At 35.2% G+C, this 135,933-nt stretch overlaps 24 protein-coding genes, 1 long non-coding RNA gene, 2 other non-coding genes and 2 pseudogenes across 32 annotated transcripts in view; 11 read left to right on the top strand and 18 right to left on the bottom strand.

Moving 5' to 3' along the window:
• Window positions 1-6,370, bottom strand: part of LOC125587426 (tRNA ligase 1-like) — an 8,031-nt gene extending 1,661 nt beyond the window's left edge. Inside the window, exons 1-23 of the mRNA XM_048757879.1 lie at window positions 6,283-6,370; window positions 5,653-5,970; window positions 5,513-5,563; window positions 5,341-5,423; window positions 4,917-5,016; window positions 4,731-4,809; window positions 4,518-4,641; window positions 3,991-4,097; window positions 3,742-3,870; window positions 3,557-3,621; window positions 3,279-3,443; window positions 2,955-3,115; window positions 2,828-2,859; window positions 2,385-2,560; window positions 2,194-2,273; window positions 1,887-1,952; window positions 1,421-1,710; window positions 1,086-1,193; window positions 905-1,002; window positions 520-580; window positions 345-421; window positions 165-236; window positions 7-83 (exon numbers count right to left, since the gene is read on the bottom strand). Coding sequence (XP_048613836.1) covers window positions 7-83; window positions 165-236; window positions 345-421; window positions 520-580; window positions 905-1,002; window positions 1,086-1,193; window positions 1,421-1,710; window positions 1,887-1,952; window positions 2,194-2,273; window positions 2,385-2,560; window positions 2,828-2,859; window positions 2,955-3,115; window positions 3,279-3,443; window positions 3,557-3,621; window positions 3,742-3,870; window positions 3,991-4,097; window positions 4,518-4,641; window positions 4,731-4,809; window positions 4,917-5,016; window positions 5,341-5,423; window positions 5,513-5,563; window positions 5,653-5,934 — 2,483 coding nt within the window. The 5' untranslated portion in view covers window positions 5,935-5,970; window positions 6,283-6,370. The remainder of the gene's footprint in view (window positions 1-6; window positions 84-164; window positions 237-344; window positions 422-519; window positions 581-904; window positions 1,003-1,085; window positions 1,194-1,420; window positions 1,711-1,886; window positions 1,953-2,193; window positions 2,274-2,384; window positions 2,561-2,827; window positions 2,860-2,954; window positions 3,116-3,278; window positions 3,444-3,556; window positions 3,622-3,741; window positions 3,871-3,990; window positions 4,098-4,517; window positions 4,642-4,730; window positions 4,810-4,916; window positions 5,017-5,340; window positions 5,424-5,512; window positions 5,564-5,652; window positions 5,971-6,282) is intronic.
• Window positions 6,371-6,934: 564 nt separating this feature from the next.
• Window positions 6,935-8,300, bottom strand: LOC125587427 (LOB domain-containing protein 1-like). The gene is made up of 2 exons (XM_048757880.1): window positions 7,938-8,300; window positions 6,935-7,488 (listed from the first exon to the last, which is right to left on the bottom strand). Exons 1-2 carry the CDS (start codon window positions 8,283-8,285, stop codon window positions 7,105-7,107), a joined length of 732 nt encoding a protein of 243 aa, XP_048613837.1. The 5' UTR covers window positions 8,286-8,300; the 3' UTR covers window positions 6,935-7,104.
• A 5,742-nt stretch (window positions 8,301-14,042) lies between these two features.
• Window positions 14,043-16,527, bottom strand: LOC106415142 (L-ascorbate peroxidase 1, cytosolic-like). 3 transcript variants are annotated; one of them, XM_013855772.3, is made up of 10 exons: window positions 16,280-16,394; window positions 15,756-15,835; window positions 15,551-15,681; window positions 15,287-15,461; window positions 15,121-15,186; window positions 14,888-15,022; window positions 14,721-14,800; window positions 14,532-14,634; window positions 14,386-14,444; window positions 14,043-14,292 (listed from the first exon to the last, which is right to left on the bottom strand). In XM_013855772.3, the coding sequence occupies exons 2-10, from the start codon at window positions 15,777-15,779 to the stop codon at window positions 14,277-14,279; spliced, it is 789 nt and encodes a 262-aa protein (XP_013711226.1). In that variant the 5' UTR covers window positions 15,780-15,835; window positions 16,280-16,394; the 3' UTR covers window positions 14,043-14,276. The 3 variants fall into 3 exon arrangements, with proteins under 3 accessions (XP_013711226.1, XP_013711227.1, XP_013711228.1); XM_013855773.3 differs by having other exon boundaries at window positions 15,777-15,835; window positions 16,280-16,376; XM_013855774.3 differs by lacking the exon at window positions 15,756-15,835 and having other exon boundaries at window positions 16,280-16,527.
• Window positions 16,528-29,289: 12,762 nt separating this feature from the next.
• On the top strand, window positions 29,290-31,602 carry LOC106416001 (probable serine/threonine-protein kinase PBL5). Its single transcript, XM_013856823.3, has 5 exons — window positions 29,290-29,610; window positions 29,926-30,173; window positions 30,260-30,449; window positions 30,526-30,917; window positions 31,082-31,602. The coding sequence occupies exons 1-5, from the start codon at window positions 29,469-29,471 to the stop codon at window positions 31,382-31,384; spliced, it is 1,275 nt and encodes a 424-aa protein (XP_013712277.1). The 5' UTR covers window positions 29,290-29,468; the 3' UTR covers window positions 31,385-31,602.
• A 34-nt stretch (window positions 31,603-31,636) lies between these two features.
• On the bottom strand, window positions 31,637-34,334 carry LOC106416000. Its single transcript, XM_013856822.3, has 4 exons — window positions 33,787-34,334; window positions 33,300-33,702; window positions 32,125-32,670; window positions 31,637-31,903 (listed from the first exon to the last, which is right to left on the bottom strand). The coding sequence occupies exons 1-4, from the start codon at window positions 34,332-34,334 to the stop codon at window positions 31,787-31,789; spliced, it is 1,614 nt and encodes a 537-aa protein (XP_013712276.2). The 3' UTR covers window positions 31,637-31,786.
• A 125-nt stretch (window positions 34,335-34,459) lies between these two features.
• Window positions 34,460-36,961, bottom strand: LOC106416003 (neuroguidin). Its single transcript, XM_013856824.3, has 9 exons — window positions 36,823-36,961; window positions 36,350-36,425; window positions 36,062-36,149; window positions 35,626-35,805; window positions 35,373-35,546; window positions 35,131-35,295; window positions 34,885-35,036; window positions 34,695-34,815; window positions 34,460-34,613 (listed from the first exon to the last, which is right to left on the bottom strand). Exons 2-9 carry the CDS (start codon window positions 36,394-36,396, stop codon window positions 34,602-34,604), a joined length of 939 nt encoding a protein of 312 aa, XP_013712278.2. The 5' UTR covers window positions 36,397-36,425; window positions 36,823-36,961; the 3' UTR covers window positions 34,460-34,601.
• A 544-nt stretch (window positions 36,962-37,505) lies between these two features.
• Window positions 37,506-38,772, bottom strand: LOC106412031 (39S ribosomal protein L47, mitochondrial). The gene is made up of 4 exons (XM_013852922.3): window positions 38,640-38,772; window positions 38,308-38,508; window positions 37,979-38,136; window positions 37,506-37,841 (listed from the first exon to the last, which is right to left on the bottom strand). The coding sequence occupies exons 2-4, from the start codon at window positions 38,474-38,476 to the stop codon at window positions 37,734-37,736; spliced, it is 435 nt and encodes a 144-aa protein (XP_013708376.1). The 5' UTR covers window positions 38,477-38,508; window positions 38,640-38,772; the 3' UTR covers window positions 37,506-37,733.
• Window positions 38,773-38,965: 193 nt separating this feature from the next.
• LOC106411788 (histone H4) lies at window positions 38,966-39,644 on the top strand. The gene is made up of 2 exons (XM_013852610.3): window positions 38,966-39,009; window positions 39,095-39,644. The coding sequence occupies exon 2, from the start codon at window positions 39,129-39,131 to the stop codon at window positions 39,438-39,440; it is 312 nt and encodes a 103-aa protein (XP_013708064.1). The 5' UTR covers window positions 38,966-39,009; window positions 39,095-39,128; the 3' UTR covers window positions 39,441-39,644.
• A 130-nt stretch (window positions 39,645-39,774) lies between these two features.
• On the bottom strand, window positions 39,775-42,472 carry LOC125587425 (annotated as a pseudogene).
• Window positions 42,473-55,807: 13,335 nt separating this feature from the next.
• Window positions 55,808-59,446, top strand: LOC106415647 (probable NOT transcription complex subunit VIP2). The gene is made up of 15 exons (XM_013856402.3): window positions 55,808-55,969; window positions 56,141-56,231; window positions 56,300-56,414; window positions 56,489-56,625; window positions 56,711-56,753; window positions 56,831-57,022; window positions 57,110-57,313; window positions 57,410-57,511; window positions 57,819-57,907; window positions 58,010-58,165; window positions 58,229-58,654; window positions 58,733-58,785; window positions 58,869-58,910; window positions 58,998-59,136; window positions 59,226-59,446. Exons 2-15 carry the CDS (start codon window positions 56,214-56,216, stop codon window positions 59,283-59,285), a joined length of 1,776 nt encoding a protein of 591 aa, XP_013711856.2. The 5' UTR covers window positions 55,808-55,969; window positions 56,141-56,213; the 3' UTR covers window positions 59,286-59,446.
• Window positions 56,328-56,414, bottom strand: LOC125588209. The gene has a single exon (XR_007324599.1). It is a non-coding gene; the product is annotated as a small nucleolar RNA snoR35 (small nucleolar RNA).
• Window positions 59,361-61,688, bottom strand: LOC106415648 (ankyrin repeat-containing protein At5g02620). The gene is made up of 2 exons (XM_013856403.3): window positions 60,923-61,688; window positions 59,361-60,843 (listed from the first exon to the last, which is right to left on the bottom strand). Exons 1-2 carry the CDS (start codon window positions 61,248-61,250, stop codon window positions 59,549-59,551), a joined length of 1,623 nt encoding a protein of 540 aa, XP_013711857.2. The 5' UTR covers window positions 61,251-61,688; the 3' UTR covers window positions 59,361-59,548.
• Window positions 61,689-63,259: 1,571 nt separating this feature from the next.
• LOC111201934 lies at window positions 63,260-65,843 on the top strand. The gene is made up of 2 exons (XM_048756671.1): window positions 63,260-65,583; window positions 65,828-65,843. Exons 1-2 carry the CDS (start codon window positions 63,260-63,262, stop codon window positions 65,841-65,843), a joined length of 2,340 nt encoding a protein of 779 aa, XP_048612628.1.
• Window positions 65,844-69,186: 3,343 nt separating this feature from the next.
• On the bottom strand, window positions 69,187-70,794 carry LOC106415649 (3-ketoacyl-CoA synthase 3). The gene has a single exon (XM_013856404.3). It carries the CDS (start codon window positions 70,730-70,732, stop codon window positions 69,317-69,319), a length of 1,416 nt encoding a protein of 471 aa, XP_013711858.2. The 5' UTR covers window positions 70,733-70,794; the 3' UTR covers window positions 69,187-69,316.
• Window positions 70,795-74,023: 3,229 nt separating this feature from the next.
• Window positions 74,024-76,261, bottom strand: LOC106411604 (exocyst complex component EXO70H1). The gene has a single exon (XM_013852393.3). The coding sequence runs from the start codon at window positions 76,016-76,018 to the stop codon at window positions 74,273-74,275; it is 1,746 nt and encodes a 581-aa protein (XP_013707847.1). The 5' UTR covers window positions 76,019-76,261; the 3' UTR covers window positions 74,024-74,272.
• Window positions 76,247-78,052, bottom strand: LOC106411606 (dirigent protein 25). Its single transcript, XM_013852394.3, has one exon. The coding sequence runs from the start codon at window positions 77,460-77,462 to the stop codon at window positions 76,326-76,328; it is 1,137 nt and encodes a 378-aa protein (XP_013707848.1). The 5' UTR covers window positions 77,463-78,052; the 3' UTR covers window positions 76,247-76,325.
• LOC106411607 (pentatricopeptide repeat-containing protein At1g07740, mitochondrial) lies at window positions 77,913-78,643 on the bottom strand (the record flags this gene model as incomplete). Its single annotated transcript, XM_013852395.3, is given in 5 exon segments — window positions 77,913-77,966; window positions 77,968-78,092; window positions 78,095-78,234; window positions 78,236-78,388; window positions 78,390-78,643. Coding segments are annotated over 5 exon segments (726 nt in total), but the record flags the coding sequence as incomplete, so codon positions are not given.
• A 14,935-nt stretch (window positions 78,644-93,578) lies between these two features.
• LOC106416021 (glutelin type-B 5) lies at window positions 93,579-95,249 on the bottom strand. The gene is made up of 3 exons (XM_013856845.3): window positions 94,961-95,249; window positions 94,015-94,735; window positions 93,579-93,929 (listed from the first exon to the last, which is right to left on the bottom strand). Exons 1-3 carry the CDS (start codon window positions 95,154-95,156, stop codon window positions 93,776-93,778), a joined length of 1,071 nt encoding a protein of 356 aa, XP_013712299.1. The 5' UTR covers window positions 95,157-95,249; the 3' UTR covers window positions 93,579-93,775.
• Window positions 95,250-96,102: 853 nt separating this feature from the next.
• TRNAH-GUG lies at window positions 96,103-96,174 on the bottom strand. Its single transcript has one exon. It is a non-coding gene; the product is annotated as a tRNA-His (tRNA).
• A 516-nt stretch (window positions 96,175-96,690) lies between these two features.
• Window positions 96,691-97,416, top strand: LOC106411631. The gene is made up of 2 exons (XR_001282411.3): window positions 96,691-97,141; window positions 97,253-97,416. It is a non-coding gene; the product is annotated as an uncharacterized LOC106411631 (long non-coding RNA).
• Window positions 97,417-97,575: 159 nt separating this feature from the next.
• On the bottom strand, window positions 97,576-98,710 carry LOC106411630 (40S ribosomal protein S15a-like). Its single transcript, XM_013852422.3, has 4 exons — window positions 98,617-98,710; window positions 98,249-98,420; window positions 97,987-98,147; window positions 97,576-97,850 (listed from the first exon to the last, which is right to left on the bottom strand). The coding sequence occupies exons 2-4, from the start codon at window positions 98,379-98,381 to the stop codon at window positions 97,752-97,754; spliced, it is 393 nt and encodes a 130-aa protein (XP_013707876.1). The 5' UTR covers window positions 98,382-98,420; window positions 98,617-98,710; the 3' UTR covers window positions 97,576-97,751.
• Window positions 98,711-98,955: 245 nt separating this feature from the next.
• LOC106413557 lies at window positions 98,956-99,950 on the top strand. The gene has a single exon (XM_013854316.3). The coding sequence runs from the start codon at window positions 99,467-99,469 to the stop codon at window positions 99,821-99,823; it is 357 nt and encodes a 118-aa protein (XP_013709770.1). The 5' UTR covers window positions 98,956-99,466; the 3' UTR covers window positions 99,824-99,950.
• Window positions 99,951-100,192: 242 nt separating this feature from the next.
• On the top strand, window positions 100,193-103,249 carry LOC106413558 (annotated as a pseudogene).
• Window positions 100,870-102,602, top strand: LOC125587424 (calcium-transporting ATPase 4, endoplasmic reticulum-type-like). Its single transcript, XM_048757878.1, has one exon. The coding sequence runs from the start codon at window positions 101,859-101,861 to the stop codon at window positions 102,570-102,572; it is 714 nt and encodes a 237-aa protein (XP_048613835.1). The 5' UTR covers window positions 100,870-101,858; the 3' UTR covers window positions 102,573-102,602.
• A 738-nt stretch (window positions 103,250-103,987) lies between the features above and the next one.
• LOC106411918 (histone H4) lies at window positions 103,988-104,542 on the bottom strand. The gene has a single exon (XM_013852778.3). The coding sequence runs from the start codon at window positions 104,468-104,470 to the stop codon at window positions 104,159-104,161; it is 312 nt and encodes a 103-aa protein (XP_013708232.1). The 5' UTR covers window positions 104,471-104,542; the 3' UTR covers window positions 103,988-104,158.
• A 361-nt stretch (window positions 104,543-104,903) lies between these two features.
• BNAC05G05340D (uncharacterized protein MT0910) lies at window positions 104,904-105,824 on the top strand. Its single transcript, XM_013855175.3, has 3 exons — window positions 104,904-105,071; window positions 105,209-105,374; window positions 105,487-105,824. The coding sequence occupies exons 1-3, from the start codon at window positions 104,905-104,907 to the stop codon at window positions 105,607-105,609; spliced, it is 456 nt and encodes a 151-aa protein (XP_013710629.2). The 5' UTR covers window position 104,904; the 3' UTR covers window positions 105,610-105,824.
• Window positions 105,825-112,532: 6,708 nt separating this feature from the next.
• Window positions 112,533-120,313, top strand: LOC106415878 (probable LRR receptor-like serine/threonine-protein kinase At1g07650). 2 transcript variants are annotated; one of them, XM_013856692.3, is made up of 24 exons: window positions 112,533-112,793; window positions 112,984-113,164; window positions 115,421-115,492; window positions 115,592-115,660; window positions 115,779-115,850; window positions 115,981-116,052; window positions 116,159-116,230; window positions 116,348-116,419; window positions 116,505-116,576; window positions 116,661-116,732; window positions 116,818-116,889; window positions 116,975-117,046; window positions 117,145-117,210; window positions 117,294-117,362; window positions 117,439-117,474; window positions 117,567-117,625; window positions 117,715-118,103; window positions 118,181-118,376; window positions 118,441-118,578; window positions 118,669-118,787; window positions 118,870-119,080; window positions 119,157-119,397; window positions 119,473-119,623; window positions 119,738-120,313. In XM_013856692.3, the coding sequence occupies exons 1-24, from the start codon at window positions 112,691-112,693 to the stop codon at window positions 120,098-120,100; spliced, it is 3,039 nt and encodes a 1,012-aa protein (XP_013712146.2). In that variant the 5' UTR covers window positions 112,533-112,690; the 3' UTR covers window positions 120,101-120,313. The 2 variants fall into 2 exon arrangements, with proteins under 2 accessions (XP_013712146.2, XP_048613834.1); XM_048757877.1 differs by lacking the exons at window positions 112,533-112,793; window positions 112,984-113,164 and having other exon boundaries at window positions 115,743-115,850.
• A 7,709-nt stretch (window positions 120,314-128,022) lies between these two features.
• LOC106412103 (dof zinc finger protein DOF1.1) lies at window positions 128,023-131,917 on the top strand. Of its 3 annotated transcripts, none has more exons than XM_013852994.3 (2): window positions 128,023-128,321; window positions 128,655-129,944. In XM_013852994.3, the coding sequence occupies exons 1-2, from the start codon at window positions 128,295-128,297 to the stop codon at window positions 129,636-129,638; spliced, it is 1,011 nt and encodes a 336-aa protein (XP_013708448.2). In that variant the 5' UTR covers window positions 128,023-128,294; the 3' UTR covers window positions 129,639-129,944. The 3 variants fall into 3 exon arrangements, 2 of the variants coding, with proteins under 2 accessions (XP_013708448.2, XP_048613833.1); XM_048757876.1 differs by lacking the exon at window positions 128,023-128,321 and adding an exon at window positions 128,323-128,352; XR_007323695.1 differs by lacking the exon at window positions 128,023-128,321 and adding an exon at window positions 130,373-131,917 and having other exon boundaries at window positions 128,388-129,811.
• Window positions 131,918-132,909: 992 nt separating this feature from the next.
• LOC125587422 (probable protein phosphatase 2C 4) lies at window positions 132,910-135,611 on the bottom strand. Its single transcript, XM_048757873.1, has 4 exons — window positions 133,762-135,611; window positions 133,567-133,680; window positions 133,216-133,480; window positions 132,910-133,110 (listed from the first exon to the last, which is right to left on the bottom strand). Exons 1-4 carry the CDS (start codon window positions 135,244-135,246, stop codon window positions 132,995-132,997), a joined length of 1,980 nt encoding a protein of 659 aa, XP_048613830.1. The 5' UTR covers window positions 135,247-135,611; the 3' UTR covers window positions 132,910-132,994.
• Between the last annotated feature and the right edge of the window lie 322 nt (window positions 135,612-135,933).

Below are 135,933 nucleotides of genomic sequence, written 5' to 3'. Positions count from 1 at the left end.
ATGTACCTGTCTGATCTCAACAGTGGTATCTTGACGACGGAGCCAAAGCGCTCAATCAATTCACCTTCAAATTCTTTGCGGTTCTGAAAAAACAAAAGACAGTTCAAATAAATGTGAGATCCAATCATGGATTTGATCAGACAACAGCTGGGCGTATGTGATACCTTTCCCTCATAGAGGTGGTAAAACATCAATATCACATAGCCTGCATTCGAAGATGCCTTGTCCAGATTCCCCTGACAATGTATGAAAGAAACAATAGCTTGTTAAGAAAGAAAGGGGGTTGTAGTGAAAGTTGGATGATACAGTTGAAGACAAATTGTGAATAAGATGCAACTGCATACCGGATGGTTAACTCTTTGAAGTACACGGAATACAAAAACAGCCAAGGCATCAAGTGAATATGGATTTGACTCGGTTCCTGAGCATTAACAAGGGGCCAAAAAAAAACGATTGCAGAGAATACATAAGATGAGCCAAGGCAGAAAATCATTAAATAATGGATGCGTAGTTACATACCTTCGGAATCAGCAACGACTGGAACCGCAGTAGCCCTAGTTCTCCGACACATGTCTTCAATCTATAGGAAAACAAAATAATTATATTGAAATGAGACTTGTTAAGACACAAAAAGTGGAAAGATATCAGGTCACCGAATTAATATGGTACTCTTGAAAAGATAACTATACTTCCACAATACAACCTCTCCATTTACATATATTAAAGGCAGGTTACATCAAAGAATCTTTTTTACAGTAAGCCGAGTAACAGTGTATGGTCTCAGCATTTGCAATGGTTCTTTTAAGAATCTATTCAACAATAAGCAAAATTCATTCTAAGAGGACTCATAGGTAGAGCTGACCTCGAAATGCTAGCTTATAAGACGGTGCAGATGATAAATTACCTGTCTCCAGACGTCTTCATTTGGGGCATTTTTGTCAGCCAATATAATTGATTGTGGCTTTTTCCGACATTCATCAGCAACCTTTGGCCAATATTTTCCTGTCCTTAGAAAATTTCATGAGGATGCATTGCAACATTGAAAGGCCAGAACAGTTTTGACAAGATTCTACATTTTAAAATACCTTTGACAAGATCACCCATCAGACTATGCACTGGCCGATCATCTCCTAAGCCACCTGGGGGGTTCAATAACTCCTTACAAAGTGCAGATTTAGCACTTCCAGGAATCCCTGAGATCACATTAAAATTGCAGAAATCAGAGGAAAAGAGAGGAAGCTTAAAGTAAACAAAATCTGATAATACAATGTCCAATTTATTATCTGAACGGTGAAAAGTTGAAAACAATCAACTTCCGAGCGACTACCATCAACAAGTTCAATATAACACATTGCCACAAAAATGAAATAAAACATAAAACTAGATGAGATGCATATAAAAAAATCTAACAAAGGAATACCTGGAAAGAATACAATTAATCCCCCATCCTTCTGCACAGCTTCCTTCACAGCTGGCTCAGGAGTAGCTGGTGCCACTCTCTCTTTCTTCAAAAGATCGCCTTCTTCATCTAGATCACCGTCAACAAGGGCCAAGAAGTCCTCAGCTCTGACTAGATTCCCAGCAGACCCTATCAAACCCTGATTCTTTGGGCTCCGTCCTGCGTACTGCTCCAGGAATGGCTCAGCTTCGCTTAGATATAGTGATGAGGATAGCTGCTTATTCCCACATTTTTTTCTTATGTGAGCAGCCCTGAACATTGAAAAGAGATAATAAACCTTGTTGCAAGGGTTTTAATCAACACTCAAAAAGCAGAAAACATTGAACGAAAGACACTACGCAGTAGGTTAGACGTTTGCTCAGGAAATAAACTCCAAGAAAATAATATATAAGCTTAGTAGATGTGTAGAGTAAAGTGATTCTCGTACCATTCATCAAGCATCTTGCAAAGTTCTTTCTGCTTTCCATCTGAAATACCCCATATTTTCATTTGCCTGGATACAAAAAAAACAACAACAATTTAAAAACAAATTTACAGCTTGACAACATCAAGAGTCTCGATGTCTCACTCTCAACGATGCTGCTCCTTACTTTTAGATACACAATCAGTAACATAACAAACATGCTCTAAATAGTCTGCCCATTTTGATTTACAATTTAATGCAATGTTAAAAAATATCGAGATCACCAAAACCATCACTCTCTACATATATTCACAGGGAGAAAGCAGCTCACCTAAGGTAGAAGGCTCTATAAGATGCTGGCCCCTCTTTAAATAGAATTGATAGGCCATTTCGGATCAGAAAGGTTCTCAACTGTCAAAGAATTGAAGACATGTTCAACATCACGATGACAATCAAGAGAAAGAGGTAGCTAATTGCAACAAATAAAAAATCCTTCTAGCCAGAAGACCTTGAGAAAAGTACCTTGTATGTGAGAAACTTCAGTTTGATCATTAAGTTAGTATCAGCATCATCCAAACCATCCTTTCCTTGTTGACCACAATTTTCACCGGCATCTTTGACCGCTTTATCAATGCATTCCACAGCCATCGGATCCCTCCCTTTGTTTGACTTGAACAAATTAATATCAACAAAGAAACCTGAAAAGGAAAAACTCAAAGAGAATCACCAACTAATATAGTTAAAGGAAAGAACAGATGGTATTCGTCTATTGATATATCCAGTTATTATCTGTTTCGAGAGACGATGTTTGCTACCACAAAAAATTAATCTGACACGTTTAGGAAAACTTAACTTCCTATGAAAGTTCTATTTTACAAAGACACAGTATTAAGTCTAGAAAATCGTGCTTGGTTATTGTCTTTAAGACCAAAGCTAAAGAATAACCAACAAAGAAATATTTTTACCTCGATATAAAGGCCACAAGCCAGGCATATTCCTGAAACACGTTGAAAGAATGGTTGAATAAAAAGAAATCAATCTTTTCTTAGTTTGATCAAACAGAAAGACATAGAAGAAGTTTTAAAAGATAACCTCATCTCTTTCTGGTAACGCCTAAATCCTGAATCACTGTGCACATGGACAACCAATTTATAAAATAGGTTGTCAGGTGATACGTCATTAGCTCTATGAAAATTCTGGCAACACTTGAAAGCGGCTGGAAGACGTCTTTCCTTCATCAAGCGAACCATTTCCTATTAAATGCAAATATTCAGTTGCTCATCAACAGCACATAAAGAATGGAAACTGGTAAAATATTAACCACATGAAAGAGCATTGCAAGTGAAAGATATACATAACATTTCGGGGAGTTGGAATCCACATGCAAAATTCAACAAAGACGCAGAGCTCAAGTACCTGTAGTTTACTAGTCGTATAATCTGCGGGCTGAGATTCCAGAAATTTTGTTACAACAGATTTGTCAGCCTTTTTCGAATGAGATTCTACAGAATCATCTCCAAACCAATCCAAGTCACTGGGGCAAAAGCTAGGGCCAACACTCGTTAAAAGCGCTCTTATTTGCTACAGCACCCACAAAAAAGGAAAAAAAAAACTCTAGAATGAGAAACCTTGACTAAGAGATGACAGCAAAAAAATTCCACGTGATGAAGCTTTCAATAAAAATTTGTTCGAACCTGTTCCTCGTTACATCTATTGGCAGCACATATCTCTCTTAAACTGAGTCCCAGAGCAAGATTAGCTAAAATTTTGAAAACAAAAAAGAAACAAGAAAGAGGAAAATTGTAAAATATACATGGACTTGATAGAGCTGAATGCTATGAAACCAACGTAAAAACTAAATAGTGATAAGATAATGCACCTCCATCACAGGTTGGTGGAGGATGATCTCTCAAGACATTTTCCATATCTCTGGCGCTCCCACTGCTCACGATACGCGCCACAAGACCCTCTAATATCTCACCTTGCACCTTCACATGGTCCTTGGAGCCTGTTTATTTTCATTCAAAAGTTTATTCATTCAATGAATATCATCAAGTTAAATTCCTTGAAAAACTAATGTGAATTCTCGCAAAAGAAAAAAACTGACTGCAGACAGGAAAAACATTACCTGGGACGGATATATCAGCTACTTCATCAAGAGCTCTACAAACTGAGGTTGCTATCCCTTCTTCGCAGAGTGCATCAAATGCGGCGAAAAAAGAGGTCACTGATTTCCTTCATAAATTTTAACAAAATACAGGCAACCTTAATTGTTACTATTTTTAATAAAAAATCTTCCCACAGTGTTGCATCTAAACATATCAGCATGTCTGATCCTAATAGAACCATAAAATAGCGTTTTGAGGTTTATGGAGTTAAACTAGTAAATGCATCAACCATATATCACCAGAATATTCTTACTATAGTTAGGTAGAGTAAGCTGACAGGAACATGTGTATTTCAAGCTGTTACGCCAAGATCGTTCGGAGATATCAAGGGCCAAGGGACACTAAACCCTTGGAACAAAATATTAGCTAAATGTATTTCAAACCACAATTCTATTTAAAGCAACAAATGCCCCATGTAAGATGACAGTAAAGGGCAACATCACAGACGAAGAAGATAGCAGCAATGATTTAAAAGACGAGAAGTTACCTTGTGGAAAACAGCCAAACATGATTTGTTGGTAGACGCCAAGTCCGGCAAAATGCAATTATTTCCGAAGTTGAATAGAACTTGGGCTTACCATTACCTACCTCGGTAACAGCCGTCACTACTACTGCAAGATGCAAGTCAAAACAAAAAAAATTAATTAGACGACTTTAGCAGGCTTATTAAACTTCTATAAATAAAGCATATATACTTCACCATAGTCATCCAGTGGGCGTTGACCATGATCTCCGAGAACAGCTGTTACCAGTTCCATAGATACACACATGCGATTTTTCTGGGAGAATATAACTTTATGAGCTATTATTTTCTGGCAATTGACTAAGCCTCGAGAATTTGAAAATTTTGATTGCTTGAAGTCCTGTCCATGGAAATATCAAATACCTCAAGAAAATCATTAAACTCTGCCTCCTTCTTTGACGCCATAGTTCCCCAAGCCTCCCTAAACATCCGAGAAAGAACAAAAACACCAACCGCAGTAAAACTGCAAAATGAAGCATTGTAGTTAGCATATGAGAGAACCTTTAAATAGCCATCTCAATTGGCAAGTACCAGAAAAATCCACATAACAGCATTAGATATGGAAAAAAGTAGTAGTAAAATGCATTTGCTTCATCAAAAAGTAGTAATCTGTGCTGTAAGTGAAATAAATGAAAAGGAATAAACCAAATCTAAAGCTTGAGAATGGGCATATTCATTAGTGGTTTTCCCTTTGTCTAAGATTATTTATGAAAAGCTTGTCATAAATAACGAAAGTAATATACAAAGATGAGGGAGAAGTGAAGCTAGGAATAAATGAGCTTATTACATGTTACCAAAACTGTTCTTTGCATATGCTCCTCCCGTGTGACCGGCGTACATAAAGAGAGAGCCTGAGTGCTTAAGAGAGACCTGTAAAAGTTTTATTACAAAAGGTCCTTAGACAGTTAGAATTTCAGAGTTATCAATAGACATATGCACTGCATATATGTTGTTGATACCTCCAGCGTTGCCAACCCTTTAGACACCATCTCAATCATCCGTGTTCTTATCTGCAAAAAGCAAGATAAATACAACACGAAATAAAGCAAGCTAACAACAATTAGTGCTACAAAAAACGAAAGGAAGCTTGTAAGCGTACCTCTTGGTCAGTCTTTTCGTTCTCAAACTTTGGATAGAAAGTGGCTCTGATCTTGGCATGACAATAAGTGGACTTGTCCACAGTAAAATCTTCCAAGTAATTAACGACTTCTGATGCCGAAGAAGATCCACTAATGGCTCCATATGACTTAGGGTTTTGGCCACTGTGGTTGACTGGAACATTAGCGTTCCTTTCCTCAAGAGTCAACACACCAAATTGGTTGTTTACAGCTTCTGCAGCAGTGAATGCAGAACGATTACTGGATCCAGATGGAGCATCCATATTCTGCTTTACTTGCCACTTATTATCAGCGTGAATCTGCCAACAACAAACAAATAAAAAAAATAGTTGAGTCCTGTATACACCAAAATCAACTCTTCCAAAGTCAAGACTATTGAACAAAGTCAAACGTCCATAGTCATACTAATGCACTAGAAACTAACGATGCATTTTATCAACGAAGCAATCAAAACCTAGAAGGTGCAGATTCTCGAGAGATGATATTTTCGATAAACTTGCTGGAAATTGCTCAAGTTCCGAGATAAATTCAGAAGACTATGAATGTTAGTTCACTTGTTTCTTAGGTATATCGAACGGAGAAAAATCGAATTAATTGACCTAAGTAATAACCTGGGGGGGGGAAGATGATCGGAGGGGAGGTTCCGGGAGGAGACGCGAAGCGCGGTGAATTTTTATAATCGGAGCCTGTATAAAGTGTTATGGTGCGGAAAAGAGCACCGTAACAAAGATGGTCCCACTAATAAATGGGCTTAAAGGGCCCAGTTTCGTTACTATTGGATCCGAAGAGAAGTATAGTATTTGGGTGGAGAACATCGGAAGAAAATTGGAATTTTAACTTTTAAAAGTCGGCCCATAAGTTTAGATATATTTATTTATTTATTTTGTCGATTGTATTACTAAGCTTTTCGGCAAAAATTTCTAAATAATGAGAACTAGCAAAACAAATATAGAAAAATGATACACTAGTAAGGATCCAAAGTAAACTAACGCAAATCTATCTTGTATGGATGACCAAAGATTTTTCATATATAAGCTCCATATTTGTTTTTGGAATAATTGAATCTCAAGGAAGATAATCTTCATATTAGTCTAAAACCACCATGTTTCAAACTGAATTGTGAACGATTGATTGTCACTCTCTTTTTAATACTCCAGTACATATTAACTGATTGATTTCTAATTGATTGATTTTTTCCCTAATTATTAGGAAATAATTGTACACAACCTTTGTCCAAAAAAAAAAAAAATTGTACACAACCTCTGAGATATTAAAATTTCCGATAAATTCACCATATAATTTATTACATTGTTTACATACATAGTGTCTCTAACAATATGTATGCTAAGTTTGCTATAACTAACCATGAGTAACTTAACTAAAGGGCTTTGAAGTGAAGTATAGTCAAAATCATACTATATATATAGTTAATATCATATCCAAAGAGGATCACACCACAACGTTGATGGAATGGTGTTGGTGTACTTGATGTCTTCAGGTAATCCAAAATCATTGCTCTCTTCGTCCGGGCTGCTAATGAACTCATCACAATTTCCAAAGAAACTATCAAAGGACATATTGTGTAGCTCTTCGTTTGGTTGGTCCATGTTGTGAATCAATTCTAGTAGATTTGATCTTTGTAACTGCATACTCACTATCTCCACTTGAGCTTTTGCTAGCTGTGCTTGGAGTTCACTCACTTGTCTTTGTAGATTGTATATGACACCCGCACATCCATATATTGGGTCTCTGATTCTAGCTCCAGCTTCGTACACCATACTGTTCACCGCATCAGTTCTTTGTGATTCGGGAAGTTCCTGAGAAAAACATGTCATAAATAATTATATAATAGAGAAGAAAGTGATTAAGCCTAGCTAAGCTATGAAGAGAATGATAAAAATAGATAAGCTAGTACTTTGTGTATTTGACCAAGAGGAGTAGAGACTATTATTATACAAGACTTTTTCAAATGTGCATGAAAACGAAAATATTGACAAAGACAAATAAATCATTTTGATATGTATAATAGTGGAAAATGGTTATATTTTCTTTTTTTTTTATTAAAAGGAAAAAAAAGTTAGATGTGTTGAATATGTGTGCTTTGTACAGAACAAGTAAGATCTGATGATTATCACATGACAAATGAATCCATTTTTCAGAACAAACATTTCACTAGGTTCATAAGTCTATTAAAATAATAGATTCACATGTAAAGTTTTAGTACTAGAAGATAATATAATTATTACACCAGTACATAGTTAGCTACCTGCAAGAGCTTAATGATGTTGCTGGCTCCAAACACACGGTGGGCGATAGTGAACTTGGCTGGCTCCGTTGGAGGGAAGTAGGGAGCCAAAACGCATTTATCTCCGCAACGCCGCCTCAAGATTTTGCAAGCAGCGCATGGGCTAAGCACCAAACGTGGTGAAAGCTGTGGTGGAGGAGGAGAAGAGGTTGGAGAAGCAGAGATGATAGCGGCAGAAGCGTCACACTTACTCTCCATATCAAGCATTATCAATTGTTTTGAGGGTGAAGTGCTTTTTGGTAGATATGTGGTATATATAGAATTATAGACAAAGTGAGGTGACCCGGCTGACATCATAAATGACGCCATATTTTTTGTTGATGAAACGTACTGTTTCCACATTACGGTGGCTCTTAAATTCTTTCCACGCTTTCAAGTTTCAACGGTTGCTTGACTTTGGCATAACTAATTTCTTCTATGGTTTTTTCTACATGCTCTTATATTCCAATATCAGTCTTTTTTATAAAAGTCCATAATAGCGCGCATTGATTGGTTATCAATGTACGGGTCTTCTACTCTTAACCTCTAGATTCTAGAGTATAGTTTCTGCTTATGAAGATTTTGTTAAGTGACTCCAAAAACACAGGAAAAATAGTATGTTTCTTATTTTCTTCTCCTTAACTTAGGTTGAAGTACACTAAATGTATAGCACTTGATGTATAATTTTAGAGTAAAAACTATATTTCTCATACTCACCGGTGACTTGCAGGTCGTACTCCTACTTAAGTAATTAGTGAAAATGTGAAATACACCACGTGATTTTGTAGGTTGCCTAATTTTTGCTGAAACGTATTTTGTTTGTATTAACCAATATTCTTGGAACTCCTTTGTAATTTAGTTATGCGTAGTTTCGTAAGACTTTCTACTTGAACGACTTATCTTTAGAAGTGGCGGTATACATATGAAAAATCCAACAACACTAGACTCAAAGTACATTTATTTTCCAAAATCTCAATAAGATTGTAGTATAAAAATGAACGGTGAGAAGACTTAAAGAGTTATTAAGAAAACATATACACTGGATTGAGGCTTGATACTTAGCGGTCCCAAAACATCAATTTATTCAATAGCTTTTCACCAACATTAATAAGAAAAAATTGGTAATGAAATAAATAGAAGAATGACACGTATAATCATGTGGGATCGCTAGTTATTGGGTGTGCTCCTGCTTCCACCTTCAACAGCTTGCTATCTATATCTCTACTATACGTACTCTCAACTAATCCTTTTTGAAAATGACTAAAGATTTTCTTTTCCCTCCACTATTTTTGTGATATATATTTTGAAAAATCACACTAACTGTTTTCTTTTAGAATAACGAAATATAACAGACTTAATATTAGAGTGGATGATGGTGAACTTTTTAAAAAGAAAAGGTAAAAGGTAATGTTGGTGAGTTCGCGTAAAATGTGAAAATTATAGAAGAAAATGATCAAATGGGGTAAAACTAAAAGCGGTCGCTTTGTATTCTAGTGTGCTTGGATATGTCGATATTTTGCATGTAGGGTACGTCTTCTGGATAATATCATTCGGGTTTTGACACTTCAGGGGGACAAATATAGAATATATTGCATCGCACCTACGTATATCCACGCACATTAGGTACTTAAGATCAAAGACACTAGACATATTGTATAAACATCGATTTTCTTATAGTTTTTGAGTGGAAACTATTTTTAACGTCTTTCGTTTAGTGGAACAATATGTGAAGTGCCACTTTAGAATATTAATTCTGGATTTCGACCAAAAAAAAAAAGAATATTAATTCTGAAAAAGTGATGTGTATCCTATCCGGATTCATTCATTAATCGGTCAAAGATTGTCTTTTGGATCGTGTACACTACGGTAGTTTGATTGAGGCTCAATAAATGTTATAAGTGCAAGAGTATCATCATCATCCGATCAAATCATCAATAACTTTTTCCCCAATCATTTTCTGGTGCTTTCATAATTTGGTTTCCTCAACTCTCGCGTCAGTTAAACTATATCCAGATCGTTACTGGGAAATTATCAATAAGACTCTATTAGGTTGGATTGATGAAACGAACTTTCGGGCCTAGGCATACGTGTGCGTCTGAAAAATATTACTGTGTTACTAACACACAACTATATATATATATACACTATATCAATATATTTTACCCAAAAAAGCTATATACTATATATTTACGCACTGGTTATGGTATTTTTATGGGGGTCAAACTATTTGGTCTCTCAGGAATCAATATGATTGGTGCTAGCCGGACCAGGACATACTCAACCCTGATTCGTCGTCGCACCCTTCGAAGTCGCCTTCGGGATGAGCCTCGGTTCCTAGGTTCATTCCCCGGCTGATTGCTCTAATGTTCGTGGCTCTTTGTGTAGGTTCCGGCATAGATATTCAGCTTTGAACTACTGGATTGACATTTGAGTTTTGGTTTCATGTTTTAGCTAAGCTTTAATCACTCTTTAGGAGATGGTTAAACATTTTTTTCTGTGAAAGTCTTTTTTTATCTTTTTTGGGGGGTTTTCTAAGAGCCTTGCTTTAATTAGCTAATCGTAGATACATAGTTTGATCTTCAAGCTTTGAATGTATCTCTTTTATCATTATCTTTGGTCATGAAATTCACATACTTATCAAAAAAAAACGATTGTTGAATCTAAAAATCATTCCCTCTAGGAAAGGGAAACACAAAGAGGTTGCCAAGTGTCCATAAGCAATGTCACCCCCCAAGGGACTGACTATAGACCAATATATAATCGTGACATTTAATTGTTAGTGATGTAAACCTAAATTCTAATTATATTTGTTGCACCACATAAATGATACGTTTGACCCATTGACTATTTTAATTGATCGGATGCATGTCTTTGAAATTTCCTCCTGGTGTACGAAAAATAGTTTACGAAGCGTGAAAATAACAATGTTTTTTTTTTTTTTTTTGGTACTCTGTTATCTGGCCAGCCACATTCCCAACTATCTCCATAGGGGGTCCAGCGCCCCAACGGAAGAGATGTTAAATCCACTGTGACCGGAGCTCGAACTCGTGATGGCGGGCACCTCAACCGAGGTTCCTATACCACCAGATCACGAGGCCCGGTTGATAACAATGTTTTTAGTTACTCTAGGATGTTTATTAACGAACCAGAAGGACTTCAATTTAAGACTGGCAAAAAATGTTACAACTAATTATTGTAGACAATCGTATATATATATATATATATATATATATATATATATATATATGTATATATGTTTCTTATTGGATATGATATTATGTTAATGTTAGATAAGATAAAATGTCAACAGCATGTAGTTAGATTTGGTCTTATTAGAATATGAAATATAAAGTTGTTTACATACTTAATTTACCTATGTGAATGAACAAAGTAAAATACATATACAACTTGATATTTCCTATTATTGATAATACGGATTTATCATAACAGCTAACACTAACATATCGTATCCAAATTTTATTAATGAAATTATTGATCGTTTGAAATTATCAACATACACACCAAAATCACGTAGTCTTTCAAGTTGGCTGCTATAAATTCTGAAAATTACCAAATAGCAACAAAAAAACTTGTTGATATTTCAATGAATGATTTTTCAAAAACTCGTCACATTATTCAAAATATTGTCAAATCCACAACTATTCGTAATTATTACTTATATTGGCTTTATGTATATGATACAGTAATTTCAAGAGCATTGCTTAATTTGTCTTACACTAACTAGTACAGCTAAATTATTTTTGTTTTCAATATAATCTCTATTATTAAAAGAGAAGTACCCATTAAAAAATATCTCTAACTTTTCTAACTTAATTACACTTGCATGTCACTGAAAATTAAATTAAACTACATATTTTAATGTTTGTCTTTTCCAATTAAATTAATGAATTTTTCTTAATCAAATTTAAACTTAATGTCATTAAATAAACTTACTTATTTTAATGCTTGTCTTTTCCAGTTAAATTAATGAGTTTTCTTTAATCAAATTTAAACTTAATGTCATTAAATGAACCTAAAAATACATTATATTTAACGTAGCTTATTACGTACGAGTACGGCCCAATAATGAACTTGAATTTTATTTTTACGAAAACGTGAATCACTTGACTTATGTAATATTTAAAATATATTAACTACAATATAACAAATGCATATAACCTACCTATACTTTAGTTTGAAATGATCATGTTCAAGTTTTATATAGTCAACTTACATCATGCATCGATCGATATACAATATTCAAACCACCTATAGTTTTCGTTTTCTTTATAGGATGTATCAACCAACCAATCATCCCATTGATTTTCTAAATTTTATAAAAAAATAAATCAATAAATACAAACTCAAAATCCAATATCTTCTATTAATCAAAACAGAATATCTTCAATGTCGTATCTTTAATGTACTTATTAAATATAGAAACTGTAACCATAATTACATTAATTATAAGAATAGATTTGATTCCAACCAATTGATCTATTACTTCAGTAATTGATTTGATTGCAGAAGAAGAAACAATAAATTTAAAATTTATAAAAATATAAAGATATAGAGATTCCAACCAATTGAATATATTTGCGTATGATTTCCGCATAATAAGCTTCAAATTGAACATTGAAAAAGATAGAGATTTTTTTTAATTTTTTACCGACACAAACTTAAACAAAACGAAGAGTTAAATGTAATTTTTTTTGTTACACTTCCCGAAAAAAACGGTTACAACATGGGCTTTCATAATATGACCTTTTAACATATTAATGTTATGGACATTTAATAATTATCTTGACGAAAAACAAAGACTATAAATAATTTATTATTAATAAAATTATGAAATTATTTACAATTTGATGACTAATTCATCGCCCTTTTTTATATGTTAAATTTTTCACAGAAGTTTAAAAATCATTTTATTTTCTTTAAACATGTATAATTAATTTATAATCTTTTATGCCATACTAAGTCATAATATAATATTTCTTCATATTTTACATTAATAACCGTTGTTTTTATATATCGTCTACAATTCTCTAATTACGTCTATTTGTTCAATTTTTTATATGATATCGAATATTCATCGTAAATAGATGGTTTAAGATGCCAAAAAAATTAGGGTCTAGTAGTGTTTTTATTTTCTTTTGAAGCCATAATTGCTTTGAACTTCTTTTGAGACAAAAAGGGAATGTATAAAACAGAAGTGACCCACACGGAATTGAAAGAGGAGTTCACTAATATTACAGCCAATTTCCCACACAAAGGCATAACAGCTTCGAACTCTACACGGTGTGAATGTGTTTCGCTAAAAGCTACTCTACTCTTACATTTCTCTCTTTGTCGCTCCAATCACATATTTTCTAATATACTTGAATACTAAGATATGATTGGAGCAATGCGATTTAGTGTTCTTGGCGTAATCCTATTACGTGTAAGAAATTTCTTTCTAAAAACTCGTTTTGGATTGCATTGAAACACAAGAATTTAGTTCCAGTTAGTTAATGTTACAACCTGATTCTATCGTAGACCATTCACTCATATTCAGCAGTAGGGACATTTCTAGATCCAAATAACATATCCGCAAGAGTAGTCCAACCGGGTAAACTAGCTTAGCTAGTTGGAAACTCCAAAGATGATTGTTTATTTTTTTTGTCCATGATTTGGTGAGATTATAGATGTAAGGCCTGACAATTATTACAGTTTTTTCCCAAAGATAAAAGTAGTTCTTTTTGTGTACAGTAGTGTAAAGATAAAGAAAACACTATATAGTATGAACCAAAAGCAACTAAGCAGAGTTACATGTTCCTCTTTAGGGGTCCGTCCATCAAAAAGCAATTTACCACAATCCAAATTCCTTTATATCCAGCGGAACAGCCCATAAACGATAGCAGCAATCCGGAAACGAAGTTTTATTTATTATAGTAGGCCCAGAAACAGAGACGCAATGGCATATGAATACGATTTTCAGAATATTCCCATTTGGTTTAAGAACTTTAAATAGTTTGATTATATTTGTTTGTTATGGCCACATTATCACTAACCTTAACTTAATTCAAAGGTTATGGGCAGGTTGAGAAGATGACAAACAAAAAGGTTAACAACCACAGCAGAATGTCTGACAGCATCATACATAGCAAAAGAGCAACAGAACTACGACAAACTCACAATACCATCCAAAAAAAACAAGCTACGCAGATCCTTCCGACTACATTAAGCAAATCAAATGACAAAAGTTCAAAGGGAATGCAAACCCTCCACCAACCCAAAAGCAGCCATGAGTGTCGGGGGATCACACAAGGAATGACACACTTAAGCATCAGCAAACCTGCAACCAAATGATTCAAATTCAGAATCATACTACTATTCAATTTACGTCTACTCAGATTCAGATACAAATTCAGAGATTCAGGATAAGTACCCGAGCTCAGAAAGCTTCAAGTGGGCCTCAGCGTAATCAGCGAAAAATGCTTCCTCGTCCTGTTTGAAATTGTGACAAACCCAACATTAGATCTCTGAAACCAAGTCAAAGAAAAGATAAAAGTTTAGAAAGAAAGGGATGCATACAGCAGCGTATTTCTCAACAAGAGGACGGAAGACGGGATCGTCCAACAGAGCCTTGTCAGAAGGGAGCTGAAGAAGACCTTCCTTCTCACCGCTCAAGAGTTCCCTGATTATCAGTTAATAAACATATCAGCCACTGAATCAATGTGTATAAATCAAAACCTATAAGACTGCGAAACTTTAGTTGCTCACTTGAAGTAAGAGTTGTCGAAGATAAGAGGGTTTGAAGTCCAGGCACCTTCGAAGCCAGATCTATCCTTGTGGCATCTTCCCTGCGTAAATCATAATTTACAATCATTCATCAGAACTTGTAAACCCGAAACAACATAAAAGATAAAGTGTTCGAGTGAAATACGAACCAGAGTGTGGGCACCAGACAGAGCGACAATGTCCTGGTCAGTTAAACCCATCTGCTTTAAGAAGACCTGCCTCAAGTGGTCACAGCCCTTTGTAGCATCAGGGAGACGACCCTCTGGAGGTGGCTGGGGCTTGTCCTGAAACCAATATATGAATGTTAGTTAGTAATACGCAAATCAAGCCTCACAGCATTCATCCTTCGATTTTGATTTCGTGTTTCAGTGTTACGACCAACCTCTCTTCCAGGGTGGAAAGGAATCTCAGGTCCACCAGTGACTTCAACAGCCACAACACCAGCAAGCTGAGAGATGGATTACACATAAAAAAAAAAGCACATGGTGAGTTTAAAATCCAAATCCTGGAGTAAATCAACCACTGCACAAAGAAGGTAAACCATATACCTGATGGAAATCAGCGTGGGAGATGGTAGTGAACTGCTCCCTGATGGGCTCCAACAACCTAAGAGCAATGTGGAGACCATTGTTGGCTCCATGAGCCAGCTCATCGTCAAACCTCATTGTTCCGAACGGACCACCAGTCCTCGAGGCGCAATCGAATGTTCCAGCAGAGTGCCATCTGCAGTTCAAATCACGCATGAGAAAATAGCAAATCACATATACATGAGAAAACACACACACAAGCTGAAAACGGTTAAAGTTACTTACGCGAGGCGAACCATGATTGGTGCACAGTTCTTCTCAGCGATCAAGCCTCTCAGCTTCCTCTTGCACTTCTCAATAGCCTTCTGGTACTCTTCGCTAACAGCTGGGTAGTTCTTCGTCATCTTCGCTAAAATCTGGAAACACAATACGCAGATCTATCAGCTCCAATATTAAATCTACGCACAGATCTACTCCAAAAAATCCTAACTGTAGATAACAATCTGAGAACCATAAACCGCAAAGAGCCTTCAACACGTCGTCATACCAGAATCAATCACAAGTAAATCCCTAGAAAAAAAAAAGATCATGGAGAGAATCAATCACAGGTTCATGCTACACTCGTAAACACCAAGCTATAACAAAGAAACGTCACGAGAGCGAGCTGAAGAAGCATAATCCATCAAACCTCGGAGAAACGATCAACTAGTAGCTACAGATCGAAGATCTACTACGATAAACACATCATTCAGCTCAAGACTACGCCAGGCATAACGATGAAAACTCGTAAACAGCAAACAATCTCAAAGAAACACAACGATAGTGAGCTCACAAAAACTCGAGAAGGCGGTAGCTAACATCAATTAAAGCAAACCGTAGCTACAGATCCAAGATCTACTAAGATAAATGCATCATTCAGCTCAGGTAAAGCCAGGCATAAGGATGATCCTATCCACTAAACGAAGCAGAAACGATGAATCGAAGGCAAGAGGGAGAGTTTTCTTCTTTTTTTACCTTTTTCGAGAGAAGATAAGAATCTGGGAAATAAAATGCGAGTGGATGGGCACGAGGTGAACACGAGTACTTTTATTTCTTAGAGCGTCGTGGAGAGGACGTCTTTATAATATATATATAGAAGGCTTGTTTCGATCGGGGAAGAGGAAGAGAACGTTCTAGTTGATCTATTAGACGCCGTCGGATCACGGATATCGTGTGGTCAATATTCGACAATTTAATCGACGGTGGAGATTCGACGCACGGCTTTCAAATGGACGTTCGGATACGAGGGTTGCTGAGTTGGTGGTTTATGGGTGGGAAAAGAATAAATCTTTCGAAATTATTTTTGCATATAATTTGGCAAGGTGCTATTGGAGGAAACATGCTTCGTGTGGCGGGCCCACCATAAAGGCGAGGATTTTGATTTATGAGTTTTTAATGAATTGACGAAACTAGCCTCGGGGTGTGGATAGTGCGGAGATGTTTGGTGGTGGGTATTTACGTTAATTTAATCCTCGGCTGGTGTGAACGTGTCCATGCCCCAAATAGATTCCATTTGGACTAACGAAAATGATAACGTCACAGTGGACGATTATTATGGTTTCTCACCCATCACTCCCTGGTTGGTTTTTAAAAAGTGTGTAATTATGAGTTGCTCCGTATCGGTTTACTTTGACTTAGACAAATAGGAACTGAAATTCAATACTAATGGTTTTGGTTGTAATTGTAATTGTTAGGTAAGCGTGGTTAGGTAACACAGGAAAGGATCATGATTTTGAAAGATGAGTCTTGAGGATAAACGTTAAAAAACAAGATGATGTGAAAGTAAGTTTACCTTTCGGTATCTTCAAGCTTCAAGATTTCTTAACTTAGTTTCACAACATTTTGTTTTTTAAGGTTTGGGTTTGTCCATGTGAAATAAAGTAAATATGGAAAATATATGACTTAATGTCTGACCGGTAACTTTAGAGTAAATCAGGGTAAAAATTAAAGGGTAAAAATTAAAGGTGGAAAAATGAGTAAAACTTTTAAGCTGGAAATCAGAAAAGTAAAAAAAAAAAGCAGTATTACACTAGCAAAACTGAGAGTTGCTAGAGTAAAGTTGAGTGTGTATTTCTCTTTCTTTAAACAGTAAGTAGAATAAAAAGGAAAAATATAATTTCTACCGGTGATTAAATGGTAAAATACATAGTAAATAAGTTTTTGGAGTAAGAAGTTAGGATAAAGTGACTATGCAGTCACAATTAGTGACCCATTGATCCACAAGGCGAGGGTTTTTAGTACTCTACTTCCCCTTTTAATCCTTTTAATCCACTTGATAATGACAGAGAAGTTAGCTAAGTCTCGAGTAACTGCATCTCCAACGAAACTCTATAATTTTAAATAAGAAGTTTTTTTTTCTCCAAAAAGAATCGTTCAAAACTTTAGGAGTGAAACTTTATATTTGAAGTTTCACTACTCAAAACTTTAAATTTGAAGTTTCATATTTTTGTTTGCATTTTGGTCCATACAATTACACATCACATTTATAATTTTTAAATATTTTCTCATTTATCGTATTAATCCTTAAAAAGTTTATATCTCGTTAAAATTTTAGTTTTTTTATAAATTTAAGTTTTACACATAAATTAAATATAACTTAAAATTAAATATAACTTAAAATAAGATTTAAAATATTTTAAAACTAAATTTAGACAACAACAATACAAAAGAAACTTAATAACAACAAAAAACTTTTACAAAATTACATGAAGATATAATTATTACACAAAATTAAATATTACAACAACACTAATAGTCATGTAAATTTGATTTGGGACCTCCAAAATCTTCAAAATATTGTCCAAACAAATTTGTTGTAATCGAAGATGGTTGTTGTTGTTTTGATGTCTTTTTCTTACGATTCTTTCTTATTCAAATAGAATGTATTCATTGCGTATTAATATAATCGATAGAAGTTAAGTCTTCGAGCAATATTTATTTTCCTCTTCTACTTTCTTGTTTAGATCTAATTTACTTACAAGTTTAAGATCACCCGATGTCAACAATTTTTAGTTTGTAATCTACAAATTAAAAATAATGAGAGCCATTTTTACTTCGAAATGCACTAGTTGATCATATATGCATTACAGAAATAATTTTATGAAATAATCTGGTATTTTGCTTGAATTTTAATATTAATTATGTTATTTCTATTTAAAAATTATATTTTAATATAACGTTTTATTAATAATGTTGTAATTTTTTTATATATGCGCTTAGTTATTTACAAAAGCTTTATGAAATTAAATTAATTATGACAAATATAAAGACCATACTATAAAATACAAAATAGTTTTGAAGTTAAATTTGAAGTTTTGCTTTCGGAGAAAAGCACATTTAAACTTTAAATATAAAATTTTTGAAACTTCATAATAAAGTTTCTTTTTGAATATGCTCTACTAAGTCTTCTTCGATTTTAAAGATCAAAATAAAAAGGTTTCGTCTTTATTTGGCCCACCAAAAGAAAATTTTGCCACTATTTGCTCTTATCTCACTCCAGCTTAGCAACAACCAATAGCTACTTGAGATATGAAACAGTCTTAAACTTGTTTCTCATTAGTTTTAAGAATCTTAAAACTTGATCCGAGTATTTACGAAGACGAGATGGAAGATGGAGGAATTTTGACATAGAACGGTAGATATGTTATGCACAGCCGACTAGGTAAACATGTTCGAGCTGTCTTCGAAATACATTCCTCCATATTCAACAAGGTGCCTATGGTATTGTCTAATAAGTCTTTAACCAGCTTTTTTCTTCCAAAATTGTCTTCTTGAGTTCTTGTGTGATCAATCTTGTTCATCGTTTCTTTTGTCTTGGATTGCTTCTGTGCAACAGACGAATATGCTAATATAAAGAAGATAGGAAACGCGTTTGACAATAGAGTTGATGCTGAAAGAACTCTCTGGGAGATCAAGCTCCTCTATTTGACTGATCCTTCCAAACGCATATCACAAATGCAGCCCGTATTTTTGTTTGTCTTGGGATGGTATAAATGGAAAGGAGCTGTAAGTTAAATATGAAATACTAACAAAAATGTTTTTATTGACTTGGAAGTTGGAGGAAGCGTTGAAGCAGCCCTACTTGGCCAGTCATCTCTATGATCAACGAGAACCAACTTGTCCTTCTACTTTCAGCTTCGACTTTGGGGAAAACCTTGGATGAACAAGACATCAAGTATCTTATCTTGAGAGAGTCTTTACACTTCCAGGATAAGTAGTCTCCCACAATTTAAGACGCTTGACCGCCAAACCATATGCTATTCGGAGCTGTATGGTTAGTAGTATTCTAGTCTGCGTTTTGTATTGTGCAATCCGAAGAAAGTGACAAGCTTTTGCGTGTTGCATACGGATAACACGACAAACACAAGTTTTCTAACTATTTCATTTTCCTCGTAGAAAGTAGAAACCATGGGAAACCATCATCTTTAATTTCCAGAGCTTGCGTTTGGATTTTATTTTAATTTGTTATATATAAACATTTATTATATATCATTAAAAATCAAAACGATGATACTTTTCGACAATTTAGATTTATTTTTGTTCTAACGTGTGAAATGGCATTCGAACATATATACATAGACGTTTTTCGTATGAGCTAGCGTATAATATATCTACAAATAATTTCATACCGACCAATCCATTCAAGATCAAGCTAATTTGGCTATAATCAGCCTAAAATATCTACTTTCACCAAATTCCAAAAAAAATTATCCCAACTCAATAAGAAAATTCATGTGACAGTGTGTATACCCACCTCTTTTTTTAACACTAAAAGATACTTGTATTAAACAACCAACATTACACATGGAAGAATACATCATCGGATAAACCAAAGCCGGACTAAATCCGGAATTTACGCCGGCAGAACAACAAGTTCTCCGGAACCAAAGCCCAAACAAGGGAAGCATATTAACACCAACTTGAACTACAAACATGATGATAATGAAGGTGAAACCAAAAAATAAGATTAAGAGCCAGCAACATAGGCGAAGAGTAAGAAATGCTTTTAAGTAACATAACGCAAATACTCCAAGCGGTTCTTTGAAGAAGAGACGACGAACTAGGCACCTCCCATAGTGAATAAGCGCATGCAAATAGAAACTGAGAACCTAAGCTTCAAGACCGGAGAACCAGAACGCTTCGTTCTATACCGTTCAAACCAGATACGGCGCAGTCGAGACTACAACGAGAACACGACTAGGAAACGCCAACAGAGAAGCAGTGAAGGATGAGGACTCGATCATACCTCTGAAGTGAAGACAGGAAGCGAAACCGCAACACTTTCGCCAAAGTCAGACTTGATAAACAAGCCAGAGCTAGGATCGAGACGAAGCGAAGCCAAAGACACCAACAATAGAGATAAAGCGCATGCAACTTAGAAAACACATCATCAAGCCGTTGATCTTGCGAATCTGGGGCTCCAATCTGGAAACAAGCTAAGTTTAAACAGATCTGAAACAGATCTGGAGCTTTAGCTTAACACCTCAAAAATCAAACATGCAAGCAAACCGAAGGAACATCACATAGAAAATAAAGACTAAACCCGACTCCAGCCCTGTGGAAGCGGCCGGAGTAGGTGAGCGACGAAGAACAGATGAAAAAGTTTATTTTTTTAGATAGAAGATGGAGAGTCTAGAGAGAGAAAAATGAGTGACCAGAGTTTTGTGGTACTCTCATTTAAAGCGAGACTTTGATGATTCCTTGTGTGTATACCCACCTCATAGGTGAACTTTTGAAAAATAATCTACAACCTAGCGTTTTAATTAACAGAGCTAGTGTGTTGTCAAAAAAAAAAACAGATTTAGTGTTGTGAGGGCAACATTATTGGAGTCCTTAGTTTGGTCCTTAAGAGGAGGGAGCCTACAAAAACACCAGAACCGAAGGAAAAAAATCCTTAACTAAGAGACATTTTGGTTTAGTTCATGTACTGTTCGCGGGCTCCACTGAAACGTGGCGGTCCGCGATTGGTTTGTTTTTAAATTTTTTTTTTTTTTTTGTTAAATCGGATTAAAAAAAAAAATTTAAGGACCAATTATTAAGGACTCGCCGATAATGTTGGCCTGACGATGTCTACCGTTTATGAAACTTTAACTGCATGATTTGTACTACAATTCCTTCCTACAAATATATTTGGCCCAAAAACAAAAGCTGCATAGCTGGTTTATCAAACTTTCGTATTCGTTCACGCAACTAGCTCGATTTTTTTTTTAATACATGCTACGTTAAACTATGCCGGAAAGTAATATTCTAGCTGTGCATACTATTTGGTGATTTTGTATACAATATACAAATCGAAATTGGACCAAGCAAGTCAACATCTTCGTATGTATATATATTAACGTGAAAACATATCTAAACGAAACCCTATTACTACAAAAAGCCGAACACGTCTTAGTTATATGAATGCTGGCTCCAAATGCTGGCTCCGAATAATTAATAAGCATTATCTCTGTAGAACCATACTTTTTTATAGATTACATGTTCCTTTCTTAATTAAATAACTTGAGCTGCCAATCTAACTTCTAATTTAAACTTATCTTCTTTAATGTTTCAAACAAATGTAGAAAGCAACTAGACCGAATTAACTTGCTAATTTAAACTTATCTTCACTCAAACGTTGATTGAAAATCTGAGATTACACAATTCAATTCAAATTCAAAAATGACTAGAATTTTAAATGCTGGACCAATACAATTACGATTAGGAAGACTGCTTAAACTAAAATCGCATATATTTATAACCACGCATGGATTGCAGACGTATTTGTGTTGTTGTCATATCAACTTATATCAATGGTGTTTTGTGTACGTCTGTATGTGTGTGGTATAAAGTCATCAAATCATATCCATATGTTGTTTTGAGTATATTAAACAAGAATAATAATGTTAGTTTGGTTTGAATGTTTATTATCTATTTTTCACGAGACAACAATTACGTCATTATATAACACGAAGTAAAAAGCATATCACTACAAGAAAACATCACCTTAACGAGGGCGGTTTTCCTCGTTATTTCGTCGTAAAAGAGGCTTTACGACGAAATAGCGAGGAAGCGCGTTTGCTCGTTACTCGTCCGTCGTAACACATATTTCCTCGCTAATTCGTCGTAACTTAGCGAGGAATATATTTCGTCGTAAAGACGAAGTAGGGCGATTCGTCGTAAAGACCACGTCAATATTCCACGCAAAGACGTCGCTACAATTCCTCGTAAATACCTCGAAATGAGTTCCTCGTAACCTACACGTAAATACCTTGAAAGAGTTTCCTCGCAAAATACACGTAACAACCACGAAACGATTTCCTCGTAAAATACTCGTAAACTTTTCCTCGTTATTTCCTCGCAAATGTTTCCTCGTAAAATAGTCGTTAATTGTTTCTCGTCATTTCCTCGTAATGTTTCCAAGTAAAGAGGTCGTACATTAGCTACGAATTTACTTCGTTTTTATTATTTTTACAGAATTTAAAAATATAATTAAAAAATAATTAAAATTATTTAATTTAATAATAAATTAAAATTTAAAATAAAAATAAATCAAAATGAAAATATTTTATATATAAATAAGTTTTGAATTTATATAATACAACAACCAAAAAAAAAACTAAGGGTCGTTCATCGCCCGGTAGAATTCATCACTCCTCCTCGTAACATCCGCCTCGTTATGTACGTCGGATGACTCGCCTTGAATGGGATGTTGTTGTCGCATGTTCCTCAACATGGACTCCCATTCCGGATTTGTGGCCGCAATAACGTCCAAGAAACCCTCGACTCCACCCATACGAGATTTTGTCGCGGTCAACTCGTTACGCAGCTGAGCGGACTCTCTATGCAGCTCAGTGACTTCATCATCCCGTCGCTGACCATAAGACGATGTCGCTCTCGGAACATCGTTAACGGAACGAATACCCAACGTCCGTCCCTTTTTTTTAGGAACAACCTTAAAAACAAAAAAATAAATATTGTAAGTAAAAATTTAAAGTTAAATTAAATGAATAATAAAAAATTAATTTTTTTGAAAATTTACCTCCTCGTAAATCTTATCCACGTCAAGTGTGGATAAGGTGACGGGTAATCCGTCGGTAGACTGTTGGGTCAGCTGAGTCTGGCGGTCTTCAACCCGAGCAACTACGTCGTTGTAGATTTGCTCGGACTTGCCATCTACAAATACGCCCGCCTTGTTCTTGTGGGTCCTCTCGTAAAGTTCCATAAGAGAAGGGAGATGTCCCGTCTCTTTGGCCTAAAAACAGTTAAGAAAGTTAGAATAAATTAATATATATATTAAAAAATTATTTAATAAAATATTTAATTACCATTTCCAAACGGACACCGGCGTGGGGTTTTTGGCCCGTAGTGTGAAGCATCGGCCCGTTCCCGTGCTCATCGACCGTGTTACGGGAGTTAGAGCAAGCCTGGGCGATTCTAATGGAATCAGGAAGGCGCCAATAACGGATGAGGCCATCCCACACATCCGTGGTGAGCTCAGCGGGTTTGCCACGCTCATACCCCTTCACGATCCAGTCACCCTTCCAGTTGGAGACCGTGTCCAACAAGCGAACTTTCGCCTTCGCGTTAAATTTCTTCCTCACCCTCTCAGTGATCCCCAAGGCCCAATTAAATTTTTAAAATTAACATCAATAGTACATTTCCCAACATTATCCACCTAATGAACACTAAATAACATAAAATCCGTAAACCTATCTAAATTCCCTATACTAACCACCTAATCTATCCTAAACAAACCAAATTAGAGAGGAATTAGAGAGACTTACCATTGCTACGAAATGGAAAGGAGGTGGAGAGGAAGTAGAGAGGAAAGAAAGAGTGAGCGCTCAGGGGTATATATAAGATTACATATCGTCGCAAATTCGTCGTAAAATTACGACGAAATAGCGAGCAGTTACAAAGGCCCGTGTTTTTCAATACGAGGAAATTACGAGGAATCGCAAAGGCCCGTGTTTTTATATACAAGGTATTAACGACGATTTTGCTAACGTGGAATTAACAAGCCTTGCTTTCCTATAAATATACCCACAACTCTCATTCTCAAACCACACACAAACTCCCAAATCACATCCTATCTGAAATCACATTCCTGAGTAAAATCCTATTCAAATTATAAATATTTGAAAAAAATAGGAAAATGATAAGATATTAGAATTCATGTGGGCGAGACTTACGTATTATAATTGCTGGAAGTCTTGCCACATGTTAATCTGGTATTTTTATCCTTTTCCCTTTTTTTCTAGTTTTTACACTACGAGGTATTTACGACGATTTCTGCTTACGTGGAATTAACGAGTGTTATGTTTAAATCCTTTTACAAGGTATTTACGACGATTTCATCCAACGTGGTCTTTACGACGATTTCTGCTTACGTGTTTAAATCCCTAAAATCCGAAACCTCCAAACCTCAAACCCCAAACCCCAAACCCCAAACCCCAAACCCCAAACCCCAAACCTGAAACCCCAAACCCCAGACTTCAAACCCCGAAACCTCCAAACCCCAAACCCCAAACCCCAAACCCCAAACCCCAAACCCCAAACCTGAAACCCCAAACCCCAAACCTCAAACCCCGAAACCTCTAAACCCCAAACCCCAACCCCATATTCCAAACCCCAAACTCCATATTCCTTATTTTCATATATTCCAAACTCCATCTTTATTTTTAAATTTCGTCGTTATTTCCTCGTTGGCTTACGAGGTATTTACGACGATTTCTGCCTACGTGGAATTTACGACGATTTCTTATACGTGGTCTTTACGACGATTTCTTCCTACGTGGAATTTACGACGATTTCTTATACGTGGTCTTTACGACGATTTGTGCTTACGTGGAATTAACGAGTATTATGTTTAAATCCCTAAAATCCGAAACCTCCAAACCCCAAACCCCAAACCCCAAACCTGAAACCCCAAACCCCAAACCTCAAACCCCGAAATCTCCAAACCCCAAACCCCAAACCCCAAACCCCAAACCTGAAACCCCAAACCCCAAACCTCAAACCCCGAAACCTCTAAACCCGAAACCCGAAACCCCAAACCCCATATTCCAAACCCCAAACTCCATATTCCTTATTTTCATATATTCCAAACTCCATCTTTATTTTTAAATTTCGTCGTTATTTCCTCGTTGGCTTACGAGGTATTTACGACGATTTCTGCCTACGTGGAATTTACGACGATTTCTTATACGTGGTCTTTACGACGATTTCTGCCTACGTGGAATTTACGACGATTTCTTATCTGTGGTCTTTACGACGATTTGTGCTTACGTGGAATTAACGAGTATTATGTTTAGATCCCTAAAATCCGAAACCTCCAAACCCCAAACCCCAAACCCCAAACCTCAAACCCCGAAACCTCCAAACCCCAAACCCCAAACCCCAAACCCCAAACCTGAAACCCCAAACCCCAAACCTCAAACCCCGAAACCTCTAAACCCGAAACCCCAAACCCCATATTCCAAACCCCAAACTCCATATTCCTTATTTTCATATATTCCAAACTCCATCTTTATTTTTAAATTTCGTCGTTATTTCCTCGTTGGCTTACGAGGTATTTACGACGATTTCTGCCTACGTGGAATTTACGACGATTTCTTATACGTGGTCTTTACGACGATTTCTGCCTACGTGGAATTTACGACGATTTCTTATACGTGGTCTTTACGACGATTTGTGCTTACGTGGAATTAACGAGTATTATGTTTAAATCCCTAAAATCCGAAACCTCCAAACCCCAAACTCCAAACCCCAAACCTGAAACCCCAAACCCCAAACCTCAAACCCCGAAACCTCCAAACCCCAAACCCCAAACCCCAAACCCCAAACCTGAAACCCCAAACCCCAAACCTCAAACCCCGAAACCTCTAAACCTGAAACCCGAAACCCGAAACCCCAAACCCCATATTCCAAACCCCAAACTCCATATTCCTTATTTTCATATATTCCAAACTCCATCTTTATTTTTAAATTTCGTCGTTGGCTTACGAGGTATTTACGACGATTTCTGCCTACGTGGAATTTACGACGATTTCTTATACGTGGTCTTTACGACGATTTCTGCCTACGTGGAATTTACGACGATTTCTTATACGTGGTCTTTACGACGATTTGTGCTTACGTGGAATTAACGAGTATTATGTTTAAATCCCTAAAATCCGAAACCTCCAAACCCCAAACCCCAAACCCCAAACCTCAAACCCCGAAACCTCCAAACCCCAAACCCCAAACCCCAAACCTCAAACCCCGAAACCTCCAAACCCCAAACCCCAAACCCCAAACCTGAAACCCCAAACCCCAAACCTCAAACCCCGAAACCTCTAAACCCCAAACCCGAAACCCAAAACCCCAAACCCCATATTCCAAACCCCAAACTCCATATTCCTTATTTTCATATATTCCAAAATAAGTGTTATGTTTAAATCTCTAGAATCCGAAACCCCAAACCCCATATTCCTTATTTTCTACTTCATATATTCCAAACCCCATCTTTATTTCTATTCCAAACCACAATTCCCACATTTGCTTATTCATAAAACAAACTCCCACATTACCTTATTCATAAAACAAACCCCACGTTATCTTATCCATAAAACAAACTCCCTCATCTTATTCATAAAACAAATACATCAATCAGATACATCGACATTCTCGTCATCACTAGAAACATCATCATTTTCACTAAACTCGTCTTCAACAGCTTCGTTTGTGGCATCATCGGTAAGATCTTCGTACTCGTGATTATGCGGATCAATGAGAAGGATGTCATCAATTTCTTGTTCAGGTTCCTCGACTTCATTTATTTGTTCTTCTTGCAATGGTGGTTCTTCTCCACTGATGATTCGTCCTCGAGGTGTAACTTTGATCACTGCTAACCAATTTATACCTGAATCTCTCATCCGAGGGTATGGAAGGAAGCTAACTTGGTGGATTCAAAATTTCCTCGCTAAATACACGTAAACTATTTCCTCGTAAATAACAAGCAAAGTTTACGTCGTATTTACGAGGAAATTGTTTTTCCTCGTAAAATACTCGTTAAATTACATCCACTTTACGACGAAACACTTTTGTCGTTACGTTACGAGGAAATAACGATGACTTTAGTTTTCCACGTACGTTCCTCGTAAAATTGACGTAAATTTACGAGGATTGTTTTTCCTCGTTAAATTTCCTCGCTAAGTATGTGTTTTCTTGTAGTGTATACAGTATATACATTACATACCATACATGATATACAGCTGCTGCATATACATAAATGATACGAGCATATATAGCAGTACATATAACATTAAAATTTAAAATACACACCAACATATGACAATTTCCAATTAAGAATGGTAATTACTCCTTAGCACTAAATATAACCAAATTTGTATTTATTTATTATTTTATTATCTGTATTTTCATCTTTTATAATTTCATAAGAAGATGCAACAATTAGAAAAGATGCAACAATAACCGATTTTTGATTATAATGATAAATGGATACTCGTTACCGCTGCTCGTGTTGTCTGCAATTCTTGTCACGAGGATGCTTTCTTTTCCTAAAATTGTCATGAGGATGTTAGGTTAGATAAACATTATAAGGCAACTTATTATGATTTTGCAAAATTTAGGTGCACTAGGTTTGACGCGGAAAGTTGAGTTAACCGATTATTTATTTCCACAAAATTTGTAATTCTATGAATTTTAAAGCATGGACGAGATCATTGTTAAGCAAAAGTCTTTTAACGTGGTAAAATCAAGAAAATTGATCACGGGTTCCGTATAATAGTTTGTGTGGAGTAGCTGAATATGACAATTACGCCTTACGTAACGTTTGTTGGATATAGGTGAAAATGTAGAGAAGCTCTAACGTAGAAAATGTTTTTTTTTAAAAATATATTTTAGCAAAAATATAATAGACAAAAGGTAAATGTTTTCAACAAAATGTTTGCCAGCAAAAGATCATCTGTCTCATTAATGTCTCAAAGGCCTCGAAGGTCAACAGAAATTCAATATTTTACCGAGGGAGTTGTTATTGTAGTAGCCTAACTAAAGCCTAATTAAATGAGATTAAATTAAACTGCTCTAAAGTACTCGGAGTAACATTAGTATCATGTACACGTGTCGAATTTTCCTTTGAATTTGGCTTTAAATGGTTCCCTCGTAGCATAGCCAGCAGCTGAAACGCGTCGTAGTTAATCACGGTACTGTTGGAACCATTTAAAACAAAAAGGCCTCTCTGCATGCATGCCTGCCTGTGTCCCATTAATTAAAAAAGTCCTTCTGGTGAGACTGAACCAACCAAAGAAACAAAAAAAAAATAGTTAGGACAAACAAAGCGCGTGGATTTAAAACGTGGGACCCTCTCTGACGTCATTTTGTTTCTCACCTCCTTAAAAAAAATAAATCAAACGGTGAGTAATTTGGCCATTGTCTATACACCGACGTCACCCGTAAGGCGATAGCCGATAGTTGACAGATATTACAAAAATGTTCTATCATCCATAAATAAATTAATACACATTTGAAAGAAAAAAAGTTTAATTCACTCAGTTTCGATATGATTAAATAAAATTTTAAAGTTAATTGAAACCACTAGTTCGATTTTTGACTAAAAAAACAGTTAAACTGTGGATGAATAAGATTGAAAGCACTATAGAATAGAATGACCAGTATCACACGAGCTGGTCCCAGCAAATATTAATCAAATAAGTGACATAAATCAATCACCCCAAATCCATAGCTCCATTAACCAGCCGCCACGTAGGATCGACGGTGCCTGTTTCGATCAGCCGGTCGTAAGATGACAAACTCAAAGTTGACCATGCCTAGTATATTTACATCTCTTACGTGGCGCCTCCTTATACGGTCGCTTCGAGAAGAAAACATTTTTCTAGACGTGGCGTTTCATTAGAAGAATGTTTTAGCGTACGATAGACCTTGCCGTAGAGGATAATTATACGTTTTATCTTATTACGATAAATAAATCAAAAAGACAAAAGAATGAAGCTTTCTCTGTTTGTCACTAAAAGCTCTCTCTCTCCTTCCTTTTTCGCAATTCTTCATTCTTCTCTGTTTTAATTTTTCCCGTGTTTGAGTTTTTTTTTTTGTCTGTGTTTCTGATTCTCCGACGAGGAAGAGTAAGAGTAAGATCAATAGAAGAACAAGAGAATTGCTTTTTATGGGTTGTTTCGGATGCGGTAAGAGATCGAGCAAACGATCGGAGCCCAACAAAGATAAATACAACAGCGATACTGTGAAAAACAAGAAGACCGTCGGTGGTACAAGCGATAAGAGAGACGATCAGACTCAATCCTGTTCAGGTACAGAGTGATTTTCTACCGTTAATCGTTGCTCAAAGTTATCTGTCTCAGTTACATTTAGGGTGGTTAATTTGATTCTCTCTCGGGAGAATTTTGATTGATGCATGTGTACTGTTTGCCATATAAGTGAGATTTCTTTCGTTCGAGTTAGGTTTTGTCTTGTCCTAAATGAGACACATGTCGAAGTTTGTGTTTTTATTGTTGTTGTTGTTGCCTATTTGTAATCGAATCTTCAGTTGTTTTATTTTATTGCCGTGTTTATTTATGGTTAAGTCGCAAGATAATTAATTTGATTATTTTGTCATGTGTTTGTAGATTCGACAAAAGTCAGTCCATATCGAGATGTAAATAACGATGCAGTTGTTGTTGTTAAGGAGAAGGAGGATCAGTTAGCTCTTGACGTCAAGGGTTTGAATTTAAACGACCAAGCCACAGGGAAGAAAGCACAGACTTTTACATTCCAAGAGCTTGCATCTGCCACTGGGAACTTTAGGTCCGATTGTTTTCTTGGCGAAGGAGGTTTTGGAAAAGTGTACAAGGGAACTTTAGAGAAACTTGATCAGGTACTTACTTTAGCACTAGTGTTGATAATAAAAACTTCCCTTGATCAGAGTTTTGAATAGTATGGTGAAAATTCGTTATGGCTTAGGTTGTTGCAATCAAGCAACTTGACCGTAACGGTGCTCAAGGAATCAGGGAGTTTGTGGTCGAGGTGTTGACACTAAGTCTCGCTGACCATCCCAATCTCGTGAAGCTTATTGGGTTTTGCGCTGAAGGTGATCAGAGACTGTTGGTCTATGAGTACATGCCGCTAGGATCTCTTGAAGACCATCTACACGGTATGCTTTGAGCCGTTAACTTGATTTGTTGGTTATTTGAATTTTCTATATTGTTTTTTTTTTAACTGTTTTGTAGATCTCCCTTCTGGTAAAAAGCCACTTGATTGGAACACACGGATGAAAATAGCAGCTGGTGCAGCGAGAGGTCTAGAGTATCTGCACGATAGAATGAAACCTCCTGTGATCTACCGTGATCTCAAATGTTCGAATATCTTGCTTGGTGAAGACTATCAACCGAAACTATCAGACTTTGGGCTGGCTAAAGTCGGACCAAGCGGGGATAAAACTCACGTCTCAACGAGAGTTATGGGAACGTACGGATACTGTGCTCCTGACTACGCTATGACGGGTCAGCTCACGTTTAAATCGGACATATACAGCTTTGGAGTAGTGCTTCTGGAGCTTATCACTGGAAGGAAGGCTATTGATAATACAAAAGCGCGTAAAGATCAAAACTTGGTCGGATGGGTATGTTCTTCTGTCTCTCAAAGATTGTCGGAAATATTTTTGACTCGAGTCTTAATATATAACTAAAATATTATTGTAATTTATGAAAAAAATACTCTAAAAAAATTTCCCTCCAATTTTATTGGGGTCGCAACAACACTCATATTGTTCTGTTTTCCTTACAGGCACGACCGTTGTTTAAAGACAGGAGGAACTTTCCGAAGATGGTTGATCCATTGCTTCAAGGACAATACCCTGTGAGAGGATTGTATCAAGCGCTTGCGATCTCAGCGATGTGCGTACAAGAGCAGCCGAGCATGAGACCTGTCGTATCAGACGTAGTGTTGGCTCTCAACTTCTTAGCTTCTTCCAAATACGATCCGAATAGTCCTAGCAGCAGCAGGAGAAGGAACGGTTCTTTTCGCAGAGATGGTGAAGAGAAGAGACCGGATCTAGTCAAAGAAGCCGAATCTGATGGGTCTTCGTAGGAAGAAAATGGTTAAAAAAAAAACAAAAAATCAAATCTAGTTTTTTTGGATTCACCAAGATATAATGGGTGGATGTTATATATAATATAAAAAAACAAACCAAGTCACATTTTTAACATCTCTTCGTGGATGTACATCTTTGACTCAGCTTCCTTTTTCTTTAGAACAAAACCATTTTGTTTCGGGACATATATATATAAACATATATTTTCAGTTTACACCATGATGATGAAATGGCAAACGCTGTAAATATACTTGAACAATCCAAAGTATATGCTATTAAAAGAAAATAGTGAAATCCGTAGTTTTAAAGATGAAAGTTGTTGTGAACTAATACATAATGTTTTCAAGAAAGCTGCAAAATTCTTTTGAAGAAATACATAATGTTTTCAATTCCGAGTGTTACTGCTTAGGATGTTCGAGCTCACTGATCTCTCCGTCTGCGCAGTTTCCAACCCAAATATACATCGTTGTGTTTCTCCGGCTCGGCAACACTCTGCAACAATCTCTCCTCGGTGACTGCAAACATAATGGTATCATCTTAAACACGTTAGCTAAAACGGTTCATAGGCTTAAACCACCCGGTTCTTTTTCAATAATTTATGTTGAAGAAAACCAGTAATTTCTACTAGCTATGGTTTAGAAATTAAAATCAATAACCGGTTTGGACTAGCCTAAACCAAACCGGTATATGACTGAAACTGATATAAATTCATGTGGAAATGAAGTTTTGGACCTACCTTGTGCCATCGGAGTGGATCAGGTCGCTTCAAAACGACGACGGAATCGATCTTTCCAGGCGAATCCAACCTCCATCTGCATCCAGGGAACCGTCTCGTCTTGTCCAAGTTATAGTATCCAATCACTTGGCGACGTCCTTCATCGTACTTAGCCGAGTTTACGTAAAACACAAACGGTCTCTGACACGGATGTCTCGACACGGGCCTCGTGTTGAACGCGTAGCCGATGTAGTCAGCCCTGCGGAACCAGTTGAGGAACGTTCTCGAAGGCATCTCAAGCTCGCGAGGTGAAATGATGCCTCGGATTATCTGGACGGAGAAGCCCCATGATACAGAGATGGACCAGAACCGGCTCTGGTCGTAGCAGATGGACTGCTGGAATATGCTGGCTGAGTCGAGTTCTGCCGATGACATGAGGTGTCTGAGGGCACGTGAGCGTTTCATCTTAGGGAATATAGGCTGCACTACGTCGATGTGGTGGAGTGTCACCAAAGGAGCCACTGGATGGGCTCCTAATAGCCCCAACAGGTCCCCGTAAACATCATACTGCATACATACATTAAGGGAACATTCAGACAGGAAGCCATACCAACAGGCAACAGTAACAGTCTCAAATTATTTTTAACTTTTGTACAAAAAAAAATTCACTGTACATTTAATGAATTAATAATGTAATTTTAAAATTAATATCTTCAAAATATATATATGTCTGTAACATTTATTTTGAGATCATAAACCTTTAAATTAGAAATATGTCTAAAATATAAACTTTCAGATCCTATTCTATATTTATTTTATTTTCTAAAATTAAATTTTTGTAATTTTTTTTTTAAAAATTGGACTGTTCCCCTTGCACATGAAAAGACCAATTTTCATACTAACATTCGATCGGACACAACTCTTAATAAAGGGTGTGACTGTATGGCATAGTTAGAATAAAATAAAATAGATAGAAATTTATTTCATCTTTTTTACCTGATTTCAATCAATTAAGTGAAAATTTATTTCAGTTCATTTACTCTAAAAAAAAAAAAGAAAACAGTATAGTTAGTCTCCCCCTCTACCTTTTGTGAAATTGAAAAATTTATTTTTCATACATTTCATTTCCACTCTTTTAGTTCATTATGTAACCAATCACACTCTAAAAAGGAGAAGAGACTAAATATAATCTTTACCTGGTGGAAGCCAGGCTCTTTGGTTAGTGGTACACCGAGCTCGGTCATACAAGCTTGGATGCGATCGTCACTACCGTAAAGACCAGGGTACCGTTGAATACAACGGTCCTGCATTTTCGAGAGCTCAACGGCCAAAGCGTAGCTAATGGCGAATCCACCCCCACCAAACGCCATGGAGTATGAGAAGAAGATGTTCTGAACATGAGCCTCCGATGAGCTACCAACGTAGTAGAACTGAGTGTGGTCGTACTTTGAGAGGACATTAACCACATTGTCCACCACAAAGACCGTATCATCGTCACCCATCACAAACCACCGTACTCCTTTAAGCCCTAATCTTAGCGTCTCCGTCACTACTCTTGATATCCTCACCGCTGATCTGTCTCCCACCGGATGCGTGTACCTAAAGAAACACCAAAAAAATTTGAAATTAGGTTTTCTTGTCACACACGTTAGGTTTATAAAATGTAGAGTGAGGAGCAAGCACCGGAAACGTGAGGTGTCCTGTGAGATTCTGATCAGAGGAAGTGGTTCGTTACGGTAAGTTCGGACTCTCTTGTCGATCCAGACGACGCCACGTGTCTTGCCAGGTCGCCACCATGACTTGATGTACTCTTTCCTCGTCTCCCACAGAACGGAAGACGCGGCGATACCGAACACGACGTGATCGAGCGTCGTGTTGAACATCCTTGGCCGGCGAGGGTAAAGAGAAGGTACACGTGGAGGCACATCGTCGTCTTCTTCTTCTTCCTGTTCCTCAGGGTCTTTGAGGACAGAGGAAGAGTTTGTTTGGTCTTTGATGGAGAGGTGAGGATAGGTGGGGCTGCACGTCTTGCGTCCGCCTCCTCCTGTGGTGGAGATGAGAATCAACGGGAGGAAGAAGAGGAACATGAAAAGCCATGGCAGTGGAGATCGGAGGAAAGAGACACGAGAAGTGGGGCTGTGAGTTTTGAGCTTGTCGTGGTGGTGATGTTCTTCTAGAAGTCTGTTCTTAGGGTTGCTTAGATTCGTGTTGGAGCTTGAGCTGTTTCCCATGGCAAATGGGAAAGAGAGACTGATGCAACTTTTGTTTTTTTTATTTTAACTCAAATCAGATTTTTTTGTTACATCACTTATCTAAATGAAAACGAAGTTTTTGATGAGATGAGCTAAATTTAGCATTAGAGAAAAGGTCTTCCGAATATTACTGCAAGTGCACTTTGACCGTGTGTTCTTCACATTAAACAAAAATCTCAATACAATCACAAAGCAAAACGACAGTGTAGCAACAACATGATGAGTCTATGGTTGTATCCTTCCATATCAATGCCTCGTCTGCGAAAAAAACAATGAACAAAGACATTGTTAAACCGCATTAGAGACTGACGAATAAATAAAAAAGAAAATGACATATACCTTTCTTCTCTTGGATCTTCCTCCACTTTTACGGCCGCTGCCACCAAAGCTTGATGGCTTTTCACCGTCTTCATCCAAGAACTTGAACTCGTCGTCAAAACTCTCGGTAAGTCCATGCAACCTGCGTGCATCTCACAAAGATTGATCAAAACATCACCTCAGTTGAAAACCGAAAAGCAAATAAACGTACCCACTGCGTGACTTCAAGCGCTTCTCTCTCTTCTTATCCTCCTTAGTGCGAGGTGCTCGGGCAAAGAGTTCTTCTTCAACCTCTTGTTGCCTTTCATACTGTGCTATGAACTTCCTCTGTTCCTTGCTCTCAGCACCATGCCAGTCTCTGATCTGTTCAATATTATTCACACTCATTTAAGCTACAACATCAAATTAAAACCGCTACTCATTTCAACTGCAAAGTAAAATTTCCTTCTAAACCCACCTCTTCAGGCCTGTCCTCGAGCTCGTCCAACACATCTTTCATGTAAGTATTCTCAGTGGCTTGTCTCAAAAAGTGCTTTTCTTTTCTAGCAGCGTCTCTCTCTTGTTTTGACGTCTTGTCATCCATAGACATAGGAGCAAACTTAGGAGGCCGATAAACTCCATCCTGAATTTAAAAAGGTAAAAACAATTAATGAAAAAGAACATTCAGTACATTTCTTCAGAGTGGATAATAAGGCTTACCATTGGTTCATCCTCCATTTTGTCAGCAAGCAAGTCTGGCTTGGGCTTATAATTAGAAACGTCTTCAGATTTTTCGGTTTCCTTTCCCTCAGAGAGGGTTTGTTCAGCAACAGACGCACCGGCTGTGGTGAGCTTCTGAATTTGGTACTGAAGCTTTTTGTCTATGGGACGAATCTATTCCAAAGAAGTACAAAATTGAGATAAATTATATTGACTCTATGTCTTGTTGACAAGTAAAGAAGAGAAGGCAAACCTTTTCTAGAAACATTCGTATCTCAATAAGGCTCCTCACAACAGGATGGCCGTCGATAGAGAAGCCTTTTGCCTTCCTTAGCAGATAATACACGAGACACTGGCAATAGCTTAGAAGTAACAGATGCTTTGCCTCGAGGTAACTCATCCCATCCGCTGTCGGATAACTGTCTGCTTTTACCTATATAATTTGCAAAACAAAAAAAAAAACAAGAAAATCAGTATGTAGTGAAACATGAAATAAGTCTGAGAGACATTGTGTCTCTTGTCTGAAGGGTAAAATAGCAGATGCAAGTAATGAGAGACAATAGTTTGGTTAAATCCTTAAAAAAAAGGAGAAAATTAAAGCTATCGATACTTCTTATACCAAACTGAAACTACTCCTCACAGAGGAAACAAATAATGTTATAAGATGCTGCAAATACAAGGCTTGGTACCTTTGCAGTGAGAGCCTCAACTTTGCTCCTAACCACATCTAGACCTTCCTTCATTTCTCTCAGCAGTGTTGCTAGCTGTGGAGCTTCTCTGAGACCCGTCAAAATAACAAAACGAGACCAGTAAGCAAACGTGAAGCATATCACATCTAAACACAGAAGATCATTTTTTTTTCTGCTCGGTGTGAGAACTGTGGTGATTGATTCATTGCTTAGTCAACTTATTTCCTTCTGGCTAGAAGAAACAAATGTTTTTGTGATCTTTTGTATCATGGAATAAGCATAACTCACCTATTTATTGTTTCGACAAGGCCCGGTTTTTTAATCTCCTCCATCATACTTGCAGAGAAACAGCTAGAAGATGACACTGCGAACAAAAAAAACGATAAACTAAATGTTCAGAGAAAGTAGCCCTAGAAAACTAAACATACCATCAGATAAACATACACATTAAATCAATTGGTGAGTACGGAAAATAATTAAACTTCTATAGACAGAGATTTGGCAAAGAACAAACAACTCTAACAACACAAGAGTATGTAATAAAAAACTTAAGTAATGTCTACAAATAATGTCTACTACTACTTGACAGAATCCAACATTCACAATAAAGAAACGCTAATTAAAACTGATGAAAGTTTCACAAATATCTTTCAGTGACCACGATTAATTTGACCCCAGGGCCAGAGGAAGCGGTGGTTTTAGACACAACGAGAGCAGCTATCTCACAGAGGAACAGACACGAAGAAGAAGTACGAACTCACAGGAGTTAGAGAGCTTGATGGAGACGGTCACGGCCGCAGAAGGGCGACGGTAGAAAAGGTCACGGCAACACTGAGAAGGAAAATCAACACAGAAACTCTTTTGCTGGGACAAGGGTTTATGAAGACTGTAAGAGGCTTTTGTCCAATGAATATTTAAGGGCCCGATACAAAATTAAAGGTAAGATATGGGCTTATTTTGGGCCCAGCTCATATACTGTTTTGCTTACTGATATAAGAGGACAAGCATAATTTTATACTGTTTTCATTTTCTTTTTTGTGTGCAACCTACTGTTTTCACTAGGTAGGCTGATTCGGGAAGTTCAGGTCTACCAAAATTTCGTTGAATTAAATCGGAAAAAGTTCAGTTTCCTTAGGTATTTGGATATTCCAAATTTTACTGAAACTAACCGAAATTTTGGTTAATCGAATTAGTTCGGTTAAACATTTTGTTTAATTCAGTTAGTTAGTTCGATTAAAAATTTGGTTAACAATTTATCGAATCAAACCGGAAAACCAATTCTTTTCCATAAACCTGCCGAATCGAATCAAACTTCTCACCGAACTAACCAAAACTTTAGTTTGGTTCAACTGGTTCGGTTCGATTTAAAATCCCATACCTAGTTTTCACCGGATCTTCAGCTCCACATAAACTTATTGCCTCCTAAGGTAGTAAGGTGTAACAATAGATGAAAACAACATTTTATTTTCCCACTCGATTATATTGGAAGACAAGAGCTCAGAATCAACTGACCAACATGTTTGCTGAAATAAACACCAACCACGGTTTTATAGAAAACGTACGTGCATATACCCGAACAAACATTTTAACAACCGGACAACAGTCACAATCATTGGACTAAGACCCAAACACCGACTCTAATCGGTTGCGAAAAGAAGCACAAGGGGATTGATCACATAGCATTGACCATTCTCTTCATCTCGGCTGATCTTCTGGGATCCGGTTCTTCAATCGCTCTCTCTGTCAGCACATGCTTTATGCGGCACATTGATCTCCTCACCTATATTGACATGCATACAATTTTGATCATGAACAGAGAAATACACAACCATTTTCTCTAAGAAAGATTCATATTTCCATTCAGAACATTCATCAATAACGTCAACAACTCAAATGGAACTGAGGCTTAATTGTCACCTTCGGAATGCGTTCAGGGTTGGGAAACATCATGTTCTGAGCTTGAAGCATCTGACGCTGAGTCATCAACATGTTTTTCTCTTTGAGAAGAACGTACCACAGCTTCTGAAGATCATCCCATGACTTGAGCCTCAGTTCTGAAGCTTTCCAACCTCGACCTAACACACCAAAATAAGCAATCCTTAATCTAATATAATCAATCATCGCTTAGCAGATTACTCAGCTCTAAAACATATCACATTTGTTAATTTCATAGCACCACCAGACAAGCATTAATCTATACACTTGAGAATAATCTCTCCCAAAACGAAATGACATATGAAACGCACCGTAGACAACAGGTTTGTCTTCGTCCTGGCTTCTGTCGAACTCAAAGAACTCCTCGAGAGGGTTTTTCGCAATCTTAACAGTCGAGGCAGCTGCTGCAGTAGTGGACTCCGATCTCGTGGAAGCAGCCACCGCTAAGAATCTCCTCCCGATAAATCTCGTGAGAAACATGGTGACAACAGCTCCCGGTTATATAATCCGACCTACCAAAGATCATTAACAACAATAATCAGAAAACGAGATGCGTAATCAGATTGGTTATAACTATAAACTACTAATAAAATGACGAATTTTTTTACACAATGGACGTCAATCAGAAGAGATACGAACTCACCGGAGAATGAAAACGGGGACGGCGACGATCACGGCTACAGAGAAAGTAAAGATCAATCAAAACCCTTTCTCGAGGTTACAGGTTCACGTGGATGGATATCTGAGGCCCAGTACTAACTTTGGGTAATTCATGAGCTTTTACAGGCCCAATAAGGTAGGCTAGTTTTCTTTATTTCTCTAATTGCAAAATACCACGTCATCGATCCGTCTATTTACTGTCAACGATGTAACAGCCGCCAGATCAAATAATCGACGGCCGTAAAGAAACGCACGCGGATCGTCTCTAACTATATATACAGACCTTCACCGGACCTGTACAATCCATCAAATCTTATTTGATATCCTCTCGCCGTCTCCTATCAATCTACAGGGTATCGTCTTCTTCAACAGGTCGATTAACTGAGGCTAAAATTGAACTTGATTACTGATGAATTTCGTTTGATTTTGTTCTTTCAGATATTTAGAATCTCTACAGAAACTTTGTGAGGAGATGTCAGGAAGAGGAAAGGGAGGAAAAGGATTGGGAAAGGGAGGAGCCAAGAGGCACAGGAAGGTGCTTAGGGATAACATCCAAGGTATCACCAAGCCTGCCATTCGTCGTCTTGCTCGTCGAGGTGGCGTCAAGCGTATTAGCGGTTTGATCTACGAGGAGACCAGAGGAGTCCTCAAGATCTTCCTCGAGAATGTCATCCGCGACGCTGTCACCTACACCGAGCACGCGAGGAGGAAGACTGTCACCGCCATGGATGTGGTTTATGCTTTGAAGAGGCAAGGACGCACTCTCTACGGTTTTGGCGGTTAAATCGACGGAGATGGGGATTAGGGTTTCTAAAATCTGGGAATATCTTGTTTCTGTTGTCTGCGTTTTGAATTTGATTAGTATTAAGTAAATCCATGATGTTAGCTATTGTTGTTTTTGCCTTTTGTGATGGTCGTTAGCAATGTTTCCTTACTGTAGCTAAACTTTTAGCTGATAAAAATCTTCAATGAAAGTTAGATTGAACAATATGGTTTCTTCAAAAACTTCTATTACATATCATCTGTTATAAATAACCATATGGAATGCAGCACATTTTCTAGTTTGTTCTAGTGTCAACTATAATCTGTTGATTTCAATTCTAGTGGAAGGTGATGTGCAACTGTACCTCTATGTAAAATAAGCATTACTATGATCTTTGATCTGAGTTTAACCTGAAATCAAATCACCCGTCCAGCTATTCCAAAGAATAACCAAATTGATCTACTATTAGATTGCACAAGTAAAAAGCAGCACTTTAGTCTTTGATGATGCTGAAACATACATCTTTCAATTTCGAGCTTTCGTGTTGAAAAACACACGTCCATATGCAACAAATAAGAAGCATGTTTTATCAAATGAAGCAACAAACGAAATGAGAGATAATTAACAAAGTGATTTTTTTTTTTCAGCTAAAAACTAAGTCTAAATAATCATTCTTTTTCTTCTTACTCCAGTCTTCTGCTTAGCGGATGAAGTGCGAGTTGAGTAACAGTAGCCACTCGTCAACCTTCCCACAAACTTTAGAACTTCGTCTATCAGTATCACCGGAAGAGACACATCCAACACCAGCAGCCACTCGTTCAATTTCAGCGGCACTATCCCAAACACCTGAGCCAAGAACGGCACGTACAGTATCACAAAGTGTAGCCCAAAGGACACCGCCATTGCCAAGAGCAGCCACGGATTCACCCACGGCGGCATCGTCACAAGGCTGCCGTCCTCTGAGAGTGCGTTAAGGGAGTTGAACATTTCTATGGCCACCAGCACCGAGAGGGAGAGTGTGGATGCTTTTATTTTCCCCTGATGGAAATACTCGCACGGGTTTGAGTCGAAGGAGAATGTCTGAGAGCCAGCTGTGAAAGGAGAGACTTTGAAGCCTTCCCATGAAGAGCACTGGCCCCAGTTAGCTAGCTGTGAGTAGCTTACTAGGCTGTGACCGTCTTGGCTCAAGTCTATGCCCATGAAGCTGCTGTGTGTGTACCATATGATGAATACTCCTACATACATACCAATCACCTATAGGTAGATTATCCATTATCAGTCTAGAGTTAGAAAAAGCCACAGAAAATGAACAAAATAATTTTGCATACCATATATCGGAAGAGGATCCAGGGAGTGATAAGTGAGTCATCACTTCTGTGAGGAGGCTTCTTCATAAATCCTTGTCAGGAGGATTGAATCCCAAACCCGTAGCTGGAGGACCGTCCGTCACCCACAGAAGCTGAACTGGGATCATGCCTTCTGGGATTCCAAGAGCAGCCGTCAAGAATATCGATGCAACCTCACCGATGTTGGAAGAGATCATATACCTTTTTATTCATCACATTCAGATTGATTTGATCAATAGATGTTACAAGGAAGACATGCAAATGTAACAATAGAAGACTCACCTGATGAAAGCCTTCATGTTGTTGTCGATGGACCTGCCTTCACCAACAGCTGCAACAATCGTGCTGAAATTATCATCTGCTAACACCATGTCAGATGCCTCCTTTGCTACCTGCAAACATAACCCCAGAGCTGATACAACCATAATCATCTGGTTGTTGCAAATGAGAGAGAAGAGAGATTATACCTCTGTGCCGGAAATGCCCATAGCCACACCAATATCAGCCAACTTCAGTGCATGAGCATCATTGACTCCATCTCCAGTCATGGCAACCACTTATCCATCTTCTTTGAGTAACCTCACAATCTCTTGTTTGTGCTTTGGTTCAGCCCTCGAGAACAAGAGCCCTCATGTCTGTCTCAGATGATTCTTCTGTTGAACATCCATAAATTCTTTCCCAATCAAGCTTCTTGAAGGAGATCTTCGCCTGCTTCAAATACTCCAATTTCACGGCAGTGCTCTTGTTGTCTCCGGTAATGACCATGACTCGGATACCTGCTGTTCTGCAGTCTGCAATGGCTTGACGCACCTCTTTCCTCGGAGGATCCTTCACACATTGAAAAGTTAGAGCATGAATAATCACCAAAAGGAAGCCAAGAAGGAACCAGAAAAATATAATGGTGACCTGCAACTCACCCTTAGACCAACAAATCCAACGAATGTTAGATTGGACTCAATAGAAGAATAATTGGATGGGTTGAGAAGTTGCTGGTGAGCTGGATGGTCTTCGCTGCCATCATAAGTAGCAAAATCTGATGGAACATCCGAGTACGCAAATCCGAGACATCTTAATGCACCCATGGACATATCATGCAGACTTTGTAAAATAAGATCCCTTGAGTATTGGTCAAGTTCTGGAGTGGAACCATCAAGTAACTGAATATGTGTACTCCTTTTCAATACATTCTCAACAGCACCCTGCAAAAATTTCATAATATGGTCTCATTAAAATTTCAACTAAAATAACATACATCCATACGGACATGATCATAAATTAAAAATTAGATATTTATTGTCTACTGTTAAGCAAAATAATGAAACTAAGACTCCTAAACTGGATACGAAGAGGATGGGCTGTTAAGCAAGAAGTTATGCGTAGCTACGACTTCTAAACCAGATGTCGTTGCTAAGAATCCTAAACCAGACACGAAGAGGATGCGTTGTTAAGCAAGAAGTTGATGATATGCGAGGTTGATAATCTAACAATGGAGCATAGAATATCGTAGCTGGTCTGTATCAAGTTGATATCGGCAACGAAAAAATCACCGGTCTTAAAAATCACCGGTTGGTATCAATTTGATATCTGCTACACACAGTATGCAAGCTTACGGAATGTCAGAGAAGACCCTGCAGTTCCGTTATATATTGGGTTACATAGCATCATATAAGAAGCAAAGCATCAATGAGGATGGTCAAAGTTAACGTACGTTTGTTAATTCATGCACACACACGTGTTTGTTAATTTATACACGTACGTTTTTGTTAATGGATGAGTTTGGTCTGTTTCAATTACATAAACTTGGAGCGCATGATTTTAGAATGTAATTCATGCACGTACATGTTTTCATTAAGCTATAACGATAAGGACGAAGGAGTGATATACAAAAATTATTTTGAGATGCAGTGGTTAAGAATATTAAACCACTACTAATCAATAAACACAAACCGAAGTAAACCATCTATGATTGTTTGGTAGATATTTAATTATTGTGAGTGATTGCTAGGGGTGTTCAATCAGGATATCGGTTCGGTTTAGGTTCGGTTTTTTTTTGGTTTTTGGTATTTCGATTAGTAAAATATAACTACCATTCTAAATCTATATTTACTTTGGTTCGGTTCGGTTTATATACCGTCGGTTTTCGGTTTATTCGGTTTTATACCAAAAAACATAATTATTTAGTTTGAGATCATATAAAATGAATTTTAGAGTCATATTGTCAACAGAGTCATTTATTAAAAATATATTACATGTTCAAATAAATGAACAAAAACGTAAAAATGCTTCTACCATCAAATAAAATCATCAAATCTATAATTAAAATCAGAGCCTGAAATTTTAAAAATAAAAATATGAAACAAAACAGAAACATGAAAGAAAAGTTTTTCCACTCTTCCATATTTAGTGTTCATTAAAGTCATGTTTTTTCGATTGAACACGAAACTTTGTTTGTTTATAGATAAAAAAAAGTTGTGAAAATTTTTCATTAATTATTTTCCATCAAATTTATCATCTTCATATTAATTTAGTGAATACTAAAATAAAGCAAAAAGATACAAAAAAAAGACTTAGAAAATAAGATGTCTGAATTGCGATATATTGTTATTTAATTATAGTTCAAGTGTTTTACAAATTATATAAGGTTCTTTATTACTATAACATTATTGTAATAGTTATTAACACAAATTTAACTTATATAACAAATAGATTTTCATGTATTGTTATAAAATAGATACATATTTACATGTTTCTACTTTTAATCGGTTTTGTTCGGTTTATTCGGTTTAATCGGTTATATACCAAACCATATCTAAATTCTACGATTTTTATAAAATTATATTCATTCGGTTTATATGGTATATACCAAAACCAAACCATATTGTCTATTTCGATTCGGTTCGGTTTTACCATATTGAACAGCTCTAGTGATTGCCAAGGTAATTTAATTATAGTAAATAGCATATATTTGACATTTTTAATTTACGGCAACATATATATATATATATTAGAATGCTCAGCAATGTCAAAATATATGCTATTAAATTCGTATTACACGAGATCTATGCTCCAATGAATTAGGTTTTGTAAACCTATATAAGACTCCTTTCTTCCATTCATATAATTCATCCTTATATAATGGAAACCGCGGTTTTTTTTTTGGATTATAGACAAAAATTGAAGAGACTTAATATTTTTGGGATAGTTGTACATTATTATATAACAAAATTGTATTATATCGAAGAAGAAAATTTGTTTAAAATTATATAATTTGTGAATTAGGCAACCCCCAATATCTCTCTCTCTCTAGCTTAGACATTTACTCAAATCCAGGGAAATGTACATGGTGGGTATTTGTTTTGGACCAGCGGATCTTGGTTCAATACATACCTACCCAAGATCCGACCGGGATCCAAATTACATAAAATGTTTTATGTATGTTAGGCATATTTGGGTGTTTCATATATGTTTTCGGTATTGCGGATATTCTTTTTTTTTTTTGGTTTGAGTTTATAGTTATACTTTCAGTTTTCAGGTAAAATTTCAAACTGTTAAAAATATATTTCGGGTATTCAGTCAAAAGTTTGGGTATTTTTTGGTTCCTCGGTATATTTCGGGAAGCATTTCAGATTTTTTTGGGTATTTGAATATATTTTGGGTATTTTTTGGTTTTTGGATATTTTCAAGTTTCAAATCATGTTTCATGTTTTCGGATACTTCTAATCTTTTCAAATCTTAAATATCTGAACCGACCTAGACATGCTACGTACCCAAATATTACATGTATTTTATATGTATTTGAATTATGATTCCGAACTGGCCCGAACATGAAAAGAACCGACCTAAACCCAAATCAAAAAAATTTCAAATATCTCTTTGGATCCAAATGTTTAGGACCCAAATAACCCAAATAGAAAGGAACCGACCCAAATACCTAAATGCCCAGACCTACTCTCTCATTATATTTTATGTGTATTTTATAAGGGTTACATTTGTTAAAGTGATATGGCTTAAGATTTACTTGGTAAATTTTCTAGCTGATTAAATAGAATATATTTGTGGGGGTTTTAATAGTTTTAAATTTATCTTAAATGATTTTTATTATAATAATTTTTATAAAAATTAAGTTAAGGTAATATATATAATTTTGTTTTAACATATGATTTGCAAAAATGTTCTTATCAAATTTCATTTTGTAAATATTTGAAACTATATAATGTAAGATGACATGATATAATATGCTTTATGATATATGCTAACTCATTTTAATAATTAATATCTGAATATTGTAGATGATGAGCATAAAATATAGTGTATAACATTAGAATGAAAAGTAATAATAGAATTCATTTAAAATAAGATTTTTAACCATGTTTTTAATGGGATGATGTATTATTAGATGGTCTATGAAAACTAATAATCGAAAGCACATGTTTTTTTGGATTATAGATAAAAATTGATATGACTTAATATTTTGGGATAGTTGTACATTATTATATTACAAAATTGTATTATATCGAAGAAGAAAATTTGTTTAAAATTATGAATTAGTTTATTTGAGATTTTGTATGTATATTCTTATATAACACTCTCTCTCTTAAGTAAGTCATATAAGTTCATCCTTATGTAATTTTAAGACAATACCAGCAATGCAAAAAAATAATGGATTTAAATGTAGTTATCTAATTGGACCACATTAAACCCCGAAAAAACCAACCAAAAACAAACTAATATCCAAATTAAACAGATTTAATATCTTTTTATTTTCAAAATAACAAATTTAATCATCATATATTATCATAGTGCTGAGTATTATACAAGTTAATTAATAAAAGACCAGACGCCAATATGTCGTAAATAGAGAACTTAATTATTACCTAGAGCCACTACAATAAAACACATGCTTAACGAAGAAAAACAATTCTCGTAAATTTACGTCGATTTTACGAGGAACCTACGTGAAAAACTAAAGTCATCGTTATTTCCTCGTAACGTAACGACAAAAGTGTTTCGTCGTAAAGTGGATGTAATTTGACGAGTATTTTACGAGGAAAAACTATTTCCTCGTAAATACGACGTAAACTTTGCGTGTTATTTACGAGGAAATATTTTACGTGTATTTATCGAGGAAATTTTGTATCCACCAACTTTGTAGGTGTTACACGTTTTTTTTTGCCACCTAATTAATTTTCGTCGTAAATTCATAGGAAAATTACAACTACCAGATTCGAAATTTCCTATAAATATGGATGTTTGAACATCATTTTAAACACACCAACAACAAAAAACGTGAAAGAAAAAAAAATGGCTGGCTCCGGGACTATTTACAAGTTGCGGAAGTGGATGTATATGCATAGAGATGCTAACGGGAAAGTGACGAAAGAATACCTTGCGGGTCTGGAGACATTTATGCATCAAGCAGATTCACCACCGCTCGCCCAAGAAAGTGGTAAGATGTTCTGTCCTTGTCGGAAATGCAACAATTCGAAACTGGCAAACCGTGAAAATGTTTGGAAGCATTTAATAAATAGAGGTTTCACGCCAAATTACTATATCTGGTTTCAACATGGAGAATGTTTTAATTATGATCAGAATGAAGCTAATAGTAGTAATAGCAATTTTCAGGAAAAAGAACCGGTTGATCATCATTTGCATAATGAACATAGTTACCATCAGGAGGAGATGATAGATTATGATAGGGTTCATGATATGGTAGCTGATGCATTCGTAGCTCATGATGAAGATGAAGAACCTAATATTGATGCAAAAAAGTCTTACGAAATGTTAAACGCGGCGAATCAACCACTTTACAGTGGTTGCAGAGAATGTCTCTCTAAATTGTCGTTAGCTGCTAGAATGATGAATATTAAAACTGATCACAATCTACCTGAAAGTTGCATGAACGAATGGGCGGACTTGTTTAAAGAGTATTTGCCGGAAGACAATGTGTCTGTTGATTCTTATTATGAGATTCAGAAACTGGTTTATAGTTTTGGGTTGCCTTCGGAGATGATAGATGTTTGCATCGACAATTGCATGATCTATTGGGGAGATGATGAGAAGCTAGAAGAATGTCGATTCTGCAAGAAGCCACGATTCAAGCCGCAAGGACGGAGACGTAATAGGGTACCGTACCAAAGGATGTGGTACCTACCAATTACAGACAGATTGAAAAGATTGTATAAATCAGAGCAGACTACTGGAAAGATGAGATGGCATGCCGAGCATACTCAGACGGATGGTGAGATGACTCATCCATCAGATGCAAGAGCCTGGAAACATTTCAACAAAGTACATCCGGATTTCGCTAGCAATAGCCGGAATGTGTATCTCGGACTATGCACAGATGGATTTACTCCGTTCGGAATGTCAGGGAGACAATATTCATTGTGGCCAGTCTAATTTGGTTAGTTTAGGATAGATTAGGTGGTTAGTATAGGGAATTTAGATAGGTTTACGGATTTTATGTTATTTAGTGTTCATTAGGTGGATAATGTTGGGAAATATACTGTTGATGTTAATTTTAAAAATCTAATTTTTTTTTCAGGTTCGAAAAGGAAGACTTACTGCCCATTACAGAGAGATCTTCGGTGAGCCGGGTAGTCGTTTAGACCCGGCCTCTTCTTCAGCCCCCGGTTCTTCGGGTCAGGAGACTGTCCCCGAGACTCAGTACACTCAGAGAGTCTCTGCGTCTACTTCTTCTAGTGCACCATCGTCTCCTCATGTGCCTTCCCCGATGGCTCATCCGACGATGCCTCCTCCTGTGCCTCCTCCGATGGCACCTCCGATGGCCGCCGATATTCATCCCGATTTGATGGTGCCTCCGAGTGCTCCTTACTCGCAGTACACTGTAGAGGACATTCTCTGTCTGCCAGGCAGAGAAGGTTTACCAGTCATCGACCCCGACCGACCGGACGAAACTTTGTGGTATGTTGCATTAATTTTTTTTTAATTCGTTTAAAATTCTTTTATAACATTAAAAAATAATTTATATTTTAAATTTGTATTTTCTAGGTGGGGGGTTGACGGATGTCTTGCATCAGACGTAACTGACACGATCAAATGTTACTTGTCCATGGCACATCCGAACTGGAGTAAGACGCCTCACTACGTCAGAAAGACGTGGTTCAAAATGTACGCTGTAAGTTTCTATTAATTAATTATATATACTTTAATTTTTTCATGATTTATATATATACTTTCTAAAAAACTAATTGTTAATTTATTTTTTCCAACAGCAAAAATATAATTGGGCCTTGGGGGTGACTAAGAAGTTTAACGCAAAGGCGAAAGTTCGCTTGTTGGACACGGTCTCCAACTGGAAGGGTGAGTGGATTGTGAAGGGGTATGAGCGTGGCAAACCCGCTGAGCTTACCACAGATGTGTGGGATGACCTCATCCGTTATTGGCGCCTTCCTGATTCCATTAGAATCGCCCAGGCTTGCTCTAACTCCCGTAACACGGTCGATGAGCACGGAAACGGGCCGATGCTTCACACTACGGGTAATTAAACATTTTATTAAATAAATTTTTTAATATATATATATTTATTCTACCTTTCTTAAATGCTTTTAGGCCAAAGAGACGGGACATCTCCCGTTCTTATGGAACTTTACGAGAGGACCCACAAGAACAAGGCGGGCGTATTTGTAGATGGCAAGTCCAAGCAAATCTACAACGATGTGGTTGCTCGGGTTGAAGACCGCCAGACCCAGCTGACCGAGCAGTCTACCGATGGATTACCCGTCACCTTATCCACACTTGAAGTGGATAAGATTTACGAGGAGGTAAATTTTCAAAAATTTTAATTTTTTATTATTCATTTAATATAACTTTAAATTTTTACTAACAATATTTATTTTTTGTTTTTAAGGTTGTCCCTAAAAAAAAGGACGGACTTTGGGGATTGGTTCCGTCAACGATGTTCCGAGAGCGACATCGTCTTATGGTCAGCGACGGGATGATGAAGTCACTGAGCTGCGTAACGAGTTGGCCGCGACAAAATCTCGTATGGGTGGAGTCGAGGGCTTCTTGGACGTTATAGCAGCCACAAATCCGGAATAAGAGTCCATGTTGAGGAACAAGCGACAACAACATCCCATTCGAGGCGAGTCATCCGACGTACATAACGAGGCGGATGTTACGAGGAGGAGTGATGAATTCTACCAGACGATGAACGACCCTTAGTTTTTTTTTCTGGTTGTTGTATTATAAATTCAAAATTTATTTATATATAAAATATTTTCGTATTGATTTATTTTTATTTTAAATTATAATTTTATTAATAAATTAAATAATTTTAATTATTTTTTTATTTATATTTTTAAATTCTGTAAAATAATAAAAACGAAGTAAATTCGTAGCTAATGTACGACCTATTTACGTGGAAACCTTACGAGGAAAAGACGAGAAATAATAAACGAGTATTTTACGAGAAAACATTTACGAGGAAATAACGAGGAAAGATAAACGAGTATTTTACGAGGAAATACTTTCGTGGTCGTTACGTGTATTTTGAGAGGAAACATTTTCAAGGTATTTACGAGTAGTTTACGAGGAACTCGTTTCGAGGTATTTACGAGGAAATATAGCGACCTCCTTACGTGGAATATTGACGTGGTCTTTACGACGAAATGATCTACTTCGTTTTTACGACGAAATATATTTCTCGCTAAGTTACGACGAATTAGCGAGGAAATATGTGTTACGACGGATGAGTAACGAGCAAACGTGGTTTCTCGCTAATTCGTCGTAAAGCCTCTTTTACGACGAACTCACGAGGAAAACCGCGCTCGTTAAGATTATGTTTTCTGGTAGTGAGCAAAGTCTTCTTCCACATTTGTTCGTGTATTTTTCCACGTGGACAATTTAAGGCGACGACTTTAATGGCTTCTAACTTTCATCGTCCTCCTCGTTCTCGTTTCTGTCTATGTGACTACCGCATATTATCTTTCCACAAGAGATGCTGTAAATCCTACACTCGCTTCTTTAATATATATATATATATATATATATATCTCCAATTACAATTACAAACATATTTGTTTCGCTTTCTCTTTGTTTAGGAAATATGATGATGAATCATATGTTTATGGCTACGAGTGAGTGAGGAAGGATTGTCAATGATCAATGTTGATGATAAATCATATGTACATGTTATGGCTACTTTGATGAGTTAAAAAAATAAAATTGCCCTACTTATTGTCTCTATTATGCTAGTCAAACGCAGACGGCCAAAAGATCAAAGGAAAAAATAGACAGCCCACCTATTGGTCCACAACGCACATCTAAACTATCTGAGTATTAATCATTACAAGTTGATTAATAAAATAACTGACCAGACGCCAAATATGCTCATAGAGAAATGACTATATATAATCAAAGTGTTCTTCCATATCTCTTCGTATATTTTCCACATTGGCAAAACACAACTCTAATGGCTTACAATCTTCTTATTACCGTGCTCCTCGTACTCGCTTCCCTCTCTCTAGCGTCCTGTTATTCTCATCCCACAAGAGATGTCTTGTTTAAGTAAGAAGAAGACCTATCTTTCACTTGTCTCGTATGCTTACGTACAACAATTAACAAATATATATTGTTTCTCTCTGAATAGACAAGACGATGTTGAATCATTTTCTATGACCACGAGTCGGCAAGGATCATCGATGCTTGATCTTGAAGGTCTAGTGAAAGCTCGAAGTCTTCAAGTTATATTCGCTGGCTCAAAAGTGGCTGTGAATAAAGCTTCCAAGAGTAGTGGTATTCAAATTTGGTTCATTTAATTTTTATTCTATTGAATATTCGTAAGGTTTTGTTTAGTACACTAACTATACAAATTAAATTGTAGGTTCAAAGAAGAGAAAACATAAGAGCAAAGTAGGATCACTGGATGTTTCAGCCGTTGTTGGAATCATAATAGCAGCAATTGTGGTTACTATTATCATCATCTGTGTTATATATTTTTTCTATGTGAAGCACAAAACAAAAAAGGCTCAAAGTCTTGGACAAGGTAACTTATAATTCACATTCTATATAGATTACTTACTTATTTGATGACTTGCTAATACATTATTTTTCTGTATTGACGAAATGATACAGAGAAAACAAATGCATCATCCGAAAATCAGACTTCCAAAACAGAGGATATTATTGTATAAACGAACTTCATGATCGCTGTCATCACTTCGGTGGAACTACATATTTTTTTCTTTGATCTTTCTGTTAGATAACATGATCATTTAATGGCTATGTTCAAAAATATTCATGTAATGGCATTCGCAAATGATTGAATTATTTTTTCCTCTTCTTTTTTCTTAAGCATATCAACTTTATGAATCTTGGTTTTAAACATGAGTTTTTAAACTCAACAATACTGATTAACAAAAAAAATAGTAAGTTTGATAGTGAAATTGATCTAAAGAGTATCAACTTAAACATGTACATATAAATTTTCAGGAGCATCCAACTAAATAACATATATATAAAAGTTTTAATATTTCAAGTTGCATTTAATTATTTATTGCACACACAAGACAAAACCTCTATCATTTTTTTTGATAAAAAGAGTGAATATCAATTGTTTCTTATTATATTTTAAAATATTTCGTTTGCGCCAAATATGACTTTAGATTTAAATTTTACAAAGTGACAAGACTACTGCGAACTTGCTTATTTACTAGTCAACCCTAAAATTAAATGACCAGCTATATAGGGACAAAAACATCACTTTAAACTGCTCTTTTCTTTGTCGCTGGTTCGAAATAAAATAGACAAAACTGACGACGGGAAAATAATATATTTTTGTTTTCCGATATCTTCTCCACCTTCCGATCCTTCTTGACTTCTTGAGCTTCTTCAGTTAGGTACTTCCCTTCATCTTCTTAATTCATAGTAATTGAACAGGTCCTATTTTTGGCTCTCTCAGGTGCTGTCATGCGTACTGTTACCCTGAAAACTATGCAGAAACGATCCCTTGTTCTGGCTTAGTTTAAAGTTTCATTTTGGATTTTTATTTCCAGATAACTTATTGTTGTTCTCATGGACACTCAGTACTCACTAACAGAGGAGGATGTATGCATACTTTTGGAATCTAGAGGGAGTATTGGAGTAGATCCGTTTTATGTAGAAGAAAAAGGAAATATCAAGTAAAAGGGAAAATCAAGAAAATAGAAAAACAAACAAAAAGGAAATCATGAAGAAAATGCAAATAAGAAGATTAGGAAATAGCAATTTACTATTATTGTTTAAGATTACAACTCTATAAATAGAGAACTAAGCTTATTGTATTCAGAACAAAGAATCATAAACAAAGAGAATCACACAAGGTGACAACTCCAGTGGGTTCCAATGTTCTTCTCACCGTCCTCCTCGTACTCGTTTCCATATCTCTAACTTCTGGTTATTCTCGTTCCACAAGAGATGTTTTGCTTAAGTAAGAAAGAAGACCTCGAATCCGACCTAGCCACTTTGTCTCATATGTTTACGTACAACTTTTAACAAATAGATATTCTTTCTCTTTGTGCAAACAAGACGATGTTGAATCATATTCTATGGTCTCGAGTCAGCAAGGATCGTCGATGCTTGATGTTGAAGATCTAGTGAAAGCTCGAAGTTTTCAAGCTCTATTCCCTGGCTCAAAAGTGGCTGTGAATAAAGCTTCTAAGAGAACTTCATCCAAGAGTAATGATTTTTTTTTTCTAAAACCTAAACAATTTTATTTTATTTCACTGGAGATATTCTTAAGCGTTTTATTTAGTACACTAACTATACAAATTAAACTGCAGGTTCAAAGAAGAAAAAACATAAGATATCTCCTGGATGGTTTCTGGTTTGGAAGTGGCATTTTCCTTTCCGGAGCAGCCTCTTGGTGTTTCATTGTCAAATCGCTTCGTTTGACTCCGAAGTTCGGTTTTCACAGTCAAGTAAACGGTCTCTCGGTTCTCGATAACCAGATTTGTTGAGGCGATTCTCGGGAGTCATTGGTCGTCTCGGGTCAACAGATTGTTATAGCTCGCGTCCGAGTGTCGCTTTGTTCCTTTCGTTCTTTGCGGCAGTGGGCTTGACTTTACTTGCAGGTGATGGAGGCTTTTTGACAGGATGTGGTGATGGCATCAACCCGATTTCTTGCACGGTTCGTGGCGGCAATGGAGGTGGTGTCTCTTGGTAAGAGTTATTTCATCTTTGTGCTCGTCTAGCACTTCATCGATCAGTGACGGTTATAAGCTCGAGGAGTTCATTGGGAGCCAGCTACTCCAGAGACGACACGGGAGTTCCCGGCATCCGAGGCAACGAGGAGAACCTCACGGTCCTGTGGTCATCGTCGATGGTAGAGAACGGTAACCGATTCCTTAAGATTTTAAAAATGGCTTAGCGGAATGTGCCGGGTCTAGTGGGTGGGCGAAACTAGGTTGTAATACATTGACTCGGGAGCTTTTGTTCAAATTGATCTTGTAACCGGATCTGAACCCGTTTATTGGGATGAATAAAATTTGTTTCTTAAAAAAAAAAAAGAAAAAAAAAAACATAAGAGTAAAAGAGGATCACTGGGTGCTTCAGCCCTTGTCGGAATCATAATCGCAGCAATTGTGGTTACCATTATCATCATTGTCTCGGTGTTTTGTACTTCTTTTATCAGAAGCACAAAACAAAAAAGGCTCAAAGTCTTGGACAAGGTAACTTATGGTTCACATTCTATATAGATTACTTACTTATTTGATGAATTGCTAATACAATATTTTTTGTATCGATGACATGTTACAGAGAAAACAAATGGATCATCGGAAAATCAGACTTCCAAAACAGAGGATAGTGTCTAAAAAGAACTTCATGATCGCTATCATCACTTGGGTGGAACTATATTTTTTTCTGTGATCTTTTATTAGAACTTGATTTAATGGCTATGTTAAAAATTATTCATGTAATGGCAATTCACAAATGATTGAATTATTATTTTTTTCTTATGCGTATCAACTATTAGGAACCTTGGTTTTATACATGAGTTTTATCAGATAATTTTTTTATATATTTAATTATTTTATTTATACATATATAATATTTTTTTGTTGTTATTATATAATTTATTTCCGATGGACGGACCTAGGGGTGTTCAATCCGGCAAAATCGAACCAATTAAAACCGAACCGAACCGAATTAGAGAAAGTGGTTTGGACTTGGTAATACCAAATATACCGAATGGATGTCATTTTTGAAAACCGCGGTATATGGATATGGTTTGGTATATAAACCGATTAAACCGAATAAACCGATCATTTAAAATATAGTAGTAAAATTATATGTAAATTTTATAAGATAATTAAGAATATATACATAATTTATTTTATTAATTTGATTTTATATTGAAACGTTGTTTTTAGTAACTTAATATTTTGTTTTAAGTTAAAAGTTATGTTTTATTTTTATCAAATTTAATAAAACATAATGTTTACCCTTTTGTTAACAAATATGAGTGTTTAGATTTAGTTATTTATATTATTATGGATTACTAATTTCTATTATGTAAAAACTATTATAATTATTAACTTAATATGTTTGCTAAATATTTTAAATAGTAAAAACCGAAATATCTTCATGTTATATAAAAACTAATATCTAATAATATAAATAAAATCCATAGAATACTTTTTTTTAAAACAAATTTATGGTATTTTGGTATTTTGATATTAAACCGAATAAACCGAAAACCGACGGTATATAAACCAAAACAAACTAAAGTAAATATGGTTTTAATATGGTAGCTATTTTTCATAAATCAAAATATCAAAAAAACCGAAAATATCGAACCGAAACCGAACCGATATCCGGATTTAACACCCCTAGTTGGACCGGATCATTTTTTATTAAAAATGGTGGAACTAAACTATGATTAATATATTATGGGTTGATCAGATTGAACATTAAACAAATTATGACACAAAAACTTTATTATTTTCCACCGAACATATTTTTGAAAAATTTGAACAATATTGTTTCCCTAGTTGAATTATTTTGACATTTATTATCTACATGGTTTTGAAAAGTTTGAGATCAACCATCAAATTGATACATGTTATTTTAATGTTTTTAGTTGTTTGGTTAAGGAAAACTTACATTTTTGTAATTTAAAGTCATTTTACAAAATTCAAAATATAACATATAAGAAAAAATCTAACATATAAGAAAAATAAAATATATAAGGTTTCCTTATTTTTGTAATTTAAAGTCGTTTAATTTTTTTTTAAATATAACATATAAAGTTTCCTCATTTATGTAATTTCAAAGTCATTTTTAAAAAATCAAAATACAACATATAAGAAAAAAAATCTAATTTTTTATTATATGGTTAATGTGATTGTTTAATTTTTTTAATAATATAAATTTGGGTTATATAATGTTGTTAGAATATTTTAAACTATATTTTATATTAGATGCTTTAGAATTTTTTGAAATAGAATTTAGAAGACATTTAGAAGTACCACCTAAGGTTGTTTTTTTTTTTAGTTAATATAAAATTAAGGTTCTAATCTTTTAAATGCTTCTCAATTAATATATAGGGGATTGATTTAAAAGGTATCAATTTCAATTGTGATTTACAAAAAAAAGAGAGAGTAAGTTTGGTAGTGAAATTGATCTAAAGAGTATCAACTTAAATAAATACATATAAAATTTCAAGAGCATCCAACTAAATAACACACACATATATATACTAATTTTATATAATATATATATACTAAGTTTATATAATATCCCGAATTACATTTTTCATGAGAATAATTACTATCTATTGCACACAAAAGACAACATCTATCACTTCTTGATAAAAAAAAAAGTGAATATGAATTGTTTCTTCGTTATATTTAAAATTATTTTGTTTTCAGTAGCGCCATATATGACTTCATATCTAAATTAAAAAAAAAAAACTATTGTATTAGATTTAAATTTACAAAAAGCAACAAGACTAGTAATAATAAGCCCTGAAACTAAATTAACTATCTATATAGGGACAAAAACGTCACTTTAAACGTTTCGCCTGGCTTGTCCGTAACAAAATCGACGTCACGTTAAAATAAAAAAAAGGAGAGATTTTTATTTTCCGATATCTTTCTCCACTTTTCCGATCCTTCTTGAGCTTCTGAGAGTAACCTAACCTATAACTATTGAGCAGGTCCTGTTTCGTGTGGCTGCCTATCACGAATCTGAGTGCTCTCTAAGGTTTTCGTTTTTATCTTAAATAGAATCCTTAATCTGGTTGCTGTAATTTTAAGAATGTTCTATAGAGTTTCGTCTCAATGCATACAAGGGTTTTTGATTTAGGGTTGAAATGTGTGACGTCAGATGCATTCAAATTTCTACTCTTTTATAGTTTTTTGATCTGCGTTTCAGGTCAGGTCAATCAATCTCTATCAGTGTTGAGTTCACTGCTTTGTATGTGGAGTTGATCATATACTATCTGCAAATGTCAAGCTTACTTAATGTACTAGTGCCTCATTATCTTCCATACTTTCTTTGGTCATTCCTCTGACTAGTGTTTTAATTCTTCAGTCATCAGTAAACGGATCGGCCTCGAGTTTATCTGACGGCTCAGGTTCAGGGAGAGCGTTTGCTTCTTCTTTCTCTGGTTTATCTGGGGCAGCTTCTCCTGTTTTCCATCATTCCGGTTGGGTTTAGATGTTTATCTCTTCAGTGTTTATTCTTCTGAGCTTATGTGTTTTGGTTGTTTTCTTTGTGTAGGTTCTGTTCAGGGCCTTCATAGTATTCATGGAAGCTTTAATGTTTCCAACTCTGGTCTAATTGGTCTTGCTTCTGCTGGAGTCCAACAACAAAACGGAAGATTTGCATCCAGCAATCTTCCGGTTGGGCTCTCTCAGGTGCTGTTATCTTTGTAAACTATGCTGAAACGATCCCTTGTTTTGGCTTTTGCTTTAAAGGCTTCTTTTGGATTCTTATTTCCAGATATCTTATGGTAGTTCTCATGGACTCACTAATAGAGGAGGAGGTAGGTATACATACTGTTGGAAGCACTTAGTTCTGTAGTAGTACTGCTTCTATTGGTAATTTGGTTTACTTCTTCAGGATTGGGAGTTTCTCCAATTTTGGGAAATGCCGGCTCTCGGATACAGAGCTCTATGGGGAATATGGTTGGTGGAGGCTCAATGGGCAGGACTTTGAGCTCTGGTGGAGGATTATCTATCCCGAGTCTTGGTTCTCGGCTAAACAACGGATCTGGAAATATCGGACAAATGATGAGTGGTGTCCTTCCACAAGGTACCTCATGATATGTGCTTTTGTTTGTCTCTTAACACCTTTTGTAATATTTTTTGAAATCTTATATTCTTCCATTTTCTCTTTCAGGATCTCCGCAGGCTTTTTCTATGCTTGGAAACTCCTACCCTGCAGCTGGGGGACTTTCCCAAAATCATGTTCAAGCAATGAACGGTCTAAGCTCCATGAGCTTGCTGAATGAGATGAACTCCTCCAACGACATTTCTCCATTCGATATAAATAATGATTTTCCTCAGCTCACAAGCCGTCCCACTTCTGCTCAAGGACAATTGGGTGAGTAATAAGTAATAACTAACCCTTTGATTCTCTTCTCTTTCTCCTATCTGTTTGAATAAATATAAAACACTAGCCTTTTCTGAAAATTCTTAGGAACTCGATTGCAACAAGGCCTTGGACTCAGCCCCATAGTTCAGCAAAACCAAGAGTTCAGTATTCAAAATGAAGATTTTCCTGCATTGCCTGGTTACAAAGGTCCCCCCTTTTTGTCTGCATCTTTCCTTTTTTGTGCATTACGGAGTTTGAGACTTTGACCCCCAAAAGGAACCATCCACCTTCCCCCACTGGTATCATAACTAGAGAGTGAATTTGTGGTCATATCCCTGCTGAACTATTAATCTTCTTCATGATCCATTGTGATGCTACCGTCTTGAATCCTCATAATGTCCTTTTATTAAAATTTCCGAGATTTTCATGGTGTGCATGAAGTTAATTTGTTGTTTTTATAAAGAGATTTCCGTTTATTATATAGTCTTTGACAAGATGGATTGGTTTTATACAGGTAGCAGTGCTGATTATCCAATGGATTTGCATCATAAAGAACAACTCCATGAGAATTCTATTTTAATGATGCAATCTCAACAGTTATCTGTGAGTCTTAGCTTGTCATTAAATGTCATTAGGTTTGATTTCCTTCCATTGGATGTTTTCCTCACAATGTTTACTTTATCCTCTAATGTTGGCTACTTGCAGATGGGAAGGTCTGGTGGGTTCAACTTAGGTGGAGCATATACGTCACACCGTACTCAACAACAACAACAACAACATGCTCAAGCTGTGAGTAGTAGTGGAGTCTCCTTAAATGTGTCTGACATCTTCTCATCCTCGCATCCGTCTTACCACTCTCAGGTGTGGTATGGTCAATACTTTTGAAATCGTTTGAGGTTCTAAAGTATATTTCATTGGCTTCAGACTGGTGTACCTCCGGGTATAGGATTAAGACCTATGAACTCTGCAAATTCTGTCATTGGGATGGGTTATGACCAGCCCCTCCAGCAATATCAGCACCATCAGAACACGTCGTCCCAGTATCGCTTGCAGCAGATGTCAGCTATTGGCCAACCTTTCAGAGACGTGGGATTAAAACCAATGCAAGTGACACAGTCAAATCCTGATCGTTTTAGCTTGCTCGGTTTGCTTAGTGTGATAAAGATGAGCGACCCTGACTTGACTTCTCTGGCACTTGGGATTGATCTGACGTCACTTGGATTAAACTTAAACTCAACAGAAAATCTTCATAAGACTTTCGCCTCACCTTGGTCTAATGAACCTTCTAAAGATGATCCTGAGTTCAGTGTTCCCCAATGTTACTACGCTAAAGACTCTCCGCCTCTACATGTAAGCCACTCTACTCTCTCATAACTACCATCATTCACTTGTCCATCTGTTTAATTATTATTTTATTGGTGGTTGCAGCAAGGGCTCTTTGCAAAGTTATTGTTAGAAACATTGTTCTACGTATTCTATAGGTATGTATGTATCTTTGGAATTTATTAACTTCTTGTTGATGCCTTCACTTGTTAAAAGAATCATAACGATATTTCTCGTGCAGCATGCCGAGAGATGAAGCGCAGTTATACGCAACAAATGAACTGTATGCCCTTTCCATCATAATTAACTTATATTAGTTGAAGTCAGACTATAGGTACAAGCTGGATCATAACTCTTTTTCGTTTTGCAGTTACCACAGAGGTTGGTTCTACCACAAAGAACACAAGTTGTGGTTCATTAGAATCGGAGAACCTCTCGTGAAAACGAATACGTATGAAAGAGGTTCATATCACTGTTTTGATCCAATCTCATTTGAGATCGTTCAAAAGGTGAGTGTACATCCAAGCTCTCTCATCGGTTTGTATTTTTCTTTTCATTTTGGTCTCTGAAAAAACACACAAATCATCTCGAATTGCAGGAAAATTCTGTTCTCTACTACGAGATGCTGGAAAAGAGACCGTCCCTATCTCAACATTGAGTGTAAACTATCCGTTATATTCAGTATTTATAATGTAATTTTCCTACCAAAGTATCAATCGGTTTAGGAAATCAATAGAACAGTAACCAGTTTCCAGCATATGTAGCTGAAACTTCTTCAAGCTTATATATTAAAAATCAATAGACATCTCTTCTCTATCAGAATGTGTGTTGCATTAAAGTTATTCTCTTATGTTCTGTGCTCTAATCCTTATTTGATTTCTCCGGTTCAAAGCATCTCAGGTAACTCTCATGGTACATTAGTCAGATTGCATACATTTTCTTACACTCGTTTTGGAGAGCATCTGTATCCGTAAGCTGAGGAATCCCCCAAGATCCAGATTTACTGTTGTTGATGGAGGATCTTCTTATGTTTCTCGCATTAGCAGCTTCAATCTTGTGCTGTATAATCCAGTAGCACATGGTCCCTAACGTCGTGATCATGATCGTCGCACCGATAGCAGTCACCCAAATAGCTAGCCACTTCTCTTCTTCACCGACGACAACAAACGACAGAGCCAAAAAGGCAACGGAGATGAGAACACATGCGAGCCACATGAGTTTGTTTATCACAGCCATCATCTGTTTCTTGGCCTTGCTCTCTATCACCACCACCGACGTCTGAACCACCACAACTGCCAAGGAGATGAAGAGTGCGATGGAGTCGAAGATGAAGAATATTATGAACGGTGTCGTTGATGCAATGTTGGCTTCTCCTAGTGAATGTCCATCTGGAAGGTTGCTTGTGTCTTCTACGTACTGCCCCGGGACAGTGAAGATAGCTGCGAACGCCACGGTAGCTATCAGCACGGCGACGACAGTGGTTGAGTTGATCGCGTTGTTGAGACCTTCCGTGTGCATTTTGTTGAGCTGTTTTGCTATCCCTTGAACGCGTCTTCTGGTCTGGCGCGTATGCTCAAGCTGATTATGAACCTCATGCTTGATATCGCTCACTGTCTGTTTCAGCTCCCGAGCAGGGTTAGCCCCCCCTGAGGGCTTAATGGTCTTGGCGCTGGGGACGCCGTGCTTCTGCAAGATGAGAGCCACCTCTGGGTTCCCAACCTTCTCCGCTGTGTCAAGAGCAGTTTCTCCTGTTCTGTTAACAGCTTTGGTATCGGTTATGTTGTTGTCTAGCAGCAATTTGACGATATGTGATCTGCCTTTTCTAGCTGCGATGTGCAGCGCAGTGTTTCCCTTTGTGTCTGCTATGTTGATAGAGGATCTATCCGCTTTGATGAGCTCCTCTACGACCTCGACGTTTGTTCCTTTAGCTGCCATGTGAAGAGATGTTTGGCCTTTCTTGTCCATCCTTATTGAGATAGCTGGCTCTGATGCTAATAGAGCCTTGACGACCTTCACGTGCCCGTTTCTTGATGCAGAGTGTAACGCCGTCTTACCGTTGCTTTTGGCGATTCCCGCCAGGCTGCTTCCTAGTTCCAGTAGAAAGTTTACAACCTCCGTGTGTCCTTGTGTTGCAGCTGTGTGCAGTGCCGTTGTGTTCAAGAGATCCACCGTCATCGCTAGCTCCGAGTGAGCCTCTGCTAAGACCTTCAACACATCTGTAAAAAGAACGAAAATGTTAATCCTTAAGACCTGTTTTAGTGGTGAGTTTTAAAAAGGGTGTGTGTTACACGTTACCGAGGTCTCCTTGCTTGGCAGCAATGTGGAAAGCATCGAACCCGTTTCTTGCTTTGATCTCAACCAGAGAAAGATCATAGCGTTTGATCATCTCTTTCACAATCTCGACGTCACCATACTCTGCTGCAACGTAGAGTGCGGTCTCACCTGATTGGTTCTGTTTCCCTAGGAGCTCATTCAACTCAGGCTCTCTGGCTTTTGTAAGAATCTCAACAACTTCGTCCTTGTTTCCTCGTCTCACGGCTGAATGGAGCTGTGTGTCTTCGCGTTTTCCGGTCAGCTGTTTCGCCATTTTCTTCTTTGGCACGGTGTCTTCTTCCCCTTCCATCTTTTGCTGTTGATGCAGCCACGAAACCCTAAACCGCAAACCCTAAATGGCTTTCCACAAGGCTAAAAGCTGCAAACACCAAAGACAGAAGAAGTTTGGTAGTCGTGTTAAGGTTGGGAAGGACGTGATCCAAAAGTAAAATGATTTTAAGATGTAGAAAGAGAGAAGATGAAGTGGAAGAAACAAGATCAGTAAAGGTTTTATAAGAAATGAAAAAAAGTTTGGACATAGGCACATGTAAAGCAATGGAATTCACTTTTCTATGTGACTCGACTGACCAATAGAAGAAAACGAATCTAATTACAAAAAATTATTTGTGTTAACTTTCTTGAAAGAGAGTGATCATGACACCCTTTTGTACATTTGTATATTATTCTAAGAAAACAACTTTTACTTATTTTAATTTTTGTTTGATTTTAAAAAGATACCAAGTAAAGTAGATTCTTTTCTTAGCTTAGATGTAAGTTCGTTTCTATGTTAGAGTGGTTTGGCCATATAAAATTAAAGTTAACACGTTTTTTTTTCTTCTTCTTTTTGTTAACAACAAGTAATATTATACGCCTTTAAATCGGATGGTTATAATACAATGACGACACCACGACAAAACACTAAACTAATTAAGCAAATGTTTTGTTCAAAATAAGAACTGTTTGTGCTAGTTGGTTTATATCACTCGTTGATGATATTGGAAATGCTTGGCTTTTCCGCCCTTCTCTGCGCTTTACTTTATGCATGTGTTACATGACTCAAAATAAATGAGCCTCTGAACATATTTTATTTTCGGTTGCGACCAGGTAAGGCATTATTACTTAGAAACAACCTCAAAGGGTGAGGAACCCTAATTTACGTGGTGTGTTCATATCACAAATTCCGTGTAAAACGATTAATAGTTATTACTAGTATTAATATACATGCAGTCTATGTCTACTTTGTCATGAATAACGAAGAAGTAGGTGATGATATGAAAACACGTATGTCTTAGTGTGTGTAACACCATGAACTCACTTTAATTTGAATTGGTTTTAAACTAAGGAATTGGTGAAATATACGTATATCTTCAATCTTCTTATATACAAGCTTGACACTAACTTCACCACGTATAATGAACTCATTAACCATTCCTACAATCTAAAGAAAGCTTTGGCACTTGACAGTCTAACTTCACTAGCTTAATATAATTCTCCAATATGAGAAAATATTAAGAACACCCATTTTGCAAAGTAGGCGATAAGATTTCTTGGCTTGAATATATGCTTGAGATATTCTAAATCTCTGTTGTTAGCAGCAACAATGGCATGATAAGCAATTGACAATAACTAATACACTACAACAAAACATAGTGAATTCTAACCAATTTTCTGACCACTTAAGTTGGTCAAAACTGTTTTCGACCATAAACTGATCGTTTAATGACGATCTAAATAAATGGACAAAAAGTGGTCGGCAATTACTAACCAAAAAAACTGGTTAAAAAATGGTCAGTAATTTGTGACTGAATTTTGACCACTTTATAATCGTCAGAATTTTGGTCAGAAACTAATCAGAAAGTGGTCAGGCATTTTAAAAAGTTTAGTTGTTCCCAACTGTTGGGACAGTGGTCGGAAAATGATCAAAAATCTGATTTTTCATTTAGTTTGCAAACTAGCCGTTAGTCGTATATCATCTATATAAGGCATTTGATTCATTTGCAATCTACAGACAGATACAAAGTTAAGAAAACAGCACTGAAAATGTCTTCACATATTTTTAATTTTCGTAGATGGATGTACGATCAATGGGATTCAAATGGGCAAATTTCAAAAGAGTTTGCGGAAGGGCTTAACGAGTTCATGAGTTTTGCCGGAAATCAAGAGATTACTTTGAGAGAAGGTAAGACGTTTTGTCCTTGTATTCGTTGCGATAATAGTAAATTCATTCCTATTGAAAGAGTATGGAATCATTTGTATCAATATGGATTTACACCTAATTATAAAATATGGTATTTTCATGGGGAAGTTGATACCGGAAATATGCCTAGTACTAGTGAATATGTGCCGGTTAATTTAGAGGAACCTAGAATGGTAGTTGAATCTAGTGATACAATGCAAATGGTAAACGATGCATTTTGTGAAAACATCTCTTCATTTATAGAAGACGGAGAGAGAGTTGACGAACCAAATTTAGAAGCAAGGAGATTTTTTGATATGTTGGATGCAGCTAAGCATCCAATATATGAGGGTTGTAAAAAAGATCATTCTCCTTTATCGGCTGCAACTAGGATGATGACCATAAAATCAGATTTTAATTTGGCAGAAGACTGTGTAGATGCAATTGCTGATTTTGTGAAAGATTATCTCCCCGAAGATAATATGTGTCCAGCTTCTTACGACGAGGTCGATAAACTTGTTTCGGGTCTAGGTTTGCCATTTCAAATGATAGACGTTTGCATCGACAACTGTATGATTTACTGGAAAGCCGATGCGAACTACTTGGCATGTAAATTTTGTGGTAAACCCCGATTTAAGGTCACTAGTGGAAGAGCTAAGGTTCCATATAAACGTATGTGGTATTTGCCATTAGCTGATAGGCTTAAAAGGTTATATCAATCGGAACGCACAGCAAGTGCTATGAGATGGCATAAAGAGCACTCAAGTGAAGGAGAAATTGTGCATCCCTCAGATGCAAAAGCATGGAAGCACTTTCAATCAATTTATGAGGAATTTGCATCAGAGAGCAGAAACGTCTACCTCGGATTATGTACTGATGGTTTCAACCCATTTGGAAAACATGGAAGGCAATATTCATTATGGCCAGTAATTGTCACACCTTACAATTTGCCCCTCTCTTTGTGCATGAAACGAGAGTTTCTATTTCTCACCATACTTGTTCCTGGTCCAGAACATCCCAAACGATCTCTTGATGTTTTCTTACAGCCGCTGATTTATGAGTTGCAAGAGTTATGGGCAAATGGTGTAGAAACATTTGACATTTCATGCAGACAAAACTTCAAGATGCATGCAGTACTTATGTGGACTATCAGTGATTTTCCTGCATATGGAATGTTGTCTGGATGGACAACACATGGAAGGTTATCGTGTCCACATTGTCAGGATAGTACTGATGCATTTCAGTTGAAACATGGAAGAAAGACGTGTTGGTTTGATTGTCATAGAAGATTTCTACCGAGTTCACATCCTTATCGTCGAAGCCAGACATTGTTTACAAAGGGAAAAGTTGTTCATGATCCACCACCACCAGAGTTAGATGGTAACTATTTATTGAGGCAGCTTGGAGATTTTGGGGCAGATACGACTGCTGAATGCGGTGGAAATGGGCATGGCCCAGTCGATGGTTATGGAGAGTATCATAACTGGCATAAAAAAAGTATTTTTTGGGATTTGCCGTATTGGAAAGACCATTTGCTACGGCATAATCTAGATGTCATGCACATTGAAAAGAATTTTTTCGATAACATCATGAACACAATTTTAAATGTCCAAGGGAAGACAAAAGACAACTTAAAGTCCAGATTAGACTTGCCTGGTATATGTGCACGAGATGAGCTACATATTATGGCCAACGGAAAAGGTCCTACTCCCAAGTTTAGATTGAGTCCAACTGCAAGGGAAGTATTTTTTCAGTGGCTATTAAGTAGCGTTAAATTCCCTGATGGATATGCTTCTAATCTAAGGAACTGTGTTGATAGTCAAGAGGAGCGGTTATCTGGGATGAAAAGTCATGATTGCCATGTTTTCATGCAACGCCTACTTCCATTTGTATTTGCGGGACTCCTACCAAAAGATGTTCATGAAGCTATTGCTGGGATAAGTGCTTTTTTCCGAGATCTTTGCACAAGATCACTCACATTTGATGGAATTCGACAATTAGAGTTGAACATACCAATTATTCTTTGCAATCTTGAAAAGATTTTTCCACCATCTTTTTTTGATGTAATGGAACATCTAGCAATTCACCTTCCTAGAGAAGCAGAACTTGGTGGTCCAGTTCAATACAGGTGGATGTATCCATTCGAGCGGTTTATGTTTCACTTGAAGAAAAAGGTCAAAAATTTAGGTAGAGTTGAGGGTTCCATTGTCGCTCAGACCATTAAAGAAGAAACATCAAACTTCTCTGCTTACTACTTTGCCCCACATATTCAAACAAAGAGTAGAAAACCGGGCCGTAATGACGATGGAGGAGAAAAGCCCCATTACATATCCGATGTTCCAGATATCTTTGCACAAGTAGGACGACTAAGTGGAAAACGCAAAAAGCGTTGGTTAACAGATGAAGAGATTAAACACTTACATATGTATATTCTTCTCAACTGTGACGAACTACTGCAATATGAAAGGTATAATTTTTTTTTTAAGTTGTGAACTTTTGACTTCCATAAAAAAAATTTCTAAAAGTTTAGTGTTGCAGGATCTATGATGCTCAACTAAGGGAAGCCTACCCGTACCACTCTGAGAATCAAATTTTAGCGATAAAACATATGGAATATGCTAACTGGTTGAAATTCTATGTAAGATCATCTTTAATTTATTTATATCATAATTTGTTTGCAAACAGTTATTAATTACTAATTTTTGGTATAGGTGCGCATATGTTTGACTAAGGGTGAAAAAATAGACAATTGGTTCGAGGAGTTAGTGGGTGGTCCTATATAGGACACAAAGTTTGTTATAGGAGACTTAACATAAGAATAACCTGAGGAGCAATGGTGATATTAATACACGCAGCCATCAAATTGAGTTTTTATTGTTAAAACTAGGGAGAACGGCTTATTCATGCCTGAACTAGGGGTCACTGAGAAAATACATACCCCAACTTCTACTGCCAAAACATACTTTGATTAATCGAAAATTTGAAATTTATGCATGAACTAAGGATCGTTGAAAAAATACATATCTCAACTCCTATTGCATGCTAAAACAGACTTTAACTAATTAAAAATTTGAAATTTATGCCCAATTTTTAGAAGTTAACGTTAATCTCAATTTTGACTTAAACTCTGTTAATTAATTGTTAACGACTAACTAGGATACTTAGTTGGCTAATGAGTTAGGGCCTAATCGAAAATCAAATTGGAATGGATCACATCTGATAATAGTTGGACCGGAACCCTAAAAAAATGGACCATTATATCTACAACGTCGTTTGTTCTGTGTTTTGTCAATCGTTTGTTTTGTGTTTTGTTCCTTCACTTTGCCTTGTCGGGATCCTTCACTTTGTCGCAGAAGAAGAAAGAAAGAAGAGGAGATAAAAACACATAATAGACGACATTGTATTGATAATGATCCAACTATTATCAGATTTGACCCATTCCAATTTGATTTTTGATTCGGCCCAATTATTATTAATCTGACTCATTAACCAACTAAGTATGCTAGTCATCGTCGTTAACAATTAATTAACAGAGTTTAAGTCAAAATTGAAATTAGCGTTGATTTCTAAAGACTAGATATAAATTTCAATTTTTTAATTAGTTAAGGTATGTTTTGGCATGCAATAGGAATTGGGGTATGTATTTTTTTTTATCAACCCCTAGTTCAGGCGTGAATTTCAAATGTTTGATTAAGTAAGGTATGTCTTGGCATGCAATAAAAGTTGGGGTATGTATTTTCTTGCAATCCTAGTTCAGAAATGAATAAGTTGTTTTCCCGTTAAAACTACTCATAAAAAACTTCGCATGTTTTTCACTAATTCGTTCAAAAGCTCCAGTGCGGGAGTTTCTTTAAGACTTATTCTTGGGTTCACCCCCTAGGGTGAACCTATAGGTTCACCAACCAATATGATTGTGTTATTTCATATTCGATATCTTTTAAAAAAGGAAACAAAATATTGCCAAATTATATTATCTTTTTAAAATTAAAAGGTAAAAAGAAATAAATAAAAAATAGTAGTAATTACAAAAAAAAATATTTTTAACGTCTTCAGCAAAACATTAAACCCTAAATCCTAATCCCTAAACCCTAAATCCTAAACCCTAAACCCTTGGGTAAACCCTAAACTCTAGGATAAATCTTAAACTCTAAGATAAATCTTAAACTCTAAATCAAAATCATTAAACACTAAAACACTCAAGGGTTTAGGGTTTAGAGTTTTAGGGTTTAGTGTTTTTATTTAGAGTTTAAAATTTATCCAAGGGTTTAGGGTTTACCCAAGGGTTTAGGGTTACCCAAGGGTTTAGGGTTTAAGGATTAGGATTTAGTGTTTTGCTGACGACGTTAAAAAAAAATTTTTTAATTTTTTTTTCTGTAGCTGTTATTTTTTTTTAATTTTTTATTTTGAAAAATAATATAAGTTGATAATATTTTGTTTTCTTTTTTAAAAGATATCGAATTTGAAATAATGAAATCTTATTGCCTGGTGAACCTAGAGGTATCCTAGGGGTGAACCCAAGAATAAACTCTTTCTTTAATAATACTACAAAAACTAGCATTAAATTTTGAAACAAGGGATACCAAGTCTTCGACCAGTATACATTGGTGTAATGGAGTCTACCACAACCAGAAATAATAAATTGAATTGGTACAATAAATATAAATTCATCACTTGAGAAATAATAGACAATTAAGTTTTAGATGAATGTCACAACGGAACAGCTTCTTTTACGAATAAAATACCTGCAAGTAGGCACAATTAATTTCATTTCAACCACTTAGGTATGTCTGCCTTTATATTATTCGATCGTATACATAAGATCTTACACTTCTTCAAAGTCTCTCTTATTTATGTATCCTACTCTTCTACTAACTCTGAAAACTTTCATACTAACCATCATGTAGCCTTTGCACAAAAAAAAAGAACCATCATGTTATATAATATTCACATAGCTATAATATAATATTGCAAATGTTGTTACAACCAATAGACATGCATGGTGAACGATATGTTTTACCGATCCCTCCTACTGCTTCAAGCGTGGTTTATTCTACAACGAATATATATGGCAGATATTTCAAGTGATTCCAATATTTTATTTATATTTTGTGAATCTGGTTGAGAATAAATGGGACCAGAATCGGGTGGTGAACGCAAATGCGAATTGGATGCGTTCACACCGAACAGTCTTTTTGAACCATTTCCCCCCGAAAATATAGTTATTTCCTGATGCTGACACAAAATATACAAATAGCCCTTCATGCAGAGATTAAGGCCACTATCCATAATCATGAAAAGAAGATTAATATTATTTTTAATATAAATTTCCGAACGATGTTTATACATTATTTGCTTACTTTATCATTAAAAGAAAAAAGACTTGAGTTCAAATTGATTTGTTGAAAAAATATATGCCGTATAATTACTGAAAGATGAGTAAAATACAGTACAAGAAGTTAGCATAAAAGGACATAGACAAGACTGCCATATTATAACAGCTAACGTTTGGAAAAAAAACTACTAAAGTTGGAGTACCATACATGTGTAGCAGTAAGTGTGACAACCGATAACAAGCTTTATTTACTCCATCTGTTTCTAAAACGTAGAATGCCCTAAATGTAGAATGTTGTAAAGAATTTGATGTTTCAATACATAAGATGTTTCAGTTTAGATAATTTCTATTTATTAAAAACTGTGTAACCAATTGTATTTAATATAATTTATTTTGTAATTGGTTGAATAACATTAATTTATAATTTTAATGATAATTTCTAGATAAAACTTTTGTTTTTAATATGTGTATATATTTTTACCTAAACATATTCTATTTAGAAACAGATCAAATAATACAGAGAAGACAGATTTAAAAAAAAAAACTAAATGTCCTAACAGCTTGCAATTTTTAAGAAGTTAACACTACAATATGATGGCTTCTTATTGTATTACTATTCACCAAATGAATGCAGTAAATACCTTATTACCCTGAAAACTTATAAAAACAAAAAAAAAAGGTATGAGACAGCTATACCACAATTTCTTTGTCATCCAATTTGAAAAAAAAAAAATCGTTACCAAACGTAATCCAAATAGTTTTAAAAATAGAAAAAGAATGACACTAGTCACCTTTGTTTGAGATTTACGGTTTAAAATAATTGTATGTCTTTAAATTATTACAAGAAAAACACTGTCACGTAGTTTCTTCACGTATGGAACTTGAACGTATCAGGGTCTTCTTCTTCACGAATCCAACCATACTTCTCGAGAAAAGGATTCAACAACGACGTTGGTGGGTACTGATCAATGCAATGGTTCCACACATTCCCTAAACATTCTCCAACGTTAAGATCTCTCGCAACTTCCCAAACGCAGCTATTACACTTGAAACCAGCTCCAAAGCTTATCATGAACACTCTATCTCCTCTCTTCAGCCTCTTCTTCGCTTCCATGTACCCCAAAACATACCACAAGCTACTCGCCGACGTGTTCCCAAACCGGTGTAGCGTCATCCTCGCCGGTTCAAGATCGTACTCGGTTAAGTCAAGACTATAACCAATCGCGTCGATAACCGCTTTGCCTCCCGTGTGAATACAGAAATGTTCAATACCGGTTTTGAAGTTAATCCCCGCCTTCGGAGCTGCTTGAGCCACGTTCGTGGAGCCTTTGCTAGGGCTTCTACGAAGCTTCTTGAGGAGAAGAGACAACATAAACCTGAAGAGCTGCGTCACGGGAAGAATCTTTGGAGTGATGACTTTGAGGTTGTCCACGAAAGCACGAGTCGCTGCTTTTGGAAGAGTCTTGTCTAAGTGGATACCAACTCGTCCCAGCTCGTCTTCTTTTTGGACACACGCGTTGAATGAATCCTCTCTTGCTCCATGGTGCGTTCTCACCAAACACTTCAGCTTAAACATGGCTCTCTTGCTTAGACAACGCTTGTTGGTCAAGAGAACCGCGCAGCCACCGGAGCGGAACAAGCAGTTAGCGAGGATCATAGACCGGTTGTTTCCGCTGTACCAGTTAGGACTAAGTGACTCGGATGTTACAACGAGAGCAAGCTTGTTCTTGTACGTTTTGAAAATGTTTTTAACAATATCTACCGATATAACACTCGCGCTACATCCCATCGCCGTCAAGTTGAAAACCTTCACGTCTTCTCTCATTTTGTAATGGTTAATGATTCTTGCGGATAGAGAAGGTGTTGAGTTGAGCATGGAGACGTTGACCACGAGTACGTCGATGTCTTTAGGTTTGAGTTTGTTTCTCTTTAGGAGTTTCTCGATTGTGTCAATGTAAAACTCTTCCATCTCCGAGAGAGCGTCTTGTATGGTAGGAGACTCTTCACGTCCTTCAAAGTAGAGACGTGGTGCGTAGGTTTGCTCTCCGATACCTGAACTAACAATGGCTTTGAGGAGGAACTTGTACTCGTTGAGTCTAATGTGTTTGTTTCGACGGATGATCTCACCGCTGATTTGAGTACTCAGCATACGATCATCTGAAGGTTTGTGGCATTGATAGTCCAAGATGTAGCAGTTTTGATCTCTCTTGGAGTCTATGCGTTTCCAGATCTTGAAGATGAGGTAAGAAATGAGAAGAGAAGAGAGGATATAGAGAATATCCATTTAAAAAAAACTTTGGGTTAAAGAAGAAGTAGTGTATTTAAAACTGCATGAAGATGTTAGCCAAGATTGTTGTGGGGATATATAAGAGGACAATTAAACAGGAAAAGACAGGTCTCGTTTATTGACAACTCATGCTGTCCAAAAAGAGTCAATGCCATTGGTGTGGGGTACAGTTTAATTTGAAAAGTTTACTGACAAGCAGACTGGTGGTGAGAAAATTGATAACAATAAGGTGACACATTGATGTGGATGTACAAAGTGGACGATGGACTTCACATGTTCTGTCTATTTAATTATTTATTAAATTTTCATACGTACAGTCTAGTATATGTTGAACATATAGGCCAATCCTCAAGCTGGCCATATATTTTGTATCACACAGTTGACTTAGTGAATCCAAGGTTACAAAAAAGATTCGATTCTAGAACTGATCTGAGTATTTACATACGATGTTTGTTAACTAAGGGAGAATGGTCCATCTTTGCGAGTTACACTCGTACGTGATCGTGTCTTGTAGTACGTACTATAAAATCATGTGTATCGTAAAATCACTTGCTCAGTCAAACACAGCTTCTGGACTAATATAAGACTTTATGGTTGAAATCTTAACAATGTCATGATGGTACATTGATGTGGATGTATTATATAAAAATATACTCCTACAAATCAAATGGAGAAATACCTTGTCTGACTTTTCAAGCCATCATGTCAATACTTTTCTATGACAATTTTTTTTTTTTTTGCAAAGTAACATCCATAATAAGAAAACCCTAAATTTCTGATTATGCGTAATTTCATTTCACTTGATAACATTAAACTATAAAGAAAACTGTATAAAATATTCACATAAATACCACAATTTATTTATTTTATAATGTATTGGTACATAAAAGATGTTGAGGTTGTGGATGAAAGAGCAATAAATAGATCTGGGTGAGCTGTGAGTATATGAAGAAGGTTTGGGAAATCATGAACTTTTTGGATACAAGTGAGAGTGTTGTGAGTCGACAAGCTTATCTCAACCTCCAACAGCTTAATTACGTCGACTCACCTTTACTACAACGCCATCATCCAACGCTTACTCACACCATTTGCGTGTACATACGTCCTTTCCTTTTATAACTGATACACCAATTCACATAATTCAAAACATTCAAAAACCATCTCCTCTTTTAGTTATGCAACTACGTAAGGAAGGTTATTGTAATTTTGGTATGGGAAAAGTTTGACTCACTCAACAAACAATCTAGCAACCAATAATAGTTGAATATTAATTATCTACTAGAATATCTTACAAAACAATATATTCCCTCTGTTTCTAAATATATGATGTTTAGAATAGTTTTTATGTTCTAATATGTAGGATGTTCTCAGATTTGTAGGTAGTTTTAGTTTATCAAAACTGTGTATCCAATCAAATTTAATAGTTCTATTTTGTAATTGGTTGAATAGTTTTTAATTTAAAATTTTAATAATATTTTTTAGATAAAAAGTAACAATAAGTGTGTTTTAGGTAAAAAATTTTATATTTAGAAAGATAGGGAGTATAACCGTTTATGTAGCAGACACATTACGTTGTCAATAGCGATCACGCGTTTACTTTTGTGATAGCATTAAGAGTAGTCTAGCTAGACGTTATTACTAATAATGGTGAATTTAATGTTTGCCGCTGTTTTTAGCTTGTTGGTCATGTCATTATCATTTAGTACTTAAGTTTGATTTTTCTTGAGTTTATCCAAAGAAACTAAAACTGTCAATTCGATTTTTATTAAGAAAATGAACAGATGAAAACTTTAAATAATTGATCAACGTTCAAAATTAAAGTTTAAAATTTTGTTGCGGCAAATAATTTTGTTATTTTTGATAATTATTCCTTTATATTTGAAAATATATTTTGTAAAAAAAAATCCATGCTAGACTAGCAATGGTATAAAATATACAAAACATAACCAAATTTCCATTAGATATTATTCAAGTTCAACTTCTGTACTAAAACAAAAGGGACACCAAGGGAATGATAATACTCACAGAAACATCGCAACTAAATCATGTTCTGATGGGAGGAATTAGATAGACAGTGAGACAATATTTTAATGCAGGCAAACCATGGACAAAGAAGACGTATTTATAAACTATGGTTCTCTAAAGAAAGCACGTTATCTCTATAACTCTTGACTTGAATCACTTTTTTATAAATGACATATCTGAAAATGTATGACTACGGCAGATACATCGAACAAACTGGTATATACCTCATATGTTTGCATACGGAATATTAAAATAAATTGATATGTAAAGATTTATTCAACTAACTACTTTACTTCCCAACCACAATTCCTTTTTATTTGTTATCTAGAGTAACTCTATAGTTGTGGCCGAATGATTGAAATATATTTGTCGGTCAACTATCATTATTTATAGTATATTTTAAAATTAAAATACTAAATATCTTTACCTATTTTTACTAAATTAATATTGTTTTTCCATTGATTATCACCTCTCGTTGATTAAATTATAATTATTACTTCCAAAAGTTTAAGAAATATTTATTGACTTAGCAAGAAACTTTTCAGAAACTAAAAATACGTTAGACTATGATTAACCTGGGCTCTTAGGGTGAGATTCTTAGATTCGGTTAAGAATCTTTTCTTAACTTTTAATTAAGAAATTAAAACTAAAAACCGTCTCTTAACTAAGAGATATAAGAGATGTTGTTTAGCCGAAAAGTGTAAAAAAATATAAAAAACAAAAAACTGTCAAATCATGAGTTAAGAACCCCAAATTAAGAACACGGGTTAATCATGCTCTTAAAACCAGAATTTGCTCTACGGATGTGATAGCTTCCAGCTGCAATGAAAACCGTTAGTGTAGCTTATAAAATGGTAAACATTACAAAATCAAAAGTATTAGATCATCTCCAATGGCTTACTCTATTTTTTACTCTAAAATAAAATAACTCCATAATAGAGTTTGAGTATGCTCCAATGGTACTATATTTTAAAGTAGAAAACAAAGTGATGAACAGAAAAACAAATAAGTTACTCTATATTTGTAGTAAACCTATTTTTCACTTTATTTTAGAGTAAAAAATAGAGTATCATTGGAATATTTTTATTCTAAATTTTATTTTAGAGCGAAAAATAGAGCTGGAGAGGCCCTCGGCCTTTACCGGATTCATACAACACATACGTTCTCATTTGATGCTGGGTTGGGCCCAGATATTCTGAACGCCTAAATCAAAATTTAAATTTAGGACCCAAATGTAATGTTTTTTTTTTCTCTCAATATTAGTGTTGTTTGATAAAGAATATTTGATAACATTACAAGATTTTCTTAAAAAAATGTAATAAATAAATATAATTACAGCTGATGATTGTTACAATATTTATTTATTCCAATTTGAAGCCTAACGCTGATATTTCATGGGCTTTAGCCCAGAATCAGGTCATGATTCGTCGACAATTTGAATATCATTTCTACTTTATTCACAACACAGTGACTTGGGCTTTTACATTGAGCAATATCCGGATCCGAAGACGTTTAGTTTGTGGATACGGGCACGGATCCTCTCAAGCCGATATACAAGTCGGATATGTAACCATTGAGATCTTCAGGGGTAAATCTGACAATATCCGAAGACCCGACCGGATACTCTTTATAAAAACCCGTATACCCGCCCATGAGCTTACTCGCTATAGACGCTTTGATTTCGTCTCTCAATTTCGGGTCGGGTACGACCCAGTTCTTATGCTTCTTGTACGTCTCCTCAAACGCCTTGTTGAACCGTCTGAGAGCCTCCTCGGCCTTCGCCGCGGCCGTCGAAACGCCCGGGAGGGACGCGATCACATCGCCCCACGCCATTTTCTCGTACTTCTCTAGGTACTGAGTCACCTTGACCTCGTGATTCGCCACCCAGTCGTCTCCCAGAACGACCTTGAGATTCGACGTGCGCACCTTGATCAAGACGTAGTGGAGGTTGTTGGCGAGGAAGAGATACGAGAGCGCCGCGTCGCTGTAGAGACGAGATTTGGCGTCGATTTTGCAGAGCAAGACGAGTATCAGCCACGCGAGCCTCGCCGCCATCGGAGATCCAGCGTTTTCTGGATTCTCTTCGTTGTTGCCGTTGTTATAGTAATCCTCCGGTAACGGCAACGAGGACTCCTTATCCTTGATTATAACCGTGAGCGAGTCGCTGTAGTCAGCGAGGAAGACGATGAAGTTCATGACGTACCTCGTGAGCTGATGGACTCCGCCGCCGGGAATCGGCGATTTGGAAGACTCTTTCGTGATCGACGATTGGAACTCGATCATCATCGCGTTAACAGATTCTCCGAGTTTTTCTAGAGATTCAGCCGCCTGCGATCGCACGGAGGCGGTTGAATCGTAGCTGAAGATCTGCTCGATTTGGGGGATAACGTGCAAGATCGTCTGGTAAACGTCGAGCGTTGGGAAGATCTTCTCCGCGGTCTTCCTGCATTTCGCGACGGTTATTGGGAAGACGAAGAGCTTCAACGCGCTCTGTAGCGTAACGTCAATGAATGTAGACTCAGCGATGGAGACGGAGGAGGATGAGGAGGAGGTGGAGAAGATTCGATCGCAGAGGATTCGTTCGCCGTTAAAGAGAGTCACGAATGCTACTTTAGCAAGCCTTACCCAGCCTTTGATCTTCTTCTCGAGAATCTCCCATTCTAGCTTCTGCATCTGCGCAGATGTTAGCTTCTCGAATCCTAGGTTAGACAAGGCCTCGACGATCATCTTTCTTCTGAGTTTCTTATAAATCTTAACACAATCCTTCTCGTAACCGGATGAGATCATGCAGTTAGCTATCATCTTCAAATCCTCGATAGCGTCAGCATCAGCATTTATTTCTGCTTTCTCGTTACTAGACAAACCAGAGATAGATTCCGAATCTAAAAACCGGCGGTTCGATTTCAGAACGCGATAAAACTCCTTCTCCAAATACTTCATGGCCGTCTGCATCAACTCACGCGCTTGAGCTAGCTTAGCGGAGTCCGGATTCACCAACCCGGCGCTCTGAATAGCGTAGTGTAACTTGGCTAGGACGTCGAGGAAGCGTCTTCCTTCTCCCCGGTTCTCCGCGGAGAAAAGGGAAGAGAGGCTGCAGGAAGTGGAGGAAGAGTCGTAGAGGTGTGGTGAGACCCATTGGCGTATAAAAGCATCAGCTGCCTCGACAGTATCACCGATTAGAGAGTCGGAGAAGCCGCCTTGCTGTGGAGGAGGGAGCTTAGGTGATTTTGAAAAGGCAGAAGGTTTCAAGAGCACCATTTGTTTCTTTGTCTTGAAGATAATAATTGGTCGCACGGTGTTGGGTTATTTATTTGAAACCTTTGTTTCGTTTGTTTTGGCGGGTAAAGCTTGCCTTGTTGGTGCCGTTAGTTCAGTTCCACTCGGTCGTAATATCCACGCTGGTCTTTCCCTCTTTTTTTCCCCTTTTTTTGTTTTAATTCAAAAATAGTTAAACTCCTAATTAAAGGTGATTTGTTGTCAAATTAATAGGTTGTTACATATTAAGATGACAACTATGAAAGAGCACAACAAACTTCAGTAATCGAGGACAAGAAAGAACATAAAACTAGTAAGAAAGATAAACGGTACACTCCAGAACTGTCTCTAACCCATCTGTGAACTGGTGCGGCTGCTGTGTGTTCCCGGTGCCACCTGTAAATGTTTTGACGATGGCATAGCCTCTAGCATTAACATACTTCCCTGTACCACCCATAACACCAAGATGAGACTCTGATGCAGCCGTTCTATGTACACCGAAGAAACTTATGCTATCTTCATAACCACCACTCTCAAACATTGCCGTGAAAGCCATTGTCTGGCTGGTTCCATCAACGGCGCTGGCCACGTAGAAGCCCTGTGCTTTGCCAAGCAGACCTGACCCGAGTTCATGCCCTTCGGTTAGCTCGTTGTCCATCACCGTCATTGTTCCAAACATGAGCATCTGGAGAGACGAACCCGATGGGAGCTGACCACCGTTGGCCACGGGGAGACCGTTCAAGAGGTTGTTACCGTCGTTCTGTAGAATGCTGGAAGTGGTTCCGCCCAGCCCGACGAGGAGAGGGACGTTGTTGTTGTTGAGGATTCCGTTGTTGTTGTTGTTCGATGGAACGCCGTTGTTGACAGGGAGGTTTGCGCCATTGGGCTTGGCAAATGGAAGTTGGCCACTGAGAGCTGGGTTTGCAACGACTCCAGTCACAGCTCTGGCTGTCGGATTTGAGCCACCGAGTATATCGTGCATAAAGAAAACCAAGGAGTGGTCGGGAACTGAACCACCCGTGGCTGTGGCACCTGAACCAACAGTCGGCAATGTCCCTGAACCAGCACCAGGCAAAGGACCAGAACTAGCAACCGGAAAAGGACCAGAACCGGTGGTTGGTAGAGAACCAGTGCCAGTAGTGGGCAAGGGACCTGAACTAGCAACCGGTAAAGAACCAGAACCAGTGGTTGGTAGAGGTCCGGAGCCAGGTAAAGTAGTCAAGGAACCACCTGAGGCTAGACCAGTACCTGAAGTGATACCAGTTGCAGGTCCTCCTGAACTAGCACTGGCGAAGGAGCCTGAACCAGCAGTTGGTAACGGACCAGGACTTATGGTAGGCATGGGGACTAATCCAAGATCTTCTTCTTCATTAAGAAGACGAGCAGCCGAGACAAAAGTAATGGCAAGAGCTAAAACCAGGACGAAGAGTATCTTGCAGCCTGTCATTGACAAGGAAAAATATCAGAGACTAAAACTGCTAATTTGAATTTGAGCTGAATTGTTTCTACTCGTCTGATAATACAGACTGATTCAGAACGAGCTTTTATAAATGAAATGAAGCCAAATTCTTGATGGAAAAAGATGGAGTTGATGAAACAGAGTAGGTGATAACTTTTCCATTATATGGTGGTTTGGTTTAGAGCAGGAAGAAACATAGAAAAAGATGAAAACAAACCCAGAAAAAATTCAGCTATAACTTCACCACAAGATCTTGAAATTTACTAGAAGTCCCACTGTATGAATGAATTAGCAAAAAAATTAAAAATTTCAAGTCTAAAAGTAATAAGTCAAGCCTGCAGTTTTTTTTCTGAGGAAGGAAATTAAACTCATCCACCCTATTCTATTTTAGATCAGGAATAAACAAGTATGAGAATTTCACCTTGAAGAGGTCATTGGTTAGGTAGAAATCAGTTCTAACAAAGCTTCACAACAAAACCCTCCATCCTTAATTACAGAGATCACAGAGTATACTTTCCCAAACACTAGACACAAAGCTTAAATTTTTCTTTCCTATTACCTCTAACACAAAGCAAGCATGATCCAAGTTACCTCCTTTTATCAGCCCATCAACCAAACATAAAACGTTGCAGGTGTGGGATAGTGTCTGCTTGCAAGCATTGCATTCAAAATATCCAACGCTGAATCAAAATCCCCAATACGACAAAAACCATCAACCATCATACGGTATGTAGCTGCATTTGGCTCACAACTTTTCCTTCAGTGTCCTGTACCCCTCAGGGGCTCTACCTTCACTGCAAAGATGATTAACCATAATGTTATAGATCACAACATCTGGTTTTATCCGCCTTCTCTTCATATCCCCCAATAGAAGCTTCACCTCATCGATTCTCCCTCTCTTTCCAGGATCACTCATCAAACATCAACTTCTTTGTTTCAGTGTACTCTCCTTTACAACATAAACCCTTCATTAACAACCCAAATGTCACAGCATTTGGGCGTATTCTCTTCTGAATCATGCCTTCAAGCAAACTCTTCGCCTTAGCCAGATGATGACTTCGGCATAAAAATCCAATCAGGCTATTTTAAGTCACCACAGTAGGTTGCACTTCCCTCTCAAGCATTTCATCGAACACTTTGCATGCATCTTCCCAGTCGCATTTATCAAATCACCCTTTACATTGAAGGAGACCAAGTTCAGACGCAAAACAGGTTGATTGTTTGTGGTTTTTGTTTAGTTTTTGGTTTTTGTTTTTTTAGAAACCATTTTTTATCCAATCAAGTTTTTGGTTTTTCTTTTTGTTTTTGTAAAAACCATTTGAGTTGCCAATCAAGATTTTCAATAAATAGATTCTCTAAAATTTAGTAAAACTAGTTTTTGAAAAGTTTAACCAATTTATGAAGAAAAATCAAAAACCAACTTTTGTGAGTTTTATGAAGAAAAACGAATTTTGATTTTTTTTGTAGAAAATACTACATTTTAATTCATTAATAATTAATATTTTCATAAAAATAAAATTATCATAAAATATTTTGTACATTAGATATCATTTAAACAATAATGTGAAATATTTTAATTTGTGTTTCATATCTGTATATAAATTTATATATTTTATAAATAATATATTTAATTTTAAAACTTAGTTATTAGTTTCTATAACTAAAACAATTGAATTATTTTAATAATTATTAGTCACATTAAAAATAAAAAATTTATAAAAACATAATATGTTTTATTAATAAAATGTGTTGTATAATCCTGAAATATAAAAACTACCATTCAACTTTAAGAAAATATAAATAATTTATATAAGAAATTTATAATTAGTTTCAAAATTCTATGTACTTAATTTTTGTATAATTTATAATATTTATATAAGAAAAACAATTGCTTTTGAAGTTTTAAAAATTAAAATAATTTATATAAGAAAAATTTCTAAATAGTTTTGAAATTTAATATTTTTATTTTTGCATAATTTATATATATTTTATGATTTATATTTTACTATAATATATTTTTCATAAAAATAAAATAATTTAAATATGTTATACTATTTAATTTTAAAATAATAATCACAGTATTTTAATAAATTTTAATTATAAAATCTAAATATTTATTGCTATTTTGTTGTATTATTTTAAAGTAATGTATTGATTAATTTTTAAAAAAAAAAAATACAGCAAAACCAAAATCAAAATCTAAAAACCAAAAGCCAAAAAGTAAAAGCCGAAAACCAAAAACCAAAATCTAAAAACCAAAAACTAAAATCTAAAAACCAAAAACTAAAACTAAAAACTACTGAAACAATCATCACCTATATCCTTTGCTCCGTCGAAAAAAGCTTTTAGCCTTCTCATTATGATTTCATATATTCAATTTTATTTTTCCAAAATATTTACTGATGTCCTTTCTGTTTAAATGTGAAAAAATCACAATAACTACTGATTCTTTTTTTTTCCAGACAATTTTATTTAAAAGTAACTTTTGAACATTATCAAAAGTTATAATTATTTTTTCATATCAAATTTATATAAATTAATATTTTTCAAATCTAAGAGCACTGTTAAAAGTGAGATATTTCTTGAATATCTTGCAAATATACTAATATTTTATTATAAATTAATAAAATATAAATGTTAATTAATGGAAAAATCTAAATTAATATAAATTTTGACAAGTGTAATATATGAGTCTTATGTGTTTTTAAAATATCTCATGGATTTTTATATATCATTTCCTTTTTTTGTTTATTTTAATTTTTTTACTGTTTAGATATCTATTTAGATATCATAGATGCAGATGCCCTAATACATGTGCATCAATAATTTTAGTTTTATCATAGATAAATACTTTTCCATTTTTCTTGGTTAAATATTTCAGTTAATATATATGAAATTAATGCAAATCTGATATTTTATATTAATGTAGTTTTCTTTTAAATAAATTGCTTACATCTCTGATATATTATCAAATAAAATGTTTGTGTGGATTCCTTCAAAAATTAATTAAAAATGACAGAAATAAACCATGTTATTGCAAACTTTAATCCAATCTCCACCTATATAATAGCTTGACCATCAACACCTCAAAATCAACATCTCAAACATTTTTGAAGAAATCAAAAATTACTTAGAACTAGTTCCAAAAGAGTCACTAAGGTTACAAAACATGAAGTTCACAGGAGCGATATGCATCTCATTTGTGATAGCGCTTGTGTCGTCTTTGGCTTGGACCAACGCAACCGTGGAAGAGGGGATAAAAGTGGCATGCGTTCCGGCAGAACTTAAACCATGCACGCCAGCAGGACTAACCGGAGGTACACCGTCGACAGAATGTTGCGGAAAACTGAAAGAACAAGAGTCGTGTCTCTGTAGTTACATGAAAAATCCAGCATTTGGTCATTGTTTTAAAACCCCAAATGCTCACAAGGTCATAGCAGCTTGTAGTGTAGCTTATCCTGCTTGTTGAGTTTCAAGTATTTATAAAATAATTATATAATGTATATGTTACATTATCAAAATCTTATGTAATAATATTGTTCATTGAAAGCTTCATTGCGTCATGATCTTAACATGATTCAATAATCTAATTTAGTATTCGCTTTCTTGATCGGTTTAAATTATATTGTCAATACTCAAAAAGGGTCATGCACGCATACAAAACCCAACCTCTTCCATCGTGAGGATTGAGGAGGGTATGGCCGTATGGGCTTGAAGTTTTGAATCCGTTAAGTAGCGGAGCCGTATGAATTAATCCACAGTAGATTATGAACTTAGCCATTTATAAATAAATATATTTAGATAGAAAAATATGAATTATATTAACTTTATCCCTTATATATTAATATTTAGATAGTAAAATATGAATTATATTAACTTTATCCCTTATATATTAATTGAAGAACATTGACAAAAGAATCTATATTATTAAAAGAGAAGTACACATTTGAAAATGTTCTTACTTTATTAATTAAATTCCTTTTTTTTGCTTGTCTTTTTTCAGTTGCATTTATGAAATATCCTAAAACGAATAAAACTGTCTAATTTATTATTTGTCTTTTCAGTTACATTAATGAAATATGCTTAAATGAATTTAAACTTCCTATTTTATTGTTTGTCTTTTTCAGTTACCTTAATGAAATATCCTTAAATAAATTTGGACATAATGTCATGTAATCAACCAAAAAAACTCATGAATTATCCTTACGTGCATAATTTTAATAATGAAGATTTTTAAAAACGTGCATCATTAAAATGTTACCTAAAACATGCAGCACTAATATATAACATGCATCAATAAAAGTAGAATTTGATTCACACAATTGTACGGATATTATTTTCAGTTGATTAAATTTAAAAATAATTATTTATTCAAAAAATATTTAAGAATGACTATGTTTTTAAAAATTATATGGTATTATTTACTCATAACTCATTTGTCATTTGATAAATTGTTAGAAAGAAAATTTTAGCATAATATAACTCAGTTGTTATTTGCTAAATTTACGGTTTTTATTTATATTTTTTATTATTTAATTATAATATTTTCATTTTATATTTGAAAGATAAATGAATTTTCTTTCAAACAATATTTTTGTAAATGTGTTTTTAAAAAAATAATCAATTAAAATTGTTATTATCAATGAATATCATTATTTTTGACATAATTTGAGTTTTCGTTTACATCAAAACTTATCATATTTTAGGATAATTTTAATTTAAAATTAAATTTTCATATTTTTCAAACAAATTCTAAAAATATTTTTTAAATCTTTTGTTATAATTGTTAAAAAATATTGAGTTGCATTTCAAATAAAAAGGTAAAGATATTAAAAATATTCTAATTAAAATATGTAAAATTCAATATAGTTTTAAGGAAATGGTCAAAATAAAAAAAAAATTACACATAAAATAATCATGATTTTTGTTAACTGGGCGGATCATTATTTATATGATATCACACACGAAAGAAAAATTTCTGTTTTTAAAATTATTTAATTAACTCTATACTCATTTTTTTATATTTTTATATGATATCACACATTCGTAAAAAAAAATAGATAGTTTAAGATGCAAAAAAAAAATTCTTAGTGAATATAATATAAACGAATATTACAAATACATCATTTAATAAAATAAATAATTAAAAACTGAAAATTCATATCTGCGCGCCGATCAGGGTCTAGTACCCTTTATTTTTTAAAGTTATTTACATGGTGTCATTGATTAGGTGTCATGATCTCATGCATTCTCAGCCTAATCATAGGAACACCCTTTAATTACTAGAATAATTACAAAAAAAAAAAATACCGTTGTCTAAAATTTGTTGGCCCGACCAAAATCGTTTACACATTTATGAATCATTTCAATTAATACAAAACTAGGTGATCACCCGCGCCCTGCGCGGAGTGAAGAAACTTAAAGAAATTATAAGTTTGAATATATAGATATTAGAAATGTAAAAGTCGTAGACAAAAATATTACATGTTATTTATGTTAAGGGATTCAACGAAATTGTGGATATGTAAATAAAGTAAGCTTCAAAGTTTTTTAAAACTTGTGTTATTTGTTTTGTGTGATTGAAGTATAGTTCGTGAAAATGAATCTATAAGAGTAAACAAAAACTTATATAAAATTAATTATGAAATAAAGATAAAACGAAACATAGACGATAAAATAAAATAAAATGTGAAAGCATATCCTATATAATAAGGAAACAAAATAAATAAATAAACTAAGAAAACTATGACTGCTGTGAAAAATATCTTCAAAACTCTTCGTTTACAATCCTATAAAGTCTGTCATTGGTGTACTTCTGGTTTTGTTAATGATGATTCAGAAAGAGTGATGTGGTGAGGAGTTGTGTTGCAGACACTGCGTATTTATATAGAGTTTTAATGATGAAAAAAATAGCCAAAATTATAGTAGCAAATATTTACTAATTAATATTTTTATACTTACCGTACAATTTACTTTAAAACTGGTCTTTTCACATGTTGTTTTAAAAAACGCAGCAACGCAGCTCTCAAATTAGGCAAAATTTGGATCTTGAATCGTATATGGAAACGTGTTTCTCAACGACTATAATTGAGGTAAATTATTTGATGGTTTTAAAAATTCATTTAGTGAAGATTATGAATTGATTATAAACTTTATAAATAGTAGGATTTTTAACGTGAAAACCCCTCAACTAAGTTTGTTTTGAGTAAAAACCTCCAAACTAAGTATTTAACGAAAAAACCCCCAAACTAACTTTATTTAATGAATTAAGCCCTAGCAGATCATAATTACCATTACTACCGGTAAATCTTTAGTTTGAGGGTTTCTACATTAAGTAAACATAGTTGAGGGGTTTTACCATTAAAAATTGAAAAAAATCAAAATATTTATAATATTATCTAAAAAATTAGTAACTGAAATTTTCAAAATTAACACTGTTAATTTTTTTTTGTAAATATATAAGTTTGATATGTTTTGAACATCAACATCATATATGTATAAATTTTAAATTTAAAAACCTAGAAAATATAATAAAAAATTATCTAAAGATTTATCTGTAATAAAATTACTAAAATGTTAAAAATGTAAAAGACAAAAAAATATAATAAAAATTATATCTTATCTAGTAAAAATATAACAAGGATTTACATGTAATAAAATTACTAAAAGGTTAAAAATGTAAAAAATAAGAAAATATAATAGAAATTATATCTTTTCTAATAAAACTGTAATAATACATCTTTAGATAATTTTTATTATATTTTCTGAGTTTTTACATTTTTAATTATACATATATAATGTTGATGTTAAAAACACATCAAACTCATATATTTACAAAAAAAAATTAAAAGTGCTAATTTTGAAAATTTAAGTTACTAATTTTTAGATAATATTATAAAATTTTGAATTTTTTCTTTTTCTGATTTTAATGGTAAAACCCCTCAACTATGTTTACTTAATGTAGAAACCCCTAAACTAAAGATTTACCGGTATTAACGGTAATTATGACCTGCTAGGGTTTAATTCATTAAATAAAGTTAGTTTGAGGTTTTTTCCGTTAAATACTTAGTTTGGGGTTTTTTACCCAAAACAAACTTAGTTGAGGGGTTTTAACGTTAAAAATCCTAAATAGTATTGTACAGCAAGGTTTGCATTATGGCGAAAGAGAATATTCAGTATCCATATTCTTAGGTAATCCCAAATAAATTTAATTTGTAAAATAAGAAAATCTGAGGAAATAAAGTTAGCCGATGGCATTAATATGTTTGTAGTATATGACCAAATATTCACATTCCCTATAGCTTATAAATTACAAATATTTATACCATAAATAAGGAATTAATTCAAACCATATAGAAATAGCTTAAATTTGAGACGTATAAAATAAGGAAATCTGAGGAAGTAAACCTTGTCAATCTAAGCATTAAACTGTTTGTAGGCCAAGGGAAAAATATTGACTTGATTTTCAAAATCATCGGAAGAAAATTAATTATGAATTGATTCCACACTTGACTCCAAAATTTAAGATCTGATTGATACGTTTGTAAAATCTAAACTGGCCAAATCCTTGATTTTCTTCTGATGATTTTGATAATTAATAATTTGATTGTATCAATTATGCATTGTTTACGGAAATGATAATTAATCATCGGAAGAAAGACATAATCAAATATTATGAATTGTTTACATAAATTTAATGTATTTTCCTAAATTACTGTCGATCTTAATTGTTTTTCTAACCAAGATTAATAATTTTGAACATATATGTAGTTTCAAATATTGCATAGTTTTATGATTGGTCGAAATATTGCATAGATTTATGCATAATTTGATCATGATCTTCGAAGTATTAAAATATTTTTAAAAAATTGATTTTAAAGAATTCTTAGTTTAATATTGTTCACTTCATAGCTTTGTTATAAATATTTTTAAAGCAATATATTACATGTTTGAGAATTATTTTTTCGAATCTGATGTAAAATGGTTGCACTTAATCTGTCACAAAATCAAACGATCTCTTCAACGGATATCTGTCACAGTATTTTAAAAAAGAGTATTGAATTAAATATTGTTCACTTCATAAATCTGTTATATATATTTTTTTAAGCAATATATGATATGGTCACGCAAATTTAATGTAAAAATATCCTCCGTTGCAAAAAATATGTATAAATCAACGATGGACAATCATGTATTTGTAATAACTTTGACGTGATGAAACCGTATTCAAATAACAACGATGCAATATCCGTTAAATCCCTTATATAGGAAACTCCTCTTTTCACGTCAATTTTGTTTCCTATATCACGCTAACATTGCCATTGACAATAATTTATTTGATCATGTGATTGACAATTCAAATTTGAATCATTTATTATGGGAAAAATCGAAATGGTAATGTATTAAATTGTGTTGCCTTGAATCTAAACTATTATAAAATGATCGTTGACTACAATTAAATTGATAATTATGGAAACAATAAACATGGTTAACATGCAATGGAAGAGATTTGAAACTATTATTAGCTCTTAAAATATAATATATTGGGTCGTTTTATATCATTTAAAAAAAAGTGTATGTATATATCTATTACATTTTGTCATTATGTAGTAATTCTTGAACATTGCGATTGTGATTGATATCTTTATCTAATATGGAGAAGAGTTGCAGCAACATATATATAAGTAGATATGTAGATACATACGTAGACAATGGATTTTATGTAGTCTAACTATATAGAAAGACATTAATATTTAAATCAGGCTATATAACGAAATCGATCATTATGAAGAATCTCAGGTTATGGCAATAAAATCTCTGCGTATTTAAAGATCCAACCGTTTGTAATTGAAGCTTAGCAAGCAGGGCGCAGATTTATTTGTTTTGTTAGTCAATAAGCTTATAGTATATACCCAATTTTTAATGTAATGTTCAAGGGTAAATTTTGTAATTATTCTAGTTAAGAAAGAGTTTTTGAATATATGAGGTGAAAGAGCTTGTGGTGCTGACACGCAGGAAACAGGCCCGTCCTTGCTATAAGGCAAGTAAAGCACATGCTTTAGGCCACAAGATATATAACAAATTTTAGGGTCACATTTTTATTACAGATTCAGTCATATTCAATGATTTTAAGCACTTTTGTGTTGTTTGCATTACTATTTTCCATTAGTATTTATATAAAAGGCCACATAATTTTTATTGTGCTTTAGGCCACATCAAATTTTGGGACGGCATTGACAGGAAATGACAAACATGTAATAAACACATGAATAAAAGGTTAATTATATACAATGCTACTCAAATAATAAAAAAGGGATGCTATGTATTGTAATATGTATAAATTGACGATTTATCAGATTCGTTGAACTTGTATTGGGTTCGATAGTCACTTCACTGCCATCTCTCTCTTATACTTTGAACCTAAATTGTACCTACAAAAAATATTTTCCACTTTATAATCCTTAAAAATATTACATATGCATAATTTAACTGGCTGACTGGCATATAACTAATCATGGCCATAATCATTTGATGAATATAACACAACTAAATTGGCATGTTCGCCTATTGTTTCACCTTGTGAATATGTTATAAAAGATAGATTTGTATCTGAAAGACTTATTGATGATAGCTCAAATGAGCTTTATTATGCAGAGAAATAAAGAACGTAAAGGATTTGTAAGTTGTTACCAAGAATCTAAAACAGTTTGATTGATCTCTTAAAAGGTTTAAAGAAGGCTGCAACTATAGGCAGCCAAAGTTACAACCAAAGAACATTTAACAACATATTTATATCAATCTAGAAACCCTAATACATAAACTATTGAGACTTCTTAATGGATCATAAGTGGGCTTTTAGTGTGGGCTTCAATACACCTGACTTACCAATCATATATATTCTCAAATTCGTAATTTCTGATGTCTGGTGAACGTAGTTGTAGTTCAACTTTTAGCCATTTTCATAATCATTTGATCAATAGTCGGTATTAAAATTGGCATGTCAGCCAAGGTTACTTTGCTAGAACAATCATATAAAACCAGATATTAGTGCTGAATTGCTGACAGATGAATGCTAAAGCAATTTTTAGTTGCAGATACTTCTAATTCTAAATATAGCTATATTTAGTTGATCAAAATAACACAATACACTTCACCAATGTAAGGTATCTAACACATATTAGTGGTATAATCACTGGACGATATGTTGTTTGTGTTTTAAAGTGTATGAATTAACATAGAGGCCTACTTTTATTGGGTAATATTAATTGTTATAATATTTGAATTATTCGCAAATCTCACTTAAAAGGACTGTTTGAATTAATGTTAAAACTTGGTGCGCAAGCTTCTTCGTAAAAAGGCAAATGTTAAAGTTTATGTGCAGGTTCTTATCATAATGATAACTGTATATTGTATATTCTATTTAAATTCGTTTTCTTTGACCAGAAAATTTGTTTTCTATTGAAAATTTCCTAATTTTGTTATGTCTAATTCAGAAATTATACCGAAAATTCCTCTACATTAAACTTGCGGATATTAGCTAATTTATAAATGCGCCATTGATAAAGTCACAACTACCTCACAATACATTAGGCATGATTAACCCTAGCACCCCAAATGGGGTGCTTAATTTTTTTTTTTTTTTTTTGGTTTTTGTCTAATTAAAAAAAAAATAAAAATGAACCAATCGTGGACCGCCACGTGTCAGTGGGGCCCGCAAACAGTGGGAACAACTGGCGCTTACTGCGCCTGTTTAACCGCTCTGCTTCCTTTTTTTTTTTTTTTAAGTTAAGCACCAGGGTAAGCACTCTGGTTAATGGTGGCCTTAGGGCATGATTAACCTTAGCACCCCATTTGGGGTGCTTAATTTTTTTTTTTTTTTTTTTTGTCTAATTAAAAAAAAAATTTAAATTAAAAATGAATCAATCGCGGGCCGCCACGTGTCAATGGGGCCCGTAAACAGAGGGAACAACCGTCGCTTACTGCGCTTGTTTAAGCGCTCTGCTTCTATTTTTTTTTTTTTTTTTAAAAGGTTAAGCACCGGGTAAGCGCTTACCCCGGTTAATGGTGGCCTTAGAGATATCCATTTCAAAAGTCTCACAACTACCTTAAGCAAAAAAAAAACCAGCAGCCTAAAATCACATCATTCAATAAAGTTATGGCTTCGTGCTTTTATCATTATTTGATACTTTTCGTAGCACATCATTCATAAATTTTAGGTGGCTATACGTACAAATTGGCCATTTTTTTGTTACATCATAATAATGCAGTTGGTCTTTTTTTTCCAAAATTACACACAATATATAAGGGATTATGACAAAAAGGAATTATCAATTATGCAACTGAATAGATTCATAATATTTTATATGAACCCAAGTAATAATCACTCCATCCGCGCAAGGCACGAATCTTAACCTAGTAAGAAATTAAATCTCATAATAATTATAGACACTTTTCGTCGTTTTGTTTTTGTTTTACTTTCCAAACAACTTAAGATGCAATTAGAAATCAAAGTTATAAGAAACACATGCTAATTTTCAATTTTATATAACAAAACTAATCCATGAGTCTTTACAAAAAAAAAACTCATATGAGCTGCCACTGCCGCAGACCCAGAGTTCACATGGCCGTTTTAGAAAAGGAAAGAAAAAAAGGTTAAGGGAAATATTTGGTAACGCTGTGAATTGTGTGTTTGTGCTCGGCATGTTGACCCATTTTTATCTAAAAATTGTATCATTCGAGGAAGTCCCTGAGGAAGCTCTTTCTACCTTTGATAAACTTCTACTCAAAACCACAAACAACAATTTTGATTTCCTTCTCCTACTCACAGCTTTGACCCCTTCTGTTAAAAAATTGAAAAATTAAATTAAGTAAATATACAAAGAGATTCATATACAAAATTGCTTGAGATGGATTACAGATCCAACAAAATAAGCAACAAAAAGAAACCTGTTCGAAAACAATGTATAGACTCCAATAAATGTTGATGGTGTTCACAGTATTCATCGTAATCTTCATTGGTTTTGTCTGTGAATTTCGAAAAAGTGTTAAACTAATATATAAATATTTAATCACAATTCAATATAAGAGAACTGTAGACAATACTTACACAATGTTCCCATTAACCTAAATATTAATGAAATTGACACAATGATTCACCAAATGAACCCTCAAAATTATAGACATTTGGTGTTTTATTAGGATAGTAGAGCAGAGTAGTGTCGAAAGAAAAAAGAATAGAGTAGTGTTGGTTATTGCGAAGAGTAAAAACTTATGGTTATTTAAGTAGTTTCATAAAATCGTTGAGATAGTGAGAATTTGAGCAGTTATAGAGATTAGAGATAGTGGGAAATAAAATCAGATGTATTCATTTCATTTTAAAATATATTTTTTTCAAAAATAAGATATAAAAATTGTTTATTTTTTTTTAAAGATACATGTCACTCTCAAAATTATCAATTAAATTCTGTTTTATAGTATAAAAAGAGTCCTCGTCCAACTATATACAGTATTAAAGTTTATATTTACAAAATATTGACATTAATTGTGAACAAAATCATAATAAGTACAGATTCTTTTTCTTTGGTTGGTTTCACTTTTCCCAAAAAAATATATTTTAAAGTACATCAAAGATAATAATTAATTTTCAGATCAGATTTATATATTGCTCAAATCTAATATACATGTGCATTGATGATTTTAGTTTTATTATAGATTATTACATTACACTTTCACCTCAGTTAAATATTATCAATTAATATATATAATTGCTTGCAAATTTGGATATTTTTAATTATGTAGTTTTCTTTTAATAGATTGCTAAAGTGTAACATAATATGAATACTTGTATACATATGTCAATATCTTATAATTATCATAATAAATGCTTCAAGATTTAATTAAAAAGACAAAATACACTACCTAAAAAGTCAGCTTATTGTTGCAAACTTTACTCTAGTCTCCACCTATATAATAGCTTTACCATTAACACCTCAATATCATCATCGCAAACATTTTCAAAACAAAAAAAATAACTAGATCTAGTTTGAAAGAAATCACTAAGATTATAAAATCATGAAGTTCACAGGAGCAATATGCATAGCATTTGTGATCCTTTTTGTCTCGTCTTTGGCTCGGACCAATGCAGTCGTGGAAGAGGGGACAAATGGGGTATGCGTCCCCGGAGAACTTAAACCATGCATCCCAGCAGTTCAAACTGGAAGTAAACCGACAACAGAATGTTGCGGAGTACTGAAAAAACAACAATCGTGTCTATGTGGTTACATAAAAGATCCAAGATTTGGTCAGTATGTTAAATCCAAATATGCACACATGGTCTTATCAACTTGTGGTGTACCTTATCCTAAATGTTGAAGTTACGAAAAATTTATAAAATAATTATATAATGTTTTAACATTATCAAATCGTATGTAATAATATTGTTCATGTTCTGGTTTAACCTGATTCAGTAATCAAATATAGTATTTGATTCAGTAACCTTATAATGAATTATGCTAACTCATAACAAGTACGTATACTTTTTTCGTCAAAAAAACAAGCACAGATGCAATTAGACTATCTAAGTTATAAGAAAGACATGTTAAGATTTAATTTAAAACAGCTAAATAAATACTAAGAGACGCCCGGAATTGTGTGTTTGTGTTCGGACCGTTGATCCATCTTTATCTAAAAGAATGGTATAATTCGAGAAGACTTACAAAATAATGAAAATATGTTTTCAAATGTTTTATTTCAATAACAAAGCCTGAAAACCAACATAGAGAACAAGAACCAGTCCAGGATTAAAAAAAAAAAAAACAGAAAGAGAAGCAAACCCTAAAAGTCCTAGATTATGAATACTTCCGTGGATCACAATTCACAAGCAAAGGGAAAAACAGAGGGGAAAACAGAGGGAACAAAGCGTGACATAATATAAATACTTGTATACATATGTCAATATCTTATAATTATCAAAATAAATGCTTCGAGATTTAAATTATAAATGACAAAGTACACTTGGATAAAAAGCTAGCCTATTCTTTGTTACCAATAAAAAAACTAATCTATATTTTGTGTCATATTTTCCTATAATACCCTTTAATATTTATGAAAATAATTTTAATAAATAGTTTTACAAACAAAAAAAATTTGAAAAAATAGTAACATTTGTTAAAATACGTATATGAACTTAATGGTATATTTTCCAATTATAAAAAAGTTAAAATTATAAATTTCAGATTATGTTCTAAAAAAAGTAGAAATGACATTCTACGAAGTAGAAAACGAAATCTACTTTTTTCGTTAAATCTACAATGTTTAGAATACGTGATCTACGTAAATAGGAGTATTCTACAAATATGTAGAATACACATTCCGCGCTTAACCTACCATTCTAAAATTCTTAGAAATCAAAATCTACACATTAATCTAATTCTAAAACATGTGGAAACCGACTTCTACAGATTTACTATAAATCTAAAATATGTAGAAATCAAATTCTAAACATTACTATAATTCTAAAAAACTGTAGAAACTGATTTCTACATATTAGTTGTATTCTACGGATAAGAAATCAGTTCCTAAAAATATGGAAACAAAATATTTGAAAATATTCACTTTTATATTTTAAAAAAAAATCGATTTAAAAAAAAACCAAAAAAGGAACAAAAAAGCGACAAATCGATTTGAGAATATTCACTTTCATCCCAGAGAAAAATATCCTATTTTTAGAAATTCAAATTCAAAGGGGTACTACTGGTTGTTGTCGATGGAACATTCTTGAAGAGGCGTGTCCTATTTTTAGAAATTCAAATTCCTATTTTTAGAAATTCAAATATTTGAGAATATTTGAGAATATTCACTTGCATCCCAGAGAAATCGAGTTTAAAGAGTTGAAATCATGCTTGGTCGGTTCAAATCAAGTGGGAATCAATCCGAATATAATCATACAAAACCAAAACAATCGATTTGGGATTCTTTCCTCGGCACGGGATCGATCGATCTATTCTTACAGATCGGTCGATCTGTGTAAATCGACCTTCGCCGATCGAGTGAAATGGACCAGGTCGATCAGTATATATTTCGCGTTTTTTTTTGTTCTGAATAATGATCGGGATCGATCAATATAGATCTTTTAAAAAAATTACAATTTTAAGGGCATTACTGCCATTTTGGAAAAAATTAGTCTAATAGGACGTAAAGTAGTATAGATTAGTCTAAAGAGACATAGTTACCTTTTTTTTGCTCTAAAAAAACAGATTTCCCTCTAGTCTAATACCTATTTAATAACTCGACCATCAACACCTCGAATCATGAAGCAAACATTTTTCAAGAAATTAACTAGATCTAGTTTGAAAAGAGTCAATAAGGTTATAGAACATGAAGTTCACAGGAGCAATATGCATGGCATTTCTGATAGTCCTTGTGTTGTCTCTGGCTCTCACCAATGCAGCCATGGAAGATGAGAAAGTACTGTCATGCAATCCGAAAGAACTTAGCCCATGCAGCCCAGCTGTAAAAACCGGAAGTAAGCCGTCAACAGAGTGTTGCGCAATGCTGAAAAAAGAAGAGCCGTGTCTATGTGGTTACGTAAATGATCCAGGTTATGGTCAGTATATTAAATCCAAAAATGCTCATAAAGCCTTCTCGGCTTGTGGTATACCTCCTCTTTCTTGTTGAAGTTTCAACTACTTTATGAAAATAATGAGTTAATGTTAACATCACAAAATCGTATGTAATAATATATTTCATTTTGATAAAAAAATATATATATACTTCATTGTGTCATGGTTTGATCAATAACACCGTATAATGAATGAATTATGCAAACTGATAACAAGTTCTAGGCCAAATAAACATATACTTTTCTTTTGTTTACTTTCCAGACTACGTTATGATGCAATTAGAAAATCTAAGTTATAAGAAAGATTTAACTGAAAAAAAGAAGCCCTGCCGCAGAACATTTGGAAAAGAGAAAAAAAATGTTCAGGGGAAATATTTGGTAACGCTTGGTGAATTGTGTGTTGTGTTCGGCCTCATAAGCCAGCTTCGTGTCAAAATATGTATTCGAGAAAGATCTATAAAATAGTAATGTTAATAGTTTTCAAATGTAGAAAACCTTAGATAGTGTTTTATTTCAATAACAAAGCGTAAAGACCAACAAAGAGAACAAGAACCGGTCCAGGATAAAACACAAGAGAAGAAACCCTAAGTACTTCCGTGGATCACAAGCAAAGAGAAAAAAAAAGGAAAAAAAGCAACGATTAACGACAAAGCTGGTTCTTGTTCTCATCTCCTCGCCTTCTTCAGTTGGAAGGAGGGAAGAAAATGGCGTCCGAAGTTCTCTTTGAACGGAAAGACTGCTCCACCTCCGGATCAACCTTAAACGCCGCCTGCAGAACCTCTGGAGACAATGCCTTCCAAACAGATGTCCTCCCAGCCAAATGCGTGAAGATCGGACTACAACAAACACACACACACACACACACAACTTTAGTTTCTTTCATTTGAATGACTCAAGAGAAAAGGCATATAGGATTCTTACTCGGGAGTAGTCACAATGGAGAACCAAGACATGCCCTCCGGATCAGCAATCTTCGAAACCACAAAGAACCTCGGAACAATAAAGAGAGAACCAGCCTTGATGTGAGTCTCAAGAACTCTCTTCCCATCAGCGCCAACGACCTGCACTCTCCCACTCCCGGCAACAATGTAAGTCACCTGAAGAGCCGAGTCACAAGAGAAGCCTGGCGAACACATTGAATGCGCATCGATCCTAACAAGATCAGCACCAAACCCAACCTCCCCAACAAGAGGAAGATTCTTAGTGTTCAAGACAACAACTCTCCCACCGTCCTTGATGTCAACATCAAGAGGAGCTTCCAAACAATTCAACACAAACCCTTCACGATCCTCACTCTTGGGCATCGGCATCTTGAAACCAGCGTCAAGCTTCACAATGCCCTTACCGGTTTGAGAGCCAACAAGCTTCTTGACCGTCCCCTCATCCAAATCCCACGCTCTGCCGACAAACTCAGGGGTGAAACCGGTGAAGATTCCGTTAGAGCCGGTGAGGTAAAAGTCAGTGAACTGTCCTCTCTTGTGAGCCTTGTGGGTCTCACCAAGGAAGAGGATAACAAGATCAGTCTCCTGGCTATTAAACCACCATGTCACCACACCAAAGGGGAGAGCAATGGAGTCTCCTTCTTTGATAGCAATCACCTTCTCCTCCTTCTCAGGGAGTACAATCCCCGCCGTTCCAGATCCTGAAAACAGAGTCAACAAGCGTAAAGTCACAACCTTTCGATAACTTACACGTCAGGTGATCAGATTCATAAAGATAACAACTTTTTTGCGTGATCATACTTTTCAATCCTATCAGATTCATAAAGTTTACAACTTTGGAAGAAACAAGAAAGATCAAGCATGGATCCGAGCAGGATATGAATCAATCAGGATAAAGTCAACAACTTTTTGAAGGGAAGACGAACCTTGAAGGACGTAGGCGACTTTGGGAGAGTCAGAGTAACGAGGAACAGCGAAACCATGCTGCTCAAGAGCGAGCTTCGCTGCTCCAATGTTACCCTCTTTCAGCATCGGAAGGTCCTCCGGGCACCACGCGAAGTACGATCCTCCATCTCCTCCGTACACTTTCTTTGGCAACTTCGGTGTAAGATCCAACTCCATCGTATAAGAGAAACTCAAAGATCAGCGATGTAAAGAAGAAAGTGGTAAAGAGAGTGTTTTTGATATGAGCAGTGAATGAGACGTGACGTATATATATATACAAGGGGGGGGGGGGGGGGGGGGGGGGTTAATCCGTTACGAAAGAGATTATTTTTTATACTTTGGGATAAGTATTTGTATTTAATGTTTTGATCTGAATGTTAATCCATTTCTTTATGGTCACGATCTTATATGATTATCTGTTTCCATAATTTTGTAATTTTCGATATTGACTCTACCGAATAAAGATGCTTTCTCGCTGATGATTCAGTTTTTTTTTTCTTTTAAATTAATGTAATCCATCACGTTCTTCATTTTATTTGAATAGATTTAATGCTATTAAATAATTCTACTGAAACTGCTGTGTTTACTGGATCGAATCCCTTAATATTTGTAATGAATATTACGTTTTCCCTTTTTACGTTTTTATCTTATCTTTGAATAGGATTAAGTTAAGGGTGAAATGAAGGAATTTTATCGTGGGATTATTTGAAGTAATTGATTGATGATATAATTCTATAATTTGCTGACGTGGTTGTATATTATCTATATATTTAACGGATTTATCTAATAATACAATTGGCAACAACTTAGTAAACAATAAAAAAAATTATTATAATCCCAACGAGCAACATGACGGATCAGTTTAAAGATAAAATCGTTGGCAACAAAATTTAAAGATACAATCCATTATTTTCTGGCAGCAAAATCTTTTTTTTTATCTAATTATTTAGTTAAGTATTATATCAAAAGTCAAAATTACATATTCCTCCTGGCTGTCAGTTACACTCTCCCTCCGAAAGAAATAATCGTCTAGTAAAAGATATATTAGGTCCACAAGAGCCAGTAACTTTTAGCCGAAAACCAATTACAGGCCCATTTAAGTAAAATATAAAAATTATAACTATGTGGCTGCTGGGATTCGAGCCCAGGTCTCCACGGCCACAACGTGGAATTCTCACCACTAAACTACAGCCACTCAGTTGAAGCAATAGTAACCAACACACATCAACTTCCTAAAACTCTAAATCCCATTTTCACATATGTCGTAAAAGTGCCTTAGTAGTTAGTACAGTCTGAATACATATTAGAACCTGTTTTCAGTAAGATTCGTTGAGAAGCGTTTTGCAAACCCAAAGTTTGGATTGGTTTGCGTTGCCTTCACATAACAAAAAATAAATCAAATTATATATTGACTTGTCCAACAAAACTTGTGTTGCCATCAGCAGCAAGGATTATAACAGTTTGCAAATATGAATTCAAGATAACAGTGGAAAGCAACTTGCTCATTGGTTGTAGAAAACAATTTGAGGGAGTTTTCGTAAATGGGAACATTGTGTTCGGTGGAGAACCTACCAACGTAACCTAAATTCCCAAAGTAAATTTAAGTAACAAAATAAAAAAGGTGAACCAGTCTTTTTTTTTTCCAGAACCAGTCTTTTTTTTTTTCCAGTTTTGGTAACCTCGTAAAAATGATAGATCGAACAGTGGGAAGGTAGTGCAATGAGAAACAATGAGGTAAAGAGGACCTCACTTTCTTTCTACCTTCGTGGCGAGCAGCCCATGTTACTCACGTCAATACTAAATCTAATTTTTTCTTAAAAACAAGCAAGAAAACATAAAGTGAAAAAGTAATAATAATGGAGTCTCAGGTCAGCTAAGTTAATGGTTTGAAGCATATGCTTTCGAAGATACCCTCTACAACGTCCCACTTTATATGGTCTATAAACACTAAAAGAGACGTCTCTCTCATTTGGCTCCTCTTTTGAGGTCGTAAAGGCCATCAATGGATGGTGCTCATCAAACCTTCATCTCTCTCTTCTATCTTTGCGTATCTACATAAGTGAAGCTACCTGCGAGCTTCCGGCGCCGGACATGAGATGAGACGCGCGACGGAGATAAGGCTGGAGACGGGAAGAGTGATCCGTAGACCATTTTCTAATAAGGTGTGATAAAATTTTATGGGAGAAAAATAGAACTAGAAAATTGGGCAACATGTTACCTTTGGCAGTCGATTCTTGTTTCTTGCTGTTCTTGAAGAGTTTTTTTTTTTCCAGGTTTTATTGATGAGAACTACAGTGATGTGTTACCTCTTGTCTAACTATTATATACATCTAGTTTTTCCGCAATATTTGTATCAGGCCTTTTCATCCTCAGTTAAAATATAAAGGCTCCTTCATGTAACGGATTAACAAAATTTATGCATTTGGATATTTGATTACTTGCCCCCATGTAAGTCGAATGAGTTCAATAACTCACCTCATTCATGATTAAGTATATTATTAATACCAGAGAGATTACAGATAACCTGCCAAACTATGTATTACGGTCTGCATATTGTAGCTTTTAGGCATGGTCTGTTAAAAGACTCTAGGTAAGATGAATGAATCTCTCAAGAACTTGAGACCAAAAGAAAAATGTAGTTTAAGAACTATCCAACATAGTTACCACGAAATTCGAAACAAAAAGGGAGAAGGAAGTCTCAAAGAAAATGGATGACAAAAGTTTAAAAAAAAAAAAAACAGAATGAAGAAGTCTCTTTCCCCATAAAGCTTTTCAATAGAAGAAGCCAAGAACCTTGCCTCCAACATTCTTTCTCCTCGCTTCTTCATGGTCCATAATGCCAGCGGAAGTAGTCAGCACAATGTACCCAAACTGCACATTTCAGTACGTTTCAATCAATTCATACCATTCAAGAAGACTCTTCAAATCTTGAGACAAGTTATACAAAGAGATTCTCTATTTTTTAGATGCCATGGTAGCAAAGAAAAAAAGTATAAGAAGACCGAACCTGTCTGGAAGGAAGCAGACGGGCAGTCCAACCTTCAATCTCCTTGACACCAACATCAAAACGTGGGCTGATAACGCCACACTTGTTCAACCTCCCGTTCAATTCGACAACGATTTTGCCGGATCGGTGGTCATCAACATACTCAAACTCACCTATGTAACCTGCATTTGAGTGAATTAACCTAAGGAACGTACGAAACACTCGAGCATACTTGGGACTGAATGTATACTAAATTAAAAATGGTGTGGAAAAAAAAGCATACCGTGCTTCTGCATGACGATGAGGAACTTGATGATGACTTTGGAAGAAGGCCTGATCATGACCTGCCTCTTGCCACGCTTCTCGGCATTGAACATGCTCTTGAGAGCATCGTTGAGCACACTGATTCTCACCATTTTTCTCCCAAAAAAAGACTCAAAGCCTCTGCTAAATAACTAAATCACACCGACAACAACACAACAGCTCTCTGTTAAGCAACAAAAGTCAAAGCAGGATTGATATTAAGTCTAATAACAAGTTATGCCTAAGTTCGCCTATGTAAAGCTAACCAGCAACACTAGAATCTTCAGACAAGAATATGCCGAAAAACTTTTGATGCGGGAGCTAAGAGAGTCGAGACTGTCGTCGTACCTTTAGGTTGGTGTTAGCTCGAGAGGCAGTGACGGAGGAGAGAAGGAGAGCTAGGGTTTTGTCGACTTTTTATATGCTAGAGCATGCGGAAAAGGAAAAGAAAAAAACAAATTAAGAACGTTAATGCGCTGCGTTTTGAGCTTTCTTTTAGGCCCAGTGGGCTTCTTCAACACAGTCGTTGTGTTATTATATCCGTTACTGCGTTTGTGGGTTCTGTAATGTGTTTTTTGAATATGGACTTTATATTTGTTACGAGCCCGTTTTTTCCCCACTCCTATTGCTTTATATCATTCCCAAAACGAGCAGAGTCCTGTCTGGTCCTGCTAATTTCTCATATCGTAATTATCTTGTCACAGTCTGGGCATAAACATCAGATTTAGGTGAACCCACCTAATTAACAGCAACATCATATTCATATTTCTCCCGATCATAATAAGGCAAATGCCGATCATTACATATATGATATATGAATTATGGAGGAAAGAGCATAATTAACTACAGATTACAGTTGTTTAAAAATAGTATGTCTGAAAGTTGTTGTATGTCCAAATAAAAAACACAACCTGCCGATATTTTTTATTTTAAAAAAGACAAAACAATGTTGCTGTTGAGATAGACAGAAAACGTGGGAGTCTGAAAGGGAAGGAAGAGGAAGACCCGCAAAGGAAGGGTGAAATAAGAGAAGAGTTCAAAGAGAATGGGCAAGCACGTAATTCAAGAACTAAAATGTTTTTTTAAGACAAGAAGTGCAGTTAGTTTAAACTTTAAACTAAACGTGCAAGAAGAACAGGAATATATCATCAAAGAGGAGAGCGCAAGAAGCAAATCCTTTTGAGACCTGATCGTCGGAATGTATCACCGTATTCCGTCGCTAATGGAGCCGATTCTTAGGAGAGTCTCGGCGCGTTGGCCTGTCATCGTTCAGGCTACAACGTGGACAGTGCTCCTCATGGTCACTGTAGCCGTGGCTTCTTTCGCTCCCGAATTGGCGTTTGTGTCTACGGTGTCGTCTTCGTGCGGTCGAGGAGATGGGTTCGTGAAGATTCCCATGGATTTTCCGGGGGAGAGTGTGTGCGTGCCGTCTCACATGGTGAAGAGATCGCGTTTCGATTTGTTTATGCCTCCTATTTTCGCAGCGGTTATGGTGACGGCGTCGGCTTGTTTGATCCGATCGTGTTTTGGAACAGAGGATATGGATGATGTATGAAATTTATAATTAATATATATTTTTTTTTGTAATTAATAATTTTTGGTCTTAAAAATTGCATATAGAATAAACGCAACGCAAAACTACATACGTTCACCATTTTTTTCTCCAATTCAGACAATATACGTTGATTCCTTTAGTTGAGTCGTAGAATATTTGACATTCTTTTATCTGTCATGCTATTCACGACTAAAAAAGAGCATACAGTAATGAAATATGCACAAAATGGTCTTTAATTACAGTAACTCCTTCTCAATACTTTAGTTTTATTTTATTTTTATATATATATTCTATAGTTGTAGTTGAAACAAAAGCTTTGGCGATTCTCCCGGAGATTATCGACGAATCTGTTATCTCTGCTGCAGATTCATGGGGAAAGGATCGGAAGATCTCGGGAAAAAAGAAAGCTTTCTACATCCGTAAAGTCAAATACATTTCCTGCTTGGGCTAAAACCGTTGGCGAATGCGAAGAGAATTTCGGAGTTAGTCGCGAGAGAGGCTTAACTACTGAAAATGTGTTGAAGCGTCATCAGCTCTACGGGTTGAACGAGCTAGAGAAGCCTGAGGGCACTTCTATTTTCAAGTTGATATTGGAGCAGTTCAATGACACGTTGGTTTGTATTCTCTTGGCGGCTGCCGTTATCTCCTTTGTGTTAGCCTTCGTTGATGGGGAGGAAGGAGGCGAGATGGGGATCACTGCGTTTGTTGAGCCGCTTGTGATTTTCTTGATCTTGATTGTTAATGCCATTGTTGGGATCTGGCAAGAGACTAATGCCGAGAAGGCGTTGGAAGATTTGAAAGAGATTCAGTCTCAGCAAGCGACCGTTATGCGCTATGGGAATAAAGTTTCTAGTTTGCCTGCTAAGGAGCTTGTTCCTGGGGATATTGTGGACCTCAGGGTTGGTGATAAGGTCCCCGCTGATATGCTTGTGATGGCATTGATTAGTTCCACGCTGAGAGTCGAGCACGGATCTCTGACAGGAGAGAGCGAGGCGGTTAGTAAGACCACTAAGCATGTGGATAGAGATGTCAAATGGGATGTCCATGTCCAATGGGCATTTTCAAATGGGCAAAACATTTTATTGGACATTATTTTTTTAAGCCCAAATTGTACCAAGTCCAAAATGGATCATTCCAAATGGGTTTTCCGCGGAGTCCAATTAAAAATCAGTGTGAACATACAAAAATTCATATTTAATATTTCATTAGTTTTTGTAGAATTCAAAAGCATATATACGATTTTGGTGGGAAACCTCAATTTACGGTTTTGGCCGAAAATCTCAATTTACGGTTTTGGAGGAAAATCTCGATTTTACGGTTTTGGCGGAAAATCTCGATTTTACGGTTTTGACGGAAAAACTCGATTTTACGGTTTTGACGGAAAAACTCGATTTTACGGTTTTGACGGAAAAACTCGATTTTACGGTTTTGGCGGGAAATCTCTATCTGGTTTTGTCCATTTGGGTATGGGTATATTTGGGCCTCGCCCATTGACACAAAACAAAATTACTGTCAAATATGGGCATGTCCATATTGATTTGGACATGGATTACCCATGGACAACACGCCCTTTTGACATCCCTATTTAATGGTAAGCGGTCTACTACACTGTCTTGCAACTTTTGTTTTTAACTAAATATTGGTGTTTGTTTCCTTGAACAGGTTTTGGTTGAGAAAATGGGATTTTCCGAAGGATCCACTAAAGCCTCGACTTTGGCTGATGGCGATGTCTTACATATGTGTTCTTAATTATATATGTTTCTCATGTTTCCACAGTTTTAGAGATGTAATAAACCTTTGTATTGTACCTTCCATAACATTATTAAGGTTGTTGTCGACTATGGAGTGAACTAGAGCAACAACTTGCCACTCTTGAGTTCGACCGGGACCGGAAATCAATGGGAGTTATGGTTGATTCCAGCTCACGAAGGAAACTGCTACTTGTCAAGGTCTGTTTTTCTTCATTTAGCATATTATTTTGGATAGTCATTTTTTTTAATCTATGATTATGTGGCTTGTGCTTTTGTTCGCATGAATGCCTGTTATTAGTTGGAAAAGCATTTGTTCTCTGTTTTCTTTAGTACTTAAGGGACCATATTATGAAATTTTGCAGGGTGCCGTGGAAAATGTATTGGAAAGGAGTACAAATATTCAGCTACTTGATGGTTCCATTCTAGAACTTGACCAATACTTAAGGGATCTTATTTTACAAAACCTGCATGATATGTCCATGGGTGCATTAAGATGTCTCGGATTTGCGTACTCGGATGTTCCATCAGATTTTGCTACTTATGATGGCAGCGAAGACCATCCAGCTCACCAGCAACTTCTCAACCCATCCAATTATTCTTCTATTGAGTCCAATCTAACATTTGTTGGATTTGTTGGTTTAAGAGTGAGTTGCCGTCACCATTATATATATTGGTTCTTCTTCTATCGAATCCAGTCTTCTATCGAATCCAGTCTAACTTCTCTACCTTTTCAATGTTTGAAGGATCCTCTGAGGAAGGAGCTGCGTCAAGCCATTGCAGACTACAGAACAGCAGGTATCCGAGTCATGGTCATTACCGAAGACAACAAGAGCACCGCGGAATCAATCTGCCGTGAAATTGGAGTATTTGAAGCAGGCGAAGATATCTCTTCAAGAAGCTTGACTGGAAAAGAATTTATGGATGTTAAAGATCAGAAAAATCATCTGAGACAAACTGGAGGGCTCTTGTTCTCGAGAGCTGAACCAAAGCACAAATAAGGGATTTGGAGGCTATTCAAAGAAGACGGGGAAGTGATTGCCATGACTGGAGATGGAGTCAATGATGCTCCTGCACTGAAGTTGGCTGATATAGGTGTGGATATGGGCATTGCCGGCATAGAGGTATTTACTCTCTTCTCTCTTGTGTGCAACAACGGGATGATTATGGTTGTATCAGCTATGGGGTTATGTGTGCAGGTTGCAAAGGAGGCATCGGACATGGTGTTAGCAGATGATAATTTCAGCACTATCGTTGCAGCTGTTGGTGAAGGCATGTCCATCTCTAACAACATGAAGGCTTTCATCAGGTGAGTCTTCATTGTTCATTTTATGTATATATATATCAACATATATTGATCAAATTAATCTGACTATGGTGAATAAAAAAGGTACATGATCTCTTCCAACATCGGTGAGGTTGCATCAATATTTTTGACAGCTGCTCTTGGAATCCCAGAAGGCATGATCCCAGTTCAGCTTCTGTGGGTGAATCTCGTAACAGACGGTCCTCCAGCTATGATTTTGGGAATCAATCCCCCTGACAAGGATATTATGAAAAAGCCTCGTCGTAGAAGCGCGATGATTCGCTTATCACTCCCTCGATCCTCTTCCGATATATGGTATGCAATGACCTTTTCTCTCTCACTTGTTCATCTTCTGGGCCTTTTTCTAACTGATAATGAATAACCTACGTACAAGTGATTGGTATGTATGTGGGAGTAGCAACGGTGGGGGTATTCATCAAATGGTACACACACACAATAGCTTCATGGGCATAGACTTGAGCCAAGACGGTCATAGCTTAGTGAGCTACTCACAGCTATCTCATTGGGGACAGTGCTCTTCATGGGAAGGCTTCAAAGTTTCTCCTTTCACAGCTGGTTTACTCTGTTTTTTCTCTAAAACAGAGCAACTTCCTAATAGAGGTGGACGTTGTTCCAATGGTGCTCTATTTTAGAGTGAAAAATAGAGCGATGAACAAAAAATAAAAAAAATATTCTCTATATAGAGTAAAAATTGATTTACACTATTATAGAGTAGAAAACAATATATCATTTAAACATTTTTACTCTAAACTCTATTTTAGAAGGGAAGATAGAGTGGAGTTGGAGATATGCTAAACAAAGTACTGAGTAAGAAGAATTAAAGTAAAGCATTATTACTAGAAACTAGCTTACAATTCACCTTGTTTCTTGACTCAGCCTGGTTGCTTATTTTTATTTTTCTAAATGATCATTTTTTGGTTAGATAAAAAAATGTTATAACTTGTTCCAAAACTGAATCCGAAATAGAGATGAATGTTTCAACCAACCCTCAATGTTTTGTTTCTTTACTTATTTTTTCTTTATTCGACGTTTTGTTTTTTTTTACTGTGTGTAATCTTTATAACATAAAATTTCTTTGAAGATGGAGGATTATCACAGCACAACTTTTGATTAAGATTAATTCAACATAATATTGGCTAACAACACAGCAGAAAACGATACAACAGTCGTGGATTTACTTCGGATAATCAGAAACCAAAAAAAAAAAATCCCAAATTCAGATCCCCAAACTTTCGAAACCCTAATCTCATTTCCGTCGATTTAACCGCCGAAACCGTAGAGAGTGCGTCCTTGCCTCTTCAAAGCATAAACCACATCCATAGCAGTAACAGTCTTCCTCCTCGCGTGCTCGGTGTAGGTGACAGCGTCGCGGATGACATTCTCGAGGAAGATCTTGAGGACTCCTCTGGTCTCCTCGTAGATCAAACCGCTAATACGCTTGACGCCACCTCGACGAGCAAGACGACGAATGGCAGGCTTGGTGATACCTTGGATGTTATCCCTAAGCACCTTCCTGTGCCTCTTGGCTCCTCCCTTTCCCAATCCTTTCCCCCCTTTCCCTCTTCCTGACATCTCCTCACAAAGTATTTAAGAAAAAGGAAAAATTAAATTCGCTTGCAGCTTTGATGGTGAAGAAATAAAAGGGAGACTGACATATATATATATATATAAAGAGGAAACAAATTGTGAGCCGTTCGATTCAATCTTCTTTCAATGGTAACAGATTGCGATCCGCGTGAAAGCTTTGTAACAAATATAAAACGTCGATTATAAAAAAATCGACGGTGGTGGATTGCTTCCTTAGTTTAAGTTAGGATTTGACAAAACGAAAAAGCCACGTCACATCCGCCAAGATTAAAGCTAAAAGCCCATTTGTAATCATAGGCCCAACTATAAATTGACAAATGCTCGCGTGGCAGTCCGCAAAGAGCATAGACACGTAATCGTCCACGTGTTGAGCTAGCCGTAAAGAGAGATCTTATTTGTAATAGACCTTGAAGGCTTTGATGATGAGTCGGAGGAGAATCGCAAGGATTGAAAAAGAAATGGCGTCGAATATCATAAAACCAGCGTATGCTTACACGGTTGTTTACGTTAGGGACGTCGCGAAATCCGTAGAATTCTACTCGAGAGCCTTTGGTTACAACGTTCGTCGTCTTGACGAGTCTCACAGGTTTGTATATTCTATTCTTTTAGATTTCTTTTACAAATCTATATGTGTATATATATATGGTTACAGCCTTGATATCTCTTATAGTATATATAATCTTGCTTCTGGCTTATGATGGGAATAAGTTGATACATATACAGGTGGGGGGAGCTAGAGAGCGGGCAAACAACGATAGCATTCACACCGCTTCACCAGCATGAGACCGATGACCTAACCGGTAAAGTTCAGTCGTCTACGCGTTCAGACCGTGAGAGAGCACCCCTCGAAGTCTGCTTCTGCTACCATGATGTTGACGCGGCCTTCAAGGTTACTCCATTATACTTTTTTTTATACTCGTCTCCATGTCTATATATATTATGTTTATGACCGACGACATCTTTAATTTGTGTTGATATGAGTGAGATGACGCATTGTGTAGAGGGCTGTGGAGAATGGTGCGGTGGCAGTGAGCGAGCCGGAGGACAAGGAATGGGGCCAAAAGGTTGGATACGTTCGAGACATTGATGGCATCGTTGTACGCATCGGAAGCCACGTTAAGTGAACACCATAAAAATACTAATCACGGAACATGATCATTAACCATATTTATGCATAAAAAATAATACAAGATACTAGCTACGGTATTCAGCTTCTTCTTTTTTGTGGGTTATGGATACTCCATCTAAAATCAACAGTTGAAGATAAAAAGGCTTTACAATGTACTCTGGTGTCTACACCTACCAGTCTCATTTTGGTACTTTTATTTATCGTTTCTCATTTTTTTTTGTCCCTTATCGTTTCTTTTTCTTTTTTAAAAAATCGTTTCACCAAGTATATGAAACAATTGACCTCTATGAATCAGCAAGTTAATGGAAGTTATAACTGTCTAGAGGTTAACATTATCAACGGATAAAACTAAACTGTGCGTCTATGCGTCACATATTCTTAATCTTCCAGTTGTTCCACAGCTCAACAATATAACAAACAAAAAAAAGGCAATAAAGTACTTTAAAACTTTTTCTTTTTGTCCTTTGCATAGTCTTTATATGTTTGTGAATACCTCTCTTTGCATAAAAGTGTGATTGCCTGATTGGCCACCTGTCATAGTGAAAGCTAAGCCAATAATGCAATGCGTATTTGGTCTTTGAAACCAAAATCAAGATGAGACGCAGTTATCCGCTACAAATAATATTGTAATCACCCGGGACCAGGAGAAAGGGATCCTATATATAAAACTGGAATCCCACTTTGCTAAACATTTTAGAAATTGTTAGATGCATCTATTAAACATACAAAAATCAGTTTTATAGGGTTTAAATTTCTAACACGAAAGAACATACAATTTTCGATCGAACAAATCTTAAACCAAAACATATACTACTAATCTCGGGCAGAAAGTTGAATTTTCCCACTTAGTGTAAAATGTGAATAGAAAAATTAATTCTTGTTTTTTTTTGTCACAAATTAATTCTTGTTTATTATCACTATTTCTCTTTCTTGCTGGTCTTGCTTGCCTGTTAAAGAAGTTGTTAATGAAAACAATTAAAACATGTGACAAAGAAAAGGAAAAATCTAAAAGAATACAGCCGAACGAAAACCAGGGCCTGTGGGGGATGATGAAATACTTTAACAGTACTCGGTTACTCCTCTCTCGTAAGGGAAACAAAAAGGAATGGGTGGTTGGGTACACAATATCCATAGCTCAGTAACACATGCCTTTTGACTAATGTAAGCAGACCACTAGCATCAATAATCATGGAACTTTGAAAAATCATCTCAACGACCGTCATAAATACGATGAAACAACCGACATGCATGGGGTGAGTCAACAAATTATTTGTATATGGTATAACAATTTCACCCTTTCTCAACATGGATCCGAGATTTATACAATTGTTCTTTGAAATTTATATATATATATATTTGGGTTGGTTTTGATCATCGGTGAAACCAGTAAAAAACTAATATATAGAAATTGCTACTTTTTCTCATTTAATATACACATAAATACTAGTTATAAATACTAGTTAATGTTTCGCACCTAGCGCAGATTAATATATCTATATACCTAACAATTTTAATTCTAATGTTTATTTTTATAAAAAAATAATAATTAAATTAGATACAAATTTTAAATTACTAATAATTATAAATAATCAATATTCACATTGAATTTATATTGATAATCAATGTATTAAATTACGTTTTTTCATAGTATTTTATATGATGTAGATTTGGATCAAAATCTTTTTTATAGTAATAATTAAATTAGAAAATTTGTATTCGAAACTGGACACATATTGTATTTGGACTGAAAAGAAATCATGTGGCACAAAAAAGATTATAAAAATCAAAAATATAAAACATCAACAAAATAATAATCGTTTAAGAGTATTCAATCTGATAAAACCAAACCATTTAAAACTCAACCAAACCGAGATAGAGAAGATAGTTTGGATTTGGTATTACCCAATAAACCGAATGAATGTTATTATTTTTTTAAATAGTATATGGATATGGTTCAGTATATTAAGCAATAAACAAAAAAACAAATTAATGCATATATAGTAGTATACTTATATATAAAGTTTATAATAATCTGTATTTGATCAATATTTCCAATAAAAATCAGAAAAGCTAACTATAATATTAGTCATTAAAATTAAAAACTAAATGATGACAAAAATAATAATCAAAAACTAAACATAAGATAAAAATAATGATGATATTATCGGTAAATACTGTTAATATCAATTGTTAGTATATATTTATTAATTAAATGTCCTAAATATCATGATAATTATATATTAAAATATATATTTTTAATAATAGTATATATATTAGTAGAAAAGGTTAATGTTTATTAATCATCTTAAATATCATGATAAATAAATATATATATATATATATATAATATTAATTAAACTAATAATTTATCTTAAAATCATGAAAAAATGACAAATAAGTAAATTAGCTAAAATCATGGAAAAAACGACAAGTAAACAAATTCACTTCTCAAATAATAACAGGTGTACAAACCTAGATTTATACACATGTTATTATTCTCTTTACATCGAGATTTATTTATTTTTTTCTATTTTTTCTTTATTTTTTCCTTATCTTTCCTTTATTTTTTCTTCACCTGTTACTGGTTTTGTAAATTTATATACATCTTTTTTTGTAAACTAAACTTTGTGATGTCTATTTTATAGCAGCTTATTTAACAATTTAACAAAATGTTGACATAAAAAACTAGAAAATATTTCAGCCTATTAGCAACCTTTGAATTGATAACCACGTGTAATGTAGGCTATGCACTAATGTAATCACTACAAGAAAACATCGGTATTCTGACGGACATTCCGACGGAAAATGAAATCCTCGGAATTTCCTCGGAATATACCGACGGAATTCCGAGGAAACATCAATCCGTCGGAATATTCCGAGGAAATTCCAACGAACTAGTGATCGATCGATGCGTTTTTGGACATATACCCATCGATCGATCACATTGTTACGCTTTGGTCCATCATAGTGATCGATCGATGCGTTTTTGGACATAAATACATCGATCGATCCGTTTATAAAAAACATTCGAGATTTTGAAACCCCAAACACTAGTTCCTCAGAATTTCCTCGGACACTTGATATCCTTGATCGATCGATGGGATAATCTCATCGATCGATCACATTGTTACGCTTTGGTCCATCTTAGTGATCGATCGATGCGTTTTTGGACATAAATACATCGATCGATCCGTTTATAAAAAAACATTCGAGATTTTGAAACCCCAAACACTAGTTCCTCAGAATTTCCTCGGAATATTCCGAGGAAATTCTGAGGAACACTTGATATCCTTGATCGATCGATGGGATAATCTCATCGATCGATCACATTGTTACGCTTTGGTTCATCTTAGTGATCGATCGATGCGTTTTTGGACAAAAATACATCGATCGATGCGTTTTTGGACATAAATACATCGATCGATCCGTTTAAAAAAAATTGACGTTTTGAAACCCCAAACACTAGTTCCTCGGAATATTTCGACGGAATTCTGAGGAAGAAAAGGGTTTCCTCGGAATTCCCTCGGAATATTCCGAGAAAATTCCGAGGAAATAGGGTTTTTAAACCGAAAACAACGTTTTGCGGTTTGAATAACACCTATATAACCCTTATTAAGTGTCTTACGTTCATTATGAAGTCAAAAATTTGTTCATTACCCTATAATAAACACTTTTCCGATTGTATGAACGAAATCCCCACAACATAAGAGAAACACTTATACACTTTAATGAACGGTAAAGGGAATACTTACAATTCGTTTTGAAATTTGTTATTTCATGGTTTATGCTCATCTATACAAAGAATCTTCAATGGTATGCATTACAATTGTATAAGAAATGAAATACGGCAAAAAAAATTGATGTTTTGAAACCCCAAACACTAGTTCCTCGGTATTTTCTCGAAATATTCCGAGGAAATTCCGAGGAACAATATAAATTAATAGAAATACATGCACATGATATTCTTTTTCCTCGAATTAATGAAAATATTCCGAGGAAATTCCGACGGATATTTAAGTGGCCGTCGGAATTTCCTCGGAATATTTTCATTTAACCGGGCAAACAAGCCGCCAAATATTTCGCGAAAATTTAAATTGAAAATACTGAGGGAATTCCGACGGAAAATATCCGTCAGACCCAAGGTTTTATAAACTCGAACCGCATCTTCTTCCCCATTTCTCTCTTTTTCCTCTCCGACGATCTCTCTCTCCTTCCGGCGTTCTCCACCTTCTCTCGCGACGATCTCTCCGGGGAATCCTTTCCATTCCTTTACAAATCATGTAAGGACCTTATCCCACTCTCTTAGGTCCTATTTGTTAGGTTTTTAAGTAGATTTGATGATTTTAGAAGTTTTTTGATAGATTTTTGTTAGGGTGATTGGGTAGGATTGTGATTTGTTGTGTAATAGGTTTAGAATTGTGATTTGGTTGTGTTGAATTGATTTAGAACTTTTTTTATAAATTGTTTATTATTTTTGTATTTACAAAACGTTTATATAAATTCGATTTTACAAAACGTTTTTGTATATAAATTCGATTTTTGGATTTATAAAAGATGATTTCATATTTATAAAAATATTTATATTTATTAAAACTAATTTTGTATTTATAAAACATTTTTTTGATTTATAAACACTATTTTTTTATTTTTGTATTTATAAAAACTATTTTTAAATATACAAAACGTTCTTTGTATATAAATTCGTTTTTTGGATTTATAAAAGATGATTTCATATTTTAAAATTAATTTTGTATTTATAAAACATTTTTTGATTTATAAACACTATTTTATTATTTTTTGTATTTATAAATACTATTTTGTATTTATAAAAAGATGATTTCATATCTATAAAAATATTTATATTTATTAAAACTAATTCTGTATTTATAAAACATTTTTTTTATTTATAAACACTATTTTATTATTTTTTGTATTTATAAAAACTATTTTGTATTTATAAAAAGATGATTTCATATTTATAAAAATATTTATATTTATTAAAACTAATTTTGTATTTATAAAACATTTTTTTATTTATAAAAACTATTTTATTATTTTTTGTATTTTAAATATGTTTTCTATTTCAATTTTAATTTTATATTTTTCAATTTCAATTTAAAAAAATAAATTTCTAATTTTTTTTTTGAATTTTGGAAATATTCCGAGGAAGTGTATCCCTCGGAATATTCCGACGATATATTCCTCGGAATATTCCGAGGAATTTCCGACGAAAAAAAGTTCTCGGAACATTCCGAGGAAATGAATTTCCTCGGAATTCCGTCGGAAATTTCCGAGAGATTTCCGAGGAAAGATGAATTTCCGAGGAGTTATTTCCGAGGACTTTTTTCGTCGGTATGTCGTCGGAATAGCGTTATTCCGACGACATACCGACGATTTTTTCCCTCAGTATGCCGCTGTTTTCTTGTAGCGAATATCTTATCATCTTCTCTGGTTTTTGCATCAGTCATCTTCCTTCAAATGTTTTCACTGGCCCTTTGCCCGAAGAACTTGCACTGCTCAAGAACTTGACTGATATAAACTTAGTCTTTATTTTTTGGTAAAATGTTAATATTATAAACTTAGTCTTATTAACATGGTTGATATGACAAAACAACAAGTAACAAACTTTTTCTTTTTTTAAGTAATTAACAAACGCTTAGTCTAACTATGTCTTAAGTTATTGTATTTGTGTGATCCTAGGAGGATAAGTGATAATAATAACTTCACTGGCCGAATACCAGATTTCATCAGCAATTGGACAGGCATAATGAAACTGTAAGAGTTTACTTCTTTCTCCACAAACACGTGCATGTCCTCAAGAAAATACATACAAAACCAAACAAGTTTTCTTTTTGAAGGCAGATGCATGGTTCAGGTTTGGATGGTCCGATACTTTCTAGTATTTCAACCTTAACTAGCTTGACAGACATGTATGCCATTCACAAAACCAACATCGGTTTCCTCGTGAAACATTGATATCTATAGTTTTTCTTTGATGGGTTGTGATTGACAGGAGGATTAGCGAGTTAGAGCACCCTCAAGGCAGGTGCTTGATGCAAGTGCTTAGTGTAGGCCCCACAAAAAACCCAAAAAACAGTTGCTTATAGCGCCTAAATAAGCACCGATTTAAGTGGGTTGTTTGCACTGTTCGCGAGCTCTACTGACACGCGGTGACCCGCAATTGATTTGTTTTTTAATTATTATTTTTTTTTTAATCAGACAAAAAAAAATAAGCACCCTCAAATGGGTTTCATGGGTTAAAGATGCTCTTAGGAGGCAAACCGTCTCCTTTCCCTGCATTGAATAACTTTTGTGTTGGCTACATCGTATAAGTTTGCTAGATACATTTTTTTTGTTTCATTCAACCTCCAATGCAGGATATTGAGAAAATGCAATTTAAAACGGAGCAGTTCCAAAGTAGAGCTTTAATGTTATTTATTTTTCTCATATGATATATAGATAAATATCTAAACCTAGATTTATACTCCTGTTATTTTTCTCTTATATCAAGATTTTTTTTTAACTTTTTTCTTTATTTTTCTTTATTTTTTTATTTCTCTTTACATCAAGATTTGAACAATTGTTTTTGTAAATTTAAGGTGAAGTATAAATTCCATAACAATATTTGTACCATTATTACTCCTAATTTAGTAGTATAGACTATTTAATAAGCTGGTATATTTTATAATTATTTAGTCAACAGTTTGTTATATTATTAAATAAGCTGATATAAAATGGAAATTGAGACAAACAATTTTAAGGTGAAGTATAAATTCCATAATAATTTGTACCAGTATTACTCCTTATTTAGTAATATATACTATTTTTATAAGCTGATATATTTTGTAATTATTTGGTCAACATTTTGTTAAATTATTAAATAAGCTGATATAAAATAGACATCACAAAGTACAGCATCTATATTTAAATCTCGACGACTGAAGTGGCCCGTAATCTCTCATTACCATTACCTACTTCCTAACTCACCATATGTCTTTCTCTTCATAGGAGTATCTCTTACACGCTTTATCCTAGAAGTGATCAATATTTTATTCATTCTTTTTCCATTTGAAAAGATGATTTCTTGGCTTAGCAAATATTTCATCATCATCCTCTTCACACTGATTTTCCATGGGCGTCTTGGATTTTCAGACAACAATAAACTCCACGAGGCTGAAGGTAATCTTAAAACACTTCAAAGTCCCCCTTCTCTTTAATGGTTTCCAACTGAGATTCTTCCTTTGTCTCTCATCTCTCGTACGTTTATGTGTATTCATCTCTATCACCTTCTTGATATTTCTTGAAATTTTAAAACCAAAGCACTTTCATAATGTTTTTTGTTTTGTTTTTGTAAATTGAAAATGGGAAGTGAGAGCACTAGAGGAGATAGGGAAGAAGCTAGGGAAGAAAGACTGGGACTTCAACAAAGATCCATGTAGTGGTCAAGGCAACTGGGTGGTTACCACTTACACATCCAAAGAGTTTGAGAGTAATATCACTTGCGATTGCTCCTTTCTTCCTCTGAACTCATCTTGCCATGTCATCAGAATGTAAGGCCTCTTCTTCCTCCTACTCCTCCTCACCTTATCTTCTAGTATATTTTTTTACCCATTTTTTGGTTCACAAATATATCTTTAGTCTAATAATGATGTCGGTACCGAGTCATGTACTTGGGTACTGATCATCGGTAATAAACAAGGGAATATGAATATTCTACGGTAAAAATCACTTTCTCATGAATAGTGTTTAGGAATTGCATCCGTACATTTATTATTTACATTTTAAAACAAAAAATAAAGAAAACAAAAGCTAACAAGAGTAGTGACAATGTTTATGGTCACAAAACGCACTAACTACTTTCTTGGTGAGTAGGTCGTAGGTTTAATTATGTTTTCATTAACTACACGACGCACGCGCTTTAGTGATAGCCGCTAACTATACCATGTTCTACCAACTTGCTAAATTAAAGTCTTATCGTTTTAGCAAGATAACAGGATTTAAAGCATTTTTTTCCCAGAAAAAAACAGGATTCAAAGCATATCGTTTTTAGGATGATTAAGAGAACTAATTCAAGAATAGTTTTAGTATGGTGGATGTATAAAACACTTGTGAAACTACAGAAGATTTAGAAAGCTTAGTAGTTTGGTTTGTCTCTTTGTGACGACAAGTTTATTTGCCAAGCTGTACATGGCAGCTGATCATTGACTGATCCGTTGACTATATATATAGGCTATAAGATTCAAAATAACGCGTTTACTTTTGATTTTGTTTTATCATAACTAGAGATTTGCGCGGACTTAATAAATCGGCAAAGACAAAAACATTCCAACAATTCAATGAACTTACCTCCAAAAGTAAATTTGATTAGTTTATTTTGTTGCCTCATGAATCTTTTTAAACATATGTTTTTAATTGAGATTTTATAAATTAACATTACTAATTAGTAAAAATCATTACTTTAATGTTTATTACAAAACAAATTTTAGTCAGAGTGTCTGCAATCTAAGGGAGTTGTCAGAAATCTACTTGCCATTATGTTAAAATGAAACTAAATTTAATTTAAACAAATTGTCTAAGGGTATGACTAGTTTCTTTGCGGATGGTAGCGGTTGTTGCCGTTTTGCAACAATCACTCAAACCGTTCTAAACCGCTTTAAACTGCTTCAAACCGCTCTAAACCTCATAAATTTAAAAGCTGGTTTGAGCTAGCGTTTGCGGTTGCAGGCGGTTGCGGGATGATAATTTGTTTTTTAAAACGATATAAATACAAAAAAATAAATAAAAATTAATTGGAATTATAAAATACTAAAATATATTTATTATATTTTAATTAATATTATAACAGTTTAAAATAAAAATATTTTCTATAATTTTTAAAAATTTAAAACTATAACTTTCTAAATATAATTTTTATATTTATTGTAATATTATAATTTTTATATTTATTGTAATATTATAATTTTTATATTTATTGTAATATTATAATTTTTGATATTTTATAATTATATAAAATGTAAATATTGTTAATTTTTTTTTTAACTGATGCTGCATTTGGTAGTTAACCAGTCATAGATATCCCGCAAACGCACCAATTTCTAACCGCATAAATAGTCGTACAAATTTTTTAAAACCGCTAGAAACCACAACCAACCGCAAACTCCCGCAACCGCAATCGTAACCGTTGCGTTTGAACCAATCAGACCCTAAGTAGATGAAATGTGAAAACAATGGCTGCACTAGTTTAGTAGATGTTGTAAACCAGTGGAGTATGATTTTAAAATAATTACTCTCTTTCTAAATAGTTGTACTTAAAACACAAATATTAAAAAAGTTATAAATTTTTTTAAAGTCATTTGATACATAATTAGATATTACTAACCAACCATAAGTAAGTTCTATAATTTGATTGATCACACTGTAATTAATAAAAGTAAAATTTATATAGAATTGTGAAAACTATTTATATTTTGAAATATTTGTTTTTCTTTCTAAAACTACTCATAATATGAAAGAGAGAGAGTATAAAACATCACAAAATTTATTAAAAAGCTTAAATAACAAACTTTTATGAAAAAACAAACAAACTAGTTTTCCTTTTTATGTATACATTTTTTAGTCTAATGTTTTATTACGTAAAAGATTTTTCCCACAAAGTTTTTGAGAAGTTACTCTTTCGCCCCAGAACTTATAGTTCCTTACAAAAAGATCTTCTCATTATCAGTTGTCACAATAACGAGATTATTTATGGTTTAGTCTGTGGGTAAATCGAAATCACATATCCGGTTTATTGTGCTCTGTTTTGGCAGAGCTCTGAAGTCGCAGAACTTAACAGGCGTTGTCCCTCCTGAGTTCTCCAAGCTTCGTCACCTCAAAGTTTTGTACGTCATCAAAGCAAAACAAATGAGTTTAGATTTTTCATACTTTCTTACAGTTTTAGTAGATATAATTGGTTCTTAAGACATACAAATCTGGTGCAGAGACCTTAGCCGTAACTATCTGACTGGTTCCATTCCAAAGGAATGGGCTTCTATGCGCCTAGAAGATTTGTAAGATACTATACTCTATATTACTTTAAGATTATGTAATGATTTTAAAATATAAACCATTTCTATGGTTTTGTAATAACAGTTGTCTTTGTGGGATTTGATGATGTGAAATACACAGATCTTTCATGGGGAACAGATTGTCTGGTCCATTCCCCAAAGTCCTAACTCGCCTTACAACGCTCAGAAACTTGTACGTTGTTACACCTCTTACACTTGTTCTGAGTCAGTATTAGAACTGGTCATGCTTAAAAAATCATAATAATCATTCCTTTATGATTCTAAAGTGTTTCAGAATGATCTATGTATTTGAACTTACGCAGGAGTCTCGAAGGAAATCTGTTTTCAGGACAAATCCCTCCTGAGATTAAAAGGATGATTCATTTGGAGAGACTGTAAAGTTTCTTTTCTCTCATATAGACATAGAACAACAACCTTAGAATTGATAACCAATTGTAACGTAGGCTAATATATTATCATCTTCTCTGGTTTTTGCATCAGTCATCTTCCTTCAAATGCTTTCACTGGCCCGTTGCCTGAAGAACTTGCACTGCTCCAGAACTTGACTGATATGTAAGATAATTTAGACTTATTAACATGGTTTGTACGACAAAACAACAAATAATAAACATAGTCTTTGTTGGATAATCTCTAGTTATATCTTAAATGATTGTATTTTTGTGATCGTAGGAGGATAAGTGACAATAACTTCACTGGCCGGATACCAGATTTTATCGGCAATTGGACAAGTATAATGAAACTGTAAGAGTTTACTTCCTTCTCCATAAGCACTTTTGCATGTCCTCAAGGAAATACATACAAAACCATACAAGTTTTCATTTTGTAGGCAGTTGCATGGTTCAGGTTTGGATGGTCCGATACCTTCTAGTATTTCAGCCTTAACCAGCCTGACCGACCTGTAAGCCATTGACAAAACCAACTTCGGTTTCCTCGTGAAACATTCATCATCATAGTTTTTATTTTGGTGGATTATGATTGGCAGGAGAATTAGCGATTTAGGAGGCAAACCGTCTCCTTTCCCTCCATTGAATAACTTGGACTCTATCAAGACACTGTGAGTTAAAAACAATACAACATTTGTGATGTCTACTTAGTATAAGTTTTGCTAGCAACCTTATTTTATTCAACTTCCAATGCAGGATACTGAGAAAATGCAATTTAAATGGTGAAATTCCAAAGTATATTGGGAAGCTGAAGAAGCTTAAAACACTGTAAGTCATGTTCATACGTTGACCAAAGTAGACCTTCAATATTATTTATATTTTCATGAGATTGAAGTCTCTGTTTACTATGTAGTGACCTCAGCTTCAACCAGCTAACTGGTGAGATTCCTTCAACGTTTGAAAATATGAAGAAAGCCGATTTCATGTAAGTGCGTGCGTCAGTTCACTAAGGAAAAAAAAGAAGAAAAATAGCTTTTAATATTCTTCCTAATCACGAAAGCTTTTCTAAATCTTCTCTTTCAGTTATTTGACAGGAAACAAGCTGACAGGAGCTATTCCAAGCTACTTCGTTAATAAAAACAAAAACGTGTACGTTATCCCTCTGCTAAATCTCAGTTTCACCACTTAGCACAGGTTTTAAAAACTGTATTTGTTCTTCTTGATATGTGCAGTGACGTTTCTTACAACAACTTCACCGATGCAAGTACAATTACCGGGAGTAAATGCAGCGATGTTACCTCGTAAGTGTACTCCTATATTCAGAATACTTTGCTCATTCGTTAGCAGAAATAACAAATGCTTTGCTTCATTTCCTAGTAATTGGGTGGAAAGCTTCTCCACGGGGAATAAATCGTAAGAAACCGTCTCTCTCTCTCTCTGTAGTGCATTTTTAATCATATATTTAGTGAACTGAAAGAAAACATTCTCTTTGTTTGATGTTTCAGACGCAAGGAATCATCATGTTACCTTCATCACATCCCTTGTCGACTTCCTAAGAGAGATCGTAAGCAAAATTTTTAACACTTGAAGTAAATGCGGATCAGGTCTAATGTTCTTGATTAAAATTTGATTTTTTTTTTTTTTAATTTGTAGATAAGTATAATTTGTACATAAACTGTGGAGGAGGAGAACTTAAAGTGGATAAAGGAACAACATATGAAGCTGACCAAAACTCCAAAGGTCCTTCTATGTTCTTCAGTGTCAATCACTGGGCGTATAGCAGCACTGGGAACTTCATGGACAATGATGATGATGCTGATGATTACATTGTACAGAACACATCCAGATTATCAATTAATGCTTCCTCTCTCAGCTTTGGACTTTACCGGACAGCTAGAGTCTCTCCGTCATCGCTAACTTACTATGGACTCTGCCTTGGAAATGGTAACTACACTGTACACCTCCACTTCGCTGAGATCATCTTTACCGATGACAAGACTCTTTACAGCCTCGGCGAACGTTTGTTTGATATTTATCTTCAGGTATGTCTGTGGAACTCTAGGTAGACAAAAATGTAAACCATGACATATAGTGTTCTTACTCATTTCTCTGAACACAGGATAAGTTGGTCATTAAGAACTTCAACATTCAAGAAGCAGCTGGTGGATCCGGTAAGCCAGTCATAAAATCCTTTCCGGTAAATGTAACGGACCACAATGTGAAGATTGGCTTGCGGTGGGCTGGGAAAGGGACAACAGGCATTCCAATTAGAGGAGTTTATGGTCCTATGATATCAGCTATATCAGTGGAACCAAGTAAGTTTTTTTCTTACTTGCATTTTTAAAATGGATGATTGAATCTCATAGTCGCTTGTTTCAGATTTCAAACCTCCGGTGTATCATGACAAAAAAGAGATCATACTAAAAGCTGGGATACCTGTTGCAGCAGCACTTCTTTTATTGCTCATATTTGGTATATTCTTAAAGAAAAGACGTGACAAAAATGCTATTGACAAAGGTTATAAGCTTTGGTTTTCTCATGATATTTTTTTTATGTGTTCCCATGTCTGAAGAATACTTATATATTGATTTGTCTATGACTGAACAGAGCTAAGGAATTTAGATCTTCAAACCGGAAGTTTCACTCTGCGACAGATAAAAGCAGCCACTGATAATTTCGATGCAACATTGAAGATTGGTGAAGGTGGATTTGGCTCTGTTTACAAGGTAATAATTCACTTGTGTTCTTCAACTTTCTTATGAAAAGTTTCACAGTAAAACTAGAAGGTGGTCCCATTTCTTGGTGCAGGGTGTATTGTCAGAAGGAAAACTGATTGCAGTCAAGCAATTGTCTGCAAAATCAAGGCAGGGAAACCGCGAGTTTGTAAATGAGATAGGAATGATCTCAGCTCTACAACATCCAAATCTCGTGAAGCTATACGGTTGTTGTGTTGAAGGAAACCAATTGATATTGGTGTATGAGTATTTGGAGAACAACTGTCTATCTCGTGCTCTCTTTGGTACGTTTAATTTTTTTTTTTATCCCGAGTTTGCTACTGAACCATGCATGCTCTAAATCTCTGTGAGCTTTTGTAGGAAAGGATGTGAATGCTAGGCTGAAACTAGACTGGTCAACGAGGAAGAAGATTTGTTTGGGGATAGCTAAAGGACTTACATTTCTCCACGAAGAGTCTAGGATAAAGATTGTACACAGAGATATAAAGGCGAGCAACGTGTTACTCGATAAGGACCTCAACGCCAAGATCTCCGACTTTGGTTTGGCGAAGCTGAACGATGATGGAAACACTCACATCAGCACTCGTATTGCAGGAACTGTGTAAGTCTCTCTTTTTACTCGTAAATACTCTTTAAGGATACTTTTTTTTTTTGATATTTTGTATTTGTATTGCAGAGGTTATATGGCTCCAGAATATGCCATGCGTGGTTACTTGACTGAGAAAGCAGATGTTTATAGCTTTGGCGTCGTTGCACTCGAGATCGTAAGTGGGAAGAGTAACACAAACTTTAGGCCAAGCGAGGAGTTCGTTTACCTTCTTGATTGGGTAAAACATTCTCATCTCTTTCATCCACTCAAAGAATATCTTTTTTTTTTTTTTTTCACTCAAAGAATATCATAAACCAAAGTATGTAACGTTGTTGCATTCAAATACATGCAGGCTTACGTTTTGCAAGAGAAGGGATGTTTACTAGAGCTGGTTGATCCGACGTTAGCCTCTGATTACTCAGAAGAAGAAGCCATGCTGATGTTGAACGTGGCTTTGATGTGCACCAACGCGTCGCCGACGCTGAGACCTACGATGTCTCAAGTGGTGAGTCTGTTAGAGGGAAAGACAGCGATGCAAGAGTTGCTGTCGGATCCTAGCTTCTCAACGGTTAACCCGAAGCTTAAAGCATTGAGGAACCATTTTTGGCAGAACGAGCTTAGCCGAACGCTTAGCTTCTCTACTACAAGCGGGCCTCATACTGCCTCCGTCAATTCACAACTTGATGCTGAGGAGAAGACTGGACTTTTGGATTAATTAACCTCTTATTATGTTCCAATTTCTAAGTGAGAGATTTGTAGGAGTGGTGAAGTTTTTATTTATACTTTTTAAGTGTATATATAATCAAAGACGTAATATCTCCAAACCGTAAAAATGTTCTGACCTTTAAAGTTTTCCAGGTGGATTCAGTAATTTGGATTTTGTACAAATCAATCTTCATTGGTAAATTATATATAAGATTTCCGGTGATTTGAGATTTCTACATTATCATCTTGGTGTTGTTAATGGAATAAAATAAATCATAATATCAAAGTATATATGCTTTTTATTTAGATTTAATAAGATACTAGATTCCGATCCGCGCAACCGCGCGAGTTTTTGTTTTCATTTATTTTTATATAAATATTATGTTTTCTATTCTAAATTGGTATATATTATAATATATATGTGTCTATCAATTTTTAAAACATAATAAGTTTATTGTATATTTTTTTCATTAAATAGATTGTTTCAAACTTTCACATGTATTTGTATCTTCTTCTATATATATATATATTTTTGGATTATTATTTCATTATTAAAATCGTAACTATATATATAAATATTAGTAAAATATTGTGTTATTGTCATATTCAAAGATATTGTAACATTTCACAAATTTAGAAAGTTTTTAAAAAATTAATTTTTTCGCTTCATAGATTTATATTATCGAGTAAATAATTAAACATTTAGTTTTTGTTTAATTTTTAAAATAAAATATATAGTTTAAAATTTGTTTTTATTGGTTTAAGGTAGTACAGGTTAATCATTGTTAGATAATATGATTTTTGTTATTTAAAATAAAAATCTTTATAATTTTAAAAGTTAACATCGATAAATATTTAAATATTTAGCATATAGAAGTATAGTATTACAATCTTAAATTATATTTATTTAATTTATACTATCTATAAATCCAAAGTATCATCTATTGTTTAAATCCAATTATTGATAGCCCAATTAAAATTTCTGGTTGGCCCAAAATTTAAATGATAAGATTAAATATTAAATATAACATGACTTTCTAGTAATATGTATATTTTTTAAAAAAATCACACATGAATCAAAGTTGTGACTTCTGTTTTAATATATAAGATATGTTGCTTTCATCCACTCAATAAGTGTAAACTCAATGACCAGTGTAACTTTGTTGCATTCAAATATATGTTGCTTTCATCCACTCAATAAGTGCAACAATGCGTTAGAAGCGCTAAGGGCATCTGCATCGCTGGAAACCCACTTGGGGTTTCAGATTTTTAATTTTTTCTTTTTTATTTTTTTTTTTTAAAAAAAAGATTTTTAATTTTTCTTTTTTATCTTTTTTATCTTTTAGAAAAAAAAAAAAAAAAAAGAATCAATCGCGGGCCGCCACATGTCAGTGGAGTCCGCAAAAATCACAAAAACCCAAAAGAAATCCATCCTTATCTCATAGTTTTCCTTACCGATTTTCTTCCTTTGTGCGGGGTCCACGCCTGAAAATCCTTCTAAAGACTCCGCGATGCACATGGTCTAAGACCTACAATGTCTCAAGTGAAAGGCCGGCCCAGAGGATAAACCACCAAACCATCGTTTAAGGCATATATAATATAAAAGTGCAATAACATATTTATTACTAAAAGTTCTTTAAACAATAACAACGTTTTATAAATAGTATTATTATTATACATACAAATTATGTTTACATATAAATTTAATAAAATTAGATAAAAATATAAGTAAAAATTATATAAAATAGAAGTAAAGTATTAGTTTTAAATGAAAATTTTGTATTAACAATTGATTTTAGTAAATTGTGCGTGATTATGATCAAAAATGTTCGCGGTAATATTAATATATATTATACAATCACTTCATAAAATTATCTGTAATAATCATTAGTAAAGTTAAATTAGTTTAGAAAAATTTGTGTGAAATTTTATATTTTATATATTTATATATATGATATTAGGAAAAAATCTATAAAATATGTTGTTAGAATTAAAATTATCTTTTAAAATAATATAAAAGTATGCTGATGATTACATTGTACAGAACACTTCCAGATTATCAGTTAATGCTTTCTCTCCCAGCTTTGGGCTTTACAGGACAGCTAAGGTCTCTCACTCATCGCTAACTTACTATGGACTTTGCCTTGTAAATGGTAACTACACTGTACATCTTCATTTTGCTGAGATCATCTTTACCGATGACAAGACACTTTACAGCCTTGGCTAACACTTGTTCGATATTTATCTTAAGGTACATATATGGAATTCAGTAGAAAAATGTAAACCATAACATATTTTACCTTATTCTTACTCATTTCTCTGAACACATGATAAGTTAGTGATTAGGAACTTCAATATTCAAGAACTAGCTGGTGGATCCGGTAAGCCAGTTATAAAATTGTTTCATGTAAATGTAATGGACCACAATCCACAATGCGAAGATTGGTTTGCGGTGGGCTTGGAAAGGGACAACATGCATTCCAATAACAGTGGAACCAAGTAAGTTTGTTCTTACTTGCATATTTAAATGAATCATGGAATCTCATAGATAACGGTGTGTCTTTGCTCGTGTCAGATTTTAAACCTCCGGTGTATCATGACAAGAAAGAGATCATACTTAAAGAAGGGATATCAAATATATACAAATTATGTTTACATATACACTTTAATAAAATTATATAAGATATAAGTATAAATTATATAAAATATAAGTAAAAATATATAAAATATAAGTAAAGTTATATAAATTATAAGTAAAAATTATATAAAATATTATTTTTAAATATGAAATTTTGTATTAACAATTTATTTTAGTAAATTGTTACCAAAATGTTGGTGATAATATCAACAAATATTGCTATACAATTAACTAGCGCTGGGCAAAATATCCGGAACCGAAGAACCGACCCGAAACCGAAATCAGGGTCCCGAATCCGATCAGACCCGGGGTAAATAACCGAATGGATCCTAAACTGATGTATCCAAAGAACCGATACCCAACACGATCCGAACCAAGAACCAAATGAGTATCCAAAGATATCCGAAATGTAAATATATATATTTACAAATATTATGTATAATTATATGTATAATTATTTTAATAATTTAAATTATAAATTATATATATTAGTTATTTTCAATATTTTGTGTATTTTCAGATAAAATATGATAGTTTGGATAGAAATACTCAAACAAACCGTATCTAATGAATATTTTTGGTTATTTTTGGTAGTACATATGGGTAGTTTGGATACAAAATACCAAACCGAATCAGGTAATATGGTAACATTGGATACTATTATCCGAACCCGTTTCAGATACATTGGTTATTCGGTTCTTTTCAGGTTCTTTTACATCAGAACCAATCCACCCGGATCCGGGAAGACCCGAATCGAACCCAACCCAAAATTTTGTAATACCCGAACATGACCTAATTTTGAAACCCGAAAAACCCGATACCCGAAAGAACCGACCCATATCCGAACGGGTACCCGAATGCCCATGCATACAATTAACTTCATAAAATTATCTTTAATAATTATTATAGAGTTGAATTAGTTTTATAAAAATTTATGTGAAATTTAACATTTAATCAGAAAAAATAATATAAAATATTTTGTCAAAAATTTACTTAGGACATCTAAAAATATTGGACTGAGACTGTTCAAGTGGTGAGTCTGTTAGAAGGAAAGACAGCGATGCAAGAGTTGTTGTCGGATTCTAGCTTCTCGACGGTTAACCCGGAGCTTAAAGGCTTGAGGAACCATTTTTGGCAGAATGAGCTGAGCAGAACGCTTAGCTTCTCCACAAGGGGCCATCTTCTGTCAATTCACAACTTGATGCTGAGGAGCAGACTGAACTATTGGATTAATTAGCATCTTGTTACGTTCCAAATTCTAAGTGAGAGATTTGTAGGATTGGTGAAGTTTTTATTTATACTTGTAAGTGTATATATAACCAAGACATTCTATCTCCAAACCGTAAGATGAAAATAGATTGAACACAAAACCAAGCGAAAGACTAGTAAATGTTGAATCGTACAAAGTATGAAGTCTCTTAATATCATGTGGAAGAGAAGTAAAACAAAGTCAATTACACACACTGTGATTCTGGTTCAAGATTTATAACCTTTCACTATATGTTTTTGGAACTTTGTAGCACTATTTGGACTGGTTCCAACTGGAATGTGTAGATATGGATTATCTTCACGTGTGAGGTATATGTGTGTAATTGAAATTAATTGATTAAGGAGTAAGCTTTTTGCACAGATAGAAAAAGCTTAAGAGAGGAAAAGCTGAGGGGGGGACGGTGCAATTAATTGACAAGGAATCAGATTCCTACACCACTAATGTTCTTGCTTTTTGTTTCCTGTCCTTATCATTTCTTCCACGTTTTATTTCTATTATTGCCATTAATTAATTAAATCAAACATTTGATTCTTCATTTAGTTAACGATAACATATACTGCAAACCTTAAAAAATAGCCTGGAAAACCAGTAAACATTCGACTAATTTTGGAGAGTGAGTCGTCCGCAAACTCAGCACGGTTGAAACATCCTGTAAACAAAGCTCATATATATGCTCAAGTGAACAAATGGTTCATCATACACAGTGTGTTTGCATGGAATCTAGCCCAAGTCTTTAACAACTAACAAGACGTGCCTGTAGCTCTAGAGGCAATATTTCACTGAGTAACCATGCGCTTGTTCTGACTAATATACTTTACCCCTATATTGTATTATTCATTCTGGGAGTTTTTTTCCCCCTAAATTGTGTACCGTACGGTTATGTGAAGACAATATTATGCATGTTTAGCAAAAAAGGATCGAGAATCTTGTGTATAGCTTTTGCTACTTTGCAATAGAATTATTGGCGTGGGTGAGCGGCATACCTGACTTACAATTGTATAGCATTAACATCAAAAGGATCCATAAAAGTGAATTAGGACCATTCAAGACGTTGGTTAATACCGTATCCATGATGCGAACAATTGTACTGTACTTAAGCATATGAATATAGAAGAATTGAGCCTTATCCCAACTAATTTATACTATATATGTTTCCATATTCCAAGTCAGAACTCTATATACGTGTTAACCATGCCGCTATATAAACAAACAAGTGACTCTTGAGATTCTTTTGTCTCATTTTTACTAAGCATTTGCGATGAAAACTAATTACATATGACGTTTAATTTTAAAGCGAAAATTTCTAAAATAACAATTTATATTCAAATGGATGGATAACATGGTTTTATATTTAGAACTGACATACTATTATGTTCTCTGATTTTCTTTTTCTTAAAGTAGAAAACTAGAGATCCTTAGACCATATAATTGACATCAGGGCATCCACAACGCAGTTCCTTAGCATATGGTCTTTACCGAAAAAATAATAAAATATTGCGTGGATCCCATTGTTTTCTAAAAAACGAATCCTTAAAGTTGTTATATAAGGACTGATCTTCACTTGTTTTTTTGCACTGTTCGCGGACTCCACTGACACGTAGCGGCCCGCGATTGATTCGATTTTTAATTTTTTTTTATCGACAAAAAAAAAAATTAAGAAAAAAGTTTCCTATGAAACCGTGCCGGAGCTCTCAGCGATAATCATGGTCTCATATCACACAACTAAGTTTACATGGAACACATTAACACATTTTCCGAGAAAATGCCGGGAAAAGTAACTTGATCCAATTTAAAGGGCGAAAGAAGAAGAAGAAAGCTAAAGAGTATACATAATGGTTTGGTATATGAAAAGGTCGTCTTCGTGATGGATTCATGCATGAACGTCCTTTTATTATTTTCCTTTTTTGGTTATTGCGGAAAACTATCTTAAGATTAATTCGCGGTGGAGAGTTTTGCCCCACTCGAAGCAGTGTGTTATAATAATGTTGCAAGTAGGCTATCTTTGGCGGTCCCTTTCTGAAAAAGAGGTTTCGTATAAACGAAACGAGTGATGACGTTAAAGAAAAACGAAACGAGTAATCAATGAAGAGATAAGAGAAAGCTTAAAAGGAAAAAGGAAAGAGTAGAGAAAATGTAGAGACAAACTGCAAAATGTAAAGCTCTTTTAACAAGTTGTACGTTTTGCTACATAATATTTTGGTCCAATGTATAAAAGTTGTAGTCGCAAACGAACGACTCTTTTCACTTTGATTACCATGGGTATGCTGGATTCTCTGGACCTCCAGAAACAACCTCATCTTCGAGAACAGAAGATTCTCACCTGAGGAAACAGCCACAAAAGGATTAGAACTAGCGAGAGAATGGAACCTAGCACAAAACAAAGAGAAAGCACCAAAGGAGGTACCCAAGATCACGCACCAAAGGAATCAACAAAAGGACGTGGGCCTAGACAGCAACGAGACCATCAGATGCACAACAGATGCGGCTTGGGAAAAAGACACCCAACGGGCAGGCTTGGCTTGGACTTTCGAAGGACAAGGACTCCCAGATCGGCTCCAAGGCTCCGCGATCCAACACTCCGTCAGCTCACCACTGATTGCTGAAGCAGTAGCGATGCGATCAGCACTAAGGAAGGCCCTGGCTTTGGGTTTCCACAAGATCAAGGCCTTCACCGATAACCTAACGCTCGTCAGAGCAATCAACAGCAACCTCCAGAGAAAATAAATCGTCGGCATCATCCACGATATACGCATGATTTCCTCTGAATTTGCATCTATCTCTATCTCTCATATTCCTAGATCCGAAAACTTTCGTTCGGATTCTTTAGCTAAGGCGACCCTTCGATCGTCTCTTTGTTTCAACTCAGCTTTAGTGTTGTAATTGGGCCAGGCCCAGACTTCTAGTTTTCTAATGAAAGTATTAAGTGAACAAAAAAAAAAAATTTCTACAAGAAGATCGGTTATGTTGTATTTTCTTCTAGTATTTAAGTTTTATTAAAATGTGTACAGGAAAAATCGTAAAAACAAATGAGTTTCCATCAATTCAAATTTTTGGTAGTGAATGCGTAGTCCTTATACTATATTATTATTAACAAAACATTCACTACGTAATAAACACACTGGAAACGATAAGATAAAATACACTTTTCACTGAGATCTATGGACTCTCAACAACTGATAAAAGCCCTATCCTCAAAGGACCCGAACCCTGAGATCTACGGAATTGTCTCAGACACCCTGGTTTTAGCTTCGTCTTTTGATTATGTCTCTTTTGAATGGTTGCTTAAAGCACAAAACAAAATAGCTGATGCTTTAGCAAAACAGACTCTGTATTCTGCCTGCCCTGTAACCCCTCTAATTGACTCTCCTCTAACTGACTCTGAGGTTTAATATATTAATGAAAGTTTGTGTTTCAAAAAAAAAATTACACTTTTCACTTTTAATTAATCGTCAAGTTGTAACAAATCATTTAAAAATGCTCTAGGACGTTAATTACACCACAACCAGTTTAGTTTGCCCATATTCTTAAACATAACTTGCCTTGTAATCACCGTTCAGCACTCCCCTAGTTCTCTTGGGTAAAGATCGTACATGTAGAAGGAAGAACATATATACATATAACTATATTTCTCTTTAGCTACCTCGTGTAACTATTTGATGGGAACAAGAACATGCTTTTTCTTTCATGCATATAATTGAGTATATACTTTTTATATATAACTTTGCTATAATTACAAATACGGTTATATTCGATTAAATTATATTTCTCTCCACCACGATTAAATAGTCTGATAATCTTTCTATACAACTATATATGATGTAGTTTCAAATATTTCTTCCTCTATATATAAATTTATTCAATAGAGGTCTGGGAGAAGAACCTAATCTTATAGGCGAAGAAATGTCCCACTCAAACCCTAAAAAAAGGAATCACAAATAAAAATTACACATGGATGAACTATGGACGCGTATACACATGAGAAGATGAGAGTGGGAGTTATACAAATGTATAGAAATCATAAAAAGAACCGATTCCTTTTCTTTTTATCGTTAAAAAAGCATTTTCTTTCCTTTAGTCTGTCTTTGTTCTCCTTCTCTCTTCTCACTTTCCTTTTTATTTTATTTTATACTCTCTTCGCATTTCTCTTTGGTCGTCTTGCTTCCTCTCTTTCGTTTTGCCCTTTTATTTTTTTTGATTCCCCCACCAAAATTCTCCTTGTAGTTCTTTCCTGTAAAGATCCATCAAACTTTATTAAAGAAGGAAGAAGAAATATATACTAAAGGGTATAGAAGAACAATGGTTTTCTCATCCGATTGGTCACAGGTTTCACTTCTTTGATCTTCCATTACTAAATGTTCTCTGTCTCTCTCTCTCTCTCTTTTTTTTTTTTTTTTTGCAATTTCTCTCTTAAATACTTCATTCTTCATTGATGTTTTGATTCGTTTTAGTAATAATTTTGATTCATTTATAAAAGATATTCATATTCTCTTCTTCTTTTCTATAACCAGCTTTCTTTAAAATCCCAACATCTATATATATATATATATATGGTATTTCTTGCTTTATAAATACAGATTATACCAGTATTAAATTTGGGCTTTCTTGGTTCTTGACTTCGTCTTTCATTTATTTAGATTTCTTTGAATTTTTTTTCAGCCTACGAACTCGAATCATCAACAGCATCAGCTACACGAAAATGGAAGTTTAGTGAGTGGCCACGGACTTCTTTCTCACCAACTTCAACCTTACCCACCAAACCCTAACCCTAACTACCACCATGCCGCTGCCTCCAGTGGTCTTCCAGCGAGGCTTGGTGGATCCATGGCTGAGAGAGCGAGGCAGGCCAAAGCTCCTCCGCCTGAGGGAGCCCGAAAGTGTCCTCGATGCGACTCCCTCAACACCAAGTTCTGTTACTACAATAACTACAACCTCACTCAGCCTCGCTACTTCTGCAAGGGTTGCCGTCGTTACTGGACACATGGCGGCGCTCAGAGGAACGTCCCCGTGGGCGGAGGCAGCCGGAGGAATAGCAAAAAGGGCAAAAATGGTAATTCAAAATCTTCTTCTTCTTCGTCCAAACAGTCTTCTTCCACGGTCAACGCTCCAAGTTCTAACTCAGGACAGCTGAAGACAAACCATCAGTTCCCGTTTTTACCAACTCTTCACAATCTCACTCAACTCGGAGGTATCGGTTTAAATTTAGCTGCAACTAATGGCAATTATTGCCAAGCTCACCAGATTGGTCCGAGTTTAATGAACGATCTAGGGTTTCTTCATGTCGGAAATGGACGAACCGGAAACATTCATGACAACAACAATAACAGCGGTGAAAACAACCTAATGGCTGCTGCTGGATCAATGAATCAGTTCACTCTCTTCGATCCAGCAACTGGCCTACACGCTTTCCAGAACGAGAGCAATATAGGAAACAATTTTGGAATATCTTTTTCCTCTACTTCCATGGTTGATTCTAGGGCTTACCAGACAACCCCAGTGAAGATGGAAGAACAACCCAGTTTGGTTAACTTGTCTAGACCGGTCTCTAGTTTGACGCCTCCGGGGAATCAAACAAACCAGTACTTTTGGACCAATTCGGATTTATCGGGTCCTTCTTCTAAAGATCATCACCAACTCTTGTGAGATTTTGTGTGTTTGTTAATGTATGTTTACGACGTGGAGGTTGATTTAAATGACTACGAACGGTCATGATCAAATGCATGCAGAGTACGTGTGTGGGACAATGATCGTGGAGAAGTAATGATACAAACTAAAAGGTGTCTTAGTAAGAGTTGGTGGTTCTACAACTTAATCAGGTGTGTCATATAATTTCTTTGTATTGTGTGTGTTTTATGGTTAATCTGATTCTCAAGTTACTATGTCTTTCAACGAATTCATGTCGTGTGTGTAACAGTCCAATTTATTTACTTTCAAAAACCTTAAATCTCATGGAATATATATAGGCTCCAACTGGAATGGATGTTTTTGGAATAAAAACTTCCGGAATGCTTAATTCCTATGCATTCCAAAAATTGTTCACCATTTACAAAAGAAAAATGGAAAGGGTATTCCATTCAATTCCACAACATTCCATATTATTCCAAATAAAATTTTAACTATCATTTGAAAAATCATTCCAAATCAAAAATGTTCATGAACAAATGGAATGCTGATTCCATTCCACAAAATTCCATAAATAATGATTCCTATCATTCCATATATTCTTTTTATTTGTCACCAGTTACACCCATAATGTTTACAGCTATTTCTAATTTATACTCAGTTACCGTTTATGGCTGTAGATGTCTGCCTGATCCCAAACCGAGTAGTGAACATTACTAATGATTTATCATTTATTGATTGTAAATCTCAAACAGACTGTATAGTAAAAGCTAAGGATAATTCATAAAGTAAAAAAGGGGTTGCTGACAAAAGAACTTGGATCATACAAATCCGTGTCTCGCTGGATGCTGCGTTATAAAACTCCCAAAATACTCTTTTCTCATATTTTAAGGAGCTTCTTTTTCTTTTGCAGTCTTCTTGTACGAATCTGTGTGTCAGTCTGTTTTGTGTGGGTGCATGATCCTCTTAAATCTTTTGCAAACATGTATATATCTCTCCCTATATATAAACATTAATACTATAAATGAAGTATAAACTTTCTGCATGGATTAAAAGCCACTTACGTATAGTTTAATTGACTACCCATAATTGATTTACTGTAATAAAGAGTAACTAGCCAGGAAACAGGCGAGTATATATCTATTCCTTCTAATCAGTATACGTGAATGGTAGAGTCTAATGTTAGTTTGGATGTTGCATTTGAACTAAAGGATCTGAAACTTATATAACACCGCGTTAGTAAAAATTTTTTTTGAAACCCACCGTGTTAGTAGTTTGTAATGAAAACAATAATTTTCCAATGATGCAAAATATAAAACGATAGTAACAAAAAGTGGAGAATATAATGGAGAAAACGTTAAACCAAGATTGACACGGAAAACATGCATGCAGAGATTTGTATGTCCTGACCTGGAGGACCACCACATAACTTTTAATTTATGATAGTCCCACTTCTTAACGGTAGGGTTAAAACACTTGTGAAATGCTTTTTTGACTACCTTTTTCTTTTACTGGTGACTGTTTTCCTAAAATTAAACTGTACATAAAAAGTATACACGACATGATATAAGACTGTTTTTATGTTTGTAAACTAGTGCTTCGAAACTATTTTAGCAGAAAACTCTTGTAGTTTTGAGCAAACAAGATAAGAGAATGATATAAATAACATACTAGATTTTCTATACTAAAGCACTTGATTTTCTTATGAGTCCCTATGATACTAGAATCACTCAACTCCCCATTAAGCCACCAATCTCTCTTCTGACTTTCAACTGTTCCAGAAGAAATTCTAGCGTTCCTTATACATCAGATTCAGAATGGGGCCTTGATTATTATCAGCATACACATCCACGAATGTAAGTACATTTAGTATTTACGCATTTGATTTCTCTTTTGTCGTACTTCCAAAGTCAGTTTTCTAACGAGTTGGCAATATAATATGAATAGCCTGGAGACAGAAATTTAGAAATGTATAGAACTAGGATGATGATACTATTTACGTGAATTTAACAAAATGATGAACCGTCCATGCTAGGATTATGATGAATCCGATTGACGTGTGAGTGGTAATAGATCTTAGATACAAAATCAATGCTTTGGAAGTTTAGGAACACAGCCCTTGTTAATGTGGTTCGATTCTTCTTTAGGTTTAAGAGTGGGGGAGTTGAGATAAGGAGGGTAAGAATATAAAGGACAAATAAATTGCATTAAACATAAAATTCTAAATTAATGAATACCAAGTTCCCTGTAATGCAAGAAACAGTACAGAAAGAAACAAATAAGAAGCCATAGAATTTGAAGAAAAACAAAAAAAACAGAGAGAGGTTGTGAATTAAATGCGAGGGAAAGTGAATAACTACTCTCGAACCACAAACTGCTACTTCTACTCATATCTCAGAATTTCAATTCCTTCATTTACTTCTCTATTTCACATACAGTTAGCAGTTGGAAAAAACTTACAATTTAAAGAACGAAATCTTTGACCACTAATTTAAGACACTAGAATCTTCTCTTCACCTATATGAGTTGTCAAAACTTTATATCCCATAGACTATATTTACGAAGTGATTTTGCTACATGTCCTTTCTACGATCAATTTCACAAAACAAATATGACATGGCTAATGAAATTGATAACATGTCTTATAGCTTAATATGACATGGACAATTGCATTTAATTTTAATTTATATTTTTGGTAAACTTTTTAAAATATGGTAATAACTCATATATTACATTTAATGTCAATTTATATTTTTGAAATTTTTTTTAGAATATGGGAATAACTCATAAATCATCATTAAAATAAATATATTCAAATATGTCATTATAAATTTTGAAATATAATTTAATTATATATTTTTAAATTATACAATTTTATTACTAAATTTTTCAAAAATGCATACAATTTTTTTAGAAAATTATAAAAATTTAATCGTAAAATCATTATTTTCTTATATATCTACAAATTTTATAAATATTGTTTAATTTTAATTTTTGGTAATTATGCAATTTTTACAAATTTATTTAATATATTTAATTAAAATAAATAGATAGAAAAATCTATCTAAGATTATAATTTCAAATATATACATGCATATTCTTAAATATAATTTTTATATTTAATTAAATCAAATTTATATTAAAATATTGATACGAAAAAAAAATTTTACAATATTAATAAAATTTTATTTTAAAATATAATTTATATTTATCTGTTAAAAAATATTTTAAATTTTTTTACTGGTGCAGGGTGCAGGAAGACACCTAGTATATATATATATATATATATATATATATATATATATATATATATTATTTCCTGATTGTCAACATTATACTACATGATTGAGACACTACAACAGGGTTTTGTTTTTTTATTATACACATGATTTCCACATTCTTCCTTCTAGAGAGATCACTACTATTGAAACATCATCATGGTATCGTCTACGTTCACCTTGTGGTATCTCCAGCAACTCATGGAAATCCATACCTACAATTTTTTTTTTAAAAATAACATCAATTTGAGACCAAACTGTTTAACTAAAACAGAGTTTGGAACATAACACACAATGTAAGAGAATTTTCATCACCATACCAGCTTTCTTAGCAGCTCTGAACAAAAGCTCTTGTACAAGGTGCTGAGCAGGGTCCCCTTCAGGCTGCAATGTGATGAATAGCTCAACCTCTGAAACCGCTTCTTCGTTTGTGAAGTATTGGTATAGACCATCTGATGATAGTATTAGAAACTTGTCCTTGGATCCTAATCTGTGATGGTAGAGAGACGGTAAGCAGTTGATGTAAGGAGACTCCCCTATGTAATCAATTTGGAACATCTCAAGAAGCGCATTGTTCCATTTAGGCTGCAAAGAAAATAACATAACAAAAAACAAATTAGATTCAGATCACACATAGTCAAAATCTCATGAACCTGAAGTGTGATGAATACCTGCTTTAAGAAACCGGCACCAAATGCTCTTGTGACCTTCAAGGAGCCTTTAACTCGTTCATTACTCACTGCACTAGCATCATCCGGATGCTCGTTTCTTATTCTTTCAACTTCCTAATAACCATAAGAACATAACACAATCAGAACCTGTATGAGAAGCATTGACCAATCTAATGCAATTGTTTGCTCATTTACCTCTTCTACATCTGTGCTGTGATCAACAGTGAGCTGAAAAGCCGATAAGTTTGCGACTTCGTGATCTCCCTCGCAACCTCTCAAATCATTCTTCATCGTTTCTTCATTGATCCGCTTCAAGTCCTGTCTTATCTTAGCTAACCAGTACTCTTGTTCCGACTTCTGACCAAGCACAACTCTACTATCGCCAACATTCATCACATAGATATCTTCACCTTTCATAAGCATCACCAGAACACAAGAACCCATCAAAGCTAGCTCAGGGTTCTCCTCCAGCATCTTATCAGCAGTATCTAGATACGCTTCTTCCGTCTTCCTCAGAGCTAGCGACAATGCTTTTAAAACATCCGAATGGTTCGTCAACTGATCCGAGTCCGACCCACTTCTCCTATTATTGATCTGTTCCTTTAATCTACGGTCAAGATCTTTCTTCTCCCGATCCCACTCACATCTCCACCGTCCCTCACATTGATCATTATCAACTCTGTCTGAACACGACTCGTCAAGACAAGATCTGTCTAGATCCTGAGGCTTTGGATCGTCCCATAACAAACCTTTAAGCTCACGATGAAGCGTAGGGTACAGATGAGAGAGTAAATAATCCGTCGCATCCGGACCGTTGAACCCGTCGTATATTCCGACGAAAAGCCACCCGTGCTCCTCCGAAACGACGACGTGTACTCGATCCTCGCCTGCTTTCCCCTGAGCCCACTGAAGGTTCTGGCTCTCGAGCGAAACGTCGTCGTCCAACGTCCCCTCGCTGCTAAAGTTCAAGCTATTAACCGTGAGATTATTCTCGTTGTGGCTCTTGCTGCTCTCGGACTCTTTAACGGACTTGACCGGAGCCACGATCGAGTTCTGCCCGCGAGACACCGTCCTCGAGATCGCGCGGCGGAGGATCCGAACCAACGACCGTTTTCTCGACCCGACCCGTAACGCTAACCCGTGGGAGAAGCTACGCTGGAAGCGGTGATGATGATCGGAGCTGGGCTGCTTTTCGAGCGGGCCGGAGAAAAGCCCGCCGCGGTCCAGCGGGCCCGATAGGAACCCTCTCTCGATCGGACCCGAGAGGAAGCCTCTTTCGATCGGACCGGAGCCCAAGACGACCGGACCACCACCGCCGCCGCCGCCGCCGGAGCTTTTGGGGATGGGCTGGAGAGGGATGGAAGGAAACGACGTCGTGCTCTCGAACGCGGCAGCTCTGTCGATGTGGCCGTAGGGGTCGTAGAGAGAGGTGGAGAGGGGAGTGGCGGCGTTGGCGCTGACGGAGGCGCCGGAGATCGTTCGGAACATGGTGGTCTCTTCCACCTCCGAGTGGACTTTTGAGCAAGTGATGAGGGTCGGTTCGGGTCGGACGTAGCAGAAGGAATGGCCTAAGCCTTCGTCTAGAGGATCAGTAGGAGGTGGAACTGAGATGTGTTTCTGTCGGAAACGATCTCCGCTGCCTGTGAAACATGTACTCAGTTTTGTCGCTCCGTTACCCATCAAGATTAAATTTTCAAAAATCAAGTTGAGAAATTCAAATTGGTATTAGAAATTTAGAATTGAAGTTGCTCAATTCATGGCAGAAAACAGAGGAAGAAAAAGATGAGAAAGAGAGAGAGAGAGATAGTTGACTTATGTGCCTAGAGTAAACCAATTATGAATTATCAGATGAAAGGAATATAAAAGAAACAAAAATATATAAGAGATATTATTCGTTTTTTGTCTGATAAATCCTGGAAATAAAAAGTTTTTTTTATTGTCAACAGAAGTAGATAAAAGCTATAAATAAAGTCTGACGTCAAAAACAAGTAAATGAAATCTTATAAACTACTTGTAAACAAAGGGAGAAGCGTTGACTAAAAGGAGTCCTAAACTCAGGGGTTTCTATTCTAATTGGGAAATACGCAACGACGAGATAAGGACCACTCTCAGTTTAAACCGCATCCTGGTACACGCGCTCGTTCCTGGACAAGTCAAAGACGGTGTCTTTCCTCGTGCGTGTGAAGAACTTCCATTGCAAGTAAAACGCACAAGAGACGTGCTTAGCTGCGGAAAACTAGGAATAAGAGACATTTGTATAAAAACAAAAACTCTTCAAATGTCAACAGAGCCACCAATATTTACCTTTGTTTTCGCTTCTGCAATTGCTGTTGGATCTCGTGTAGTATAGAGCATCATACGGGCTAA

This window comes from Brassica napus, chromosome C5 (genome assembly GCF_020379485.1).
Source record: "Brassica napus cultivar Da-Ae chromosome C5, Da-Ae, whole genome shotgun sequence".
Classification (NCBI taxonomy): Eukaryota; Viridiplantae; Streptophyta; class Magnoliopsida; order Brassicales; family Brassicaceae; genus Brassica; species Brassica napus.
The sequence above is the reverse complement of the archived record's forward strand: the minus strand, read 5'-3'. Positions and strand labels throughout refer to the sequence as shown.

Excerpts from the sequence above, each read along its gene's own strand:
- LOC125587427 (XM_048757880.1), bottom strand. The coding sequence starts at position 8,285 with ATGGCGTCATTTATGATGTCAGCCGGGTCACCTCACTTTGTCTATAAT. Across the intron at positions 7,489-7,937 it reads ACATCATTAAGCTCTTGCAG|GAACTTCCCGAATCACAAAG; the intron begins GTAGCTAACTAT and ends TGTTTTTCTCAG.
- LOC106415142 (XM_013855772.3), bottom strand. The coding sequence starts at position 15,779 with ATGGTTCTCAGATTGTTATCTACA. Across the intron at positions 15,462-15,550 it reads CCAATCATGGTTCGCCTCGC|ATGGCACTCTGCTGGAACAT; the intron begins GTAAGTAACTTT and ends TTTGAACTGCAG. Across the intron at positions 15,023-15,120 it reads CTTTCCACCCTGGAAGAGAG|GACAAGCCCCAGCCACCTCC; the intron begins GTTGGTCGTAAC and ends TATTGGTTTCAG.
- LOC106416001 (XM_013856823.3), top strand. The coding sequence starts at position 29,469 with ATGGGTTGTTTCGGATGCGGTAAGAGATCGAGCAAACGATCGGAGCCC. Across the intron at positions 29,611-29,925 it reads TCAGACTCAATCCTGTTCAG|ATTCGACAAAAGTCAGTCCA; the intron begins GTACAGAGTGAT and ends ATGTGTTTGTAG. Across the intron at positions 30,174-30,259 it reads CTTTAGAGAAACTTGATCAG|GTTGTTGCAATCAAGCAACT; the intron begins GTACTTACTTTA and ends GTTATGGCTTAG.
- LOC106416000 (XM_013856822.3), bottom strand. The coding sequence starts at position 34,334 with ATGGGAAACAGCTCAAGCTCCAACACGAATCTAAGCAACCCTAAGAAC. Across the intron at positions 32,671-33,299 it reads AAGAGCCTGGCTTCCACCAG|TATGATGTTTACGGGGACCT; the intron begins GTAAAGATTATA and ends GTATGTATGCAG. Across the intron at positions 31,904-32,124 it reads ATCCACTCCGATGGCACAAG|TCACCGAGGAGAGATTGTTG; the intron begins GTAGGTCCAAAA and ends TTATGTTTGCAG.
- LOC106416003 (XM_013856824.3), bottom strand. The coding sequence starts at position 36,396 with ATGATGGAGGAGATTAAAAAACCGGGCCTTGTCGAAACAATAAATAG. Across the intron at positions 36,150-36,349 it reads CTTGTCGAAACAATAAATAG|AGAAGCTCCACAGCTAGCAA; the intron begins GTGAGTTATGCT and ends GACGGGTCTCAG. Across the intron at positions 34,816-34,884 it reads CGCTTGAAGTCACGCAGTGG|GTTGCATGGACTTACCGAGA; the intron begins GTACGTTTATTT and ends AGATGCACGCAG.
- LOC106412031 (XM_013852922.3), bottom strand. The coding sequence starts at position 38,476 with ATGTTTCTCACGAGATTTATCGGGAGGAGATTCTTAGCGGTGGCTGCT. Across the intron at positions 38,137-38,307 it reads AGACAAACCTGTTGTCTACG|GTCGAGGTTGGAAAGCTTCA; the intron begins GTGCGTTTCATA and ends TTGGTGTGTTAG. Across the intron at positions 37,842-37,978 it reads ACCCTGAACGCATTCCGAAG|GTGAGGAGATCAATGTGCCG; the intron begins GTGACAATTAAG and ends ATGTCAATATAG.
- LOC106411788 (XM_013852610.3), top strand. The coding sequence starts at position 39,129 with ATGTCAGGAAGAGGAAAGGGAGGAAAAGGATTGGGAAAGGGAGGAGCC.
- LOC106415647 (XM_013856402.3), top strand. Across the intron at positions 57,023-57,109 it reads GAGTGGTGTCCTTCCACAAG|GATCTCCGCAGGCTTTTTCT; the intron begins GTACCTCATGAT and ends TTTCTCTTTCAG. Across the intron at positions 59,137-59,225 it reads CATTTGAGATCGTTCAAAAG|GAAAATTCTGTTCTCTACTA; the intron begins GTGAGTGTACAT and ends CTCGAATTGCAG.
- LOC106415648 (XM_013856403.3), bottom strand. The coding sequence starts at position 61,250 with ATGGAAGGGGAAGAAGACACCGTGCCAAAGAAGAAAATGGCGAAACAG. Across the intron at positions 60,844-60,922 it reads TGCCAAGCAAGGAGACCTCG|ATGTGTTGAAGGTCTTAGCA; the intron begins GTAACGTGTAAC and ends TTCTTTTTACAG.
- LOC111201934 (XM_048756671.1), top strand. The coding sequence starts at position 63,260 with ATGCCTAGTACTAGTGAATATGTGCCGGTTAATTTAGAGGAACCTAGA.
- LOC106415649 (XM_013856404.3), bottom strand. The coding sequence starts at position 70,732 with ATGGATATTCTCTATATCCTCTCTTCTCTTCTCATTTCTTACCTCATC.
- LOC106411604 (XM_013852393.3), bottom strand. The coding sequence starts at position 76,018 with ATGGTGCTCTTGAAACCTTCTGCCTTTTCAAAATCACCTAAGCTCCCT.
- LOC106411606 (XM_013852394.3), bottom strand. The coding sequence starts at position 77,462 with ATGACAGGCTGCAAGATACTCTTCGTCCTGGTTTTAGCTCTTGCCATT.
- LOC106416021 (XM_013856845.3), bottom strand. The coding sequence starts at position 95,156 with ATGGAGTTGGATCTTACACCGAAGTTGCCAAAGAAAGTGTACGGAGGA. Across the intron at positions 94,736-94,960 it reads AGTCGCCTACGTCCTTCAAG|GATCTGGAACGGCGGGGATT; the intron begins GTTCGTCTTCCC and ends CTCTGTTTTCAG. Across the intron at positions 93,930-94,014 it reads TCCATTGTGACTACTCCCGA|TCCGATCTTCACGCATTTGG; the intron begins GTAAGAATCCTA and ends TGTTTGTTGTAG.
- LOC106411630 (XM_013852422.3), bottom strand. The coding sequence starts at position 98,381 with ATGGTGAGAATCAGTGTGCTCAACGATGCTCTCAAGAGCATGTTCAAT. Across the intron at positions 98,148-98,248 it reads CATCGTCATGCAGAAGCACG|GTTACATAGGTGAGTTTGAG; the intron begins GTATGCTTTTTT and ends ACTCAAATGCAG. Across the intron at positions 97,851-97,986 it reads GTCTGCTTCCTTCCAGACAG|TTTGGGTACATTGTGCTGAC; the intron begins GTTCGGTCTTCT and ends TGAAATGTGCAG.
- LOC106413557 (XM_013854316.3), top strand. The coding sequence starts at position 99,467 with ATGTATCACCGTATTCCGTCGCTAATGGAGCCGATTCTTAGGAGAGTC.
- LOC125587424 (XM_048757878.1), top strand. The coding sequence starts at position 101,859 with ATGCCTGTTATTAGTTGGAAAAGCATTTGTTCTCTGTTTTCTTTAGTA.
- LOC106411918 (XM_013852778.3), bottom strand. The coding sequence starts at position 104,470 with ATGTCAGGAAGAGGGAAAGGGGGGAAAGGATTGGGAAAGGGAGGAGCC.
- BNAC05G05340D (XM_013855175.3), top strand. The coding sequence starts at position 104,905 with ATGATGAGTCGGAGGAGAATCGCAAGGATTGAAAAAGAAATGGCGTCG. Across the intron at positions 105,072-105,208 it reads CGTCTTGACGAGTCTCACAG|GTGGGGGGAGCTAGAGAGCG; the intron begins GTTTGTATATTC and ends ATACATATACAG. Across the intron at positions 105,375-105,486 it reads ATGTTGACGCGGCCTTCAAG|AGGGCTGTGGAGAATGGTGC; the intron begins GTTACTCCATTA and ends CGCATTGTGTAG.
- LOC106415878 (XM_013856692.3), top strand. The coding sequence starts at position 112,691 with ATGATTTCTTGGCTTAGCAAATATTTCATCATCATCCTCTTCACACTG. Across the intron at positions 117,047-117,144 it reads ATGAAGAAAGCCGATTTCAT|TTATTTGACAGGAAACAAGC; the intron begins GTAAGTGCGTGC and ends CTTCTCTTTCAG. Across the intron at positions 117,475-117,566 it reads TTCTCCACGGGGAATAAATC|ACGCAAGGAATCATCATGTT; the intron begins GTAAGAAACCGT and ends TTGATGTTTCAG.
- LOC106412103 (XM_013852994.3), top strand. The coding sequence starts at position 128,295 with ATGGTTTTCTCATCCGATTGGTCACAG. Across the intron at positions 128,322-128,654 it reads TCTCATCCGATTGGTCACAG|CCTACGAACTCGAATCATCA; the intron begins GTTTCACTTCTT and ends ATTTTTTTTCAG.
- LOC125587422 (XM_048757873.1), bottom strand. The coding sequence starts at position 135,246 with ATGGGTAACGGAGCGACAAAACTGAGTACATGTTTCACAGGCAGCGGA. Across the intron at positions 133,681-133,761 it reads ACAGCACAGATGTAGAAGAG|GAAGTTGAAAGAATAAGAAA; the intron begins GTAAATGAGCAA and ends TATGGTTATTAG. Across the intron at positions 133,481-133,566 it reads GTGCCGGTTTCTTAAAGCAG|CCTAAATGGAACAATGCGCT; the intron begins GTATTCATCACA and ends TTTTCTTTGCAG.